This window comes from Micropterus salmoides, unplaced genomic scaffold (assembly GCF_014851395.1).
Source record: "Micropterus salmoides isolate LMB-PRFRI ecotype aquatic unplaced genomic scaffold, ASM1485139v1 Ms_hic_scaffold_12, whole genome shotgun sequence".
NCBI classification, from domain to species: Eukaryota; Metazoa; Chordata; class Actinopteri; order Centrarchiformes; family Centrarchidae; genus Micropterus; species Micropterus salmoides.
The window spans coordinates 18,600,396-18,732,147 of NW_024040263.1; the positions used below are offsets into that span (position 1 = coordinate 18,600,396).

General features: G+C 40.4%; 3 protein-coding genes and 2 long non-coding RNA genes across 5 annotated transcripts in view; 4 read left to right on the plus strand and 1 right to left on the minus strand.

Moving 5' to 3' along the window:
- Nucleotides 1-805, plus strand: part of LOC119899612 (myosin-10-like) — a 30,906-nt gene extending 30,101 nt beyond the window's left edge. The window contains exon 24 of the mRNA XM_038714231.1: nucleotides 671-805. Within this exon, the coding sequence (XP_038570159.1) occupies nucleotides 671-805 (135 nt within the window). The remainder of the gene's footprint in view (nucleotides 1-670) is intronic.
- A 3,657-nt stretch (nucleotides 806-4,462) lies between these two features.
- On the minus strand, nucleotides 4,463-72,140 carry LOC119899303 (myosin-10-like). The gene is given in 46 exon segments (XM_038713829.1): nucleotides 4,463-7,017; nucleotides 8,385-8,557; nucleotides 8,683-8,791; nucleotides 8,996-9,069; nucleotides 9,071-9,115; nucleotides 9,970-10,059; nucleotides 10,358-10,481; nucleotides 10,589-10,677; nucleotides 10,923-11,051; nucleotides 11,820-11,981; nucleotides 12,106-12,318; nucleotides 12,542-12,754; nucleotides 12,840-13,088; nucleotides 13,831-13,983; nucleotides 15,795-15,899; nucleotides 16,048-16,254; nucleotides 16,339-16,483; nucleotides 17,162-17,374; nucleotides 23,315-23,486; nucleotides 24,845-24,968; nucleotides 25,184-25,321; nucleotides 26,849-27,055; nucleotides 27,175-27,306; nucleotides 29,627-29,735; nucleotides 30,208-30,368; nucleotides 31,321-31,390; nucleotides 31,491-31,612; nucleotides 31,747-31,940; nucleotides 35,156-35,270; nucleotides 36,798-36,971; nucleotides 37,279-37,452; nucleotides 37,593-37,745; nucleotides 38,734-38,774; nucleotides 38,777-38,851; nucleotides 39,580-39,675; nucleotides 40,128-40,271; nucleotides 40,496-40,594; nucleotides 41,337-41,400; nucleotides 42,207-42,299; nucleotides 46,320-46,337; nucleotides 46,998-47,012; nucleotides 47,249-47,278; nucleotides 47,651-47,753; nucleotides 50,296-50,323; nucleotides 64,377-64,533; nucleotides 71,796-72,140. Coding segments are annotated over 46 exon segments (5,994 nt in total). The 3' UTR covers nucleotides 4,463-6,869.
- On the plus strand, nucleotides 27,020-31,977 carry LOC119899305. The gene is made up of 3 exons (XR_005443789.1): nucleotides 27,020-27,107; nucleotides 31,512-31,591; nucleotides 31,880-31,977. It is a non-coding gene; the product is annotated as an uncharacterized LOC119899305 (long non-coding RNA).
- Nucleotides 72,141-88,327: 16,187 nt separating the features above from the next.
- Nucleotides 88,328-90,120, plus strand: LOC119899306. Its single transcript, XR_005443790.1, has 3 exons — nucleotides 88,328-88,586; nucleotides 88,992-89,047; nucleotides 89,765-90,120. It is a non-coding gene; the product is annotated as an uncharacterized LOC119899306 (long non-coding RNA).
- A 799-nt stretch (nucleotides 90,121-90,919) lies between these two features.
- cygb2 (cytoglobin 2) lies at nucleotides 90,920-128,366 on the plus strand. The gene is made up of 5 exons (XM_038713830.1): nucleotides 90,920-91,022; nucleotides 91,835-91,909; nucleotides 104,173-104,886; nucleotides 121,502-121,733; nucleotides 124,040-128,366. The coding sequence occupies exons 3-5, from the start codon at nucleotides 104,687-104,689 to the stop codon at nucleotides 124,202-124,204; spliced, it is 597 nt and encodes a 198-aa protein (XP_038569758.1). The 5' UTR covers nucleotides 90,920-91,022; nucleotides 91,835-91,909; nucleotides 104,173-104,686; the 3' UTR covers nucleotides 124,205-128,366.
- The last annotated feature ends 3,386 nt before the right edge of the window (nucleotides 128,367-131,752 follow it).

Consider the following 131,752-nt stretch of genomic DNA (forward strand, 5'->3'; position numbering starts at 1 on the left):
AATTTACACAGGGACAAAAACATGTTAGTTTGTGTGTGTGTGTGTGTGTGTGTGTGAGAGAGAGAGAGAGAGAGAGAGAGAGAGAGAGAAACGGTGAGGTTGATTTTGAATGTGTGTATGTACATAAAAAAAACACAATATACTGTTAATTTCTTTCCAGATTATTCAGTATGAATGGATAAGGACGTGTATCCCCCTTTTCACAATAATGAGCGAGTGTAAGTTTGATGCCCCTCTCTTGCTCAGTGTGTTTTTGGTGCTGTTTAATCACACTGGACCTTTTCTGGAAAAAAGACTTGAATTGAAATAGTTTTGGGCTCCTCCTCCTGGAGAGTGAGCCGCCTGTGAGAGAGGGTAGAAACATCGAGATTGTAGCCTACTTGAATTGTGTTTTTTTTTTTTTTTTTGTGTGTGTGTGTGTGAATTCAGTTTTCTGATTTACTTTCTCTGCGTATTGACTCGAACCAACTTAATATAACACAACGCCTTAGTTTCTATTGAAAAAGTATGAAAAAGATCTATGCAGGACTGTAAAACGCTCAATGCAAAAGTGCAAGTCGTCGCTTGGCTTTCAACCTCTACTCAACTTGTCAGTGCATTTCTGGAGTTGTGAATGTTTGTAGATGTTATTATGTCACTTGAGACTCCTTTTTTTCCGGTGTGTGTTCAGACAGAACGTAAAGCTAATTTTAGAAATAAAGCGGTGGCATACAAATCCAATGGACGCACGCGATTAGACACAAGTCCACCTCGGGCGCCGCGGATTGGCGCGAGGATGGGTCTGCATCAACATTTTTCAACCTGAGCGAAAAAGTCGAGCTTGTGTCGTATCGTTTAAACCGTAATTACGAGTGGGGGAAACCATTGAAGTCGGAGAGATCTTTATCTCCTGCTGATGAACTGTTAGCAAAATGCTACAAATGCATCCCTGCTGGCAGCTCCATTAAAATATAATATATTAATATATTAACACTAATTCACTCCAATTCAGCTCATTTAAAAGGAGCTATATTCCGTTTGTATGTGGCTTCACTTTGTAATGAACTGCTACAAATACACAACAAAAGAAGCTGGTTGAGGCAGTTTATCCGGTGTGGCTAACCATCTTGGAATAACATGTAAACACTCCAAACTCAAAACAATGGCTGACACCAGCTTCACGAATCTACTTAAAAACGAACAGAGATGAGACAGAAAATGGGACTAGTGGGAAATGGAAAAACAGAGTTTCTGTTGAGTTCAGAGGCTGAGCTGAACATAAACACTCAGACGATGGTCGGCGCGTTGAACACAAACCGTTGCTAGCTGTCTGACAGCTAACGCCTGTACAGTCAGTACATTGGCTGTTTGAGGGTGAATACACACGAATGGTCAGCTTCAGGCCAAGCTGAAATTCCCTTGGCCGTCTGTGTGAACACACCTTTAGAGAAACCTTCCCTCTGCCGAATACCTCCGTTAACAAAACCGTTCTTCCTGAGTGAATCTCTGGTTGTCCTCCCTGGACTAGTTCCCCGCCCTCCTCCATGTGTGTCTGACTGACCGGCTGCACCGAGAACGGCGCCAAAGATTGTTCTGTAGCTCAATTATATAGGATGGGGTGCTGCTGGTCAGTGTGTGTGTGTGTGTGTGTGTGTGTGTGTGTGTGTGAGAGATTATTCTGACATTTCCCCTCCCCCAAAATGTAAACCCATGAGTGTCGACGTGTGGTTGTTCAGGATGTCATTGTGAAGTCATGTGATTGGAGCAGTGGGTGACATCTTATAAATTGTACTTTCTTTGGGGGTGGGGGAGGATAAAAATGACATTTTGTGGTTAACTGGTTACTTAATTTGGTCTTTTGTAGGTTATTTTTGTGTGTCAATTATGAAATTAAACAACAGGTGGATTTTCATGACAACTCTTCTCTGTTTTTCTTCAGACAATCTTTTATTCTTCCTCCATCTTTAGGTGCTCAAACGTTGAGCAACATGTAATTCTCCTTTAACAGCGGCAAGCCCATGGGCCCCTGCTCACACTTACTTCACACTCTCTTCATTCATTGGCTGGACTGGATGAAGGGAGGGATCAGGTGACCTGAAAACACCTGTGGATCAGAGGACATGAGAGGTGGAAGGAGGCTTTGTTCTCTCCTGGAGTTATTTTGGGTTCACTGTTTTGTTTGTTACCATCTACTCTGATTACCTTCAACATTGACCAGGAGATGCACTTTGTCTGCTTGGCCTGTTGTGGAAACAGCAGCAGGCTGGGGCCACAGTTCTCATCAGGTATCGTCATCCACCAGGTAGGGCCAAAAAGGAGAAGTCATTATACATTTTTCTTTTCTTTTTATGTTTCTTAAAACAGCTGGCCGCTGTAGTTTTTAGCTGACGTTACTCAGGCTGGAGTAAATGGGGCATTTTAGGACTATTTTCAGCAGTGGATTAATACACGTTTGGTGCTCTAGTGTGTGGGATCAACTCAAAACAAACAGCAGGTAGTGTTTCCCCTAAAATGGAGTTGTAGCAGCGGAGGTGAAGCAAAATTTTTTTGTGTTTGTGCATAGTGCGCCTGCTGTAACCCCAATACAACATGTCTCAACAGCAGTGCTGCTGTGTCATGAGATATTCTGATTCACATCAGAATAGCTTAAAATTTGAGTGTTTTCCCATAGTCTTAGATGCACATATTTGGTGGTGATGGGGGGGGGGATTTTACTTTTACCAATGACACATTCAATTTCACATCATTTGGGACCATTATTTTAACCATATCTGTGAACAGATGGTTGGAAAAGCTGGAGCAGATAATAAACAACCAGAAAGCATAAGGACACTTGCTAAAGAATTTGCCTGGGGAGGGACTAGCCTATAACCTATAACCATTTGACTTTGGAAAAGCTATTTAGTTTTAATTTCCATCCTCTCTCCACAGTGATTTTACCTTCATGCCACAGCACGCAAGCCTTTTGGGCCTCACCTCCTAAGCCTTATAGCAGCAGGGAAACCCTGTAATATGACCTCCATAATAATCATCAGCTTTTGACATTTATCTGTAAAAATATATGAAAAATTGGCAACGTGACAACTACCTCCCTTAATTACCATGCATTTCATTTACACAAAATCCAAAAGAAACGTCTCCTTGTTAACTTAAAAGGAACTAGTTTGCATCTCTAACTTGCTCTACTAACCTCAGCTCTTCCACTGCCGCCACCGTCCTTTCTTTCTTAACAACCAGTCTGAAAATAAGCCCCTTAGTTAACTAGGCTAATTATTAGGATGTACAGGACGTTTACAGGACAGAGCTGCAGGCTAAACCAGTTTAGTCTAAGCTTGTAATGTTGTCAGCACTAGACAAAGTATGCAGTAATGAAATGCAGCAGCAACTTCCTATAAATTGAGCTAATGTTAAGTTACATTGAGCCAAAATACGCAGGCCTACTGCATGCATAAGCTTTCCTGCTCAGCTGCGCAGTCTGAGAGGAGGGGGAGATGTTTGCTAGCGGTAACCGGCTTCACTTTTCCAGCAGTTGGGGAAACAACGAACAGACTTTTCTTGGTCTTGAGAAGCTAACACGCTGTAAACGACGCATACATTTAGTGCCAACAGTGAGCGAGTGAAAACATTAGTGAGGTATAGTTTAATGATCGTGGGAAATTTTAGTAGCGGCGCACACACTGCAGCAGGGCTTATTGTAATAGAAGTTTTGAGAGTGAGTCAAGATCAAGAGTCAGCTGGTGTAACTTGCATCACTTACAGTCCTTTGGAGTTAGAAAAGCTTGAATGTGTGACTAGGGCTGTACAATTAATTTAATTGACTTAGAAACAAAATAATTGAGGTAAAATGATTATTATTCACGTCCCGTTTCACTCTCAGCATGCTGGGGTCAAAACTGTTATTAGCTTTAGACTGCAGCATTTTACTCAGTTCACCACACAGAGTAATCGAGTTAAATAATTGTGATTTATGATTTTTGCCATAATCAAGCAGCCCTAAATGTGACTAACAGGAAAATAGGGCTGCAACTGACTATTAATCAATAATCAATTACTAATTAATCTTTAAATGATGTCATAAAATGGTGAGACTGTGCATCAGTTTCTCAAAGATGACATCTTCATATGTCTTGTAAATGTCCAAAGAGATTCAATTTACAATGACAGAAAATAAAGAAAAGCAAGATCTAAATTTTTGCTTGAAATATGCTTAATCATGAAAATGCTTTTATATGTTGATCTATGAGTTGACTAACTAAGTAATTTATCTAAATGTTGCATTGTTTGCTAAAATCATGATTATAACGCTTGAGGAAATTAGTAATGAATAGTCTTGCACAATGTTACAAGCTAACTGTGACCAGCAGACTCTGCTCTGCCTTTTTTAAACCCAATTCAAGATGGCAGCACCCTTAAAATGAAAGCTTGTGTGCCACAGTGGTAGAGATGCTGGCTGTAGCTGAACAGATGGAGGCAAACGCCAGTTCCTATGGATTTGTTTATTGAAATCAGATTGAGGCCTTCACTTAACGAATGATTTCAGCCCCGACTGACTGATTAGTGATGCTCTATTCAGGGTCCTATTGAGATGGTATTCCCGTCTTGCAGTTCAGCCCCACCAAAACGGACCAAAACAGCATCACAGCTACAATGAATATGCTTTATTTTCCTTTTACAAAAACAAACAGAAAAGTTACCGTCTAGAAATACAGGTATACAAGAAATAATATGATGGGAGTATTTGCAGCTGAATGCCTGGTTGCCAACAGCCAGCTGGATGATAAAAACAAAAAATGAGTTAACTACTTGTGGATGATAAAGCTTCCAACCAAAAGAAATCCCGTGCAGCGCGTTTCCTAAAATAACTTCAGTACTGAGCCTTCAGCCGTGAGTGGTCACAGGCAGGGGGAGATCTTAGTACAAACATAATTTTGGGAAATGCAGCTGCCGAGGGCTCCGCATCTCATGTGGTTATCGTACTGGAATACTGATTTTGACCCAACAGGTTATTATGAAGAGGTACACAGAGAATATGATATGAAGCGCAGCAAAAATACAAAAGGAAGGGAGGGAGAAAAGGTTCTTGGTGTACTGGTTTCATCTGATTTAGTGTTTTGTTTCACATTTGTGATGAAATAGTTTGCCCATTATGTTCTTATTTAGTGTCTAAGGCACTTTTAAAGAAACATGCTGTTAACAGGAGCAGGACAAAGGAGTCTGCCGCAGACAACCATCCTGACATGCAAGTCCAGAATAAAGTCACCTACAATACCCACACTGTAACTACACCATTTGGGTGGGAGATTCTGGTGTGTTATGCTAGCAGCAGCTAATGTAGCCTCAACTATATGTATGGAGGAGTGGGCTACAGAGGTCTGGTAAGCTCCCTTCTTGGTCCACACAACTTAGTCTTAACTTGGAAAACTGGTGAAAAAGCAGTTGTCGTGGGACTGTAGCAGTTTAAATTTCCACTTTTTCTGAGTACTTTAAAGACTTCTCATCCATGCTGTCTTAAAAGTTAAATGTTAAAAAGTCGTTTTTATTGTGCAACAGAATGAATTTTTTTTTTTTTTTAAATCCAAATGGTTTGAAGAGTGAGGATTTGAAATGCCTTTCAGTTAGTGGCATTAAAGGATCTTTTGGGTTTCCAAAGATCAGCAGGTATTTGTTTAGAAAAACTGAAGCTTTAGCTCTGTGACTCAAATGTAATAATAATACAAACTGAGGCACAAATGTTGAAATGTACTGAAGATTTCTCTACATCAGATGACATGTTTTACCTAAGCTGTAACCATTTTAGTGTCACATTGAAAACATGGACTGAGTGCCACTTCAGTGCTTCCAGTAAGAGCTCCCTGTTGGTGTCCAGTTTAAAAATTCAAAACATCTTTCGCAGCTCACGACAATCCACAGGAGAGGACAATAAAAAGCCAAACACAAAACGGGTTCGCTGTGGGATTCCTAGTTATAACCCAGCTACACATTCCTTCACTAAATGTTGAGATGAAGACAAAATAAAATACCCTTTTTTTTTCTTCACAGTAATACACTTTCAATTCAGAGTCCTTGTTTTTCTATTGCATGTCCCGAGATGTTAGTCGTTCCTGTAGTGCTGTAGTGTAGAAACAGTCTGTACATCAGAGGGAACCTCATGCAGTCTAAAGGCCACACTGAGCTCGGGTTCGGGCTTCCTCCATTTTGAAAGGTCAGTCTGAGCACTGAGAAGGAGGGAGTGTGTCAGCTATGAGATGGCTTTTACTTAACTAGTGAGCAGAACACTTACACAACAACAGTGAAATACGTTTCCTTGTAATCCTGCATTTCCAGTATGGAGTGCATTCACATACATTACATAATTGATGTGTGTACACCTCCACCAACATCACACGCAGAGGTTCATATGTATAAAAAGCACTTTGCACCTATGCATACTTTCTCCATAAGCTGATTAGATATCTTCACGCCCGATGGGAGGGGTGTTACGTTATGGCGCTGAGATGAATACATGGCCGAGAGACGAGCCAGGACTAGCAGCTTGCCAGAGTGGGGGGCAGAGTAAGGCAGAATTGTCCACTTGCCCCTGTGACTCTCCAGGACTGGAGGCTTTACGTCGGGGGAGGGCGGTGGATTTTCCCTGCAGTGTTAACTGATACAAAAAGGGTAGAGGCGGGCTGCCAGGCTTACTCCGCTCAGCTTTACCAAAAACAGCTCATTGCTCCAATCTTCTGTCCAGTCGGTGGTTTTGAAATGTTTAAGACGATAGTAACGCAGAGGATTTTTAAAAAATTTTTTTTTGGACTGGAGATGCAGGTCACAGGTGGATGAGATGAAGGTGAAGTGGGTCAGTGGCGGGGAGAGGGGGGAAAAAGCGAGGAACGGGAGGGTTGCTGTGTCTACTCGGCGTTGGAGGTCTGCGTCTCATTGAAGTCGCCGGCGCGGCTGTCGGCGTCGTCGTCCGACATGTCGGCGGAGGCACCGTCCAGGTTGAGGTTGCGGCGGCCTGAACGGCTGGAGGAAAAGCTGCTGACCGGACCGCCGCGCCTGGAGGAACAAAGTGACAAGAAAACTTCAACCTTCAAAGGAGCCGTTGTAGGAGCCATTTTAGGAAGGTCACAATTTGCTTTCCTGCATGCAGGGTGTGACGTGGGAAGATCAATACCACTTTAATGTCTGTGTAACTTACTATGAAGGTGATTAGCTTAGCTTGGCATAAAAACATGAAGTAGTTTAAATGCCTAGCTCTGTTATAGTTCAAAAATATGCCTACCAGCACTTCTAGAGCTCACTGACTAGATTCTATTGGGTTTGTTTAATAGACACAGTACACGTAAATGTTAAAATGTACAATGTAAACATTTCTGCAGATAGGCCTCTTTGTTGACTCACTGTTTGTTTCGTTTTTCACGTGTGTTGCTGTCATGCTGTTTCCTTGTCACGTAAAAATAAAATAAAGTAGAATAATAAACTTAATAGTTTGAACTTAAGTCAGATATGTCAATCCATTTATTTTCAGAACAAAAATAAAACAACTCTCCAACAAACTCTAAAGCCAGTCTTTGAACGATCAAAACCATACCTACACGCCACGCTTTCATAGTCAAAAACCCCGCATCCCGCTACGCAGCGCCACCCCATGCCAAAACACAAAATGGCTCCAACACTGTTAATTAGCGAACATTAGAATTGATGTTGTTTGAACTTTGGATAGAGTTAGGCTAGTTGTTTCCAGTCTTTGTGCTAAGATAACTTAAACTAAGCTTCCTAGCTTTAGCACCATATTTAGCATGCAAACATGAGTGGTTTTGATCTAAGTTTTGGCAAGAAAGCAAATTGACATTTTGAGAAATAAGCTTATTTCTCAAAATGTCAAACTACTGCTTTAACCAGACAACATGGCACAAGATAAGCCTTACAAATGAGCACACAAGATAAAGACATATATAAAAGTTTTGATATGTCTAACTATTACATTGGTCAGATATCTGAATTGCATTAGTTGATACCCGTGCCACTAAAATAACGTTCCAACCTTACAGCAAACACACAGCCTTGTGTCACTTATCTTTGTGGGGACCTATCCTTGATTTAACACATTCCCTAGCCCCATATCCTAATCATCACAACTACATGCCTGACCTTAACCTCATTCTAACCTGAACCCTAAAAGAAAGTCTTGACCCTCAAAAGGCCCTTTAAAACTTGCAGGATCCCGGGTTTTGGACCCCATGAATATAGCCACCCCCCACCCCTGGATGGTTGTGTCATTAAGAAATGATACATTTTTAATGTTACCCGTCGCTTAAAATTTCTATAATTGTTTCACTTGAGTTTTTTTTTTTTTTTCCATGGAAGTACGCAGAGCATCTGAGTACATCTCTAACAACGGGTTAGCAGAGTCCTCCTTGTACCTGAGGCGGTTCTTGAGGGAGTTGACCTCCCGGGTGAGACCCTCGCTGGCCTCGGTGGCGTCGTCCAGCTCCCTCTGCAGCTTCCTGCGGGAGGCGTTAGCCCGGGTGGCCTCCTCTTCTGCCTCCTCCAGTTGACGCTTCAGCTGCTTCATACGAGAGTTGGCTTTCTCCATCTGTTAGGAGGACACATGAGGAAACAGACGGAGACAGCGAGAAGGTGTGGGTGGTAGGCTGAAAACCATCCTGAGTAAAAGTTAATCGTTCCATGCGAGTCACTCTGCTTCTCACGCCTCAATACCTGCTCTTTGTACTGGTCAGCATGACGACGCTCATCCTCCACCTGAATCATCACCTCCTTCAGTTTCTTCTCCGTACGACGGACGATTTTGTTGGCTGCTGCTCTCTCCCTGGATGTTTAACAACAGAAAAAGCTGTTTATCCAACTTTATGTACTAAAAAGGGGCTAAATATTTCACCCGGAACTCACCAGCACCATAAATGTCTTCAAATGAAAGTCAAAACAGAAAATCTCTCAATGTTGCATCATTCAGATGGGTGCAAAATGTCGTCTGTGACATCTTGTGAAAACTCTTGTGAGTTTGGTCTCTTACTTTGCCTCCTGCTCCAGCTGGTCCTCCAGCTGCAGGATCTTGGCCTCCAGGGCAGTTATGGAAGCCTTAAACAATTGACTTGACGGTCCCCTCCTGCTCCGCCAGCTTTGCTTTCAAGTCCTGCGTTTATAATACGTGACTGTTAGCATCATGAGCATTATAAAGATGTATCCTTTTCATTGTAATCCCTACATGTTAAGTGTTTTCACAATTGATGAGAAAAGCAAACCAAACAACAGAAGGCGTGATGCGAGCATGTACAGAGAGCCTCGACAAAATAATTAAGTTAGTAAATTACAATTACAAAGTCAAGGCAGGCAAGACATTAAACTGAATTTAGTACTTTCACGTTGAGGTGTTTTAATCACTGACATTCAACTCGTATACAAAGCTGACATTTAATGAGGCTTCTGATGTTTTATCCAACCTCCGCTATACAGTGCCGCGCATGAACGTGCTAATTTTTTGGTGAACTGAATGCATCTGTTTGCAACTACGGAACGTGAGCGTTGTTATCTCCTGCAAGACAACCTGGCATGCTGAACAGCTGCTCCACCTAATCCTGTGACCCATTCTGTTTCTAAACCTGAATAATGATCTGTTTTCCTAAACCTAACCAAACTGTTCCCAACATTAAACACGTGTTAGAGGGCTCAACAGCTTCTGTGACCCATTTAGGTCACACAACTAATTTGAATGGAAGCATCTGACCAGTCTTAGGGAAATATCTGCTGGTGAATGATAATTACAAGAAACCATTAACAAAGGGTAAGGCCAAAAGCCGCAAAGTTCCAAGTCAAACTCCCATCTTTTAGTGAAGGGGAAAAAAAAACCCAGAAAAATTGGGTCTGTGAACTTCAAAATTCAAAGTTCTATGAACATGAACTTTTAATTTTAATCTGTGTAAACTGAATGTTCACTCTTGTGAAGTGTGAACTTGCACAACACTGTTCATATATGCTAATGTCTTAAACCTTGTTCTGCCGCTCCATCTGCTGCCGAGCGTTCTCACTCTTCTGCGTGGCGCTGCGCTCTCTGGCCAACTCAGCATTCAGGCTGTCGACCTGAGAAACAGAAATGGTGAGAGAGGGATGGTAGAAGCACAAGTGATGGGAGGAAAGGAAAGACGGACGTAGAGAGAGGGACACGTTAATGCGCTGTGTACTTCATGATTTTAATTGGAACAGTTTAAGAACATTTGTTCTGTAAGACTGTCAGTGAATGAGGATGTTGACACAGTCCTGACTGACCTGAACATCTGTACTCGTGTTCATTGTTATCTTTTCGTCTCGTGCAACATTAATGGAATCAATCCATTCTCACACCAATGATTGTTGCTTTTAACTTGTGTAGTCAGTTTACCTGTAAGGTGGACTTCCTGAAGCGGTCGTTGAGCAGCTCCATGTTGCCCTGCTTCTCCTCCAGCTCCTCCTCCAGCTGGGCGATACGAGCCTCCAGCCTCCTCTTCTCTTCCAGCAGAGACGACCTGACACACACAAACGCATTTTTATTCAGATCTCTCTAATTTTCAGTAAAGCTATTGCTGTGCCTCTTGTTTTTTTTTTAAATCAGTACAAACAAGGTGACACTGACTTTCCAGAAGCACTGTTGGAGATCTCATCAGCCAGCTCGTCCCTCTCCTGTTCAGCATGTCGACGGGCCCTCTCCGACGCTGCGTGGTCCTACACACAAAACACTGGGCTCAGTATGGAGAAGATCTCGTGTGATCTGTACTGCCATTCATCAAGTAAATCAATACATCAGATATGGTAATAAAGTCTGACTGGAACAACTCTGATAAACAGCTGATAATCATTCTTTCCGTAAGTCTGTCACTTTGCTTGTCAAAAATAATAAGCTTGTCAACAGCACATACAAGCTGATCTCTTAACTCCAAGTAATTTTCATTTTAAAAGACAGTCTGGACCTCCTGTAGCTGTAGGATTTCAGCTTCTAGGCTCTTGAGTTTCTTTTCGTTTTCCTTGGACTGGGTGAAGATCTCGTCCCTGGAGGCTCTGGCCTCCTCCAGCTCCCTCTGGAAGTCCTTCATCTGAGCCTGCAGAACAGAAACAATGCGGCCCAAGTCAAAGGCTGACACAGCAGAAAAGTGATCTCTCAGGCCAGGGGTTTGGCAAACTGTGTGAGGCTTGCAGGTGCATTTCAGTGTAAAAACAGGAAGTTAGTTCTGGCCCACTTATCAACACGGTCAGCAGTTGCAGCGGTAGCGGTTGACAGACAGATCATGGAGGCATTTCAGGAACTTTAAAACCTTTAGCACAGAGTTATAACTCAGTCAAAGGGCAAACAGACATAAACCCCCCCCACAATTTTTAGATTCATGGTTACTTAAACTTTCTGAGGATATCATTATTTCAGATGTTCACTGTGAATAAATATCCATAAATTGCTCAGAAATCATAGAAGGCTCCTCTAGAACTAAGTTTTACTCAGTGTTGAAGTATCTCAGTGATGGCTGTCTGTACATCCATGGGTACATTGCAAACAGAAATGGTTAGTAGCTAATTTGACGGACTTTTAATGGGGCCAATTTGCTAAAATGTAAACAAATATAGGCTAAAAAAGTTGTAACCCATCGCTTTACTCACGGACTCTATTATACTTCCTGTTTCTATCCCCCAGATAATCACCAGCAACGAGCTGTAGATCCAAAACTTAGAGCATGATTATCCTCCAACAGAAGTAAGACAAACCTCCAACAGAAGTAAGACAAAGAATAATGAATGTGTAAACCTTTTGGAAAGCAACTTTGTCTGAGGGGTGACCCAGGGTCAGACTCTGACTCAGGCAGGAGTGTGTAGCCTACCTGTAGTTTTCGGAGCTGTTTAATAGCCTCGTCTCTGCCTTTGTTAGCGGCTTCGATCTGTCCCTCCAGCTCGTTCAGATCCATCTCCAGCTTCTTCTTGGCGGCGACAGCCAGAGTTCTCTGCTTCCTCTCGTCCTCCAACTCTGCTTCCATCTCACGCACCTGCAGGAGCAAAACAACACACAACATGTCGGGTTAAACAATGTGTTTCAGCACTCATTCAACACATTTCTGAAGACAAATATAAAAATATACGGAGCCAACTGATTATGGTCATTCCATCTACCTGTTTGACAAGCGCCCTCTTCTTCTCCTCTCCCTGCTCATCTTTGGCCTGCAGGTCTCGGTCGAACTGGGCCTTCATGGCCTGCATGTTGACCTCCAGACGCAGTTTGGCGTCCTCTGTGGCCTGCAGCTCATCCTCCAGCTCCTCCAGCTGAGTTCTCATCTCCTCCACCTGTTGCTCCAGCGTTCGCTTGGACTTCTCCAGTTCATGGACCTGTACGCAGCAGAAACAAAACAAGCTGGAGATCCTCAACCATCCATCGGTGGATTTCCATACAGAATAATAATTTTTGAGATTTGAAAGTATAGTATAGCTAATATAAAAATGATCCTGGCTGATCAGCTTCATTTCAGCTGTAAATCTGAATACATCAAATCTGGAGACGTCCATCTGCTGATTAGTGTCTGATGGATTTCATTTGGCATTCAGCACTCACGTTCTTCCCAACGTCATCCTTGGAGCTCATCAGGTCCTCCATTTCAGCCCGGAGTTGCTTGTTGAACCTCTCCAGTTCCTCTTTGGCCTCCAAGGCCTCCTCCAGAGCTCTGGCCATAGACAGAGCCTTGGTGTCCTTCTCTCTGGCCTCAGCCTCCGCACGATCACGCTCCTCAGCATAACGAGCCGAGATGGTCTTTTCCTCAGCCAGCAGCTGGTGTAGACAAAGAAAAAATGGTCTTCAAAACACTAAAAAACATCTTACCTCAATATATCTCTTCTAAGACAGTCAAGTGTACCTGGTCAAACTTCTTCTGTTTCTTTTCGAGGTTCGAGACTATCTGTCTCTGGTGGTCCAGGTCCACCATCAGGTCGTCCAGCTCCTGCTGCAGCCGGTTCTTTGTCTTCTCCATCTTGTCCATGGCCATGGTCTTCTCCTCCAGACGCTGGCTGGTCAGCTCCACGTCCTTCTGGAGTTTTCTCTTCACCTCCTCAAGGCCATCCATGGATGCCACGTCCTCCTCGAGCTTCTTCTTTGTCTCAAACAGCTACAGGAAGTTTTTTTTTTTTAATTAGTGAATCCATAAAGATGATACAACATTTCAACAAGTCATCATCTTGCTTTCTTGTGGCTGTATTGCATTATACTAACTGGTGTTTCTATTGTTTAGTCTAGCCTAACTAATCTAAATGTGGTGGACAAAATAATAGAAACACCTGTAAAAACATTACAACCTTCATGAAGGTAGCATTTACTACAGGACTGCTGTATTAGTTTTATCTAGGTGTACCTAATAAACTGGCAACTGAATGTAGTTATAGCTATAACAAATAACATATCTGGTAGGATTTTGAACTTTACTGTGAGCCTAACATACATAACGTATTTATTTACTAACCTCACTGTGATATTTAAAAAATATTCCTATGATCTCATTAGTATTTGTATTCCACATTTATCTTGGTGTGAAAGTTAAACAGACGCTGGCTTACTCTTAATCTTTAATCTTTCTCAAAGGGGAATGAAATGTGTATAAACCTCTGTTGGTTTGTTTGAACAACAGACTTACATGATGGGGACTTGATCCTGTGCTTGTGCTTTTACTGCTGTGCTGTTTGGCAAATGTCCAGTAACATGCACTCCCTTCGTTCAACTTGTGTAACAACTCTCTTGTCTACATATCCTTGTTAATCTGAACCACACATCTTGAACTGAGGTCAGATTTTCATCTCCTGGGATCTTTTAGTTTATTGCAATGCTTCACGTTGTGTGAAACTGAACGAATGTACCTGAGCATGCACTGTCTGCAGCTGTTTCTCCAGGTTGTGTCGTGCCTCCTCATCCTCCTCCTGCTGCTCCAGCAAGGTGTTCTTTTCCACCTCCAGCTGGCGGATTTGGCCGCTCAGGTTCAGCTTCTGACGTGTCTCCTCCTGCCGCAATTCCTACACACCAGACCGCAACCAGAAATGCAGAAAAGCAGGGAAGACATACGTCATGCCTTAGTACAACAGATACATGTCATGTGTTAATAAGTGGGGTGTGATCACAATGCAAGAACACATCTTTAAATACACAAAAGAAATCCGGGTACGGTGGATTTTCGAACACACGAAGCTTCAGGAAATATTAAATTGTGTTTTTGAAATGTTCTGGCAGGGAAAGCTGCTAGGTGGTGCATTAATTAGTTAAGATTTGAGAAAACGCTGACCTGCCGATCTGTGTAGCAACTGTGTGTGGAATATTACAGGAAAGGTTCGTCATTTGGCGGGATTTTTAACTGTAAGCAAATTATTTAAAGTGACACAAAAATAAAAAAAGGAAAAATGTATTGATAGTGCATTTTAGCCAGGGAACAACACCAGACTAATTGGTCTAACTGCTTCAGATTTAGTACAAGACTAACCCACTGTTGTGGGGCTCAGCCACATGTGTGTTTCCACAAAATAAATAGTGAATTTTGCGGAGTCAGCATTTGCCAGCGTTAAATTAATTAACACCTTGAGCTGACTGTTCCAGATCTAACTCTCTCTGGTTAAAATCACCATATAAAACCTGTAGATTTATTTAATGTGATGTCTTTATGTTGTTTACATTGTTCTAATGGCATTCTTGATCCATCGAGGTGTTTAGACTTCAGACTAAACTATGTAGACAAATATTTGATATCTTTTTTACTCTTAAGCTGATGATACACAGAGCAACTTTTAGAGCAATCGTACAGGGCAACGTTGCCGTTACTGGTAATGAGTAGAGGTCGACCGATTAATCGGCCGATTTTTGGCATTTTTTAACATAATCGGCATCGGCCAATATCCAAGTATATCAAGCCGATTATTAGGCAGGCGCATCTGTGGGCAGCCTTGTGTTGTCGTGGAACACATGTTTGACGCGCGCTGCCGCTAGAGTCATTTTCCAGCCGAGTGAGCAGCAGACCTCATCCAGTGCCTAAGGAGCTAACGGTAAGGATTCAATTCTTATTACTCCTTTATATTTAATTAAAAACTTTTGATATGTTACTGCCAACTTCGAGAAAAAACCTGAATAAGACACATGACATTCGGCTAATTTGGATCGTAGTTGAAGTTGCATTATCACAGAAGAGTGCTATCATGTCACAATAAGTAAGCAATAATTTTGCAATTACAGAGTGAATCTGAGACTTTTATTTGTTCTGTTTGTGTGTCTTATATTTGAGAGGGTTGTCACTCAATGCAGAGAAATAAGTAATAAAAAAGAGACCAACGCACTATAGGCTAGTGACAGACTGGCTTTGCTTTGCTAACGGGTAGCTACAGACAGACCCGGTGCTAATACGGCACTGGAACCTTAACGACCGTTATCTACCGCACCGAATATCAACGCGGATTTCTGTGCTTCAGTTCGGTGCAAATAGAGGTTAAAAACCAAGCAAATACCGGCCAAAATAAATCGGCAGCATTAATCGGCCATCGGCCGACCCGGATTTCAAAAGATCGGCATCGGCGTGAAAAAAACCATATCGGTCGACCTCTAGTAATGAGTAAAGATTACTACCGTAATCCCCCTCCCCCACCACTCCGCCACCTGCCCCGCACCGCTGCTATCCGTTCAAAACATAGTCGGACTTGCCACTAGTAACATTACCCAACAACATTGCTTAAAAATTTGCTCTGTGTATCATTAGCTTTACAGTGATTAGTGATTCTGGATAAAGTTGCCTGAAGTTTTAAACTTGGTTCCACAGAAAGGTTGTCGTTGATGCCATCTTTCATACCTCTGAGTCTTGCAGTTTGCTGTTCAGTTTGTCAACTTCCTTGGCCAATTTGAGCCCCTTCTTCTCTGATTCTTCCAGCAAAGCGGACACATTGTCCAGCTCCGTCTAATAAAAGACAAATGGGAAAATATTAACACATCCCAGAAACTGCAGCTGTTGTCCTTGGAACTTTAATTCCTGCTAAAACATCCTTTGGGTTTCCCCGAGTAATCTTGGTCTGTATCCCTTAATAATTTCTGTGGAGGTATTTTACCTGGAGTTTGTGCGAGCGTTCAGCCAGCTCTGCCTTGGCCCTCTCTACCTCGGTGGCCCTGGTCACAAACTCCTGCAGCTGGGTCTCCAGTTTCTTCCTCTTGTGTTCTGACTCCATCTTTGTCTGCTGCAGACTCTTCACCTCACAGGCCATCTCTTTGTTGTCACTTTCCAGACTCTGCTTATTCTTCTCCAGGTTGGCTTTGAACTGCACAGAACAAAAAAATAATGCTTTCCTATCACGCAGCTGATAAAAGACTAATGTATACCATACCAGGTATGACCCACTCACCCTCTTGGCCTGTTCCAGCTGTTCGGACACTTCTTCCAGCGCTGTGGCGTGCCTCTGTCTCATTTCCTGGATCTGAGCCTCGTGGTTTTTGGTCTCCTCGTCAATGGCCTTCTTCAGCTCTGCCACCTCTTGCTCTCGCTTGGACCTGGAGTTCAGACACAATCTTGATAAAATCCCAATTAAATGTCCAACAAGCAGTGAGCATGTTATATCATAGGTCGTACCTTTGACGAATGAAAGAGGGAAAACAATAGGGGTTCGAACCACTAAATAAATTCTATGTGGCAAATATTGAACACTGCTTAGTGTTAATGTCATGTGTAAATAATATATTAACAAATAAAAGTTACACTTCTCTCTTCAAAGATTATGTCTCAATGCATGAAAGTCAAGAGAACTTTAGCTCTGCACTTATATAGCATTGCCGAACTCACGATGGGCAGAACCAGAGATATAGTCCGTTCTTCTTCCTAGTCAAAACCTGGTTGCCTACATTACCCACAATGCAACACGACAGCAGGCTGTTCGGAAGGAGAGTCAGGTTTGTTATGCTAATAGCAGCTAATGTAGCCGTGAGCCTCAAGGAGAGATCAGAAGGATGCTGCAGAGGTCTGGCAAGCTAATTTCTGTCCATCCATTTTATAAGTTGAAGTCCTCAGCTCAGCCGACACTGACTCAGCTCCCTTGCCAGGCAAAAAAAGGCTTTATATAACTTTTTTCCACATATGCAGTAGTACTCCCCAAGACCTGTGAACAGACTTGATGTGTAAAATCTGTGGACTTCCCCTTTTTCATCATTGATAAACAAGCTTTAAACAAGCACCTAAGCTCCTGCTGGGCAGCCGTAGTATCCAGCGTGTCCTCAAGCTCTGTCTTCAGAGCCTCGAGCTCCTCACTCAGGTCCCTCTTAAGCTTTTCAGCTTTAGTTCGACACATCTTCTCTGACTCCAGATCCTCCTGAAGCTCAGCTAGCTGGGCCTGCAGCTCCCGAACCTGCTTCAAGGCGTTGTTCTTCTGGACGGTCTCCTCATTACTCCTGGTTGAGACACAAAGAACACAAGTCAGTTTCACAAAGTAGACTCTAACCACGCTTCCTCGTAATAAAAACAATGAAAACATCTACTTAGCTTAGACCTCCAGCTGAGGATCTGAATTTCCAAAGATTTCTTCTATAGTTTATATCTCAGGTAAAGTCAATGTGGGGTTTTTTTTTTTAACTGTTTACTATTTAGTTTTATCATAAGAATCTAGAGTGAGAATATTTTGGTCCTCAAAATAATACACTTCAACTGGAGCCTCCACTCCTTTTTAGAGCTTACTCTTGAACTGATACTTAAAACCCTTTCTGGTCTTCACCTTTTAAACAAAAAAACTTCAACAACTTCCACTGCTGATTCACAACTGCTTTCAGGACTTCCACTTCAATTGACCCTGTAATCACCCACACTTCATCTGACATTTCCACTCCTTTCAACCTTCACTTTAAGCAATTCTTAAACTTTTCTCAGATCTCACACTTTAAAGGGGCATTATGTAGTTTTCAGCGACCACTAGCGGAGCGGTTCTAAGATTGCAACCAGGTGTGTGCTCGTACGCGTGCTCGTTTGAACTCATAAACGAGCATAATCCGAAACACAACCACTTTCATACAGAAATACAATAAACGCAGGAACACCAGCATGCTGGCTGTGGCTTTTCTTCAGACATGTTCAGGCTCTGTTAATTCAACGTTCCCGTCTCAGAGGCAGATCAACACCGGCGGCGTACCTTTCATTCAGCGCAGCGAGCCGCATATCGGCACAATACTCCCGAAAAAAGGCAGAGTGACAGCGGCTATAGACAGACAGGGAGAACAGACAGAGCTGGAAACTCGGGTAAACTCCCACTGCAACGTTACAGTAATAGTTGTATCAGCTGCATGCAGAACTAATCCATGCTCGTTACATGATAACGTTACATTTACTGCATTTAGCCGACGTGCTACATCGTTAGCTCGCCTGCTGCTTTCAGTAACTATCTTTACTTTCTGTGAATCTGTCAACGGAGGCTCAGCAGTGTCAGCACAACTACATGTATTGGATGATAATGAAACGGTTAGTGAGCTGGACTGAATATTATAATGCGATTGTGTCACACTTTATAACATTTAGACCGCAGTAAGTAACTTTACTGTAACTAGTGATAGTGGATGGCTCTTCTTTGTGTTGTTGTGGCCGTTTTGTTGCAGTGTTTTGTGTTATGTGGGTCACGTTAGTTACAGCGAGTGAGAGGTGGAGAAGCTGTGTACCTGAGTAACGTTATTGGTAAAATCCATAGACTGTATATAAAAACCACAATAAACACAAACGGAGTGTTACGAAGCAAACAGCGGCAGGTCCGAGCTACTGTAGCGTTAGCTGGCTGCATCACTATAGGCTAACGTTAGTCAACAAATCGCTCCACATTTGCATTTTACCGTTACATCCTCTCTTCAGGCTAAATCATCAGTGGCACACAGAATAGTAACACGGGTCACGTTAGCTTTCCATATTACTTCACCAACTAACGTTATACAACTTTGGACCAGATCACATTAGCAACTGTTCAGCGTTAGCCGGCGAGCTAACGTGACTTTCTCTGCGTTTCTCCAGCTTTACTAATACTCACTTTGTTCTTACTCGACATCACCTGATGAACCTGTTTGGTCTGATGGGCTTCAGCACATAAACCTTTATTGTTGTTTTGTATCCTTACGTGGAGCCTTTGTTTTGCTTTGAGCCGGTTGTTTTATGGTGTTAGTGGACTGCATGTCGTTAGCTGCCGTGTTGTTGCTGTAGTATGAAAGAGGCTCGGGAGCGCGTACAGAGCTGAATCCGACCTGGAGACCCCACATTAAAAGCAGAATAGTGGCTGATGCAAGCAACGGAGAAAACAGGCGTGTGCTTCACTTCTAAGTGAGTTTTGAGCCCATTGACAATAAGGCAATGGCAATTTGATTAATTTCATTGAAAAACTTACATATAGTCCCTTTTAACATGAAATGTTCATCTTCTGTCAGCACTCTCATTTTAACCGCCACTTCTACTTCTTTCAGTTTTTTTTAGTTATTTCAGATTTTTCAACTAAATATTTAACTAAATATTTTTAGCAATAAGCAAACATAAAATAGATTCATACAGTTTATTCATTTATATTTAGTATTTTTCAGTTTTAATATTTTAGTTTTGTCTTTTTTATATGAGGATATTTCGGTCCTCAAAAAACACAAGAACAAAGGGATGTAAATGTTTGTTGTAATTATTTAAACTTATTGTCTATATAAAGTAACAACCTGTACATTAAATGAAAGTCAAGTCAATGATGTAATTTATTTGAATGAACTTAGGCCTCCAGTGCACACAGGGTGGCAGTGTGGTGAACTGTTCACTGCTGAAGCTGTGCACTTAAATTGTGTGTGTGTTCTGTCAGAAGATCAACAGAGTAATAATTTGTTTGCTGTAGTAAAAAGTAAAATTCGTGTTGGCTGCAACAACCTTAACATTCCTCTCTTACTTAGAAACCCAGCAATCAAACACACTGAATATCATAATGATTAAGTTATATAATTAACATAATGCCACAGTGTTTGATGAAGGCACTAATGACCCACATAAAAGTAATTCCCCGTTTTCCAAACAATTATAACAATTGTTCTCAGAATAGCTGCTGAATTCAAAATGAGGCACACCAAGTTTAATGACAGCTTAATTATCTGGGGCTGTGAATAAACTGATGATTTCTGCGTGTGAAATTAGCCAGACAGACATTGACCCCCACAGTCTGGACGATTGGCCTGGTGTAAGGAGGAAACTACTGAGACACCACATTAAAATGATCTCAGCTGACCTTCAGAGCAAAGACCTCCGCAGTTGTTTACCTCATCTGCATGCAGTCTTGTGACGGCTAAATGGGAATGTAATTAACATTATGCCTAGAATATCTTTCCCCGTGTGGAAAATCAGGATAAACGGAGGAGCTAAATTAAGAAAATATTTTGTTGCAGGGATAGAGTGGTAAGACGCTTGTCTTCTACAGCTGTAACTGGTAACGTTTTTCACAATCAGGACATAAAAGACAAAAATCTTCTGACTTCTTAATAGTTGACTCCTCCACTGCTCCATTGCTTCTTGTGGAAAAAACGCTCCAAAGCCCAGGACTGAGAGAATCAATCAACATCAATCTGCCTGTAATCAGACACGGCTGCCTCAAAGAGAAAAGGTCTCAGCCGGTGTCGCCGAACACAAACACTGCAGCTGGGCGCAGGGAGTAGGCTGACTTAGCAGACGTTAGCTGCTTTAAGTCAGAGTCAACTCAGTGTTATCTTTGTTCTAACATCTATTTTAGGTCTTCCTATTGACTGGGCTGTACCACAGTGTGGAGTGCAGCGGTCATGGAGGTGAGATGTACATCACTAGTGAAGTGCTGTAAGTGAAGCTGCACATTACACACTGAAAAGAGCAGTTTAGGTTTGTAGTGATGCGAGTTCTGAGGAGTACATCTGCCTCATAGTGGCTGTAAAAACACTTCAGTGAACTGTATGCTTCAGCACGAGGCTTTTGATTTACTACACGTGGATAAATAATTCAAATGCTGTCGTTTAGCTGAAATAATGTCTGCATCATTGCAAAGGCTCAAATATGAATACTTTTGTACATTTGAATGTCATGTTAAATTTAAAAGCCAAGAGGTAAGGCACATTATCATCAGGTGCTTCAGAAATGTTAATAAGCTTGAGGCCAAACACTTCATATCTTTGAGCTTCCAGTCAATGAACAGCCACTGAACAATAAATTAAATGATATAATAGCATTTGCTTGACTGTTGGCAAAAAGAGGTAATATATTAAACTGGAATTCAGCAGCCACCTCTAAGGCAGCCGTCTGGCCTAAAGATGTTTGTTAGTTTCATTGCACTGATCCAACACATACTTACTTACTACAAATTTAATTCCTCTAGATTTTCTCGTTATATCTTCTCTTCCGTTTTCCCCAGTTTTTGTGGAATCATGTTTTGAAATGAGCTGACTGTCAGTATTTTTGTAGCATGTCAGCTGCAATTGTGCTTACAGGCTGAGAGGGAGTGTAAGAGGTAATGGGGAAAAAGAGGCCTATGTGTTGACAGCTTTAAGATAAACCTAAAAAAAATACTAGTGCTGAGCACCGATTAAAAAATTTAATCACGATTAAAGTAAGCCGCAGACCTCAGATGAAAATGTACACACGTGCGTTTGTTGTACTCCTGGTTGGGCCGTGAGTTTGGGTTGTAAAGTCACAGTCAGGAGTTAACTGGCACAGCTGATCCCAGTACCGTTGGGAAGGGGGGGTCGCCGCCAAGCAAAAGTACTTCTTAAACGATGAATCAGTGAAATAATCTGATTATAATAGAAGCTTTGAGTACTAAAATCATTGTTAGCTGCAGCTCTAACTGTAATCAAATAAAATATAAAATCAAAGCTATCTGCCACTGCCAGGGCATTACCTTTTATCTAGCTTGTTAAAACAAGTTAGAGTTAAAACAAGTTAGAGTCCAGAGCCACGATCATAACAGGCACCTTCTGAGCAACAGGTTAACATATAAATCTGTTTTCCTGTTTCAGCAGAAACATTTTTCTTTTATCAGGGAGCAGCATAAACAGTCTGTGTTCAGTAGCAAGTGTCACTGTTAGAGTGAGGTGAAGGGGTTGGTTTAGCAACAAGCAGTTGCGTTCCTGTGAAACTGTTGCAGTTATGCTCGCCTCACGCCCGGCAGTTGCCAAAGTTGAATTGTCTTTAACTTTTTGTACACGACGCGCAGCACAAATCATTGGAAGAGAGACTGAGAGAGAGACTGATCCTCGCTGTTTCCAGAATCTATTACGGTTTACTAAACAGGACATCAACAGGAGGGAATTCGCACAGCAGAGCATCCCTGCAAAACTAGATGAAGGCCAATCAGGTAAAGTTATATAGCCTATAATTTTAACTTAAGTTAAATAGGCTACAGCTGTGTAGCACACTGAAGAAGCCGTTACCATGGCTACTATCCATAGAGTGCCTGCCGTTTACTCCCTGAGCGCTGTCTCCCTTTCTGATCATCGGAGAAAAGAGCAACCCCGCGGGGCCAAGCGACTATGTTGTGATTTTTAAAATGTTTCTAAGACCGACATCTTCACCAATACTAATCAGCATCCAGTGTGTAGCTATCCACTTTGCTATGGCGTTGGATCGCTTGTCTTGCTTTTGTTTATCTACTTCTCCCACATACTGCATCCAACGTAGTCTGCCGAAGCCTCCCTCCGCTGCTTGTTTGGGTGGGTGATTTGCAGGCTAATCAACATCCCACCCCTCCTGTGACCCATAGTTTGACTGTATGTGTATTCAGAGCCAGTGAGCAATGGACTTTCAAAAAATAATGATGGTGAAAACTGCGTTAACGTGAGATCAAATAATTGTCGGTGTTAATTAATTAATGTGTCAACGTGATAACACGTTAACTTGCCCAGCACTAAAACATACATACATTGTTAAAGTGCTCTGTATTCAGTGTAACTGTTTGATCAATAAAAAATTAAGAAAAGGAAAATGTTCATGCTATCACATTTAAGTGTCAAACTGAACCATGAATTCTGTAAAACCTTTCTGCCTGCTGTCCAGTCAGGATTCAAGCAAACTGAGTTTTCATAACACTGACGTCTTCAAACCTTCAATCTAATGTCCAACACCAAAATATAAGATTTGTACCAAGAGTGAACAAATCACAGCATTATTTCAGTGTCCATTACAGCATCTGCCTGTGTGTTAATATGTATATAGAGATAGATTAAAAAGCGTATGCTCATCTGCATACTAACACAATTCATCTGTTGGTATAGTAAACTATAACTGCTAAAATTCCTCAGCACTTTATATTTTGCAGAAGGTGTCTGATGCAGTCCTTTCAGTTGTGTGTACTTTCATAGGTTTGTATGTCTATGACTGACCTGGCCAGAGCAGCCTGCAGCTCCTCCTCCTTTTTGGCCAGTTGGATCTTCAGCTCCTCTATCTGAGCCTGAAGTTCCACAATCTGGTCCTGCAGGTCGGTCGTCTCAGCATCCAGTTTGCGTTTGGCCTTCTCCAGCTCCTGACGCGTTTTCTCCTCCTTCTTTAAACGCTCTGAAGGGAGGCAAAATCACATGAATCATGAACAAAATGCAAAATCAAACATAGCCATGTAATTATTAAAAAACAACTTTTGGCTAAAGTTAATCTCAAGAGTTAAATGGGCAAAGTCACAAGTTACTGAGGGGTCACACGAGGTAAGAAGAGGTCACAACACCTAATTGCTAACAGCCCGATACAACTAATGTAATCAGATTAGCTGCTTTAGCTTTAAATGCACCGGAGTTTTTTCAAACATTCCTACATACCTCAGGTCTTGGGCACTTATACAATGCCGATCAAGTCTTATGTTCAAATCATATCACCTGTACACTTTTCAGAATGTATCGTTAACAATAACAAACACATAAAAATATATCTGTCATTTATTACATTTTGTAGATTTGTACAATCTTGTATAGATGTCAGATTGTTTTATTTTATTTTAATTATTATTTTAATTCGACTGTTATATTTCATGTTTACTGTAACTTCTCATGAACTCCCATTATTCAGCAAGTAATCAAATCACAGTCACTTGCTGGAGGTCACGATAACATGGTGTGTGCACACACTGTTTTGTGGATTAAGCACGCATGGACCGACTCAAACTCCAATTCAGTGTTTTTAATTTTGACCTGATGGAACAAAAACAAATTCCTCTTCATCAGTGGCCTCAGGTACATCTTTGTTACAGTCATCAAAACCCTTCAGGAACAAAGAAACCGCTGCTCTGCACTTCACCTGACACCCAGGTGCTATTACTGTGACAGTAAGCTGATATAAAATAACTTTTTTATCATTGTGTCGGTACATATTCATACTAACAGTGACATAACAGCGCCATCGTGAGGCCAAAAAGGAAAACACTCATATCCCGCCATGACCTCCAGAATACTGTGAATAAGAAAGATAAACACTCTTCCATACTTCTCGGTCTGTAGTGATCCAACAATCTTTTTACAGAAAAACATGAGAAGAACAATTCCTTTTAACATTTTTGACACCAGAACATTGTTAAAAACAAATAGTTTGAGGAATAGCAGGATTATGTGCTTTATTGGATGAAATGAGTGAATTAGACAGAGTGAATAAGTCCCTAGTCACTGAAGACCTGAAGTATGCATTTAAAGGTTCACTCATTGTACAGCTGTAAAAGGTAAATTAAACAAAACCTTTAAACCTGTAAAAAAGACTTAATTCTTCCTCTTGCTTTGAGGACATTATCTATTCTTGACCCCATTCTACCATTTGAGCTGTTGCAACAGTGCCCACCCATCTATTACTTTGTGTCTGTTCTAGTAAATGTTCCCTGTTCTTGGACAGAAAATAGAGCCAGTAACAGCGACTTGCTGCACATCAGAGTGCCTTACCCTCCAGGTCAACCATCATCATCTCCTGCTTGTTCTTGATCTTGCCAAGGTTCTTTGCTTTCTCCTCCTCCTCCGTGAGCTGGGAGGTCATCTCGCCAATCCTGTCCTCCAGCAGCTTCTTCTCCTGTTGGGTAAAATTAAGTGTGGGTCAGACTGGAGGCCTTAAGACACAACTACTGTGCAGAGGTGAAAAGTTATGAAGACTTAAAAATCAAACTAAAGTGACCTGTATTTTGTGTTGCACTGCCTCATCCATCACCTTATACTTTTTACAATCTCAACTTGAAGGACTTACTCTGCATTCTGGTTCTTGTTTGACCCATCATATAATCCACTCACCTTGAGGAACTTGGAGTTTTGGTCTTCCAGCAGGAGAATGTCCTCCTCCATTTTCTTGATCTTCGCCTCAGCTGTCACTTTGTCCAGTTGTAGCTTCTGCCTTGCAGCTTCCTCCTCATCGAGCTGCTCCTCCAAGTCCTGTGGAGAAGAAAACACACGCATAAAGATTCATAACCAATCTAATGCGACAAGGGTGAAGTCTGAACACTGAAGTTTATAAAGTGACAAAGTAAAAACTTTAGAGTTTAACACTCACAAACTCAGCGATTTAGTGTGGTTTGATCAGATTTGTTAGACGAGACTGGAGTCAGTTCTTCGTGTATCAACCTCTATATGAATGGATTACCAGACAGAGCCAGGTCTGTCTTCCTGTGGTACTGAAATCAAATGTTTATTGTAGGGCTGACCCTGAATAGTCGAAGATTCGATGCTTCGATGGGCGGAGCCTGATTCGACTGTAAATCTCAGTCGAAGCTTCACAGCGAAACAAGGATCATGCCATTTTGGCCATATAGGGGTGCTCAACGTCTGATTTTAAATAGAACTACCAGTTTTCTCCCTATAAAGTTAATATACAGCCTATTACAATATACATTTCAATGTTTAATGCTGTAAATAAACATTTAAAAAGAAAAAAACTTTCAACAAATGTTTTTAAAGTGCGTAAATTAATCCAAAATTGTAACCCTTACTCTGGGGCGTCAGTGCGCATGTGTTGGCATAGTGTGTGTGTCTCTCAAGACTAAAGCAGAGCCATCAAAGAGGCACAAAAGAAGGAAATGTTGACAAATATTGAAAAAAACAAAGTAGCTCTCTTTCAGAAAAGCCCCAAAACATGGAAAAAACCTCTAGAGGAAACTGTGCTGTGAAAGAACTAAAGGAAAAAAAGAGCATTTTATACCATACATAGGTCAGTACAAACATGTGATTTAAATCTGGCTGAAAATATTCAAAGCAGTTACTGAACCAACAGCACTTTACGATAGTGGACTTTGGTACCCAATCAAATAGTGTGATTTGTTTTCAAATTGGGAAAACATCCAGTGGAAACCCTGAACAATTCTATCAAGAGTACAGAGGAATGTAGCACAGAAGGCCTGCAGCTGAAGATATTAAGGCCAGTTTAATCAAATTATACACAATTTAAACAAAAACAACTTCATCTTTTGTAAAGAATTCCCCAAAAAACTCATCAATTATTATTTGGCAATAGAATGCAGCAATAAATGAGCCCCGTATCTCAACACTACAGCTGATAAAATGTTGAAAAAAAATATCAACTAAGGCATAGACACCGCCTGGCCTTCGCAACAAGTGGACGCAGACAAACATGGCTACCAACAGAAGACAAGCCTGTGACCTACAAGTCATTGAGACAGAGCTTCACTTCTTCACTGAGTGCACCAAGTACTCTGAAACCACTTCAGACCAGTGATAAGAGCCCAGAGAAGAAAGAAATGCAGAAATATCTAACGTAAAATTACTCAAACTTTGGTAGAAAAGGATGAGTTTATGTAGGATCCCTTCACTCACAGATAAAGAAAATCTGTTGATGTTGTATAATGTTCTGTGTGAAGATCAATAACATCAAATCAATTTGGAAAAAAGCACGTCAAAACAGACGCAGGAGAGAGAAGTTAAGTTGAATTAGGTGACGATATCAACCTGGATGTGTGACTGCATCTTCTTCTTCTCATTCTGCAGGCTCTGGTTCCTCTCCTCCTCTTCCTCCACCCTGGACTCCAGGTCATGAAGGATCTCCTCCAACTCTTGCTTCCTAGAAAGCAGACGAACTCTCATCTCTTCGGCCTCGGCGAACAGCTCCGTCTCCGCGTGGAGTTGCTCTGCTAGGATATTCTTCTCCTCTATGAGCTGGACAGAGGGAACAGTTTGAAATAACTTATCCAGCCTTATTAGCTACGAGGTTAGTTACTTCAATTGTCTACCAAAAATTAATGAGGTTTCTCTGAAGTAACTTTGGATGCGTTTACCTGTTGGTGTTTCCTCTCCATCTCCACCAGCTCATTCTCCACCTTGAGCTGTCTCTCCTTCACTTTTATCAGCTCCTCGTCTTTGGCTTGCATCTCCTCCTCCTGCCTGGTGACCTGCAGCAGAGGCTTCACCTGAGAGAGAGCGAGAGAGAGAGAATCAACCAGGGTTTAATACCCCACACAATGCAATTTAATAACTCTTTCATGGTCATACTGGTCAAGGAATGAAAAACACCAGTAGGGTTTACCTTTATTGACATCTATAATCACATTTTTGTCAGCACTTCCCAGTAGTATATAACAAAATAAAATAATAAATTCCTAAATGAGAAGCAGAATGTATTAAGCAATGAAAAAAATCAATCAAATGAATTTCAGTAAAAAAATGTTATGATTAGATGAGCTTTTAGATACAATATTTAGTAGTAGCAACAGTGTCTATGAAGATTCTCAGTCATCCAGGTCATAGTTATCCAACGAAGGTTAAAATGAAGGGCAACTGGACTTGGTTGAAGCTACTGGAAGACGTTTCGTCCCTTATCCAAACGACTGTCGTCACAGCAACAAGGAACACTAACGAACCAGCGGTATCGATGACCCGGGATAACGATCCCACTGAGGTTAAATAGCTGAGTTTCCCTGCCAGTCAGTCAGAACTGAAGAAGTCCTTTGGATGAGGGACGAAACGTCTTCCAGTAGCTTCAACCAAGTCCAGTTGCCCTTGATTTTAACCTTCGTTGGATAACTATGACCTGGATGACTGAGAATCTTCATAGACATCTTGCTAATCATTTTGGGATGAACACCCTCAGATTGGTATGGGAGTATGAAAGGACAGCCAGGAAAATTGCAGACTACAGGAATCACCTACGATTCAACCTGAGATGCCGACAACACAAACTTATTCCCAACAGCCTACACCTAGGCCCCACGGTAGGACACAGAGCCGGAATAATCCTGGAGAAAGCACAACACCAGCTACTGAACGAGAGAGTGAGACAAATACACTTCACAATTGAAGCCCTGAACAAAGAATGGACAACATACACCACAAACTAGAAACATATCTGCCCAGTACAGCACTGGGAAAGGTCATGGACTTCATCAACAAAGCACAGCTATCTCAGCACAACAAGAGCAAAGAAAGACAGACCCGGAAATTCCAAAACCTACAGTCCAGAGCGAGCTGCACTAACAGAACAGGAGAATTGTCTTGGAGGAGAAAGGGCAATAACCCCACAACACTTGAAACAGACAACAGATGGGTGAAAAACTTGTCAGAGAGGGAACTCACCCAACCAGAGAAAGATGTTCTGGCCAAAGGATTAAACTTTGCCATTACACCACAGCAACTACCGATAGTAGACCTCATCATAGCCACAGAATCGGCCATTAGGAAAAACAAATTAACAGAAACAGAAGCGGAACAGCTCAGACTAAAGGTATCTGCAGCCCTTTCTAATGTGAAGGCCCCCCCTTCCAACCTCAACATCCAAGAAAGGAAGGCTGTGACATCTCTGAGCAAGGATCAAAACATCACTATCCTACCTGCGGACAAAGGAAGATGCACGGTAGTACTTAACACAGCGGACTACCAGAACAAAGTCAACACACTACTAATGGACACAAACACGTATGAGACACTGAGACGAGACCCAACCAGCGGATACAAGAAAAAGGCCATAGAATGTCTACAACAGTTACAGAAGGACAACACCATCACCCGTGAACAATATTACCATTTGTGTCCTGGAGAAGCCATTCCATGCATTTATGGACTACCCAAGATACACAAAGAAGGAGCCCCACTCAGGCCGATTATCAGCAGCATTAACTCGGTCACCTACAACATTGCCAAACACATTTCCACCATCTTAGCTCCATTGGTGGGAAACACATCTCACCACATCCAAACTCTATTGACTTTGTAAACAAAGTTCGAGGACTAAAACTGGATCCAGATGAAACCATGGTATCCTATGACGTGACTTCTTTGTTCACCTGAATCCCCACCATAGAGGCAGTAGAAACCGTTAGGAAACGGCTAACACAAGACAACACCCTGGACAACAGAACTAGCCTCAGCCCTGACCAAATCTAAAATCAAATCACTTAAACTTTACAATCCACTCTGTCTAGGGCTCACTTTAGTTTATAGGTGTATAGTGTCTCCCAACAGCCCGCAATCACAAACAAAAAAACAATGTCAAAGGCATATTCAATATATCGATATTTTATCAAATAAATTTTATTTTTTTTCTTATGGACCTTTACACAGCAATTCAGCAAACTCAGTTTCCTGATGAGGACTAGCGGACACATTTTGTTATTCTTTATCGTCTGTTTAGTCTTTTATTTTAACTGAAGACATTTTTGAGGCGTCAAATCACTAATTTCTGAAAACGCTCAGATCATCAGTTTGTTGGAGGGGTTTAGCTGTCAGGGTTCTCACCTTGGTGAAGAGCCTCCACCACTGCCAGTGTCGCAGCTTCAAGTAAGCAGCACAGTTCCTCTGAAGGACCTTTAGGGCACTCAACTGCTGCTGCTTCTTAGCAAAGGCCCTATGGGAAAAAGACAATGGTATAATAACAAGCGACAAATCGGTGTCTGGGAAAACCCAAGTTTTGAAAGTCATATGAAGTCCAATATTCTCTTTTAGCTCTTTTTGGTCACTACCAACTCATTATGTTCACCAGCTAGCTGCTAACTGTATCTGTCTGATGTTTCCTGCTGCGGCTGTAAATAACGCTAGAAGAGCCGCGACAGTGAACCAAAGTATTAAAGTTTAGGTCAGACAGCTAAACAAGAAGTTGAAATTCACAATAAAGCTCCGTAAATCTAAGCAGAGCTGCAGATTCAGGTGACAAGTCTCTGTAGGTTCGTCACTACCAGTAACCTTCACAGTATCACATTACTTTCATTTGATACATTGTTTCTGGGAGTAGTTTGAGCAATGTGATGCATACTGGGAATTCAAACGCAGATATATGTTCATACCTAAGAAATAGTTAGATACAAAGATCTGACACTCACTTGCGTGCCAAGTATCCACGGCACACAGACTGGAAGTAAATGATGATGTCAGTGATCTTCAGATCTCTCTCCTCCTCCAGGTGAGCCAGAACACCAGTTCTGAAGAAGATCTTACTCTGACCAATACGGAACAGGTTCGGGTCCAGCTCCAGGGCTCGGATCTATAAAAGGCAAATGAAGAGTTTTTAAGAGTTTACCTCTGTGGGCATGGTTAAATTCACATTGTGTTTGAATACATTTAGGAAATGTTTCTAGCTTGGGAAACAGTTTGACATTACAATCATTTCTGTATTTCTGTTAGGGTGTTTACACTGCAGGAGTTTTTCAAGGGGGCCAAGAAGCTTTGAGGAACTCAGAAACTAAAACCAGAGGAACAAGGGACTATAAATATAGTTCCTACAGGACAGTTCCAGGTGTAAAAACAGTCATTGTAGTACTTTCTGATGGTTCAGGAACTTGGAGGGGTGGAGTTTGGACGGTAAGCTGATTGATCAAAACGCAGGCAGCGCGGCTGCTTCAACTTGAGTAGTGCTTCACTCAAAACAATAAGTACTCAACTATCAATATTAAGACAAAAGGATCGACACTTAGTGTTGTTTATTCATGTTAAAACCAAAGTTAGGCTTCGTTGCCAGACTCGTTTTAAAAAGCGATAGAGAGCAGGAGTCAGGAGGGAGTAAATGAGAGAAATTGTACTTCATTTTCTGATAAAAGCAGGAATAAATAACCATCAAAAACTCAGCAGATTGTCACTGTGGAGACAGGGACTCAGAAGTTTCCGGTCTCCCTTTCTCCTCTGCACATCTCCTCTTCATTCATTCATTACATCAAACTCAAACATCAGAGTCATGCAACAGTAAATACAAAGAACAATCCTTATGTGTGAAAATGTTTCAATTTGTAAATCTTCATGATTCTTCAGATAAGATGGAAATGCAAACAGAAATATGTAAGTCACTTTTAGTTTCTGAGTTCCTCTGGTTCCATAGCTCCTGACAGGAGGGATCCAGCAGTTCTTAAATTCAATAGCTCAGCAGAATACACAGTATGTTATTGTTTCCAGGGTAGTCGTTTTAAGAACGAAATACAGCAAATAAAAAAAAAAAACACTACCATTCTCTCACAGGCTTGTTTACCATCCATGAATCCCTTGGGGATAGCGTTGGGTGTTAGGATCTCATATCTGTGAACAAAAGAGAACATGCATATAAACTGAAAATGAAACCAACTTTTCTGTGTTAATTGAGGTAAAGAGTTAAAAAAGCATCTCTGTTGTCTGTCACCTCTGTCTGAACTCCTGGAAGACGATGCGGTTGGGGAAGCCCTGTCTGCAGATACGAATGCCCTCTAGGACTCCATTACACCTCAGCTGGTCCAGAACCAGGTGAGGCTCCAGTTTACCAGCCTGAAGAAGAAACAAATACACCATTAAGAATAGAAACAAGTATTTGGATACTTCTAGATTTCTATCATACAATTTCTCACATATCTTTTCTCCGATTGTTATTGTGTGTTTTCTCTATGGGTCAGCATACTTACTCTTTTTTCATGGTTGGGGATGATGCAGCGGACGAAGTTGGGGTTGGTGTTCCTCAGTGTGGCCATGAGCTTGGTGAGCGACTCCTTGTAGAGCTGTCCAACTGTACGAAACATGCCCTTTTTCGTTTTGTAGGTGGCACCAAAGGCTGTCTCGTTCATTCCTGCCACCTGGTCCAGGCCCACGATGCGGTCGACTGGTGGGGAGATGGGGAGAACTGGTTAGAGTGGGAAGACTTGGGAGCAGAGAAGCACTGTAGGAACAGCAGTAGCAACACAGTGACATAATGTAGCTACATGACCAAGTGCAGATGGATGAAAACAATGGTAGCCTACCAAAGTATAATTCTATGTCTAGAACTGCCACTAGCTACTGCAGATGGAGATGGAGTGGGTAGCTTATCTATTCCTAAGACTAAGGGTCTGTACATACAGGGTGCTATATGAAATAAACACAATTTTTATATGATTTACTCACTAAGTATCAACAACATTTGAATGCGAGAATTGAAAGGCTTTTCTCTGGTCACAGTGGATGAGAGACTATGCAGCTTTTTACTGCTTATGACACGAAACCTGCCACGGCTCTACAGTGCGTCTTAGTGTTGTAGTCATGACCACCCACAACAAGACCAAGTCAACACAAAGACTTTTAGGGGCTGAGATCAAGTCGAGACCAAGACCAGTTCCCCACATTACATGACACGCAATAAAATGCGGAACAACATCATAGGTACTTCTCAAATTGATCTGAAAGGTCTACATTCCCATTAAAACACTCATATACAAACACACACACTAGAGCTAAAAGCATCTTTATTCAACACTCCTTTTCCATGTTTACCATCCACTAGAGCTGGGCAATATGGCCAAAAATGTTATCACGATAAAAAATGTCATATCATTTGATATCGATAATAAACACGATAAATGTCATTATTTCTTTAAAATTTGAAGGCACATGGAAATTGTGGTTTTAAACTTTTCTTTCTGGTCAGATCAACTACTTGATGCCAAACAGTGGATCACTTCACAAATCTGAGGTAGAACATTCAAATCTATTATGATAAAATCTTTTCAACAATAATGCATAAGTTAAATTAAGTAAAATCTTTTTTCAGTCCCTTTTCCTCAACAAAATATCTTAATAGAAAAAATAAGTGCTTATTCATTTGTGATTGAAATTAATTACATCAAACCTTTATTAAACATGTTATATTGTTATTGAAAAAAATTACACTGAACTAAATTATAAATGCAACACTTGTTTTTACCCCCATTCATCATGAGCTGAACTCAAAGATCTAAGACTTTTTCTATGTACACAAAAGGCCTATTTCTCTCCAATATTGTTTACAAATCTGTCAAAATCTGTGTCATTGAGCACTTCTCCTTTGCCGAGATAATCCATTCATTCATTCTGTAAGACTGAAGAAGAAAATATGGAGAAGGCTAGCTTGCCATTTAGCCATATCTGTGCCTTTTGTCAAAACAATGTTTTATACTGTATATAAAGTTGATTAGCTCATCAATTTCACTTTTCATGAACCGCCCATATCTGAATGGGGCGGGACATTAAAAAAGTTGGATGTCCTACCGCTATAACTGGAATTAATATCATACTATTGGTGAGCTATATAGTAAGCTATTATATGAAATTATAATGAACATAGTAACATCATATGATTAATATTATACTAAGTATAGGGTTACATTAGTATACTATATTACTCCTCCAGATTGTGGATGGTTACTCTGCAGTGGACAGATGTAGATATTAGCCAGAGGCAGGATGCTAAAGTTAAAGTTATAAATATTGTTCTGTAATCTTGTTTACACAATGTGTGGTGTGGGTTTTGTGGGTGCTGCTGGTTCGAAGACTACAAGTCCCACATTCCACATGCTGCAATGCACTAACAGTATGGTTTTCTGGTGTGAGTGTTTTCACTCATCAGTGTGATGTCAACATTTAAGGCGTTGAAAACACTGTTACCAAGGATACAGGCAGTCTTGTGTACATTTTACATTAACACAGATACAGGCCTGACAGGATGATTACAGACTTGAGTTTACAGTTTGAGTTAGGATTAGAAGGTAAGATAATGATAATAAACTACAGTGCCCATGTGTATTGTAAAAAAATAAATAATAAATAGGACAACGTCAGCCAGTGCAACAGTGTGGCTCAATGATTTGTTGTTAATCACTTTTAGGCATCAATGGCATTATATGGCACAAAGGAATAATTTAAATCAGGCTTTGGATACACAGACAATTATTATTAGTGCAATCAATTCACAGTTGGTTTTGGTCTTTTCATGAGAATTCTTGATAATAACATAAATTGTTATATATCACCAGATTCATCCATCATAGTACATCTGTTTATAATCTGGCAATAACACAGGACTTAACACTCAATTAAATATACACTATGTCACTTATTAATATCCGACTAAATTAAAGTATTGGATGAGTCACAGACAGCTGGAGTTTCAACATTTAAACTGATGTGATGTATGGCTCGCTGTCTGAGCTCAGAGCCAATACCAACATTTGGTTTTAACTCCCTGCTACTGTGATCCTGGCTAGGAAGGAGAATGGCGGGAAATTAATGTCATTACATTTTCTTCAGTCAAGCTTCAAATCCTTAATTTGCTCGTGGACGTGTGACATCACAGAGGAGGGACAAAAATACAAATAAGCTTTGAAGTCCAGACTTCTGCACCAAAGATCACAAGACTCAAGTCCGCCTACAAAAATACTGACACAAATTAAAGCACACTATTTTGACTAGAGGGAGCAGATGCTTACATTCTACTTTAACTTGTTGAGGAATTAGGCACTACTGCTTTTGGCTGAGACAAGGGAGCCATGCAGCCTGGAAGCAAATGGGAGCCATTGTAGCCATGACGGACACAGCGTCGGCTGAAGCGTGAAACATACAGCCAGATCTGGGCAAAAATATATCAGAACCTGCTTGGGAGGCGCTTATTATTTAGCCTACCAAGCACTGTGAACAGCTTGTTTTCGCAACCCAAAACTGTTCATTTTCAGCTAGTATTATTTTGGCCCAGGTCTGCTACGGCACGACCCAGTCATTCACCTGCCGGCTCATCCAGACTAGTGACATTGTCATAGAATGAAGCCCTTTGAATGGTCTGAATCTCTACAACACAGAGAGAGAGACAGTGGGGGGAAGGTGATGTTAATCCTTAGAAATCAGAAATGTATAGGCCTGGGTCAACAAAGCAGACAGCTGTTAGTAGTAGGTTTGAGTGAGTGACATATCGACGTATTTTTAATTGAATAAGCAAACAGGTACACACATAATGAATCTTAAAGGATGTGTTACTAAAAAGCAACTCCTTCTTGTATCTTGTACTGTTTTGTAGTGTTAGTGGCAGCTTACCATCTTTCCAAAGTTCAGCCACAAATTTATCAGTTGACTGATGAAGAAGTGTGGCCACATTGTCATTCAGGGGGTCCATGTTCTTCATTAGCCACTCATCTGCCTTATAGTCCACCTGTAACAAAGACGTTGAACAACTCAGTCATATGAACGAAATCAATACCACAATTACAGTCTGACTGGTACTGGATTTTTGCAGCAGATTCCATGTTTATTTTCTGAACAATCTGCTAACGATATACCTGCCAATATAATTGTGTTTTTACGTTAACACAAGGACAAACATTTTTGATTAAGATCTGTTTTAATGGAATATTTTTAGCATTTATGTACTTCCATTTTTATTACCTATCGGCATATGGCATATTTTGTGTACAGTATATAGTGTAGCATATGTCAAACATGTTGGCCATACAGCCAATGCTAGCTATATCTCTAAATCTATCTATCTCTATCTCTATATCTATCTATCTATATCCATTAGATTTCTCAAATATCAATATTGGTAACAGCCTTAAAAATCTAAGTCTAAAAGTCTAACTGGAAGTGTGTGGGGATGTGTTGACATCTGACAATGCAAATACTGACACCAGATATATCTGTATATTTAAATACACATATGTATTTGAGATACAGGTTTGATATACATCATATTTAAAATTAGATTTTGAGAGAGCTTATCTTGGGATGTGCTGGTTGTTTAACAGAAGAAGAGGAAATGTCAGATCTATCAAAGTGATTACCTGTGTAACTAGCTAATCAAGTGTATTGCGGCCTGGGACGCTAAAACAACTATTGAATACAGTACAGTTAGTCAGTACAGTCTTAATATGCATTTGTCCATCTGACATACATCATGGTGACCCACTTCAAATGCTGACTAAATTTACAGGCTATGCTTTATTCTACTGATTCAAACCGCATACATGAGGTCATATTTTGTGTGCATACCTATGTTGACAACATTTGGCTTCATGGCGCTGCAGATTTTTCTCCACAGCAGACGAGTGTTTGACTGATTGTGGTGTAAAACGACACAGTCCACATAATGGTAAGCAGATGTGCTACTCTGCAGGTCTCTCTGCAACACAAGTGCTGAGTCCTATTGCATAACAGCACTGACAATTTCCAAATCCTATTTCATACAATGCCATATAAATCAAACCAGGACACGGTATTTCCCTGAAATCCCACCACAGGAGAACTTGGAGTTACTCTTTAATCTGAGCGCTGAACTGCAGCAACTTTTTACTTGCCGTTTAATTTTTGCAGGAGAAGATCAGGGAGGAAAAGAGAAACTATGAATGTAGACAAAAATAAAGAAGCTGGTCCCACAAAGAACAAAAGTAGAAACTTAAAGTCTAAGTGCATTCTAAGTCATAAAAGCTAAGAATATGATTGTCTTTTTCCTATGTGTCTGTCTTGGTGAGTGCTTTTAAGAAGAGAGCCTGACTTATGCCCTATAAACATGCGCCATAAAAATGAAAAGCTTCATCCTTTCGATAAATTGCAATTTCCAAGATCATTTCCACTTTATTTTTTCTGGACTTGGTGTCTTCCAGAAACACCAACAGTGTATTTTCAGTAAAGCAAAGACAGAAACCTGCGGAGTGTGATTTTGAGAGAAATAAAATGAGGGTACCTTGCCGGCGTAGTGGAGGATACAGAAGTCGGCCTTATCTTTGAGCTGTCGGGGCTTCTGGAACTTGGTGTGTGTGCCCTGCTCCTGGGTCAGCTTGTCTACAAAGGTCTTGTCTGTGGCCTTGGGGAACCAGCACTCTTCATCAAGCAGAGCCAACACTCCTGGAGGGTTCGCCTGAAGCAATATCAAGATGGGACAGAACTTAAGGCTTCAGAGAGCATGACGGAAACATTGCATGACCCAACTGTAAGACATTTTTGTGTTTATTTGATAGGAGCCTTGTGCTCAGCATCTTAAACCCCTAGTGTCCCAACAACTTTTTCTCTACGCAAATGAAAGTTAAGACAGACACTAAAAGACAAAAGCCAGGCTTAAGTAACTTTTCCTTTCCGATTCAGGTACAATAATTCAAGATAAAGTGGAAAATAGTATGTTTTGAAAAAGTGGATCTCATTGATACAAGCTAATCATTCACACTGACCGGCCTCTCAATGAGGTCGATGCAGGGCTGCAGGTCGAGGCCGAAGTCGATGAAGCTCCACTCAATGCCCTCCCTCTGGTACTCCTCCTGCTCCAGGATGAACATGGTGTGGTTGAAGAGCTGCTGCAGCTTTTCATTGGTGTAGTTGATACATAGCTGCTCAAATGAGTTCAGCTGTAGTCGGGAACAAAGGAAGAACAATACTTTTCAGTGGAAATGTGCGTAGATGACAACAAAAACAAAACTTTTAATTTAACCACAACAGGACAAACTTCTTTAAAGATTAAAAAAATTCAAAAGATTTTCATCCAAACCTGGAAAATCTCAAAACCCGCAATGTCCAGGATGCCGATGAAGGAGGCACCCTGCCGTTTGGTTCTGTCCAGAGCTTTGTTAATGCGATGGACCAGCCAGCGGAACAGACGCTCATATGTCGCTTTAGCCAAGGCCTCAACAGCAAAGTCAGCCTGAAAGGAGGGGGGAAAGCGAGGAGAGGAAGAGTGGTGAGACAACAAAGAAGATACCCAGCTCCCAGTTCCTCACAATGAAAACTACACTGGACAAATGGACTCATCATACATCTTAGCAAGACCACCAATGTTCCAACATGTTTTCTGAGTCAGACATATCTAAAACAGAAGTATCCATCAGGCTGTAGCCTTTATGATCAGAAGTCTGCAGGAGGACTGCACTTTAAATGGCAATGAATGATTCATAAAATATGAGATGTAGTTTGGAGTGGTTTCACAGAAGGTAAACCTATCCTTCCCTTGTGTCCAGTACAATATGAAACAAGGCAAGTTATCAGATACATTTCAACAACACATCTTCTCTGTTATGGCCATCTGTTTTATATCATTTCAACTTCAGAGTAAGCTGAGGATCTTAATACAACAATATCCATAGAGCTCAGCCATTACTGCAGAATAAGCCAGTCAGAGGATCCAAACAGAATTAAAAAGGCTTTGTTGTAGCAATTGTGAACACAACACTAAGATTGCAGACATCATCCAAATCTGACGCAGAACCTGAAAGTTAATAAATTTAACATCCAGATTTTGTTACCAGTTTTCTAATAAAAAAAACCAACATATTTTCCACTCCTTATTAACAACACATAAAACTGAATTTTAAGCGTGCTGATTGGATGTTTTTCTTAACGTAGTTGATGTCTCTATTTGTGCTTTTTATGTACACTAGCTTGTACCTTTGACTTTTTGTTTTATTAAAACCAGATATTTTCAAACGCAGTTGCTATCTTTTGTGCGGATGATTCAAATGGGAGAGTTTATGCTCATCAAACTCGCAGTCACCCAACGCTGTCTATGCAGAAAATAAAAGAGACCTACTTCAGTTGAATTTTGATAGATCATTATTAATGTTACTAAGGATCTCGGTCAGCACCAAAAATAGAATACATGGTGTAGGTCAGTAAAGGAAATGCAGCTAACTGACCTGCTCTTTAGTCTGCGCTTTCTGGACGTAGTCTCGTCCACTTTGATCCTTGGGGACAGGATGGCTCTGGTAAACTCCATTACATTCATACCCAGCAGATGACACAGCTTCTGAGCAGCTGGGAAACAGAGATGGACAAAGCTCAAAACCCATAAGAAAGGAAGAAACTGTACAGTTGACTTACACCTGTATGTTAAACACAGGCCTGTATAATAAATACATAGTTTCACAAACCACTCTAAAAGCCATAGTGTCCCTGTCAAAGATGGCAGGTCAACAATACTATTACTGAATAATACTAAGATTTATTAAAATCTTTCAAAAATGTTTTCTTATAAAATGTGACAGGGAAAATATGTTACATGGCTGGAGCTTGTGGAAAAGTAGAAAAACCAGGACCTAGATGAGCCAAATCTCACTACTAAAATAAAACATCTGCTTCAGTCCTGAGTTCTGCTTGTTGCATTTGGGAATATCTGGCCGAGCTGTATCACCAGCATTAGACCATTCTCTCTCCCAGTCTCCCTCTTTTAAGTGCCAAATATGCAGTGCCACATGTGGAGGAACTGGAAGGCTGCGCTCCATTTCCTTCAGGAGTAAATCCTCATAATGATGTGGCTTAATGGCAGGTTGACAAGGCTCGGGGAGAGAAAAGACATAAATCACCAGTTCCTCTGTTCTGTGGATGAGGTACACAGTGTGAGGGAGGCAGGAAAAGGGGAGCAGAGGATTTGAAGTATATATGGGAAAAGGAAAAGGGAGGATGTTTTGACCTGTGAGCTCCAAGCTCCAAGGTTATGAAGCAGATGTAAAAGGTGTGTGTGTGGGGGGGTGGGGGATACCTACCAGTGTTATCAGGCATAGAGGCTTGGTCAGAGTTCCTCTCCTTCTTAAAGATAATGTTACCAAACTGTAGCACAGAGGACACCACCTTCAACATGGCTACAGATTTAACAACACAGAAAAAACAATATTACTATGGTAAGACATCACTTTAGGAATATACCAAATCCATAAATATACAAAAATATACAAGAATACAATTAGTACTTAGTAAGTAAATTTAGATCATCCATATAAAACATTTATCTCTTATTATATGCAAAATATAATAATATTCTAATAATATATAATTTTTTCCTTGACTATGCAACCACAGAGTTTCTGCAGGTTTCACCATTTCAAATTCTAAACTTTTTTAGACCCCAACCCTGAACCAATTACGAATTTGACCAAATCCCTCTAGAAGTGACACACTGCCCACATATTCTGTTCACTCGGAAATACGTCACATTATAAAGATGCAGGGCATACAAAAATATAAAACGAGTGAAAGTTCCTTGAGGAATTTGTTATGTTTACATAGTTTTATGCTGGTGTTATGGAAAACATACCCAGAATCTCTTCGTGGGCGAAGCTCATGATGTGCATTGCCTCCATGGTCTCCTGGAAGTTGTCTTTGTCCTGCTGGCCCGGGATTGGGATGTTACCGTTGGACAGGAAACGGTAGCTGTTGAATCCTTCCAAAAGCAGGTCCGCTGTGGAAAGAGAAGCGGAAAAACATTGCGAAACATGGTTAAGACATGATTTTTTTCTCAAAAGGTAAAGACTGATTCTGATGAATTGTTAACAACACTTGGTATGAATATAAATTAAATATGAACTATGTAATTGTTTTAATTTCATCTTATCTTTACAAAGTTAAGCTGCCAACAGACAAAGGGAAAAAGAAACAGGTGGTGTACAAGCTCAGTCTACTTACATTTGAGGTGCTCTCCGGCTCCAGCCAGCAGCTGGTAGAAAACATGGAAGGTGCGTTCATCTTTGGCTTGACGAATAGCTCTTGATTTCTCCAGTAAGTCTGACACAGAGTGGTCAAGGAAGAATCAAAACATCATGTCCTGTATACATGAGACATTTTCTATAGTGTTGTAGTCAAGACCACCCAAACCGAGACCAAGTCGAGACCAAGACCGAGTCAAGACCAAGACCGGTTCCCCACATTACATGGTACTTCTCAAATTGATCTGAAAGATCCACATTCCCATTAAAACACCCACATACAAACACTAAGAGCTGAAATAAACGTAAGCATCTTTATTCAATGCTCCTTTTCCACGCTTACCATCGCGGGGAGGAATGACAGTCGTTAACGCTAACAGCGTATTTTTAATTAGGGTTATTGGTTGCATATGAAGCAATAAGTTTTACATCCAATCAAAGTAAGGATGTTAACTAATAAATCCGACAATGCGAAAGCAATTTATTGATACTCCCAAAGTTAACCTCAATGTCCGAGACAAGACTGAGCACAAATGCGGTCAAGTCCGAGACAAGACCATCAAAAAGTGGTCTTAAGACCGGTGTCGAGTACTACAACACTAATTTCCTAGTGTAGCGGTCAAAGTGGTTGAATTCTCAAAAATCTTCTGCTTCAATAATGAAAACATATTTAAAAAGCATTCTTTAATGTAAATGGACCATTGGATGTGTGCTTCCAATAAACACTCGTGGCTAGCTTCTTTGTAAAAAACCTCACATACAATGACCGATGGCGAGCAGATGTCTAGTCAATTCTACTCAATCGTTTTAAAACAGGATACAGGTTTCAATATTGGCTCCAACAATGTATCCGGTGACATCAAAGTTGATCCGGATGAATTTCCCCTGCAGAGATTAACAAAAGATAAATGCTCAGGAAGTGCACAACGAGAGAAGAGAAATCAATCAATCGCCAACATAATGACTCTAATGTAACACACACTGAGGTTTATGGCATAATGTACTAAGAGTCAGCATACCTCGATAAACAAACACTTACACAGATCATTTAATTATATTATATTTTATACAGTACAAAGCAATATTTACAAAATTTGTAACATCACATTATAAACTAATAAAAATAATGTTCTTTATGGTTACTAGAGAACTTTATTTTGACACGCGGCTCAAATTAATACCAGTGGATTTTACTGTATTTTTTGGCTGCAGGTCCTGATCCTTACAGTGTCTTCTGATCACAAACTGTTTTTACTGTCACAGCTGGCCAGGGTTCATGTAGAGAAAGTTTTACTCTAGTTATTTTATGAAGCAAAAGATAATTAGTATTCTAGAAGAAAATCCCCTTAAATTAATTAATAAGATAAGACTTTACTCATTCCCCTCTGATCCTACATCACTATTAAGAGGTCTGCTGAGTGGAGTTTCCTCCAGTTAGAGATGATCACCAAAGATGGACAAAGGCATCATTAATGTCTAGCAGGTGCATGTGCCCAGCTTTTTGACCTGTGTAATTGCTTATAGGAAAAGTAGGATAATTAAATTACTTTCAATCAGTTTCACCTCTGCTTGTTTAAAAAGCAAAACAAGAAAAACTTCACCTAAATCTATTGCAGGTGCCAAATTAAGCTAAGGTGGTGCTGTAACAAGAGGTGCCCCTCTTCTTGAATAATCATTTTTTCTGTACTTACAAAACGTGACGAGTTGTCATTTTTCACCGTCTTAGCATTCCCAAAAGACTCAAGGATGGGGTTGGCTTGTAAAAGTTGACGCTCCAATTCACCCTGAAAAAAAACAGGTATGTTACAGCAGTCCTGTGTCATGAAAGTGAAGAACAACAAACAAGAATGATGATTTAAAAATGATTTTTACATACAAACATAAACATGCAGACAGCGACTGCAGATATCTGAAGACTTGACTTGAAAAGATTTCATAACTAGGGATGAAACGATTACCAATTTAATGGTAAACCATGGTAAAATTCCCGACGGTTGTTATTACCTTACACATTTTAATTACCATGGTAACCGGGTACGGTTAACCGCGCTATTATAATATCAGGGCAAACACAGTCCAGCGTCTCCCAGAAGCAGGCGCGCATGCGCAGAACGCAACGTGAGTTTGTTTGGGTCAATGACAACACGGCGGAAGACAACGCTGCGGAGATTTTTCAGTCACTCTGAAGTCCGGTCGTATTTTAGTTGTTATGACAGTGCTGAGGGAAACTTGATTTAAGAAAATAACCTTATAGTGAACACAGGGTGAGTTAATTTTTAGCTTTGGTTTGTCTCTCTGACTTGCTAACAGCGCATAAACTGAAGTACTCAGTGTTGCTGCTCTTGTAAAAACACTACACGTTGTTCTGTTGCTGTGTGTGTCGGCAGTCTATTCGTCCACTGCACATGATAACACGTTACGCAGATTAGTCAACCAACCAGCATATCTAGAAATGCTACAGACTCCTCTGTATTTATGTCAGTTTTTGGGCTCATTGCAGTTACTATGCCTGTCTTCTTAAGACTTATTTGTTTTCATGTAATTGTCCACGGGACATTGCATTACTTATATAATATAAAATCTTGATAATGCACATTTAGATAATTTTCATATGTTTACAAAAGGTATTTGCTGTTATTTTATTTTTTATGCAAACAAAATGGCAATTGTATTTGTAGTTTTCAATATAAAACTTGTAAATTGAGCCCTTAATAATCATGATACTATTTTAGTATATAGTTATAAATATTGTAACAACTTTGTGTTTTTCTACATGGTGCTGAATAACATGTTCAAGGTTGTTTTCTGGAGTTGTTCTGCAGCGCATCACAAAGAGTCATTGTGACCACACCCTTTCAAAACCAGTGTAAAGAGGTAACATCTTGTGACAGACATGTGATGGAATGAGGATTAAAACACCTTACTCCAGTTAGTAAAATTAAAAGGGCATCACATCACTTCTCAATCATAAAAACAATTCTAAAAGAAGAAATCTTTGTTGGTAAATTAGTTAAAAATTCTGAATTGATCTGGTCAATGCCTAAACAATCAGTCATCTGACAAAAACGCTTACTTAACACTGCTGCTTTTCTTAGTGTTACGACATTATAAATGAAATATCTTTGGTTTGGATTGCAATTTGACGACTTAATCTTAGGTTTTATATTGTGACAATTTATGGACTAAACAATTAAGCAAATAATCTGATCATATTTAAGAAATCTAAATGCTGAAACTATTAGTTCTTGGCAGTGGAATTCAGGCTTTAGGACTTTTTGTACTTTTATAAAGTACATGAAATCTAAACTAATCCAATAAACATGGTGTCTATAAAACTTTCACAACCAAGTTTTATCTTTTGAAGTTTAAACTGCAAAGAAAACCTCTGCTGAACTAATGATGTGTCGCAGTGCTTGATAGTGACTGAGAGAACATTTCTGGGGAAATTTCTGCTGAGACGAGCCAGACAGCCTATCCATCATGTCAGGAGGAATGTGTCCATAACACACAACAAACACTTTTATTTCTTTTGTCAGACTGGACACTTCAAGACGAAGAGAGGCTGCATAAATAAATAACCGACTTATGCAGATGTTTGGACAGGTGGCCCACTGTGTTTCCATCTAAGCCACATTGTCTCTGTCATGACCAGAGAATCCAAAGTGGCTGAGAGAAAAACAATTTCTTCTGCAATGTTACTTCTCTTCTTGTGGCTGAGTGAAATATTTTCCCATTACGTCAAAAATAGCTGTGCACACTGAAGGCTTGTGGAGGCCATTTTCCACAAAAAGGAACTCTGCGGGATGTGGAATCAGCATTGCACTCAGGATGTGAGACATGTAATGTGATCTTTGGCCGGTATGGGCTGCTTTTAATTGAGTTTTTGAGCAGCTGGAATGAAGCAGGGCTGAACTGGATAAACCTGGTCCTTTTCCAGCTATCAGAGCAGTGGCAAATCCCACAGGGGGGATTCAAACCAAAAGAAACCTTTGTTTCTACATAAACATAGGCATGTGGTGCAACTCTGTAGTTAAAATTGTTCATTGGCAACCTCTACCCATCTGTGTGGTCTACTGTACGCACATAAAAACAAAGAGCAGATTACAAACACCAGTGGGGGGCCAATTTAGCAGCATTAGAAGTTGACCCACATTCCCGCTGTAAAGTGAGCATGTCAGACATCTGACAGCCAACAGAGCTGACTCCACCATGTAAGATGGCCAATTGTTGTGTAGCTGTGATCAAATTTAAGCAACATACATTATCAGTCACTACAAATACACGCATTATTTTTTGAAGCTAAAAGAAAAGACTTTCTAGAAAACATTTACAGGTCATAGTTACAAGCTACAAGGCTGTCTCTTATCAGAGTGCAGGCTGTTTGGCAGTCCATGGAGCAGTACTTTAGTGCAGATTGAGTGGAGTCAAAGAGGATCAGTCAAAACTGTTCCAGTAAATCTTATGGAGGCAGAGGCCAGTATCGGCATCTAACATCTGCTCTGAGGTCACGAGGCCGGACAAATATTACAAGTCGCTCTTTTCACCAGCAAGGAAAAGGAGAACACTCCTTGGGAAATGGCTCAAAGTATTTTTTATCTGGACAGGAACAAGCCAATGTGGAGAACTCATCTGGGCCAAACAGCTTTTAGGCTGAATCTAGCTTAATGTAAGAAAGGTCGACATGGGTTCTGACCCTGGCTTGAAAAACCAGTGAAGCACTTCAATCATACTTGGGTTACATGTTGGCTAAATATCTTGTGGTGAACTATTGTCCAGTTTATTACATACTGTACGTGCAACAAATAGTACTAACAGGTTATAGCAAGTGAAAGTTTAAGCCAGCAGCTGTTTATTTCACCGGCTATAATGACAACAGTCACTGGTAACTGAGTTGGCGAAACGAAAAGGAAATTGCGATTTGCCTCTTTGATATGCTAGCTGGCTGGTAACGTGGTAGTTTTTGAATGTAAATGACAGCTAGGGAAGGAAGTGTTCATTGCCAACGCTAGCTTAAAGCAGCTACAGAACAGTACAGTATCAACTGGAGTCATTCAGTCAGATAGCAAAACGCTGTCAGATTAAATTTACCAGCAGTTTGTCATTATGACTATAACTGTCAAACTACACACCAGCTAATAAGTATAAAGCCACTTTTGAATTACATGATTATATTTGAATATTTTATATCATATCTTAATAAATGTGAAGTAAATTAGAAAACTAGAGGTTGACTTTTCATTGACTGACCGATGAACTCTGGGAGTACATCATCAACAGCTACATTATTTTATCTGAAGATTGGGATAATGATAGATATTTTCTTATTTTATTAATGCCTAGTCAGCAGACATCAAACTGACTTGTGTTGTGGGATTTCGATATACAGCACTCACAATTCTTCCCAAATGACGTGCTGGGACTTTAATGAGTGAGACAGAGTGGTGTATGTTAGTCAGTTAATAACCTGCTTAATTATACAGGCAAATAAATAAAATAATTAGTTTATTAAATGAAGATTAGAGCAATGATTGATTTCTAAAATTGATTTCTCACATTGTAAGTAAATGTTAAGTATCTTCAAGAAGCAGATCCTAATAACTCAGTGAGGACCGGACGTACAGATCATGCAATGCAAAAGTTAAAGCAAAACTACAGCAGGTGGATTAAGGTGGATGGAAAGTTTCTACTGCCCAGCTTCAGGCAACATTAAAGAGTTAAGGGGTTATTTTGAAAGAGTGGGTGATAACAGAGTGGGTAAAGCACCCCTTTAAGTGAGGTGAGATGAAAAACTACATACTACTCACATAAAACAGGGGTCCACTCTGTAGGACATGGGGAGATTCAATTGTTATGGAAAGTAATAAATTGCATTAATGTCATGGATACAAATTAACCTGTAGTTCAAGCTAAACATTTTTTTTTAAATGATGCATTAGCGTCAGAATCTAAGCACAACCTACAGCAGTCTATGGATGGAATTAGCTTCAGGAGTTATTGTAATACCTCAGTGGTCTGTCATCCAGATTACTGCTGGTGTTACTTGTTTGTATCGTGCATATCAGATATACTGTAATTCAGTCACAGGTTAGATGGCTTCAGGGATATAGGTCCTGATGAGCAGGACTGAGAACTAGTAGTACTGCAGGTAAACTTGCTTCTAATGGATGTCCTCAACTGATGCTTTTAAGCAAGACAGGTGTGGTCACCAGCTTCATCTTAACTTACAGTCTAAAACACAGATGATATATGCCTTGCTACAATACAAGTACAACTGTAACTATTTTTGCAGCAGCATAAATGGCTAAGTTTCATAACACCCAAGGCTCAACATGTGGCTACAACAAATAAATACAACATGCATGTTTCACCATGTGTCAATCACAATAATTGCGAGCAAATATACAGCATGGTACATCTGAACAAAGTAAATGCCACATTTAAAGAAAACACAATAATCATGCCAGTTTTTAAAATGTACTTACAATTGCATTTTGGGCCTGACAGAGAGAGATAATAGAAATGCTAAATATGCTGTTTTCAGTGTTAACGCCAGGCATTTTAACTAAACACAGTAAATTATATGTCAAATGTGACTTCTGGTGTCTTTGAACTTACACCATCTGATGAGCCCTTAGTGGGCTCACGTACAACAGATACTTCATGAGTTTGTTTGTTTGAAAGAAAAACGTAGCATGCACATGAACAGTATGTATAATAAAGCATAAAGACTTGCCTGTAGTTTCACTGGTTTAGGTGATTCTGGCTGTTTGTTACAGATAAACAAATGCAAATTGTTAGATTGTCGCCTACTACAGGTATCGATATCTGTACTTTTATTTGTAGAATTTGTGATTATCAGTAAATCTCAGTAACTTTACCATTCTAACCTCAGCAAATCCCACAACAATCCCACCTCAGCCAAAGTGCTCATTAATTTTTTCTAATGATTATTACTCCAATTACAGCGTTATAGGTCAAAAGAATAAACTTGCTTCAAACGGTTGTCATTTTTCATACATATCCAACATTTATATTAGTTTTTCAACACATTTTATGGGCTCATTCAGTTCAGTTTATGGCTTAGAGCTGGCATCGCTAATCTAAATTAGAGGAGATGAAAAAGGTGAATACTCACAGGAATGTTGTGGTCTTTTCTTATTTTGTGGGAGGAGGCAACATGTGCCAAGTACTGAATGACCTTTTTTGTGTTTTCCGTCTTGCCAGCTCCTGACTCACCGCTGTGACACACAAAAAAAGACAACCTTTAGAATAGTGTCTGTAAAACGCTCAATTGTTTGGCATAAACCCTTATACATCTACACCTTTGTCACTCTGTGATCTTCAAAAGCTGGATCAATAAATCTAAGACGTACTGTCCTACAGCTTTGCAGGTGCTGTCCTCTTTTCCGCTACAAAGAAATGCACAAATAAAATCTTTAAACTAAATAATGGCGCATATATCTAATCATATGTGTCTTTCTCTGCAACATTTTTTGAGTGTCAGCCCAGTTCAGGCCTGTGGTTGCTGGCGTGTGGATGTGCGGCCTGTTTTTCACTGCTCTGTCATACCGTGACCATGGCATAGAAAAACAGCAAAGAAGTCTTCTCCAAGCCATGCAAAAACTTTGGGGAAGCAGTTTAGATTTGGAGCATACTTGAGGTTTTACAGTAAGTACTAATTTGCATACACCAAGTTTGCACAAAATATTGTTGTGCTTTCAGACTGAGTGAGTGTGATGTGGCTGTGAGTAAAAGGCTGGGAGAGCGGTGTGTGTGTGTGTGTGTGTGTAAGTGATGTCCATCTCGTCGGCTACTGTGAACAGGGAGTAATCATGGAGGGATTATGTCAATGTCTCTGTTGTTGGCCTTGGACTGCAGGGTGTTAGATTCCTCAGCTCCCCTATTTCACAAGACATGCCATATAAACCGGGACTGCTGACATAATCATGTCTTGTAAGGCTTCTACATTTTGTTAGGATGATCATATTTAGTCTTTTAGTGGTTTGTACTAGTTTGCAATCCATTTGTGTATCTCAGTGCCAAAGCCCTTGATATGTCTGCACGTCTTCTTTTGTTTAACACAGCAAAACAATTCAATACAATGTAATGTAATAAGTGCTAACTGGTGAGCCTAATACTATATTTTTTATGTATTCCAGGGCTGTTTCTTTTTATGTGAAATTTGACACACCATTCAAAAATGTGAAAAAACTACGATTCGATCTGAAATGATCTTTTCAAATTCAAAATTCACAGGTATGTTACAAATAAATGTCAACTCAAAAGCTCCACTTGCTAGCTTTTGGGTGCTTTAACAATATCTGGTGGTCAAGAATGAACATCCAAGCTCACAACTCAATGTAAATGCAACAGGCTGTGTCTTGCACTCCGGTGGGGGATGTTAACATAAAAACTACTGTCACCCCATCGCATGCCCCGGAGCCCTCAGTAATTTAGGCCAGTGGTTCTCAAACTGGGGGGCGGGCCCCCCTGGGAGGGCGTAGAGCCACTTCAGGAGAGTCGTGGATGTTAAGTGGGCCTAAAGTTGCATGAATATGATTCATAAACAAACAAATGTGCTCTGATGATAGCAAGACTATTTTGCTTTAAATCTTGTTTATGTCAATCGCCTGTATTGTTAACTATCGATGAAAATGAAGTCCAATTTTGCTGGGTTTGGGGGCATGAACTTTTTTTGGCTTTCTTTGGAAGGGGGAACCACTGATCTAGGCTTTTGCGGTTCTCTTCGTTAACACATTAATGTCATGTAGCTGACCATCTAGCCTTGTTGGATGAATAATTATGACAACAAACCATCTGAGAAGTAATGCGTGGCAACATTTTGGATTTGATACCATAGATGGAAAATCATGGAAATTTACTTAATTTATTTAATTTGCTGCAAAGTCAGCAAACAGCCTTAAAATTAAAACTTTGCAAAATGCAACTGCCTTACAGTTAGTGACCACAACAACAAATCTGAAATTGCCTGTTTGCATATAACTCGCATAAGACAGCAGAGACACTGTAAATGAAGGGAACAACATCAGTTGTTTAATGTTAGGTTACAAGTGAAGTATTTTGTAAGGTGTGCGAAACAAGTTATTTTGACACACTGTAAATAGAAGGAACAAAATAACATTAACACCTCACCGTTCACCCTGCATGACAAAAAGGGCTGCTGCATGGTTTATGTCTTGATACCCTCTCTGGTATTTTCCTTTGCCGACATTCCTGTCATCTGTAGACACTTGTCACTGAAAGACGCCAGAGGGCTGCGTAGCAGAAATGTCAAGCATTTCTCACACCCACACTTCTGTCTTAAGTAGTGACAGCCTGGTCAGTGTCACTGAGATCCACAATTTAAAATAACTGTCAATGCCCCAGGGGCAGCTGGTTCTCTAGCACTACTCCTTATGTAATTACCAGTAAATGCATCATTACTGTCAGTTTCAATTTCATTTAATTCAGAGAAAAAACAGCCACAAGGAAATATACTGCACCATGTGATGTTATTTCCGAGAATATAAAAGGGAAAAGAAGTCAGGTTAATGAATGAACCATGAACGTTATGCTATCAATTTAGGCCAGGCTAGTTTATCCCTGCAATATAAGACACAGAGCCATTTGAGTGTGGGGGCTGGGTACCTAAATTCTTTTATCAACAGTAACTTTAATATGGCACAATTAACAGTTTCATTAAAGTACAGAAAGTGTTTATATGAAATTGAAAACCTAAAACTAAATTCATTGAGTAGTGGCCTGAGCCTGTATACTCACGTGCAAAGAATGGATTGGTCCTCTCGATCTGTGAGAGACAAGGAGAGGGGGGAAAAAAAAAGAGTCAACCTCAGCAGTCTTTGATTCAGTCTCTACTGTCCACAAAGTTTGATTGACAAACCTCATCACCAAAACACTATGCACAAAGTCTTATCAGCAGATTGTGGATTTGAAGGTCAAAGTCAAGCTTAGCGTATGCATGTGAGCTTGCCATCACATGTTTTAAATATCATGTTTCACAGCCTGAGAGTTGTTTTTGTTTTTATCAGAATAAGAAAATGACTTGTCAGGGCATATTTTTTCAGTAAGCTTGAGGTTCACAGCATTTCACCACAGGTATTTCCTGGAATGCAACATCAGAAGTAGAAATGTAGAAATGTAGAAAAGCGGCACTGTGAAGTCAAATCACTGCATGGGAGCGATAAGGCAAGTGTAATGTCAGCTTTATACCGGTAAATGCAGGGTGCTGAGTATCATTCCTAATTTTATTCAAGCAAATACAGATGACTTAAATAAACTTGAAACTTTATTTGATGCAAGTATCTATTAACTCAGAATTGGAACCTATTGTAGAAAACCCATAATATCGTATTCATGTTGCATACAGCTTTATTGAACTAAGTGAAAATGCGCACACACACACACACTTTCCACTACCAACAATGAATGTTTTTTTTTTTAACGAGGCAAGCCTCTTTGAGCTAAAAAAAAAAGAAATCTATTTTTTAAGAGATTTATATGTACAGAACATATGTACATAACAACCCATACAACGATACCAATATATATATGCAACAAGCTAATTTTGGTCAGAATTGAATGAGGTTAATGAAACCTAAACAATACTTTTGTCTTCTGTTTGGGATATACTGGAAGTAGACCATTATAATGAAGGATTTCTAAAAATGTCAGCTAGATTAGTAAAAAGTTGGACTGAACATGGCGTCAACCACAGCATGATGACACAAACAGTGATTCGTTATTGCCTAAAAAAAATTGCCTAAAAATGTTAATGTGTGCTGTGCTTATGGCAATTAGCACTGGGGTCAAAAAATATGATACCTAATGTGTCTCCATTAACCACTGGGGTATTCCAGTTTGGAGTGTCTTGTGAGCTTGCGTTGGGGCCAATCAGAGTCATCTAGGGGCCCAATAGGGGAAAATAATGGTGATGTCATGGGAAAACAGTACTTTGTCTTCCCGTCAGTGCCCCCCACAGAGACAGGGCCTCCTGTCCAGTCACATGGCTGGCTGAGGAGTGTGGTGTATAACATATGTGCATTTGACCATTACAGCTGGAGAGAGGCACAGTGAACTCTTAAGGGGGAGTAATGATTGATGGGTGTGCAAAGAGTGAACCCTCCTATGGAATTTGACCTCTGACCCAGTGTTATGTGTGTATGAAGGGACTGAACCCTTCTATGGTGTCTAACAGATGTTTTCACTTATCCTACAGCACTGTGCCCTTATATGGTATTTAGCAGATACCTAAACATGTCCTATATAAGCTGTGTTCGATGTACAGAGAGACAGAGTGGTTATCGGGCTGGGTCACTCTCCAAGCTGCTGCAGAGCTTGTAATTGATGCTGAATTCTTTGATGTAATAAACTTTTATAATCAAGAACAGTGTCAAGCGGATTTCTTCTCAACACATCATCGCAGCATTATTGTTCGGACACCACAGGAGTAAGTCCAGAGATTAGATAAAAGTCATCAGACTCTTTCACTCTGCACTCTGCTGACTTAATGTTGCACTGTTGCTCGGCCATTCAGAGTTACAACCCTGGCCTTGACCATGTGTCATGGCCCAAGATTTATTCAGTAAGAACAGCAGCTGTGACAGATTATTTATTATTAGTATTGCATTTGAACATTAAATATAACATATATTTACCTTCCTTCAATTTGTTCAAATATGTTTAAATGTTTGAAACTAAATAACACTTGGAATCCCAGTGTCATCGTAAAAATGTTGTAAACAAAAATGACCCTCAATTATAATGACACCACAACATGAAACCAAATAAGATAGATTTATTCCCAAATAAAAAATGCAGCTACATTATACTTGAAGCAGAAAGCAATTCATCGAAGTGGGCTCAAAACAAAGACCTGTGATTGGTTTGACAGTTTAAGGTTAATTGTGTAGTTTCATTCCAGCTAAGACAGTTTCCTTTACCTCTATCTGAGGAGTAAGTGCCCATTCATCCAGGGGCCTGATCTCAGAGGCCATAAATACTGTAACTGTATTGCAGAGTCTACGTGTTTGTTGATTGACGGAGTTACCATCGATTGGTGATTGGCGAGCTGGTGCATTACATTTACATTACATTTATTCATTTAGCTGACGCTTTTATCCAAAGCGACTTACAATTGCTATATATATATGTCAGGGGTCGCACACCTCTGGAGCAGGGGTTAAGTGTCTTACTCTGGGTCACAGTGGGGAATTGAGACCGGGTCTCTCACACCAAAGGCAGGCATCTTATCCATTGCACCATCACCACCCCTGGTTAGTGATTAGTAGACTGTCTTGGGAGAGATAAGCCATTAATAACTCAGAGAAAGACAAGTCTTTTGTTACTTTAAAAATGGCTGTGTGACTAAAAAGCCAATTCTAGCCTCAACGCCATATTTATCCAAAGATTGCTTTTTAGTTTTGTAAAACTAATACAGTAACTCAACATCAGCCATGAAAAAAAAACTGCTCATGTTTGCCCTGAGCACATGGTTGCAAGGCAACAAGAGCTTGCAAATGAATTTATGGTGGATCGTAATTGTGACAACAGGCGGAAAATGCAACACACTGATAAAACATACATTCTCTTATCCTGATGTGCCATCAAAACCTGCTGAAGTGAGCAAATACTGCAGCATAAAAAAAACAAGAGTCTCTATAAAGGAATGAAAGTTCCCTGAAAAACTACTGGATGACAAAAGACAAAATTCAGTGTGGATGGATTCCTCTGCCATTGCAGCAACAAGCTTACAAGATATACATGATTAAACCCACAGTAGCAGAGGTGGTTGGAGAGAGAGCTGATTTTTAATAATGAGTAGCAGAGCACACGCAGCAGAATGGTCCGGTCATTGACTAATTCATTTTAGCATCTTCAGTCTGATGGCTCCCTGATGTACTCTTCAAGAAAGAGGAAGGAGGACACTCATTTTGTCTTTGAACTTCCAGATTATTAAAATATGTATGTATGTATGTATGTATGTATGTATGTTATGCATCATCAGTCCTCTAAAAATCTATAAGAAAAATCCAACTGTACTTGAACTGCCCATGTGATGGGGGGGGTCACAAGTAAACACTGCTTTATTTTGGCAGGTCATCAAGCCAAAACTGTTAGGAATCACTGCTGTAAGATGTGCTGTGAACATTTCAAATAATTCAGTACATGTTGAGTCCCGGGCTGGACCACTCTGCCAGAGGTGAAGAAGTTTTCCTGGACTGAAGTGCTGACTGTGGGGTAAAATGATGGGAGGTTATCTGACTGAGGACACAGCTGGATGGCTCATCAAGGACAACCTGGGTTTCCTGGCTTTGACCAGGAACTTCCTGCAGTTAAGAACCTTAACAAGGGGAATTTGCCTTCGCATACATGCATGCAAACCCACTAAAGTGACTTCAGTCCTTCAGGATCTCTTGAGCTAGTCAAATGCATGACAGCACACATGCAAGCACTATCCCCCCCAATCAGCCCCCACCTCTTTCTCATCACTCTTTACATTCACGGCCCTATCTGAATCAGACAGACAACACCCAGAAAGCTAGTGTCTCCTTTATCAGGCTGGCTGCAGACACAGTGGAAAATTATGATCCAATCATTTTGAGACTGTTCACGTCCATTCACCAGTTTGCCAGCGCTGCTGCAATCTTTACTCTCTCTCCAGACTGTGAAGTGCTGATTACTGGCAGAGGACTGTGGGTCTGTGCAGATGAGAGCTATCCAAACAGGCTCTGTTATTTCCGTAACATTTCTTGATGGTCATAAGGACTGTTTTGTGGGTTTCACATGACTGGTAATGTTCTTGCCGGCTTCACATGACTCCATTAAGTGCAGTAGGCCTTGAAGATTCCCCAAGGATATATCATTATTAGTTAGAGGGAAAGCGGAGAAGTTTGAATATCATTTTTAAATATTTGATATTTGAGAGGGGAAACATTGTCAGATCATAAAAATAGCAAGATTAAATAAAAGTTGGAATAAAGCAGATGATCTTCAAAGTATTTCAGACATACAGGTTTAAAAGATATCATGGACATGCCACAGGCTACACAGCCGATGTACACATGTTGATAAAAATAGTCTTCAGATAGACATCGTCTGTGTCAATGGTATTACAGATGATAGCAAACCATTTGAGTATGCATTGTGGCTTTGACATAAACACAGCAGCTCTGCATGTGGTGCTTCTCCCAGTAAGGAGAGAGGAGAAAGGGTCTGATCTCAGCTCACGACAGTGAGCTCATTGTGAGGCTGTGGCATGCTGGGCCTGGGCCAGTGTCTGCCACTGATGGCTAATGCCTGTATTTAGGAGTGGCAATGAAGTGCAAACACTCACCTCAGAAACCAGTCGTGCAGGCTGATGTAGCTATTACTAAAGTGTCACAGTGAGACAAAAATCTCCACAAAACCACAGTGACGGAAACAGAACACATCAGCTGAATGTTCATGGTGATGAAGACAAACCCATGAGCTGTCTCATTAACAGGGGGAAACAGATTTGTCTCAATGCTGTCTGAATAAAAAGGACACTATAATGTCACTGATGGTGTTTTATTAGGTACAGATTAAACCATTACCCAAGTCATCAAGTAGCAGTTATACAAGTTGTTTCAGTAAATGAGCGTCCACTCAACTATAAAATTAAAATCAAAGAGCTCATCTGACTCCTCACTACCATACAGGGCTGTCCACTGCTTACTGAGCCCTTTCTCTTAAAGAAAATATCTCAGCAAATGCAGATTAGAAGACATCAATTATATAGCTGAATTACATGATTATTCAGACAATGAATCAACACTTCCTTAAGGCTCTGCACAGCCTCAGACGTGTTTTTAGTTACTCCGCTTAGTCAGACGCAGTCAGCTTGAAGCTGGGTGAAGCTATGCTGTGAGTTATGTGACATCACAAAAATATATTATCTAATAAGAATAGTGATGGTGAAAGTTTATCCAGCCTGACAGGTGCCACCAAATCAACAGAAGGGTGAGGGAGATGTTAATCAAGCACAGTTTGTACACGCCCACACAGTCCTGAGAAGAGGTCAGATCAGGCAACTAGGGATGGGGATCGAGACCCAGTTCCAAAATTTCTCAAAACCCGAAAATCAATAAGGTTTGAGCTTATCGATACTGCTATCAAGACTAGCGGGTCCTATGACGTAACGTTACGTCTCGAGCATCAAATCTGATTTAATTTGAAACGCAATGGATAAGAAAATCATCAGGCTGCAGTCTCTGCCTGCTCTCTATCGGCTCCCACACACACACACACACACACACACACACACCGGCAGCAGCCGAGTGAGGGACTGCGCCGTTGCGGTGGAATAACGGTGAGGGTTAAAGAGGTGGTATTATGCTCATTTTCAGGTTCAAAATCTTATTTAGGGGTTGTACCAGAACAGGTTTAAATGGTTAATTTTCAAAAAACCCCATATTTTTCCTCATACTGCACATTACTGCAGCTCCTCTTTTCACCCTGTGTTGTACGCTCCGCTCTTGAGCTACAGAGTGATGCATCTTACTTGTATGCAGTGAATAGTGTATATTCTCTCTGACCAATCAGCAGTCTGTCGTGTTTTCATGTTACATTTTAGTATCCCTCAGTTTGCTTGGAACCTCGATGGAGGTGAGGTGATACGAAAAAAAGTACCTGGAGGCAGGTACAACATTTCTACAATGTAAAACCAAACAAAGGCGAGTCAAGCCGAAGGGCCTCCGCTCAGACTAGCTTGGTTTGAGGGCATGCCTTACCCCACTAGCCAATTGGCAAGCTTTATCACGCATTTTCATTGTGACATCACAAGTAAAGGAAGTGAAGGGCTGGACTACAAACGAGCTGTTTTCACACGGTTCAGAGCAGTGCTTTCTGTGGGAGATGGGAACTCCCTTTGGGCTGGACTTTGAGCTTTTTCACTTTGCAAACCTGTTACACGCACGAAAAAAGATATACAACTCAATAATAATAATGCCAAAAAGCATAATACCACCTCTTTAAGTTAGCTCCAAACTACTGTAACGTTAGTTGATGACAGCTACGCTTGTTACTGTAAGTACATGCAATAAAACCTTCGCAAGTAAAAAGACAATACTTTATCAATACACCTGTCTGTAAGGTAACGTTAAACATGTAGAAATGGTTAATTTAATCATCTCTGTCCTCAGTATCTCATCCTGTATGTTTTATACAAGCACAGCTAACGCTAGCTTGGTATTAGCCAAATGTTAAAAACAAGCTAAATAGAAAGCTGTCTGTCTGGAGCACAGACTGGTCTGTAGTCTTAAAAACTCAACTGCTGGCTGAAACAAACCAGCCGCTCCTCCTTCTACCTGTTAACGTTACCTGAGAGGAGGAGGGACTGATACAGACTGATGTTATTCTTTCTAATAACATCAGTCACTCACTACTTGTGATGTCAGATAAAGTTATTGAGTTACTTTGCTGTTGTAAACATTAATGTTGCTGCTCTTGAAACAACATTTAGCTGTATTTAAAATATTAAAAACAACCACGCAGCTAATATGCACACGTATGCACACACAATATATGTTTATTTATCGCAAGTGTTATGTCATCTCAATATATAACGTTATCGCACATTGAATATTTTCCTCATACCGTGCAGGCCTACCTCATGCCCGTTGGGTCTGGTCTTACCAAATAACCATCACTAAATAATAGTAAAGTATCGATAGAGGTATCGATAAAGAATCGGATCATTAAGCATTCTCAATAAGGGTATCAATATCAATAAAAATGAACGATCCCCATCACACACAACTAATTCCAAACATTGTTAACATTATTTTCTAGTCCACAAGTTTGCCACCATCACATCTTATTAACCTGGGAGCCAGTTGCAATTTAGCTCCTCTAATCTTAGAGCCACAACCTCAAAAAACCCTCACAGCTTCAATTTCGTTTTAAAGTGTTTTACAAGCAAAACGTACAACTGATGTGCTGTTCTACAAAGTCCAGTTTTCTTCAGTGTTGCATCCTTCATACAGATACTACAACTACTGTCATGCTTATTCAATACTATCTACTTTTAAATGTTAATCTCAAATTGAATGTAATCCTGCAAATCTAGCAGTACATCCAGCTATGACACAACACTGGCTTGAGGCTGTGTTGAACAACACCTGAGACACTTCTAAAACTGCATAATGCCTATGCATGGACTATTTGATTTTCCAGTGGGTAGTGGGTTAAGTATCCCATTTGGCAATTATGGGATTTGCTACTTGGATGGAGCAGGAGTATTGGTATGAAACTAAACTACAACAAGTATTGCTGATTTTGAAGAATTCTGGGTGTCAGCAGTGTCCTTTCTGGCACAGAAAAGCTATCTAATAACACAGAGGGGGCTTGTGATTGTTTATTAGTGTAACACCTCAGAGCAGTTATACTTATGAGGGCGCCAAAGGGGTTTTACAGCCTATTAAAAGAAGACTATAGTCATGTTTGCAGTGGCATGAACCAATACATGTCTCTCATCTTACTGCACTTTCCAAATATAAGAAAGCCATTTTCTATTGGTCAAAAGGGATTGGACTATCCCTTGACACAGAGCTATCTATCAATAAGGTTTTAAAAGTCAAAGCAGTCAATCGTTTTAAACCATCCATTTGAGGGCTATAATGGCAAAGGCTTCTGGTGTGGGCAGAACTGGGGCTAGCGCTTCAGCCAAGAACTTACACATGGAAACAAATTTTAGAGTATTTGGTTTCCTGTGTGGAGCATTTCTGAGAAGCAACGTGTGTAATGAGATCTGACGGGGAGATCAACTGTGTTTGAGAAACCTTGAGAACAGGAGTTAGATCTTTATTCAAGGTATTCATGAAAACTAAAGCTAAGAAACTGGTCTAGAAAATCGTTTAGGAAATCTGTGATTAATATCTACATCAGGTGCAAAGTAAATCAGCGGTGACAGGTTGTGTGGCAGCCAAATCGACGCGACTGGAGGGAGGAAAACGGAAAACCATTGAGTGTGAAAGGGAAAATAAGACATACACTAGGTGATATATTTATTACAGACAAGAGGAACAAGAAAGACAAAGCAGAATCCTCTTTAGCTCATAATATTGTATAATGAAATATTGGTCTGATACGCCGTCTCCCTTCCAGTAGCTGATGTAAACAAAAACAGCCACCAGGTGAAGTTTGGACATAAAGAACTATCTGAGACTTCACGAGGAAGACTCATATAAACTAAGTCTACTCATATGCTAGGTGACAATAACACGATGGTATTTATGCAGTTGATCCACATCTAAGAATTTGATGGAAGGAGGTACAATAAGCAACAAAATCAGCTGGAATCAGCTGCACAATCAGTCACACAAGCTTCCCGCTCAACGGCTGTGTTCAGTCTCCCAAAAAGAATGGACATGCCAACTGGACATAAGACACTGTACTCAACATTTGACACTACCTCTGAACAAGCCATGTCTTTGCTCACGACAAACCAGACAGTTTTATCTTTGGTCACGGCTCAGAGACGTGTGTACCACCATGTTTGATCTTTTCTCAAACAGATGTTACAGGACAGAGCTTTCATTTTATTGGAATATATATTTAGTGCTTTCCAGTTTTCCAATTTGTGAATGAATGCAAATCAGTTTGAAGTCTGGAAAGCATTGGCTTGATGCACACAATATCTCCACAACAACAGAAAACTTTACGCTTGCACAAAATTTGTATTGTGTGAAGTGGATGGTAAAACATGAAAAAGGAGTATTGAATAAAGATGGTTAAGTTAATTTAGTGTTTGTGGATGTTTTTATGGGAATGTGGATCTTTTCAGATCAATATGAGAAGTGCCTATGATCATGTTTCACATGTTATCTTGTGTCATGTAGCATGGGGCCCTGATCCTGATCTTGACTCAGTCTCAAGACACTCTGGACTTAGTCATGACTTGGTCTCGGTTTAGGTGGTCTTCACCACAACACTCACCAGTACTAAGGATAAAACTGCGAGCTTCACTGGGTTCTATTGCAAAGAAAACAGTTTCACTGTCCACAACCACATCTGAAAAAGTTGTTTTTTTGGGGAAAAAGAACAATTGTTTCAGCGATTATAAATCTGTACCTCATCTACAGCTTCTTATGCCATCATTTGGAAACGTGATGGATCGCTTTTTGCAAAAAGATGTCGTCTGGTCTCTGCTTTTTTTTTGGAGCCAGGGAGGAACGATTGAAAGTCAGTGCTCGACTTCAATCTGTAATGTTAAGAACCACAAATCAAGCCAGAAATCTTGGTGTAGTCATGGACTCAGACCTGAATTTGAGGAGCCACATTAAGACAATTACAAAGTCAGCATACTATCACCTGAAGAATATATCACGGATTAAAGGATTTATGTCTCAGCAAGACCTGGAAAAACTTATCCATGCATTTATCTTCAGTCGACTCGACTACTGTAACAGTGTCCTTACAGGGCTCCCTAAGAAATCCATCAGACAGCTGCAGCTGATTCAGAACGCTGCTGCTCGAGTCCTCACTAAGACCAAAAAGATGGATCACATCACATCACTCCTGTTCTGAGGTCTTTACACTGGCTTCCTGTCTGTCAAAGAATTGATTTCAAAATCCTGCTGTTAGTTTATAAAGCACTAAATGGTTTAGGGCCAAAATACATTTCTGATCTTCTGCTTCGTTATGAACCATCCAGACCTCTCAGGTCGTCTGGGGCAGGTTTGCTTTCTGTCCCCAGAGTCAAATCTAAACAAGGAGAAGCAGCGTTCAGTTATTATGCTCCGTATATCTGGAACAAACTCCCAGATAACTGCAGGTCTGCTGAAACTGTCAGTTCTTTTAAATTAAGACTGAAGACTTTTCTTTTTACCATTGCTTTTAATTAAATATTTAAGATTTTTCTTTTTACCACTGCCTTTAACTAGTAGATTGATAACTTACACTGCACTGTAATTTTTACTGTATTGTTTTCGTACTTTTTTTAGCTTTTTACCATTGCTTTTAATTAAATATTTACATGGTGAGAAATGAGTGAAAGATAATGAGAGTGAGATTGAACAGAGTGAAAGAAGTGGTCTTAAATCTCGCGCCTGAGTGATTTGCAGGAACCTCTGTCCACCTGTAAACGTGCAGGTGGGTCCAGAGTATAACTGGATCAAAGCGGCCTGCAGACAGACATGTCCTGGTTTCTCTGTAGTGTCCGAGGGCTTTTGGAGTTTCAGTGGACCCAAAGATTGCTATGGATCCGAGTACAGACTAGCTAGAGAGAGTAGATTAAGTGTACTTCTCTGTTTATTGTAATTGTAACTCAATTATTTGCTCAACCCCTCAGCCTGTTTTTATTTTCCATTTAACTCTTTTAACCCTGATTGTACACTGCACTGTAACTTTTATTATATTTTAATGTGTATTTTTTCAATTTCCCTATGTTGCGTCTAAACTTTTTTATATTTCCCTGTTGCTTTTATGTTATATGTAAAGCACTTTGAATTACCTTGTTGAAATGTGCTATACAAATAAACTTGCCTTGCCTTGCTCTTGTTGGTTGGTAGGTTGAAAGAGGCCGGAATCAAGCCTCGGTTCAAAAGGCCATCAAAGCCATTACTGTTTGCAATGGACCTCATTTGTACCAGGTGGACCAGTGTTTGCTGAGAGAGTACGCTGTGCCATTATCAACATTCCCAAGCTCATTTTATCACAAATTCCTGACGGTATAGATTACACTGTACACTTCACTGACCATGCTTTGCATTCTTTAAACAATTTGTTTAATCTGTATATCAATATCCGTAATGCTGCTGACATGTTAGATGAGAAGTGCTGTGTTCACTGTTGAGAAATCAAAGAGCTGTGCTTTGAGAAAATACTCACTGAGCTAAGATAGATCTAGCTGGACTTGACCTCATGCCCTGATAAAACATCAGGGAGAGACTCAAGAAGGGGGGTATTTTACCATTTCCACTGAAACAAAGACCCCCTGTTTCAAAACCCCACCTTGGGACACTTTCGGTGCTGCTGCTGCATGTCCACTCTTGGAATCAATAGCAACTGCTGACATGACCGGTTCTTTAACATATGTCTTTGTTCAAGCAAGCATAAGCATATCTTTACAACACATTTTCAGATATGATAAAATTAGCTTCTTGTGCATCACTGAGTTCACATCGGCTGAACAGCGAGCACAATTATATAAAGTATCTGGACCGCTAATCAATGACAGATGTGCTGAAAGTTCGAGAGGTCTGCTTGCACAACCCGTCTTTGTTAGGTAACACCTCATTTAACTGACCGGCTTCACAGCAGTGCTGAAGTAATTTACAGATCACTGCGAGGTTTAGACACCCTTCAGAAGTAAATATGATTTGCCAAACTGTTCCGCTCCAAAGGTCATAAATTAGATGCAACAAATTATTTATCTCAAGTGTTCTTTATTGTTGAGATGGCAACTGACACTGCAAAGTCTAAACACGATGTGTGAAAGGTCTGAAATTTAACGAGATAACAGCGGCTGGGTTGGGCAATATGGTAAAGTTTGCCAACAGCCAGAAGCTTTGCTAGACCGTTTATACCCCGGTAGTTACTGTATCTCTTTAATATATTTGGTTGTACTGGGCTAGGGCTGCAACTAAAAATTATTCTAATTTTTGATTAAGTGATTATTTTTAAGATTTATCAAATGATTGTTCATCAATTAACTGTGTGGAAAGACAGCAAGAGACCGAGGGGACATCTTCAAAGTGATAAAGTATCTTGATTTGTCAGATATTTAATTTGCTGAATGAGCCAAAAAAACAACATTCCTGTCTGGTTATTTTATCTTTAAACTGTAACCGGGTTGCTGAAATGCTCAGGGCCACAGCTGAACAGCAGCTGGCCTCCACTAATCTTCAACCTACAAACCTCCTTTTCAACCACAACACTGTTAATTCTGATACGACCACAACTGGAAATGGGTTGGAGCAGCAGTGCGTTAAATTTTACAGGTCAGAGCTTCTGTACTCTGAGACATACAGTAAATAGAAGCAGCATTTTCATAAGATGGTGACTGCTTCAAGAAATAAGAAAACACACAAATATGTTGGAATCAAAGCATTATTAATTGACAGGTCTCCCAGCCCTGCCCCCACGTGTCCATGTCCAATCATGTAGAAACGCAGTGTGTCGAGAACAGAGGGTGTGAAGAAAAGAGGAGAAAGTTACAAGAAACTAGCATTTGTGATTTAAAAAGGAGGTTAGTCAAATATGTCTTGTAATTATAACAACCATAGTTTTTGTGTAAAGAGAGCGAAGGTATCATCGGGCTACTTGTTGACACTACCAAAACTTCATTCTGTGTACCAGCATGGGGAGAACACAGCCTAAAAGGACTGATGGGACTGTCAAGTTTGTCACCACCCCCAATGGTCGGCCCTCGCAAGCACACAAAGGACCTATTGTCAAGCACAATGGGGTCACCCTCTCTGTTCTCACTGGTCTGATCCCAGTCAGTCACTGCTCAGAGCCTGGATACTTTCCATCTACCAGGCAAGGATCTTTGAAGACATCGTCCTGAGTGGACTGCCTCCACTTACAAGATTTTATGTTCCTAAATAAACACTGGATGCCACAGATGACAGTGTCATGCTATTAAAGGATCACCATAAAAAATGCAACTTAAATAAGTAACTGGGAAGATTTGGAAATATGTTGAATGTCAGAGACACTAGTCATATTTGTAGAGACGGATGCTTGAAAATAATTTTGAAGCCGCCCAAAACGCTGCATTCGCTTTCGGTGTGAACACACCTTTAGTCATGCAAAACAAAAACACAATGCTACCGACAGTGTTTTTTATTAAAATACTTTATACTGTGCAAATAACACTAACAATAATACTTGTTACTTTGTGACAACTCCCAGTCTGTTTTCCGCAGCCAAAAGAGCTTTGGACTGCTGTATTACTGTCAGTAACAGTTCCAACTCTTTGTCGGTCCCAAAAAATCTCTGGTGTGGTTCTTCATCTCTAGTATGACTTTCTTCATTAGCCAAATCTTGGCAACAGCGGAGTTAGCCATCTGCTTGTTTACACCGGCACACGCATGCCAGTGTACATGGACGGCCACTAGATGTGCGTTTTCAGCCTTTTTAATATAGACGGAGCTCAATTCTGAAACGCAGCTAAAACACTAGTGTGGACAGAGATTGTTTTTGTTTTAAAACTCTGTTTTTAAACAAAAACGTAGTAGTGTAGATATAGCCTGATGGTGCACTCATAGCGGTCAAAAAAGTTGCGTGTGGAATGCTGAACGCTTCTCACCCTTAACAGTCGCCATCTTAGCTACGTAGTGGAAGGGGAGGGACCAGCAACGGATTTTCAAACTTGTGAAAATGGCTGCTGTGGAAGCTGAAGCGGCTGCGACTAGTCGCACCTTCACTTTTACTAACATTTAATAAAATTTAATTAAAGTAAAGTGAGCAATCAAGTGATGCGACAACTGCGTTCAAATGATAGCGATAATGATCCGCCCGGTACCAAATTGTTATTAAAAAGAAGAAGAAGAAGCGGTCAAATCTTGTGATCGTCATTTCCGGTTATTGCACAACAGCAGTGTTTGATTTGAGACAAGACTACCCTGTTGACATTTACGAACTATGCAAATGTGTACATAGTGTACGCCATGTAAGTGTACTAATGGAAGTATCAAAACTGAAATACAATACAAGTAGCGAAGATAAATCACATCTAGCAAGATGGGACACAAAACCTCTGAAGCCAATACTCTGACATCCTATGGCATTTTAACGTAAATTGCAGTGGTCATTCCTGTATTTGAGGTGGCTGGAGGTACATGACAAGCAATCATACACAGCAGTAACACTCTTACCTTGTAGCATGCATCTGTACGCAGACTCTGAGATGGCGTAGATGTGAGGGGGCATTTCGTGCCTCTTCTTGCCCCTGTACATCTCAATGATGTTGTCTGAGTAGATGGGTAGGTTTTTGTAGGGATTTATGACCACACAGAAGAGACCAGAGTATGTCTATAAAAAGAAAACATGGTTGTTTATTCCTGTTAATTCATCACATAACACTTAATATTTTATATTTAACTATTCATATGAATTGATTATACTGAGCACTAAATGGACAGTGAATAGGCACAAAAAGTCTGAGACCCTTTTAGGAACAAAACAATGTATGAGGGAAATAGAAGAAACAGTGCAGAGTATGGATTTTAGTGGATGCTAATGATGCTACCTTTAGAGATTAAAATACAATTTTAGTAGTATTTTTTACTATTACAATGATTGGTTTTGTAAACTTTTGTTTTCCTATGTGCAAAAACAACAACAACAAAAGTCGTGCAACATTTTCGCATATTTATCCTAAATGTCTGTTACTGTTTTCTGAGATTTGTTCGTGCGAGTGTCCCAAGACAGCTTCACCATACTCTCTTAACTGCACAAACTTGTCGTAAATCGCTTGTTTCAGGCTGATGGGTGCCACCATTCTTTTCAAGAGGATGTGCGCCTTTGTGAGATTTGATTATTAGCAAAATCAATGCTCCTAAAATTGCTGTGTAACGTTGCCTGTTCTGCTGCACTTGTGGGCAAGTTTCATTCCCAAAAATGTTACAAAAGAGTAAATACTGTGAAGCTTCAAGTCCAGCTTTCAGAAATTATCAGTGGTGGTATTGGAGCATCCAAAACTATTAGAAAACATCTTTAGTTACACAGTCGAGTGCAACATAGGATGATACTGAACAGTGACCTGCATAGAGACCGCGAGTCAGCTGTCAGTCAGCAACTACTGAACTGTATGAGTTGCTGTGAAACATGCCAAATAAAATGATGATGATCTGGTGAGCAGAATATTAACGTTGCATTTTAGTTTATTTTAGTTAATATACTTATGTTATATTTTATTTCAGTATCATATTTAAACTCCAAATTTATTATATAGTGTTTTGTTGCCTTGTGGAGAAAGGCAGACTGTACAGGACTTGCACAACAGGTCTGGACCACTCCTAAATTTTGCAAGTACCGAAGAGAAAACACAGCAAAATTGGTGAATGCCATAAATTCTTTTAATCTGTTGTACACTACGTGCCACTTCTAAATAAATCTGTTTGTACAAGTGGTTCTTGCATGAGGCTCATTGTGTTGTGCAGATTATGAATTCACAGTTCATGCCAGAAAACAATGCACGGCTGCAAGTCGCTGGCTTACTGCCAAGTGTCACTACTACAGGCCCATTTATACTCCTGCGTAGTGTCTACGTGCGTACCTATGCCATGCATTTATACTTGTGCGTAGGTGTGTCCGTCATTCTGCAATTACACCCCCAAACGCTAGTCGGCAGTAGCGCCCACTGTGTTGACTTTTGCCGGCCGAGCAGGCTAACTTCAAGTTTAGCCCTCCGCTAACGTAAATGGGGGTAAAATTGTAAACGTGCGCCTGGTGTAGCCTTTTCAAATGTTACCGAGAGAATGGATCACATTCTGATAGTGAAACGAGTCATTTAGCTCGGGTTGCAACGGTCAAATATATTGATTCACTGTGTTACTAGTGTGCTAGTAAATGTTACCTCAAAGCGCGGGGTACTTCCGGTCGGCTCGGAGGCATTGGGACAGGGTTAATCCCTGACCTGTCTGCTGCTGCTGCTGGAGCACTCCAGTAACTCAAGAGTGCATGGGGTACACAGTATAACGTGCATGCTGTAGGATTAGGGCTTTTTGAATCACACTTCAATGACTGGGATCAAAAGTCTGAAAAGAGGGTGTCCATAGCCATTTTGTCCTCCCTCTGCTAACCAGACCTCTTTGACAGTTTACTGTTCTTTGGTCCCTGCTCTCATCCTCTATTAGTTGTACCAACATTCCTTGTGCTTTTTACTCCTTTACGCTGCATCCCTTCCTTTTTTTCCCCCCACCTTTCTGATCTCTGTGCACCGTCAGGCTGGGTAACAAGGTTGTTGATCTGGAACAAAGGTGACATGACCAAAGCATGCTGTGGGAGAAGAGTGGATTGAGTGTGTGTGTGTGTGTGTGTGTGTGTGTGTGTGTGTGTGTGTTTGTTTCTGTGTCTGAGTGAAAGAAAGACCTCTGACAAACACATCCCAACTGTCACCTGGATGGCGGTTCACACACTCGCACATACATATTACATCTCTGTAGTCTAATACTGTGGAGCCAAAAATTACATTGTAATGTGGGCTGGGCAATGATTCAATATAATCACATATATATACACATCGCTTAACACGACAGAAGTAGTCATAGATAGATGTATTAAGTTATAGGATTATCACAAAAATGTTCTGGTAAAACAAAAATATATAATAATAATAAATAAATAAATAAATAAATGATTATGATGATAGTAATTTATTCCATATTTCCCAAAACCTTCAATCAAATGAGGATTTTAATTAAATTCAGAACACTGCTGACAATGGAGTGGCTAAAACCGTAACTCTCTCAGAAATATATACATAAGAGTAACACACTTGAGAGGTGTCACTGGTGGTGACCGTGGGGTGCTGCAGCCCACGTGTGTGGAGGGTAGGGGGTAATGTCACCAGATGGCCTTCAACCCCCCAGTTCAAGAGGAACTACAGATCCGTTGCCATAATAGCCCCTTCCCAAACCCCCTATGGTGGGCACAGCGCCAGGCAGACAGATCAGTGCTCCTGACCCAGCATGGCCACAGACAGTGGAGACTGGGATGACTCAGCTGGCTGTTCTTGATGGTGGACCCCAGGGGGTGTTTGAGGGATTAGTGGGGCTCTGAGGGCAAGGGGATACCAGAGTTTGCACAAAAGAACGTCTACGCAGAGTAAAGTTACAATCAACAGAATCTGCTGATATCTGAACTTCATTTGAATCTCAGAGTACATAATTTAGGTTATTTTGAGCTGATTAATCGGATTGAGCTAGTCAACACAGCTCTGAGCCCACAACCGAGAGAAACTCTGGTCAACAGAGGAGAACTGTGACACAGTTGAAATGGTTCCCTGCCCTCCGGAAATGTCCAAATAAATGTCTGTGAACCAAGCAGTGCTTAGCAACAGGGCCTCAGTCTCTCTCAATGGGAAAAGGGGAAACACTTTCTGGGGTGCATGAATCAGTGCCCTCCATTCTGACATAACTGGGCTCACTGGGCTCTACCACGTCTTTTAAACCCTAAAACCAACAAAAGTATCTTTGCCGACTTCCCAAGGAAACGAAGAGATGCATTTGCCTCACACAACACAACTCCAATATTGCCCTGACAGACAGTGAAGATTCTCATAGCTCTGTATTTGCTCTAAATCTTGAGGTGCTCTTCAGTCTCACAGCATTTGATTAAAATGGCGGACCTGTCATCATTGAGTGCTTTTGACTGTTTACGAGAGGGAGCTCACCTAAATTCAAGCAGCTTTGTCAGCTGAGAGGAGTGGAACCTGTGTAACAAAGAAAAAGACTTAATACAACTAAATAATGTGAGGAATCACAGTTGCAGAAATCTTGTGACGCCTCCATCAGGCAGCATTAACTCTACAAGTGTGTCAGCAGGGAAGTGTGTGAGTCATCGAGTTGGGTTTTAACAAAGTCTCCACCTCTGCACAAGATAGAGAAAACCCAGCCAACTGAGTCCCAGTCAAGGCAACTGTGAACAAAAGAGACCTATGCTCCAATGAGAGCCGGGCTTAATGAAAAGAGAAACAGCCTGCCAATAAAGGTATACAAGTATCCACATAAACCTCTCAGCCTGGAGCTGCCAGCCTTCCTCTTCAGGATGTACACTCTGCACCACCAGTGCAACAAAAGGATGAGCATTGAGTGCCCTGCACTCAATAAGACATCACAGTGCTATACCCAGTCCTCCTCTCTCCTGAGCCACTGGGTTGAACCATATGGTCAACAATGCTAATCAGCAATGCCAGGCATGACATCATATATCCATCAACATTTCAATGACTGAAACATGTTTTAAGTATAGGAAGTTGCCCATTTCTTCAGTGCAATAAAGTCTTTCTTAATACGCCCTAATGTCAACAAGCTTGAAGATTATCACCTTTACATCCACTGCCCCGCTGTGTGGATGGAAGTCATCAGAGAGGTTATGTCAGCGCTATGCTATGCTATGCTTGATTTGATGTGAAAGGTAAGCTAGAAAATCATGCAGTCAGGAAAGCAAATGACCAACAGAGTTCTGTGTGCATGCAACTCAAATCTCTTAAAACTCCTTGTTCATAAGCTTCACACGTGGGGACTTTGGCTTTGAGGAGTAAAGAAATAAGATGGTAATTTAGCGGCACAAAAATAGACTAAATGAGCAAACTGGATCAGAAGAAAGGCATGTTTGTAACCCTGCAGAACAGCAGAAACATTCAAAAGTTGATATGGATTTGGCTGTTAATTAAATAAGCAAAACTGACAAAAAGAATTCAGTTATTTGAGCAGACAGCTGTTGCTTATCAGAGAGCACAAAGAACACTGTTAAGGCGGTTTGGTTACAGTGTGACTCAGCAGAGGCCTCCCTAAGCTAAGAGACAGGGCTGGGGTCACTTCTGTCTCCCTTACAAGCCCTCTGAAAATACTGAAAATACAGATGTTCTTTTAACTTGGGCTGAATAAATAAAGAAGTGAACTAGATGACTACACTGCCGTAGCTTGTTTTGTTACAGCACATGCAAAATCTGGAACCGCTTATTAACTTTTTTTTCGGTCATACAAAGACATTACCTCTATGAGATATCTACTCTATCTACAAAATTTGAAATTTTTTTTGAAGGTCATGGTAATGTCCTCTTTGTTCTAATGCGGTGGCAAAAAACCTCTGCTCTCAGGAGATACAAACCAAACGGCCTCTTGGCAGGGAGCCATCAGTAGACAGCGACCACATGGCAGAGCTCACCTACACCTTGCCTGTTAACAACCAAAAACATCTAAATAAACAAAGGACAGGATCAGACTTTGATTTTAATTCTGTCATGTTGGAGGGTCACCGAAGTGTCACATGTGTGCTCAATAGACCATGATGTAACATATTTAGAACTAAAACGACTGGTCAATAGATAAAAAAAGAGAATCTGCAACAACTGTGATAATCAATTAATCGTCATCTTTTAAGCCAGTGTTTCCCAATACGTTCATTTATTTGTGGCGACCCGCCACAATATCACCGCTGACCACCACATATTCGATTTTTTTGCTAGGCCTATTTAAAATCATATTTGATTGCAGAGCGCCGTAGAGCATTCGTGCAGCACATCCTCTCGCTCGTCCCTCTTGCTCCCTCACTCTCTCTCCCTCATGAACACAACTGTACAAATCTGTCCAACACAACGCTGTCAATGTCAGAGACCCAGCTTGAAAAAAGTTATTAGCAAGCTTCTAAGGAGAAGTTAATGTTAGAGTACAGCTGGGTTTTCAAGGCTAGCACGCTGTATATAGCTGGTAGTCAATACTGACTGCACACGCCCCCCCAAAATCCAGTGTTTCCCACAGATTGACAGCGTAACTGTGGCGGGGGGTTTAATAAATGTTAACAATCGCTAACATATTATTACACTTAGTAAAAGTAGGCTACCATTTCTTGAGGTTCAGCAAAAACATGTGGCGTTAACCACTTTCAAACAATGTGAACAGCGCGTGTGAAGTGTCTGAAAAATACCTTAATAAGTGAATGCATAATTCAGCAAAACAGATGTTGTAGGCTACCTGCCGAAATTTGCATCCACCTCTTTTCTCATTATAAAAGAGCGTTACCTCCCGCGAGGTGTATGCAATTCATGGCAGGCATGTAGAATTCGGCACAACACCTGCGCTGCAAAACGTCACTGACTTGATGGAGCTGTTTTTATTCCCCTATCTATCAAGTCGGCGAAAGTCAGCCAGTTATCTCGAACGCACCTGTTGACTACCAGTTACACAGCGTGCTAACTTCGACAGCTGTTTTCCAAAGTTAACATAGCTAACCTTATTAGCTAGGATCCTTACATGCTCGCTAATAACCGTTTTGAAGATAGGTCTCACACTGACAGCCTTGTGTTGGACAGGTTTGTGCAGCAGTGTTTATGATATCAACCATTCAATTCACAGACGGGTCTGTTGTCCGTTTTTGCGAGAGAGAGAGAGAGAAAGTGCCTGCCCAAGTAAAGCCTATGTGTGGGAAACACTGAAATCATATGATGCAGGTCGAGTACAAACGCTGGTGCAAAGCAGTAATAAACTGAATATCACAGACTGTTTGAAACAGTAAAAACACATACGAATGGATTCTTTCCCTTAATTCCTCCCCTGAGGTACATAATGCCATTTTGCTGGTGGTTTTGCAGGCCATCTACTGGATGATGACAGTGAAGTAATCATGCCTCAGCAACTCAGAGAATACATAGTGTCTTCATTAACCTTTCAAATATCATGACTTCACCCATAAGCTTCCAAAGGCAGAAAAGGTACTAATTCTTCATTTTTCTGACATTACTTTACATACATCTTTTAATGAGTGGGGAGATGTTCCACCGTCTAAATCCTAATCATTTACCAAGTAAGTAATGGAGCAAAATGACTGAATAAGGAAACAAACCATCCTTCTCACACTAAACGTAAAATCTAGTTTAGCCAAGCAAACTTCTGTCTTTGTGACGAGGCCTGTAAGTGTGAACCTCTCAACCACTGCCTCCTCCCTGAAGTCTCAGGTGGTGCACAAGCTCCTCGCCTGGGCTATTCCAGGAATGCATGTCATTAACTGGGTCACAATCACAAGGGAAATTGGCAGCTTATGTAGGACATGATGGCTTGTTCATTGAAGGAAATTTGTTTCTTACTCAAATATGAAATGCTAGGATATGTAGATGTTTTTGTAAAGAATGGATCAGATGAGTTTAATAAGCATATTGCGCACATTTTAAGTTGATGATTCTCATGTCATTCAGACTTCATGTGGTTAAATGCACTAAACTACACCACACTGTCCACTGACTTTGCTTCTCCAGCTGAGCTGAGCTTACTTGATGTACGACAAACATTTGAGGGGCTAATAGACAGTTTGATGGAACTGTTTACATCAGCTCTTATGCTGACAAGAGATAAAGTGATAAATCAGTCAAACAAACTAATTATCAAATTAAAAATTCTTTCAGACCTTAATTTGGTTTCTTTAAACAAACAAAAACAAATGGTGCGCTAACAAGTATCAAGACTGAGTTGTTTTTTTTTGAGCTACTCGGGTGTCCCTTAATTTGGTTAGAGTGTGGAAGAACATAGTTACAAGTTGTTACAAGTAGTTGTTATGAGTGAATGACAAATACTTACATAGATGAGGCCAGAGTAGTAACGGTCTTTGAGATTGTGAAGCACGGAGGCTTCGTTCAGGCAGGTGAGTTCAGCCATGTCCTCTACCTTGCTGAACTTTGGCGGGTTCATCTTCTGGATGTCATCCTTGTTGACCACCGCCTTCTTCCCATTCTCTGCCAGCTCCACCACCACCTCATCTCCACGCTCCTCGCGAACGCTAGCAGCCTCAAAGCCGTGGCGTTCTGATGGGATCCATACTAGCCTCTTGGCAGTCCAGTCAGCCTGTGCGGCCGGGTTGTAGACCACGGCGCGGTCCACAAAGAGGTACCGCTCCGGGTCCTCCTGCACACTCCTCTGTGACATTGCTGCTGGAGACCAGAAGCAGAACACACTAGGCCACCTGTAGAGATGAGAAAATTATCATGTTTATCTGACAAACAACAAAGAAAATGCTACAATAAGAATTCATGCAGCTGACCAATGTCACACCGTTCACTTTATAGAGCATGTGTGACTCAAGAGTGTAAAATATCCTTTTAATAGGCCTTTTTCATTTGAAGGCATTGCTGGAGCAAAACAATTGTCAAGTTCACTTTTTACACTATGTAAAATGTGAAGCAAAGGCACCTGGGGCGGTCACTGTTCAGAGATCAGAGAACTCTTTTAGCCAATCACAGGAGTTCATTTTGACGTCTGTCAGCATCCAACGTTTTTTTCCAAATTGAAATGAAACCACGCCCACTTCTGTCAGACGAAAGCCTCGGCGGTATATGACAGCTTGGAAAATGGCGACATGGGATGCTGAATTTGAAAGAATTTTTGTATCAGAGTGTTGAGTACTTCTGAAGGACTGTGAGTAGGGCTGCACGATTTGGAGAAAAAGTCATATTGTGATTATTGTGGACAATATTGCGATTCGTTTATAATGGAATAAATGGTACCATGACTCTACTTGCTTGATTGTCAAGGAAAATGCACAAAATACTGTCATTTTGAAATGTGTTTTTCTCAACTTGAACAAAGTTAAACAATAAACAATATTTATAACAATAACTTTAGTAAAACAGATGTAAAACAGAACAAGGGGTGCATGTTGCTCTTAGGAGGAGACAAATACTGGCACAGCGGCATCCTGGATCTAAATCTACATCGGTCCACTGCACAGGCTCTTTCCACAACCTGGAGGAGGAACTAGTGTCAATGAGTTTATTAGTATAATATTATAACATTAAATAAAGAGCATATTGTTCAATTAATAATATACTGTTAGTATAATGTTAATATATTAATTACTATATTTATTATAATTTCATGTAGGCTATACTATTTTACCACTAGTTGAATATTAAATCTAGTTACAACTGTTTCATTTCTGTGGGTTGTTTTTATTTATTTAATCCTTGTGCAAGCAAAATTATCTATATTAACTTGTCAATAATCATATTGTTCAACATTTAATGATTTGCTGTAGCACGTCAAACTATTTATAATGTCACGCCCCATCCAGGCTGTGATTGGTCGGTTGACGAGAAGTGAATGACATCGGCTTTATAGCTTTATGAAAAGTTGAAAAACAAAAAGTATTAATACAGCTAACGTTAACTGGCCAGCCATCCAAAGCCAGTGCAGATATGTTTTGAACGATTAGCGTCGGGGCAGGGAGGGGGGGTTATGGTAGGTTGTTATCTTTAACGTTACTCGCTCACTGCCCATATATTACTTTTTGTGGTTCGTAATTATCTGTTTTAGGGGCACATGCGAGAGCCCAGTGTGGGCGGAGATAATGAGCAGACTGCAGTGCAAACTGAGAGTCTCACACACACAGCACACTTTTTCTGCTTAAATCGCACACTTTTTGCGGTTAAGTAATCGCACATGACGACATCGCGATTGCAATTAGATTAATCGTGCAGCCCTAACTGTGAGTTAACTGTTTGACTCAAGCATGGAGGTTGTTTTATGTGCTCAGCTCAGAAAGGAGTTTTGGTGAAAAGTGAGTTAGTAAAACTCTGGTTGAGTTGCCAACTGACTCTAGTAACCTACAGGTTCCCTGAGTTTCTCTGTCTCCTCCTTTTGCAAAGCCAGACACGCTGTTTTATGTCCTCATTGATTTGTTCTTATCAAAGCGCATGAATTAGCAGAGGTTCACTGTATGTCAGAATTTAAATCCTGGATTGATATTAGTTTGTTACTCAGGACCATCTAAAGTTACCACCTGTATGCGCTGTCAATCATTTCTTTGAACAGTGTTTTTTGCCTCAAGTCACACTAAAACCTCTGCATGTGCTTCATTTTATGACTGGACGTTCTTTTTTGTCCTTTATTGTATTTTTTTTACAGACCAACACTGTGAAGCTGTGCCAACAAGACAGCTGTTGGCAGAGCAGTTCCACTAAATTGTGGCACATAATGTGTCATCTTAGTTTAAACTGTAAATATCAGTATGAAGCTTTAGACACGTAGGATCAATGTATAATTATCTCTATCCCTAAAGATGTGATTGGTCGCCCCGATGGAACATAATTCCTATAATATTGGAGATTTTAGGTTGCGGGTGTGTGAATGTGTTTTGCACCATATTCAGTGCAGCAACTGTAGCAAAAATGTGAGGTCATGAGTTCCTTAATTTAGTGATTTGAAGAATAGGATTTACGCACTTGTTTGTGGGGGAGAGAAATAAATCTCCTAAAGCACTTTTTCCCATGACATATTCCACTGCCACAGGTGCTCATACCTTCATATTTTCACAGCAGACATCTTGACTTGTCATAGTAGGAACAGCACAGGTGTTACCAATAAAATTAACGATGGCTCATTAAGGGAAAAACATGTTTATCAAGGACTTTCCCTTAAATTCTGTTCCATCCGGGCATCCCAGTAAGTCATGACAGTGAGCCAACATGCACAACACGAGGAGCATGAAACTGAAACAGCTATCATTCATTTTATTATTTACACTTGTGGTTTTCCTACTGCGAGATGCCAAAATGTCTTCTGTGAAAAAGCAGTACCTAAATGAGAATTTTCCAGGTCGCCTGCGAGTCGCCTGGATTAGGCAAAATATTTGATTTTTTTTCCGCAGAGTGAAAAGAGATAATAAGTATGTGTCCTGGTCACAGTTCAGTTTTAAAATCCTGTGTGAGACAGCGCTGTCGGGAGAAGAGTCTGTGACACAGAACGGTGTAGCTGACTTTGCGATGCCCTGCATTTCCATCTCCCTTATCTATTTCCATTACAGTTAGTTTTGAGGAGTAGATTGGAAATTTCGGGATAGAACAAGGTTTATGAAATGTATAGCCCGCCATGCTGTTATCGTGTGTTGTTCTATGTATAATGATGCAGCTTAAAAAAGTTTTTTTTTTTAAATTGTGATTCGTGATTCAACTGAAAAAAATAATATTTGACTCTGGCTCTTTGCTTTGATTTAAATCATTGGCATTTAAGAGACAGCCCTTTCTGAGTGGAAGACATGCAAGAATATAGTACTCGTATATCACAATATATGTAATTTTATATTGATTGTTATCACAATATAATACATTTTCTGGAAAAACAATTCCGAAATTGTTAATAGGTAAAATAACCGGACAAGAATGTCTTAAACGGGTTGTGAAACTGACAATAGCCAAATTCAACCAGGGACGTTAAAGTGAGCACTACCATGGTATATAACAGGTTCAGAAAAACCTCTCATTGATGATCATATCACTGTACATATTACCATATCATCCAACCGGAGTCGGCGTTAAAGTATTTTATGCCCCCCCAAATAGAATTACAATAAATTACAAAACAATATAATTTTTATTTAATTTACATTTCATTGAGCAACAAATGTATACATTTACAAACAGTTAATTAGTTGAAAACTAAAAGCTAACAAAAAATTCAGTGTGGCTCTGTGAGGAAACCCCCCTGCTTTCCCCCTCCCAACGCACTTTGGTACATGCATGAAATTAGCAGGAGATTCCTGGCGGCAGTGCACATCTAAACAAAGCAAGCAGCTCAAAACACTCCAAAGTGGACATTAGAAAATGGTTCCATACCCCAGCGGCTTCATCCACACCTATAAAACCTAACTCTGAATCTCAAATGACTGTAGATACAGATAGATAAGGACAGCCCGGTGTTGTGCCGAATTCTGACTGCCTGCCAAGAATTGTATGCACCTCCAAAAACTGCTTTTAAATGCTATAGTATTGTTTGTGGGGTACATCGGTGGTCATAAATAATTGTAAGTAGCTTATTTTATGACCGTTTAGAGTTGTTAATATTTTATTATACTAAGTAGTATACTAAGTAGTAAGTAGCATTCCTTATGATTCAGCATTTGATCACTGTGCACAGCAAAGTGTCTAAAAATGACCATAAGAGGTGTCTGCCTAGAATTGCATGGAGAAAAGAGGTGGATGCAAATCTCGGCAGGTAACCTACAACATCTTGTTCTGCCGAATTATGCATCCACCTCTTTTCTCAGCATGAATTAGCGTTACCACCTGCGAGGTGCATGCAATTCTAGGCAGGCAGGCAGAATTCGGCACAACTGGCTAGTTTGTGGATCCGCGGACGCTAACATCGTTGTCCAAACATCACAAAACGCTTGAGGCCCACTGTGTTGACGGCACTCCAACTGGCCATGGTATCTGGTGCTTCTACCGCAACCTAAGAAAATTCGTTCTCCACTCTCAAATATGTGTTCTCAGAACACAGGAGTGCTTCGTGCCAGACTTCAATATTTTCAAGAAGTTCCTATCAGCTCACAAGCGGCCGGGTTGTTATCTTATTTATCTAACTGGTAGTATGTAGCCTTCTGTCAAAGTTCACTATTTTCTAGTTTTGCTGTGTTGTGATTAGACTATCAATATAGTAGGCTAGCCTATTAAGGCTAGTTCCGTTTTTTTCCATTTTGCGCTGTCCGTTGTCCTGAAACGTCCCTCCCGCCGCTACCATTGATAATGGTAGCCTACATGGTGCTTTTTTAGTAGTAGCATAGTGTAAACGCTTATGGTAGAGCAAACTAGAATTAAGATGTGTCTCATGTCAGTGAGCTAGCAGTTAAACTACGTTTGCAGTGTTAACTTTGTTTAAAGAGGTGCTCAGGGTCGGTTTAGGAGGAGTTGGTTTGCATCACTTCAGGCTAATCACTTACAGAAAAGACAGCATCAATAATAACTAGGCCTAGGCCTATAGAATATCTGAAAAAATTCCCCATCACTAGTGCCCACCCATTGAAAATAAATGCACCCCTGCTGAGCTCAGTCTGACGCCGGCTCTGCAACCAACTATAATACCAAACTACCTCCACTAGATCTAACTGTTGAATGGTAGCACCATGACTAAGATTTTGAGGATTTCAGATATTGATTCAACTAAGCTGCAATCAATACAGCTGAACGTTGAAGCTGATGGTAAAGTGCTTTAAGGATAATGCAGCTTCTCTAATGGCTGCTAAATGCAGAGTCCAAGAAAACTCAAATTGCATTTTAAGGCATTGGAATCCCTCAATCAACAAAAACTATATATTTCTTCCACGAGAAGTTAGGCTTTCAATAGCAAATGCCATCATTTCTAGACTTTGTAGATTTAATAAGTATATTTCAGTGCCTGTCTGATTAAAGTTTCACAGCTTATCACTCATCCATGGTGGTTGCTGTTTGTCTGTCACAAATCAGTAGGGACTTTTGATGGCTAACCTTGTATTAATGTACTAGTCGAAAAATGTGGGCCATCTGAAAGCATCGGACCATCTCTGTGTACCTGTGTGCGTATATACTAGATGTATGAAGAAGACTAGTGTCACAGTCAGTATTTACAGATAGATTTCTGAATCCTCATTTCTTATAAACTGTAACAAAGTGAAAGAAATTGAAAGAAAATTGAAAGAAATTCAAACCAAATAAAAATACAAGGTGTGTTATTTGTGTTCTGTCTTTTAGTTGGATGCATTTGCTGTCTTTCCTTTTGCTTTAGGGCAATATTTTTGTCCCACACAGACTGGTGTGTGTGGTGTTCAAGCCTTTACACCTCCATCCCTCTGCAGAACCAACCCACATGTACAGTAACTTCACCATTTGAGCCTTTTCAGTAGCCAAGGGAACCCGGTCTGTGTTTTGTAATAAAAACATTTTTGAACCATAAACCAAGGCATTCACTTCTAAATCATATAATTGGCTCTGAAACGATTAGTCGATTTGTCAGCTGGCAGACATTTTTTCAGCATGATAGATTAATTAGGTCATTTTTCAAGCCAGCATTTCCAAAGATTTCCTAGTTTCAGCATCTCAGGTGTGAGGACTTGCTGCTTTTCTTTGTCGTCTTTGATAGTAAATGAACACATTACCGGTTTCAACAGTTGGCTGGACAAAACAAGCTATTGAAGATGTTGTAATTGGCTTTAGGCATTTTAAGATTTTATAACATTTTATAGGTAAAATGATTAATCAAGGAAATCATCTGCAGATAAATAGACAATGAAAATGACTGTTAAATGCAGCCCTAATTTGAAAATATCTTTTGGGCTTTAGGTGACAGGCATGTTTTAACTTTTTTCATAGACCAAAAGGACTACTTGTCAATTAAATTAATCATATTTAATTGACAAGTAGTCCTGAAGTCCTACACATACTACGAAATGACTGGAGAGTGGCTTTAAGATTATGTAATTCAGGAGGAGGATACAACTACAATATAAATGATAAAATAATACATATCCACAAACTGAGCAGAAAACAGACAGAACAGAGTAACTTTGTAAAAACATGGCATGATGCTCTCCAACAGCTGATGCACAATCAAGAAGAACCTCTCCAGCTTGCTTTTTATTAATCTAAGACAACATCAGCTGATGATTGCTCAGAGATATTTAACCTACAATCAAGTCCCATGCTTAAACCAGGCGCTGGTTAGAAAAGAATCTGGGTCAGGTCAAGGGATGGGATGGGATGGGATGGGATTGGGGGGGGGGGGGGGTCAGTGTGGCTGCTGGCTACTCACTGCATCCCCTCACTCTGAGATGGAAAACAGCAACTTTTATCCCCTAATTCAGCTCCATACCACGGGAGTGTACAGCACACCGCACATACGGTAGGACATTTCAACAAGGGAGAGTCAAGATATTGCAATTAGCTAGCGTGGACTGATATAGCCCGGCTGGGCCAAACAGCTGCATGAGCTAGGTTAGCCTGCTAACGTTAGCTTAAAGTTGGCGTGCTGAGCCTCACATCACACCCGCTCGAAAAGATGCCTGCCAGGACTCAACAGCTCCGATTAACCAACTAACCACAACTGGAGAGGTCTATAGTGGCGCGACTGTTACTTTAAGCAATCAGAAGATGAACAACAATTCATAAAGAGTCTGATTTCTATGCAAATGAGAGTTTTAGGGATGAACTGAGCAGCCTCCCATCATGGGTGTGGGTGGCTCAAAGACGTCTGTCTGGGTGGGGATAAAAGCAAGCGGACAATGACCACACCGTTTCACGTTAGCTCATAAAGACTCAACTTCTAAAACAGATACCTGCAACAAAATACTAGTTTAAGACTATATCTGACTAATATAAACAGCACGTTGGCTCCGCGGCGCCGGCTAACATTAGCAGAGCTGATGGTCCCCCATCATTGAAAAGTCATGGCACAATAATCCGCTAGCTAACGGTTACTGTTGCTAACATCCTCACTGAAACGGCTTTTCTGCTGAACTCACCACACACAGTAGATGAAGAAACCCGGCCCAGGTGTTTATCGGTATCCAACAAGGTAAATGTTTTAATCATCCAATGCGTGCTAAAATAGTCCCTTCTTCTTTCGTCCGCTCTCTCATCAGTGGTACTCCCCCACCATCCAACACCCTCTCAACCGAACTCTCGCCGGCCGGGGAGGATGCACCGCACCGCCGCACTCTTTTTTTAGGGGGGCGACGCCTGCAACACATTTCTGGAATGTGATTGGCTGTTAAAGTCTGAAGCCTAACCGCGATTGGTCAATAATAATTTCCATCCCAAAACTTTGAGATTTGACGACTGCCGCCCAAGAAATCGACACCTGCAGACTGGTGGATGCTGCTGCTATGGCTTTACGTGGTCCTTGTAGAACATTAATTTTTTTCAGTGATTTTATAGTCCTCTTATAAGTAATGGGAAAAGATTTATATTTTTAAATTTTATATAGATACACATGGTCAAAGAAATGACCAAATCCAAGAACAATTGACACTACACACATTATCTTATTGTACTAGATATGTCATTTTATACGTCGTACCCTACGCTACTGTTTACTAGTCTATTTTCCTATATCCTAAAATGGCTTTCTTATTTCGATTTCTTGCATAGATTTTCCTACTTCTACTCTTCACTCTCTTCTCTATTTAATCATTCATATGGGTGTATATTTATCTTTATTAAATTTTGATTATGGTGCAGTTCTATTTCTGTCGGAAGTCCGTTTTTATCTTTATGTTTCTTATGCTACAACATTACCCCGCCCCCCATCAATAACGTGTTCTCTTCTTTGTCTTTTATTCTTTTTTTAATGTTATCTAATTTTTCTTATTTTTAAATAAAAACATTATATTATACTGTATATATTTCTAAAAACACGTTTTTGCATAGTGCTTTTGCTGAATGCACAGTTTTTACAGGGAAAAAGAGAAAAGAAAACAATTTAAATAATAAGTAATAATAAATAATGGGACAATGAAATCATAAAAATGATGATGAGATCCATGAGATCATCAGACACGGTAGGATAACATTTTATAAAAATAGAGAAATATATAAAATTACAAATATGGAAAGGTATATCACAAGAAACATATTAGTTACAATATTCACAATACCTTTCTTCTAAAAGAATGTTGTAGAAGGGACTAAAAAGATGTTACAGACCTGTAACAGCCTGTCTACTCTCAATCCAAAGTCTGGGAGCTAAAACTGAAAAAAGCTCAGTCAACCTTTGTCACCAGCTGCAACCCAGGACTTCAAGTATATCCTGGAAACAGTTAAATTTATTATGTCTGTCCTGTTCATTCTTTGTTTTTCAGACTGGCAACACATTTTAGTGTGTTAAAATAGTGCCCTCTGTTGCATAAAGACAGATATTGCTAATGCAGAGCATGGCCTCCATGTAAAATAGGCCGATAATGATGATAGAAAAGAGTTGCTTACTTTAGTAGAAACTAAACAAAACAGAGCAGAGAGCAAATCTTGATCCAAATAATTTCCAGTGATCCTAAATGTGAAATTAAATGAGTTCATCATTGTTTACTGACTCATCTTTGTGTTATTATATCAAATCCAACTTAAGGTTTACTTCTACAGATTTGTGCTTATTGAACTTACTGGACTTGCATTCAGCCCAATAAAATCTAGGATTTGGCACAAAATTAAATTAGTCGTATTTATGTGTTTAATAATCTAATGTGGCCACACATTGTCCACATGTATCCTGCAGGAACTGCAGCATTTTTCTTCTCTAAATTATCTAACTGGCCATGAAACAGAGCCAGAGATCCGCTGTGAAGCAGAATGGTTTGGATTAAAAGTTATTTGATAAAATGTCCTCAAGGAACCCAGATAAGGTTTGGTATTAGACAGGATTTAATTCAAAGTCAATACTGTAGGTGGGAAATGAAACTAGTCATTTCAATGTCTATGAAGATGTAAGCTAATTTATATTAGCAGACATTGGAGTCAAAGAGGTAACCATGTGTTTCTCTAAAAGTTAATTAACTGGCTATGCTTTAAAAATGCCAAGGTTATTTAAAAAGACTGTTCTGAAAGTTTTTATCAGTCAGATGCATGATAAAAAATATATTTTTAACTGTTTCCCAAGTTAACTGGATAGGAAACTGTCAGATATGGGAAACAGGTTGAAACTCTTCTTTATTGTGCAGCAGACTGAAGTTTTTATACAGTATGTCTGATGATTCTGAAAAGATCTTCAGGTTAGTGTTTTGTTGGTTAATAATTCTTTTGAGAAACTTATGCTTTCCTCCGTGACCTGAATAAAAGACTGCTTTTAACTTACATGAGAGGGAATACTGGGGCTAGTGGTAACTTGCTGGCATTGGGGCTGAGGTGAGCAGATATTCTGGTTGTTAGATTCATATTAAACAATGTTGAATCAAAAAGTGTAATAGTTATAAAACCAGGTGAAGCTGCCCCAAGCATAGCTAGGTTAGCTAACTTTATGCCAGGCTAAAAGCCCAGTGTGATATGCCAAAGAGATGTAGCATTAAGCAAGAAAATCAGTGGCTGGTGAAGAATGTCAAACATTTTGCAAGCCAAAGAAAGTCCAATGTTTTTTTCCAGATGTTGGGAGACGAGAAATATAAAGTGAGCCAACACTAGACTTTCACTCAATAAGTGGCCAGAAAACAAACCTAGGGATGGATACTCATGTTGCTCTGTCTGCTGTATGTCAAAAATGGTGAGTTTCTCAGTGCCATTTTTACTATCAAAGCCCATTAAGCTGGCAGTATCTTGAGTAACATATTTTCCATAAGTAAGCCTAAACAAATTTTTATGGTTATTAAAAAACATATTAAGACAACTTGTTAGTGACTCATCTTCCAAATCCTCCAACTTTCAAAGTACTGAAATTTACCAATTTACAAAATATCAAAACTTTGTTTGGCAAGTTTTTTAAAATATTATACTGAACGTTGCTTCCCTCAAGTTAAAGAGTAACATAAAACTAAATCCACTTTAAGCTAGCAAATCACATGTTTAGTAATTTTAGAATCAATTGAACCATTTCATTGCAACAGAAGTCACTTTCCTGTCTCACGTTCTCTGCAGGAAACAAATCATGCCAGTGCAACATTGGAGTCAAGATCTCTTTTCCCCTCACAACAATAACAAGTATGATTGATTATTTATACACGCACACACACACACACAGTTGCGACCCGGCTCGTGGGGAAAAGGGAAGCAACATGAACCACAATGTTTTTGGTAAGTTATTTGCAGGGTTTACAAAAGAACAGAAAAAGGGCTGGTGGATGCTGCTAACTCAAACAAATAAATACAACGTAAAGAGGTCACTCCATTTATCAAAATGAGAGCCATTTGCTATTTCGAAATCAAATTATACAAAACTCTCTCTGAGCCATCATCAATAATCAAAATACAAAATGAGCAGCACCCTCTAAACCTAGTGTGTCTAACATAAAATGAAACTACAGGTGTCAAGTTGGTGTCAGTTAACCCCAATTAGATCCCTGCCCAATTTCCTTACCACAGATCACAGAGTAAGGTAACACAGGTACACTTAAATCAGTGAACTGAAGCTCCTACAGAAGTTAACACTTTTACCACAATACAAACGTTGATCAAGAGCAAAATCACAACTGCCAAGTTCAACAAGGAGGCAGCTTTTTAAACTGGGGATGATCTGGAAGGCAGTAGATGATTGGAGGAGGTTTCCAGACGCTGCACCAATCAGATCACCGGCCCGAACCGGGAAGTAGCCAGGTCTTGCGCCCTTCATTGAGTGGTGTGGGCCAAACCACCTGCAGCTTAACAGTGTCAAGATGAGGAGTTGGTGGTGGACTTCAGCAGGAAGAAATTACCCTCTGTACCTATATGTCCATCCAGGGAAGTACTTCGGAGCCCACGTGAACAATAGGCTGGGCTAAGAACTCTGAGGCTGTGTATAAGCAGGGCCAGAGCAAACTGTACTTTCTGCAGAGGCTCAGGTCATTCAATGTCTGCAGGACCATGCTGAAGTTCTTCACAAAGCTCATTAGCTTTTGGAAGCTTGGTGGAGCTTGATACTTTGGTGGTGGTGCTGCATAAACTACAGTACATCATGCACAGTGACTCTCACCGTCTCCATGATGGTCAGGCACAGGAGCACTTTCAGCAGCAGACTGTTACCACCCAGATGAACCACAGAATGCCACAGGAAATAATTTCTTCCTGTGGCAATCAAACTCTACAACTCATCTACCTCACTCAGAGAGATGGACAGCAGAGGTATGGGGTGCTGAGGTGGCACCACTCCAGCCGTCATATCAGTTCTGTTGTGCTCTGTATAAGTATCCTGCTTTCTGGACCACTGTCACCCTGTGGATTACTGTCATTACAGCTCTGACTAGTTTCCATGGATCTAATGTGTAATGATGGAACACTGAGATATTGTGGAATAATCACATACACTTACCTGTTTTTATGAATACACATATATAGCTATGTGCCAGTTCTTATACATACACTTTAAACCCAAATAAGTTCAGAATATTCAAAATATTTGTGGAAACTGATTACTTCAAACTTTAAGTAGTTAGGTAATAATATGAGTAAACCTTAACTTAAATATAATACTTAAATTCCACCAATTCTTTACTCAATAAATGTAATTTATGTGTAATGTACACAACTTATACTCTATGAGGGAAATCTACTCACAAAAAAATTGTGCTAAACTCACTCACCCAAATTACTACTAGTCAACTTGAAATTTACAAAATGCCCATTTTCAGATAGTCCTGAAAAATATGAATACAACTCCAGTGTTGAGTGATAACTTGAATCTTGAGCTAAATAAAATTTCCTTTTACTACTTACTTTACTGTGATTTGGGGAAAAAGCAACTATCATAAGCATAATCATAAGCAAATAAAGATAGCTAATAAACATTGTTTAAAATAAGAAGTCCCACACAATGCAAATTGTTAAGTCAGGTAGACGAGGTAATGGAACAATATCAAGGTTTCTGCAGGTTTCACCTGGTCAAATTTAAGACCTTTTTAAGACCGTTATGAATGAAGTTTAAAACCTGTATCACAACTTAAAAAAAAAAAAAAAAACGTACAAAGGAAATGCAGTCACAAAATTACTTGCAGAGTAAATCAATGTATTCAAATTAGGGTTGAGTGATGTCTACAAAATTGGCATTGGACGATGTCAACAATGAAACACCGGGATGGACGATGACATTGACAAGTTATGTAATTAACACGCTGGCATGTGGTGCACTTGCGGATGTGAAAAATGGAAAATAAATAAATAAAACAAGTTCTGTGTCTTTTCGGCGACTTTATAAAACTTACTAACTTAAACCTACTGCTGATGGATAAACTCAGGGGAGCAGACAGGGAGACAATAATAAACTACACCCTAAAAGCTAAACTTGCTAAATAAGTCTACTGGGGTAGAATTCTAACCATTAGATCTGGGAAAATTCATTTGGTTAGTTTTGATGCTCTCCACAGTGATTTTATATTCATGGTGCAGCATCAAGCAGTTTTAATCCTCATCACCTTATAATGGCAGGAAAACACATGACCTCAGAATCATTACAGATAGGACAGTTCATTTTTGCCTTTTGTGTCTTAATTTACTACTTTATACATTTGTAGAAATTAATATAAATAATAGGCAACATGAGAACCACCTCCCTTCTGTATTACAATACATTTTCGGTTTGCCGTCAACTTTGGTACAACTGCCAATATTCAAGTTCTAAAAGGTATCTGCAGCCCTTTCTAATGCAAAGGCATGGATGGTGAGGTTGGAAGGGGGGTTCCAACCTCACCATCCAGGAAAGGAAGACTGTGACATCTCTCAGCAAGGATCAAAACATCACTATCCTACTTGCTGACAAAGGAAGATGCACGGTAGTCCTTAACACAGCGGACTACCAGAACAAGGTCAACACACTACTAATGGACACAAACACATGAGACACTGAGACGAGACCCAACCAGCGGATTCAAGAAAAAGGCCATAGAATGTCTACAACAGCTACAGAAGGACAACACCATCACCCGTGAACAATATTACCGTTTGTATCCTGGAGAAGCCATTCCATGCATTTATGGACTACCCAAGATACACAAAGAAGGAGCCCCACTCAGGCCGATTATCAGCAGCATTAACTCGGTCACCTACAACATTGCCAAACACATTTCTACCATCTTAGCTCCTTTGGTGGGAAACACATCTCACCACATCCAAAACTCCATTGACTTTGTAAACAAAGTTCGAGGACTAAAACTGGATCCAGATGAAACCCTGGTATCCTATGATGTGACTTCTTTGTGCACCTGCATCCTTACCATAGAAGCAGTAGAAACCGTAAGGAAACGGCTAACTCAAGACAACACCCTGGACAACAGAACTAGCCTCAGCCCTGACCAGATCTGTAAATTACTCGACCTCTGTCTAAACACCACCTATTTCCAGTACAACGGGGGATTCTACAGACAGAAGCATGGCTGCGCCATGGGCTCACCGGTATCCCCGATTGTGGCAAACATATACAGCTAGGGGTCATGAGAACACTGCACCACAGAGCGGAAAACATACCAACAAGAGAAGGAACAGAACCACCTGACGGGGGCACTTACAGCCTGTGGATACCTTAAATGGACTTTTGTGAAAACAGCCAAAAGATCCAAGAAGAACAAAACTACAGGGAATGAGGAAAAGAAGGTCAAACGCAACAACATTGTGATTCCATACGTGTCTGGAGATTCAGAGAAGCAAACACAACATCCCTGTGTTCTTTAAACCCAAGAACACACTAAGACAGATACTGGTACACCCCAAAGACCGCACACCCAAACACAAGAAAAGCAATCTAGTGTATGCAGTCAAATGCAGTGAGGAATGCACAGACCTCTATATTGGGGAGACTAAACAACCACTACACAAATGCATGGCTCAACACAGAAGGGCCAACTCCTCAGGTCAAGACTCTGCAGTCTACTTACATCTGAAGGACAGAGGACACTCGTTTGAGGACCATCAGGTGCACATTTTAGACAGAGAAGATGGATGGTTTGAAAGAGGGGTCAAGGAAGCCGTAACCTATTGGCCTCAGGGGAAGATACCATCGATGGTCGTTCAGTCTTGGCCTTGGGTAGTCCTAACGACTGTAACAATCGTTGTTACAGCAACCAGGAACACTAACGAACCAGCAGTATCGACGATCCTGGGAAACGACCCCAATGAGGTTAAATCGCTTAGTTTCCCTGCCAGTCAGTCAGAACTGAAGAAGTCCTTTGGATGAGGGACTAAACGTCTTCCAGTATCTTCAACCCAGTCCAGTTGGTGCTGCAGAGCCAAAGGATCGGGGTCTGAGTGAAGACTGGCAGAGACAGACACAATGAATCAGCTATCAGTTATCAATCCCTTTTGAAGCAATCAATCTGTCCTCACCAGTCCCAGTCTGTCCGTCTCTGTCTGTCCTCATCTCTGTCTCTTGCAGGGCTGGTTGTTGTTCTTGATCAGCTGGGCCTTGATGCGTTCTCCCAGTGTGTTATTGTGATTGGACGCCCAGTCTCTCAGGATGCTGGTGCTGAACTGGTCCTCTGGGTGACAGGGACAACTCAGGACCATCTTCACCATCTCCTCACTGGACCTGGGACACACAGACAGCGACGTTAACGGGGACCCAGGAGTCTCTAAGACGAGTGTCCAAGTGTGTTCCTGTCGTACTTCTCTCTGCGGAGCAGCAGCAGCAGACAGGACAAGACAAAAGAGTCAGAAGACTGATCAGACTGGAGGACAGGGATCATTTCCTGGACATCACTCACCTTTATGTTTAAGGTGCTGCAGGATGGGCATGATTGTCTCCAGGTGGATGTTGTGAGCCAGGAACAGCTGCTGTACTATCCAAAGAAGGTTGGACTTGGTTGAAGATACTAGAAGATGTTTCGTCCCTCATCCAAAGGACTTCTTCAGTTCTGATTTACTGGTAGGGAAACTAAGCTATTTAACCTCAGTGGGGTCGTTTGCCAGAATCGTGGACACGTTTGTTAGTGTTCCTGGCTGTTGTAATGACAGTCATTATGGTTGTTAGGACTACCGTTACCACAGTTACCTCAGAATAAAAGTGGTTGTCTCGAGTTGAAGTGTACGAGTGTGTGAGCTCACAGTAGTGCGGAGCAAAACACAAGACCTTTAGAGGTCTGAAATGTAATTACAAGATTTGTAAAAAATATTTTCGGTTCATTTAGAAACTATGGCGGAGCAAATTAGACTATGGCGGGCTGCCATGGTCTCGTTAATTAATGGGAAACACTGTTTTGATTCCATATGTGTCTGGAGTATCAGAGAAACTCAGGAGGATTTTCAACAAAGACAACATCATACATACATATACACACACACACACACACACACACACATATACATATATATATATATATATATATATATATATATATATATATGACATTCCACGTGACTGATGACGTCTGAGCTTCGGACATCACAAGAGTTTGGCGCCAAACGATGCTGAAATATGAAGGGGGCGTGGCGTGAGCAAGGGCGCGACTGGAGGGCCTTGACGTCACCATTGGATCTGAATTCAGCGGACGAAATGTAGCAAAACATATACTTTTAAATGGTAACAGTGGTGCTTTGAACACACAGTTGTGTATGCAAGCACTCATTTTTACTGCATTTTTAACCACAGCTGTGTTTACAAATGTGTTGCAGCTGATTGGGTAACACCTCTGACACGCCCACCAAACGGGAAGCCCGTTGCCCAACGTTGCACAATGTTGATTGAAAAACTGTTAATTAATAACTAATTTACAAAGTTCAGCTTTCTTTGCAGTGTTTTTTCTGTTCTGTGACTTTATTTTATAACTGTACAATGGGATGACCGGAGGCAGTATGTGCAATCAGTTTGTTGCATTCCTGTTATGCTAACATGAGCTAACGTTAGCAACCGCTAGCTAACGTAACGGATCACCAGTGGCTGAAACCTTGGACCAGACAGTCTGTCCAGACAGTCGTCAACACTTATGATTTTTCATCTGGGGCTGCTCCTTGTTACATGCGCTTTGGGCTGGTAAGTGAAAAAGTTCTGTTTTCAGGCGTAGTAATGTTAATAGAAAGGCTAACGTTAACGTTACTTGAAGTTAGCTGGCTAACACAATGAGGAACTTAGTTAACGTTACTTTAGTCCTATAACGTTACTGTGGAGACAGTCAAGCTCTGCCTTCATATAAGTTAACAAGCTGTTTCTGAACGCAGTGTTTGTAGTAATATGTAGGTTCCTCAAAAAGTGAAAACATTCAATGTGGAACAATATAGAGCCTAGTTTCACTGATATAGGTTAAATGTGATATGAAAACCCCTCCAGTTGTGAGATTTTCAAGTCAAATCAGTTGGAACTGTATAATTATTATGTTTGTATGATAAGTATTTAATATGTTTATATTTAACTTATATCTGTTGTAATCTGTTTTATTAGATCTGTCCTCAAGTGTACCTGAGCACTGAGTTTCCTCGAGCTTCAAAGACATTTCGGTAAGATGTATCCTGAAATAGTGTTGATGCATGGCTGAATGTCAGCGGGGAACCTAATAAACCCCTCAGCCCTTAAATTGCAGACACAAGTTGCCACATCTGAAGTGGCTGTAATATGTATTTGTAAAGGAATATTTTTCCACTGTGGTAATGAAAGTTGCTGAGGAATGTTCAGTTTTTATTTAAATTGAACATTATTTGTTCATTTTGGCAGATGTAGTTTGTGGTCTGGTGAACTGAATTGATTATAAGCAGCTGAGTGTCTTTTATTTAGCATGGCCTCACTGATATAAATGGTATGGACAAAATATCAGAAACACCAGTCCATGTGATCCAAAACGATCATACAGTTGCAACAAAAACTGAACATTATCATTTTTATGAAGGGAGGATTTATTGCAGAAATGTTGGAATACACTGCATTAAATTTAGCTAGATGTACCAAATAAACTGGTAACATTTATCACAACTATAAACTCTGCCCATATCAGATGTTGTGTGGCCTTTATTTTGTAAACTAATCAAAAGTTGGTGTTCATATATTGTGTGCTCATTATCATGCCCATAATCACCTGCCTTGTGAAAGCAGCTCTGATATTGGTGAGTCAGATAAATTATAAAATATTGTATTTTTTAAGAAAATCAGCATTTGATGATGTTCTTGTTGACTGGGCTAGTGGGAAATCTTTATAGTGTTTGTTATATTTGCTCTCACAGGATCAAACATAGTATTGAGGGGCACTACAGCTATCCAAGGTATGTTATCAATGTGCATATTTCTGCATCAGTTGTTGGCTTGCTAATCAGACATGCTGAGGATATAAAAAAATACTACATTGCTAGAACTGGAGCCAACAACATTTCACAGTGGATGACATTTTAACATTAAAGAAGATATTTTAACCCTGACTTGAGACGTAGGTGGGATGTTGTACTGTTTTAGAAAAGTGCATTAGTCCAGCTGTGACTGTGAGATTTCATAAAGAATGTCTATATTTCAGAAATGATTGACAGTGATCAAAAGCCAAGAAAACTATTACAGCATTAAGTGTAAACATTTTTCACTGTAGGCTCTGTTAAAGGCTGTTATAAACTTATGATGAGATGGTTGAACGACTCCTTTATGGTTCTTAAACTGTTTAGTACCTGACTGAAATTCTTTCTCAGCCCTGTTCAGACCAAAAATGGCACTGTTGAGAAAGAACACAAGGGTCTGTGTTGGTGTGGGAATGTTGCTTCAGATAGAAGCTAAATGATGAAACAATATTAGTCTAGTTCAAAATATATTTGATTGGCCAAGTCAATTCTTAGCCACATAATCTTCATTTTGATGCAGCAAAACCTAAGTTTGCTTGAAGAAGAAGGATGCATTTTCTTTTCTTGTCAATGCAGCGGTCCATGTCCATTTCTCAGGTAAAAACTATATTCTTTTTGCCATATAGTCAGCCATCCTGCTTAAAACAAGTAATTGATGCATTATGTTTTTCTATCAAGGCCCAAGTTGGAAACCATTAATCTGCATACATTTATGTGTATAAAATACAGCTTCCAGTTACTTTCTATAAATTGAGCTAATGTTAAGTTACATAGCAGCTATGTAGCTGCTGTAGAAGCTTTCCTGCTCAGCTGCGCAGTCTGTAGGGGAGGGGAGATGTTAGCTAACTTAGCGCTAACCGGCTTCACTTTTCCAGCAGGTGGGAACCAACAGACTTTTCTTGGTCTTGAGAAGCTAACACACTGTAACAGACACCGTACATTTACTGCCAGAATATTTTCCTCCGCTCGGACAATCAAACACTCGCTACGCACCTCCTGATTCAGAGTTACGCTGCTCTTATAACACCATCTGTCACGTATGTTCTGCATAGAACGAGGAGAGGAAGCAAGCTTGAGAGATACACACCATAACTGATTGCCCTGTACAGGCAGATGAATGGCCAAGAGAGCAGAGATCCTCAGGATTTATGACCTTCAGGTGAGTTTAAGATTACCTTTGCTGTAGCAACAATGTCAAGTCAACACAGATTGGGACCTCTGTACTATAATAGTGAAATTTGATAATGATATTGTGTTGTGATGACTAGGAGGATAGAGCCATCTACTTTCAATTTATTACTTGATCACTTTAAAAGCCATTTACAAGCTTATTTTTAAATTCTAGGGCTGCCCTGAAAACATAACCCAATTTCACTCAGATTTTATGTGCTGAGCATGACTTTTCTATCCGTCCAAGAGACCAACTCCATCCATGATTGGTCGCCATACGGTTTACTGACAGTTGCAGAGGCACAAACAGAGAGAGATGTACTATCCACAAGCAGCTCACCTGCGGTTGTTACCAGAGAATTGTTGGTGAAAAAGTTAAAAACGCCAGCTGTGTTTTTTGGGCAGTAAAATATATGGCTGACAATGAAAGTTGAAAGCGGACAGATAGCAGCCTGTACGGAACTGCTTGTGTGAATCTCCACATCCCAAAATTGAGAACTGAATACCAACCCAATGAAGGAATAGTCGAATATTTGGGTCCAGCCCAACTGCACTGGCTTCCAAATCTCTTCTATTGTCATGTTTAAGGTTATAGTTAGCTTCTATTTCTCAGCCATTGTTTAAGTCACTGCGTTTGTTTAAATTTGACTTGTCTTTCAGTAGTTGCAACTGGATGGATTTGTTGTTATTGCTATCAATATTATTATTTTAGAATTATATTGGTAGAACTGTTACATTATATGGTTTGATGTGCTGTAAAAAATATTTGTATAATAATAATTATTTTGATTGTCAATCTAGGAACAACACGAGGTACACATGAGATGTCATCCGACCCTCCATGGCCTCCCAGTGAACCTCTTCAAAACCTGCACTGTAAGTACTCACAGAAATGTCAATATCAACGACAAGTAATATGAAATGGAAATGTAATGTAATGAAATGTACTACGGAAAACCAACTTGAATGCCTCTTCCAGCAACTGACAGGTTTAAAGAGAAAAAAGGAGAGGTTTGTGTTTTTTTGTAGTCTATCTCAAAACAGTGCTAAAATATGATGTGTACAGTGAAAAGGTTGCTGTTGGCTATTAGCATCCCCTTCATAGGCATGGCCAAATTGTTAGAAATTAGGGACAAATCCACTCTTCTCCTTTCATGAAAAAATGTTTTCCAAACCTCCCAAGACCTGGGCTTTGATTCTGTGTGTATTTATGTTAGTAGCATTGTCTTTGAACAGGGCGTACTTTTAGAAAAAAAATGAGTATGTGTACCCAATGTGTAACAAAGAAGAAACAGACATCAGAACATGGCTGGCAAGTGATCGCAAGAGAGCGCAAGCATGTGCCCACTAATGATCACAATAGGTCTAAGTTGAGCAGAATGAAATATATGGTGCATGGATCTCAAAACCTAACTTCCCCATATGAGGACACAGGATTTTAGGAGGCTAAGTTTAGCTGAAGCTAAATAAGGCTTAAGCAGTCTAGTAAAAAAATTAAATGGATATTGCTGATAGGTCATTGTGTAGGTTTACTGTTGGAAGGAAGTATCCCACTGCTGCAGCTCAGCAAGTAAACACATAAGACTAACTTCTAAAAATACTTAGGATATGTTTTGTGGCTTGTCTAAGTCAGACTTCTGAAGTCTCATAACTGTTTCTAATGAACTTTAGAATTTTGTCCTCATTCTCTTACAGTTGAGTCAGATTAAGAAAGCTTATAGCGTCAGTATAGAAAGAAGGAATCATAACAGCCACCAGTAACTCTTAACATTTTGGCATGTGAGTAATGTATCAAGACTGGCTTGGAAAAATAAAAAAATATAAAGTGTGTGGGGGGCACCGATGAGCATGCAGTGCTAGCTTTCTTTTATAATTATCCTCATAATTGGATAGTTTGTATTTTGCTGTGCAAAGAGGAACCAGACATTGCTGAACCTCCTCACTGTGGTTACTGAAACTGAAGCTCCTGGTGCAGTCCGCGTCAGCCAAAGTGAAAGGTGGCTGTGGATGGATTTGTCTGTTTCTCTAGTAACCTGTTACTGTAATAATATTACTTTTCCCAGTAACTAAGTAGTGTAACTAATTACTTTTCTAAAACGGTAATATTATTACTAGTTTCTAAGGCAAGTAACGCTGCGCACCATCCTTGACGTAAATCCACGACTCAGCGGGACCGGACTTTGTTGTTCATGTCCACTGAGAGCCAAACACTAAAGGAAGAATGGAGAATGAGGGAGAGAGGCGCTCTTTCCACAGCTGTAAGTAGCTGCTGACATTATTGTGTCACGGGATGCAAAGAATATTGTCGTCTATTGTAAACTCTGTGCGACCAGCAAAAAGCTTTCAACTGCGAACATTTCTACATTTGATTTATTGAAGCATCTGCAGAAGCAGCACAGTGACGGGAAACTTACAGAAAGAAACTCCGGCAGGTGCTGTCACTGATGCTTGGACTCGTCGGGAGAGAGTGGCGTTAACGCAACGTTTTGTAACTACTGAATTAGGGTTGGGCCGATAGACGATGCCATCGTCTATCTGTGATGGCTGACAGACATCACGACATTGAGCCGGTGTTCTGACGATATATGCTGCCTTTTCAAAATGCTACCGTAGCACAAATTGATAGCAGAGTCTATCAAGTCGCTCTGTCCTGTGGAAAATGCTACCTTGTGTGTTCCCTTTTCCAATCCCATAAAGTTATAACTGTCACAGTATTATGACATCTTTTTTTTTTTATTATTATAGCATCATATCAGGGGTAGCGTATTCTGATTAAGACTAATATCCCCTATCAAATAATGCTCCCACTACAGAATCATTTTATATTGCACCACTACTCACTCCATGTGTAATGTAAGGAGATGGGGAGCATGCTGAAATACGATATTATGCCATCTTTATTTAAGATATCGGTGGTAATGTATTCTGATTTTTTTTTTGATATTGCTGACTCAGCCACTGTCGACGGCATGCCCAACAGCAAGGTTGCACATATTTATGGGCATGGAAACAGACCACGCTTGTGGGTGATACACACGCGCAGAACCGCTAAGTAGCACATCTCGATAGGTAGCATAAATCAACAGAACACCGGCATCGTGATTTTTCACATTATACGACCCTGTGAAAGCAGGTTTTAATGACCACGAACATTCTTCTTATTGTTTTTAAGTATGCTTTGCACCTGCTGTTTAAAAGTCGGGATTTACTTGCTATATTTCTTTATTTTAGCCGGTGGCGTTAAGAAATGTTAGGCCTAGGCCATACCTATGTGTTGTGGTGTGGACAGAGTGGACCCAAACGCAACGCTTAAGATGAACAGGTTTTATTTAGGGAAAATGGGTTGAGGGAGTGGCGGATGCCGGGGAAACACGGGCACGGGGAACCGAGGAGACTGAGACAAGGGAGCCGGGAGGCTCTGGGGTCCGAGGAAGAGAGGAGGCACGGGAGAACTGACTGGGGAGGTTGGTGGAGGAGTGTGGTGGCAGGCTGACTGACTGGGCACGGGGAAGAACCGGGAGGATGCTGTGGAGGAGGTCCGAGGGAAGAGGGCAGGGTGGCGGGTGATGGGAGACGAGGGTGAGTGAACCAGGTCTGGAGCAACGACGATCAAGCAGGGGTTGACTGGAGAACCGGGGTAGAAGTACTGTCAGAGAAGAGGCTGATTGCTGGCAGATGTGGCAGGCAGGAGGAGGTGGCTGACTAGGTGCAGGTGCGGGTTGTTGGCTGGGCTGAGGAGTGGAGGGAGAGAGAGAGGGAGAGCACACGCAGGGGAGGAGACACAGGGAGGCAGGCAGAGTACAGGAAAACACCAGAGGAAAACAGAATCATAAGCAAAAAGAGAAATAAAAAGGACACTCACAGTCAGCCAGGCTGCCACCACAACACCTATGCTTTGTAAAAACCACACTCCTTGCTGCTGTTATGGATATGATGTTAGTTAAAAAGTCGGGAGAGACTGCTTTGTGTAGGGGTGCAGGGGTGGTAGCAGTATTTCCCACAATTAGCCCTTAATTTGGATAATTATCAACACTGACCCCACATACTGATTTCCCAAATTTTTACTAAGCGTATTTAAAATCATTTTTGATGCAGACCTTTCATTTGGTTCCCTGCATGTCTATGTATCTCCAAGGGGTCGGCCACAAAATGGCAAGAAACACCGTGTGTTCTCAAGCGGCATGTTTCCTGTCTGCAGGCGAGAAGGGTCCAGCTTCAGCCTGCAGACAAACGTGACAGAGTTGAACTTCCATATATGGTTTGTCCCAGAAGCCACTGCACACAAAACCTGATGAAGTTTATCTCAACCGCTCGGCCCACGCACAGCTGTTAAATAAAAAAAAAAAGAGCCGTTAAGAAAGAGGTGTCAACGTAGTAATCAGTGTACGTTATGTGTTAATATTTACTATACTATAATTATATATTATTAATATAGTACATTTATATTATAATTTCTGCAAATATTTATTTATAATAGCCTAATGATAATAATAATAAAGCAATGTTTCAATTCATACCATTGTTGTATATTTATTTCTTCCAAAGTGATTTTAAGTTTCACAAACCAAGAATATTAATTTAATGTAAAATCACGAGCGAGATGTGTCTCGATTTATGTTAAAACTTTACAACATTACTGAGAATTTAATGACAGAATAACAGCGGTACGAACATTAACAGTTTCGTTCGGCTGTTGCTGGACACGTCTGCTGTGTTGGCTGCAGTGGTCTGTGTGACTGGGGGAGCTAACCGTAGCTAGCTAGCTATTCCTGACAGCCCCCCGAAGTATATTCCTCTTACCCCAACCATCACAGGGTGTCTGCCTAAAGTTATTGATTATATGCATGTCGACCAGTTAACCCTACAGCACATCGGCCGACCTCCATTGTGTTGCTGTGCAGCCTCCGGTAACGTTACCTCAGCTATATAACACCCGTTAGCACCATGGTCGGCACTTGCGGAGCTTCTCAACTCCGAAAACGTTTGAACACATTTTTGATTCACTGCCAATTTTCATAAAACTGCCGATCTTCGAAATCTACACAGTTGATTTCTCGCCTAAAAACTGCTCAGAAGAGTATTTAAAGTTCTGTTGTTGGCTTCTAAAGAATAAAACGGTTTGCATTAGGATCTATCCTGTACGTGAGCTGAGATTAACGTCATCACGTTTTGTGTGCGGTGTCTTTTGGGACAAATAATATTTGGTAGTTCCACTTCCATCAACTTCCGTCAGGTCTGCGGGCTGCAGCTGGATATACTTGGGGTGCTTCTCAGGTCTCTTATTTGTCGTTTCCTTGCTCCTCGCTCCTTCCTTGAACCGGAAGTTGTTCCGCTCTGCCATCTTGTGGGCCGCTCCGAGGAGTCACTAAACTGCACCAAAGTATCTAATGAAGCGAGCAAAGCATCTGATGAAAGCAGCCGGCAGCTCCGCGAGTAAAATCAATTGATGAAAGTGTGAATGAAAGTGCTGCTGCGCTAAAAAAAAAGAGGGTCAGATTGATATGATGGAACGCAGTGATTGATCGATGAGGAGTGATGTGACATGCACATAAAATGTATGCAGTAGTGTTAAACAATATCAGTAGAGGAAATAAACGGAAAGCCAAAAACTGAGCGTCACCTTTGATACAAGTTACATCATTTCAATTTCCCTTAAACATTTAGGCTAATTAATTCCAAGACACCATGATCATATTCTTGGTTATTCAATAACGAATTTACATTCAGAATCAACAAATTTAAATGCAGATAATATCAGCATTGGGCCAGTAGAAATTATCCTGTGCCTTTGATCAGCTGTCGCCGTCATCAGAAACGAACGTCGCTTTATGTGACGCTTCAGAAGAAAGGACATCTTATGTCTCAAACATATTTCCTCATTCCTTCTCTACTGGCTGGGTTTGGGTTAAGACGCAAGGAAAAGATGCAAGTGAGGGAAACGTGGATGCAATTAAGAGACAAGAAGCACCCTCTTATTTGTCGTTTCCTCACTCCTTGCTTGAATCGAAAGAATTCCGCTCCGCCATCTTGCAGGCTGTCCCAAAGCTCTTATTTGTGCTCCGAGGAGCGAGGATCAAGGAGCGATCTCTAAGGAGCTATGAGCGAGGATATACCAGTGCATCCTTTGCGGAAGTCTTTTACTGACCGACACGCCACCTTACTAGGTAGTTGTTATATTGATTGGACACTGCAGCTGATCGGACTGATCTGATTCATCATGACAGATAACATTAAACTCAAGTGTATCACTGCAAAGAGTTGGTTTGTTTTATGATTCACTTAAAATCTTCATAGTAGGTCTGAACAACAAAAACCCCACACACAACTTTCTTCATTTAGGCCTATTAGAAAGATTTTCTTTTTCTTTTATTTCTCCCATCAACTTTTATTATGGAGACAATTAAAGTCAGTCGGAGAGTCTGTCAGCAAGAAACATGTTTTACATCATTTATCTCATTTCTATTCAGTCACATGTGAGGCTGCTCATTCCTGTGTTTAGTCAAATAAACAACAATAGCCTAAATAGTAAACACTTAGCCTAAGGAGTCGGACTTGTAACTAAACTGCACTGAAGTCTTTAATGAAGCAAGCAAAGGAAAAAAAAGCCGCTCATCCAGCCGATCTCACCTACTGCATCTGATGAAATCAGGCGGCGGCTCCGTGAGTAAAATCAGCTGATGAAAGTATGAATGAAAGCCGCTGTGCTAAAAAAAAGAGAAAAAAAAAGTCGGTTTTATATGATGGCGCGCTTTGATTGATCGGCGAGGAGCGATGTGACTTGCAAATAAATTGTATTCAGTAGTGTTAAACGATATCAGTAGAGGAAATAAACGGAAAGCCAAAAACTGAGCGTCACCTTTGATATGAGTTAGGCCACATCATTTAAATTTCCCTGAAACATTTAGCCTAATAAATCCCAAGATTGCATGAACATATTCTGGGTTATTCAATAACAAATTCACAATCAGAATCAATAAATAAAAATGCAGATAAGATGGCCTAAGCATTGTGCCTGTAGAAATGATCCTGTGCCTCTGAGCAGGACACAGGGCCTATAGTTGGCCTAACCTATAATTATTGATTTGCAGGTGTTTGGTAACAGCTACAGAGAGAATTATGCTGCTCTGCACTGATAACTGAGACTTTATTAGTATCAGAAAAGTGCATGTGTGCAGACACAAACTTCATTAAAAGTGTGTAGGCCTACAGCTGTTAGAGCTGACTGACAGCTAATCCTGCTATGATCCTGCCGTTGTCATCACAAACGGACGTCGCTTGACATGACACTTCGGAGTAAAGGACGTCTCATGTCTCTAAAAACAAATTTCCTCATGCCTTCTCTCCTGGCTTGGTCTCTCCATGCATCCCCGGTGTGCGGGAGTAAGACGCAAAGAAAAGTTAGGGAAATGTATAAATGAGCCTTTAGACTCAGAGCAACAACATCGGCGGGTTTTGGAGTTAAAACGGCGAATTTTTTTCAATCAGTAATTTCGCCCTCAGCACTTTTGTTTTCAACACAATCTTTATTGCTTATCTTTATTTGCTTATGATTCCATAAAACGACACATTTAAACCTCCCTATTATATTATTTAAGTAAAAGTGCTGCTGATGGAATAAAATTATGCATAGTCGCTTTTTCCACAAAACTCTGTAAAGTAAGTAGTAAAATGAAATTTTATTTAGCTCAAGATTCAAGTTATCACTCAACACCAAACAATCGCATTAAGAATCTGGAAATGGAGAATGTTCAAAATTACTGCAAAAAAGAATGAAAACAAATTATTAGTATTCCAGTGGAATTTAATTTTAATAAGCATCAGTGAATCAGTGTAATTTAGTATGCGGAAATTAAAGTTTTTTTAAAATTGTATTATATTTCAGTGAAGGTTTACTCAGTTTCGACAAATATTTTGAGTATTCTTATTTGGGTTTACGGTGTATCTGCGATCTTTATTAGTAACCTGTTTATATTGTGTATATTTTGTGTGTATTTTTGGATTAGCGCCTTACCATTAACCTATTTATAATTATGATACTCCCCATTAGCCTATTTAAATATGCTTGTGTGTACATTCGGCACCTTAATGATAATCATTTATTCTTCAACTTTTAATTTTTTCTTTAATTTATTATAATTTTTTTTAATATTTGCACTCTTTCCTACTGTATACTGCAACTCCTACACAACAATATCCCTCAAGATAAATAAGGTACTATCTTATATTAAATGTGGATGTTATTGTGCAACATGTGACTGTAAAAAAAATCCTGACACAAAATACTACTGTACTTTATTGATGTAGTGTCCACTGTGCACTTGTGTGTTTTAACTTCATAGTTGCTATTTATCTGGCATTTCATACGAGTCCCAATGTGATAGGAATGGAGTATAATTGTCATTAAATTAGCCTTTAACTTTTAGGACATTATTACTTGGTATCAGTTGGAAATGTTCTCATACATCACATAGTTAAGCTGCAAAACTGTCAATTGAATCAAGCACTCTCTGAAGCGCCAGTGACATTTGAAGCTTTGGACGTCATCAGTCATGTGATATTTTTAATTTGACACAAGCCACAACACAATGTTTTCAAAAAGTGTACTTCACAGGACTGGATCAAAGCTTCATGCTTGTGATTGTCTTTCACTGTGTTTCATTTCTTAAATATACATATTTATTAATGGGTTTTTGTGAAATCCCCTACAACTGAGTGGCCTGTGCATCAGAAATGAGTCCTGAAAAACAAACAGTAGATCAGTTGGAATGGGTATGGCTTTTCAAAAATGTAGGAGCTACAACAGCAAAAGCATGGTCACCTATGGATTTAAAATGTTATCTGGGAACAGATAAAATACCTTGATTAGATGATAGAGAGCTCAATAACTCTGCTATATGTGCAGGGGCCAGGCCATTCAAGATCTTGTGCCTAATTAGTGCCAATTTGAAGTCAGTTCTGTGTTTTACTGGACGCCAATAATGACGCATTGGAACCTATGACTAGTTTTTGTTAAAACTTAGCTGCTGCATATATATGCATTTATTATTCAAATTATTTGACAACATAACATTAACTCATGTTATTTGAAGTACAACAGACAGTAGAGGGCACCAGCACCAAAGGTAAAGCTTTGCCAACCTCCAGCTTGACAGAGCTCTAGTTGAGGTTTTGTTACACATATTCACATATACTGTTTGATGCACTGTAACACAGTAGAAGATTAAAATTTCCTTATATGCTGTTCCTCTATGTTCACTTACAGTATCACTTCATGAACCAGTTATGGATTGCCACACGGATTCATCAGTCACAAAATAGTTTAACTGAGTATATTTCTTTCTAAATTTCGATGTCACATACTGAGCACTGGCATAGCTTAGGTGACAGATGCAAGATGTCTGAGTGAGTTATTTCATCTTGCCTTGACGAGTGACAGAGTGACACCCTTTGGTGTGGTGCATTTTGCAAAATGCTGTGACAGCTCCATCTCTCAATTGTTGGCTTCTCCAGTCGCCTCTGTGGCATAATAGACCTGTCATCAGCATCGTCCTCCACCATCCCTCTTCTGCTTTTGTCTAGACAGCAGTTTATCAAACATCTTCAGCCGTTTTTTTTTTTTTTTTGCAAGCACAGATAAGGAATGTCAAATGTGGCGTTTTCAATACCACAGTGCCAGATTGGAGATAGATAAATGTTTGACCTCCTTAGGCACTGTCTACGGTTTCTGCACAAGTATAGATTAATGTGCTCACTTGGAACTTGCTCACTGCATCTTAGAGTCATTTAGCAGAAATCTAATTTTCTTCTGTGGTGCAAAATCATTTCACCCATTTACAAAATAAATCATCTTGCTTGAAACATTTTCTTGAACAAAATGTCATTCCTCTCAATTTTGTTTCTGTCCCTTTCTCATGGTAATTTGTAATTCTCAAAGCAAGCAAACAGGTGAAATAGTCTGAATCCTCTTGCAGATGTTTTCATTACTTTTAGGCATCAATAAACTTAACAGGGCCATATCTACCCCTGAGGACACTGAGGTCGTTTTAGCAACCTGGTGTTTACATTACACATTGTAGTTATTGTTAAAAAATATTCTTAGGGTTAATTGATGTAACAGGGAAAGGTAAGGCAGGTCTAGCTTGGAGTCATTAACTGACCCCACAAGTGTTCACTGACCTTCCAGCTCTAGTTATTTCTTACGTGTAACTGTCCTTGTTAGGGAGACAACACTGATTAGTTGAAGACAGTATATCAGGCATCAGGCTAACAGATATGTGTTCTCTGGGAATCTGGCAAGGTTGAGTCTTACAAGAATGTTTACATGATCTTACTGGCTCCACAGATTACAACTCATGGATAGTAATAGATTCCAATTTGACACTGCGTCTCCTCGGCCAGGCTCAATAAACCAAGCTATGTTAAGTCTTCATCTGTCAACTTCTTCTTAACACCTGAACCTGACTCCCAATATTTCTTCACCAGTTATTTTATAGGCTGATTCTAGTGTTTACAGACTCTTATATGTAAATTAATTAGAACATTTTAGACACTTCACCTTTGTTGAAATTTTCTGTGGGGGGGATTAAGAAGAGGTTAAGAATTAGGCCTTTTGGTCCTGAATAAGGTATTGGCGGTGGGGATTGATTAAAATGTGAAGCATTAAAAAACAATGTCATATTGTGATTATGTAGCAGTGCACTGAATGTAATGATATTCAGATCTATTTCCTTTCCTACCCCAGGTCATCCTTAGCTTCCTCTTTACCAGGCAAACTGTCTGCTGCAATGACCAGCAAGAGTTTGTGGAGATGCAGAACCTTCTCATTGTGTCTTACTTTATCTATAAAGAAACACACATTGTGTGCACACACACATTTCTATTTCTGAGTGTGTGCCCTCTGACCACTGCAGCTGCACCTCTTCAGCACAAGTAGCTATAATTGCCCTTTTCCCTCCAATTTAAATGTGCTTGTTTGGCATGACATAAAAATAAATTTATGTTGCCAGTGCATATAAGAGAAAATAGTGGATAGAGAAAAAGAAAGCAAAAGAAATTACAATACCAAGCAGTTGTATTAGAAAATAATTTAAAAGAAGATTAGCAAAAATCCCGATGTATCTTGGATATCCTAATTTTATCTTCTGTAATGTTGCTAAGATGTCCATCCAGCCAGATTATACAGATACTGTCATGTTAGAAGCTCCATGTATGGTCATTTTATGCATACACTTATACACTTAAAATATTACTGTCTTTAAAATCTCATGTATGTCCACATAGGTTATTTTATCTGTCTGCCTTGCCTTGTAGCAGCAGGTAATGATCTGAGCTGCTATAGTCTTGCTGTGTTTCTGTCTTAGCCCAACAGAGAACAACATTTTTCTATCATCTGACAGGGTCATAAAGCCTGAAATAGTTTTTTAAATTATGTTTTTTTTTATTTCTATTTATTTAACTTACCTGTATGTTCCATTTGGCGGAGCATACACAATCTTTTATGTCAGCACCCTAGCAGTTTAATAGAACAACTGAAACAAAATAAAAAGAACTGACAGAAATTAGTGAAACGAAACACTTACAATAAACAAGGTATTTGCTCAGAGAAACCTATCACATGGAGGTAGAGACCGAGTATGTTCTTGATGAGGTACAAGTGGTTTGATTTTTAGGGGACACTGTTTTTTTTATTCCATGAGACCACTGCAATAACAGCTCCAAGAGCATTAAACCGGTCACTGGAGCGTGTTAAACAAGAAGTGTTAGAGCAGCAAAGATGAGATACAAGATAAAACTTTTCCAACAACACTGTATCAGTACCAGTGGTTATTATATCTCTCAGACAGGGGAGGCCAACCAACTGTATCATATAGAAAGCAGTGGTGAGTGTTGCAATTATCAGCTGTGATGAACCAGAGGGCAGAGTGGTAAATGTAATCTAGTGGCGTCAGAAGGGAGGCAGCAGCATATTTGAAATCCCCATGATCCAGAACTGAGAAGAAAACTGATGCAACAATCTTATTTTCACTAGTCAGAGGGAAGCTTTCAGAGGGAACATTTTCTTATCAAGCCAGATGCCAAGATATTTAGATTCTGTGACCCTTTCAGTAGTGGAGAAATGCATATTATTGTCATTAATTTCTCTGAATTTGGACAGTTGCATGACATTTGTTTTATTTTGGCATTAAGTACTAATATAAGGTTAGTAAGGGCATCTTGCAGTGCAATAAACCTGCATTAATTGACAGCCAATGACTGACACCTGTAACCCCGTTAGCTCTATGTGTATATTTTGGCCACTTTGGGGCAGCTAACAAGCTACACTGACATCACTTAACAATGCTAAAGTGGATTTAATTAGTATTTTTTATAACAATAGACCAAATAACTATGTGTAATATGAAAAGGGTCACTTCAAGTGACAAATTAACAGCAAATTATCACCTGACTATGTGCATTTTCCCTCTGCTCTACAGAGTATTATAGCACTTTTCAGTTCATTGTTTTAATTTTCCTGCAACTTTTGTGTTTGGGTTCACTCTCACTTAAATCCACTTTACCTGCTTGGCATTAAATAGCAGACAGGCATAGTTGGCAACCACCTGAGGGGGTTTGAGCGCTTCTCGGATGCGCTTAAATTTTGCTTTTTTTGAGAGTGTCAATGGGATCATAGTCATTTGATTCATTGTTATGTAACATATTAATAAGAGTGTCTTTAAAGGAGTTGTAATTTCTCAGTGACTAATTGGACAGAATCAGAAAAACACACAGGAGGTTATAGTCGGCGTAAAGGCACATTTAAAAAAAATATTTAGGACACATGCTGAGGGAAGGTGTCTCTATTATTCTTATTCTTATAATAATAATAATAATAATAATATGATAATGATAATAAGTATTTAATACATCTATTTAGATTTGGATATGTATCTCCAAAACAGATATGTTCTCACTCACTGGATGGTCAATATGTGCGCCCAGACATGCAAATAGACAATGTGTGTAGTTGTGTGGGTTGTTGGAGGCCCTTGACGCCCCCACCCACCCACCCACCCCCTTTACCTCCAGATCTCTCTCTCTCTCTCTCTCTCTCTCTCTCTCTCTCTCGTGTTTTTCTGCCCACCCCGTTCTCATTCCATCAGGTCCTGCGACCGCCTCATCTCCTCCACCAGAGCGCGAGGATCAGACAGAGGGGAGTGTAGGAGGGAGGGAGAACAACAGCAGCATCACTGTCAGCCGTCTCCCTCGCTGGGGGAGAGAGGGAGAAAAAGAGAGAGGTGGGGAGAGAAGAAGTGGAGAGAGTGACGAGAAAAGAGGAGAGAGTGAGAAAAAGAAGTTTTCAGTTGGAGGGAGGACAAGCAAGAGAGAGTTTGGAGTGAGAGCGTGGTGGGTGGTAGTGGGGGTATTGAGAGCTTCATATTCCCTTTTCTTTAATCAGCTGCGAGCACCACTTGCCTTCTCTTTTTCTCCTTCTCCCCTCCTTCTCCTCCTCCTCCTCCTCCTCTTCTTCCTCCACTCTGCCCCTCTTCTCGTCCCTACTCTCCACGCCCAGCTCCCGCCGTGGGGTCTCAGCTCTCCATCTCCCTCCCCCCCTCCCTCGCTCCCTACCTCCCCCGGGCCCTGCTGGGCGCCTCCGGGCTGCTCCGCCGCAGGAGGATGTCTCGCAGGGAGTCTCCGCCGCCGCCCTCATCACCTACACCTCCACAGCTGCTGGGAGGGCGGAGAGGAGAAGTGGATTGCGCGGATCGTCCGGAGCGCGCCGAGCCGCTGTCGGACGCTGAGAGGGAGATAATCCAGGACACGTGGGGACACGTCTACAAGAACTGTGAGGACGTGGGGGTATCCGTGCTCATAAGGTGAGTTTTTATTATCAAGAGGTGAAAGCCGAGGATTTTATTGGCACTGTTGAAAACTCCCATGTTTGTCTCAGTGTGTGTAAACTTTCGAACAAGAGATCACTGAATACATTGCAGATGAAGAAGCTTAATTTTAAGGCTGTGTGTTGATGTAACGCCTGCTGTTTGAGCTTTCTCTGTCTGTTGCTCTATTTGGATGTAGGTGCTTTATTCTCACAGTAAATCCTGGTACTCTCTATTAATTCCCTGTGATCAATTCACCATACAGTGCGTCATTATTAATAAGTGGTTGGATAGTAAAGTAATTTGTAATTATAGGCCTACTACACATGAAGGCAACAGAAGAAAGGTATTTTCTTTTTTTCTAAACAGTAGGCCTAATTGTAAAAACTTTGTGTAATATTAAAGGCTCACTTGACTCTGCTGATATAAATGGAGATTCACCTTGCATAAGGTTCTTTCAACCACCTCGCTTTTTTGTTGCTGATGAATATCCAAGGAATACAGAGATCACATGCACCAAATGTGAGGAGAAAATGAGCAAAAGAATTCATACAATGTTTGAAAAACATAATTAGCACATCTGAATAGTGCATCAAAGGTATAAATATTAGCAGTAGTAGCAAGAATCTGTGATGGTTGATATAGCATTAACAAAATCTGTAAAAAGCTTTACAGATAATGTTTTAATGCTGTAGGCCTAAATGTTTCTCAATTATTTGGTCCAGTAGCTTCTGAATGAGCCGACCGCTTTGCTGTCTTCACAGGTTATAGAGAGGTTTAGGTTTATGTTTGTGGCAGGGGGGTCAAGGCTACTAGAGCACAGAGTAAACCTTCATAGGGTTAATTTCTGCAAATCCCTATCCCCTGTTGAGCGGTAGCCATTATGCCTTAGCAGCCACGGTCAGAACAGCAGGTCATGTGACGCCTGCAGGTGCAAAACGACTTTTCCCGTGCACAATCATTACAAAAGGCACAGCTGTCAAATTAATAGCTTAGTCCTTACTCGCTGTAGTGGCTGTTGTGGTTTAGACTGAAGTGCTTCCCAGATTTTTTTCCTCACGTTTATCACACCAAACTCTCACCTACAACCATGTATTCATTTAAAGCGTCCCCTTAAAGAGCAGCTTTTGTTTTTGTTGACCTGGTTTAACTTCTCACCTTGTTGCTGATGTAGGTGTGCAATTCAGGTGTGTCGGTACACTATGACATCACTATGGATGTGGTTACAGGTGCATCAAACCAGAAACTTACCCCAAGAGGACAAGTTTGGAAACGCTGCCGACCCCGTTTTGCGTTTCAAGACTCCAGAGGGCGTTGTAGTGAAGACGGACAAAAACGGAGGACTTTAGAAAATATGATTGGGTGCTCTCTGATTGGGTGTTATAAGTCATGCAAAGCACAAACACGATGCTACTGAGAGTTTTTGAGTTGGTAAATATTCTGTACCATGCAGTTAACACTTAGGCCTATCTGCCTACAGTTGTAAGCTACTGTGCACGTCGCCGGTTACTTTGCCACGACTCCCAGTCTGTTTTCTGCCACAGTCCCGTGTTACATTCAGTAACAGTCCCAGCTCGTTATTGTTGAAAAATCTGGTCTGATTCATCGCCTGCATTTCTTTATTCTTTCGCCAAATCTTCTGTAACTTCAGGAAAGACCATCTGCTTCATGTTTACACTGGCACACACTTGTTCAGTTTACCTGAACAGCCAATCGATGTGCGTTTTCAGTCGTTTTAATGTAGACAGAGATCAACTCCAAAACAAACTAAAACGCTGGTGTGGATGGAGATCATATTCATTTTAATTCTGTTTGTAAACCAAAACAGAGTAGTGTGGATGAGGCCAGTTTACACCATGTGTTGAGGCACTAGCGTGCACACACACACACACACACACACACACATCTAGTACTGCAACCATTCCCTCAACCTCTCACCAATGACTGAGCTGTCACAAGTGTAGAGAAGGAAGGAACATCACATTCCTCTCTCATTAAGATGCTGAAGAAATACTCCATATTCCACTTCTCCTCCATTACAGTATGATAAGACACTGAGGATAAGTCTCTGAGATTGTGAATGTGTTGAATATGCGCCTTGTGCATTTACATTTATCTTGGGTAAAATTCATCTATAGAAGACAGTTTATGCCTCATACATTTTTATCTTTGTTAGTACTGTAAGCACCTTGTTGTTATGCACAGCTCTAGTCTTGCTATACCATTGCTTCTGTCTTCTTAAGCTGTGAAAACATACCCATGACCAATAAAATCTAAAAATTTTCCCAGACTCTAATCTTCAACAGGCAGTAATTCTCTGAAGCTTCACTGCAACACACTGTGGTTATCCTGCTTCTTTTCATGTTTTTCAAAAAATACATATATCACAGAAGAAAGACTTGGTTCGGTTGAATGTCCTCAGCTCCTTAAGGGCTTGTTAAAATGGACAGCGAGTTGTAGCAAAGGAGACCGATGAGTGAGACAAACTGATTTTTGGTTTGGGGTGATGAGAATTCCTGAGGGAGAGAGTGGAAGGGGCAGAGAGCATCCTTTGTACATAATGTACATATGTGTGTGTCTTGTGTGCTTATCTGTGGATGACAGCAACAAGCTTTGGCACTTAACTGTCACTCCTTTCAAATCTCTTGTTCTCTTGGCATATTTTCTCCTCCCTTGATGAAAAGATGACATTCTTCTTGCTCTAAAATCTCAGTTGGCGATGCTGACCATTAAAATCAATTATGTCAACATTGCCAAGCACATTACACATCCAGGAACTAGGTTTGCTGACTGTGGTGTAGATGCATATGGTTAAGAGCTTCTCGTAGCTAATGAAACAACTAGTTTGGGTCTGTCTAAGGGTAACAAAATACACCTACCAGCACCATGGAGGTCACTCCTAAACACGTTATATATTAATACGTACAAAAAACTGATAAGACTGTATAAAACATGGATGTAGTCTCCGTGACATCACCCATAGGTTTCTGAAGATTGATTGTTAAGCTCACTTCACTCCACTCCACTTGTCAGTGGCTGCAGTTTTAAGCCACATTTTTACACTGCACTTTTAGATCCTGGTTGTTTATATCCATATAGTATAAGATTTTATTTATTGGACATTTAGATCTTAAGTATTAAGACTCCCAGTCGCAAGTGGATTTGCTGCTAGCATAACCCGGCTTGCCGTTGGGGACAGCAGATAATATCACCCCTGTTGTGCACTATCACCACTCACCACCAGTAACACCGCCATCCGGGATTAAACATAAGATAATCTAACCTGCTTTCCAGATGTTGATCCATCGCAGCAGGTGCAGTGTTTGGGCCTGTACCAGGAAGTCCCGTTCTCAGTAGGACATCCTGTGTGTAACGCCTTACAAGTCTACTTTCCGTGGGCGTTTACTCTTAAAATTAAAGAAATAATCTTAAGGTCAAAATTGTTAGGAGCACGGCCGAGGACTTTTAAGAAGCTTAAGAGTTTCTTTAGTAGAGGAGAAAATGGCAGAAAGACGAAGAGGGAGAAGAAATGTGTTGCAGACAATGGATGACTGGTTAATCAGACGCTATAGATTAGATCGTGCAGGGATCATGTTTGTGACTGATCTTATTAGAGACGTGCTAACATCTCCGACACAGCGCTGGAATGCCATAGCGCCAGAAATGAAAGTAATCACTACATTACGATATTTGGCAGCTGGGAAAATGCAACAGTGATGATTTGGGTCTGTCACAACCTTCTGTAAGCAGAGTGATCACACAAACAATTACAGCACTTTCAGAACCTCTTATTGTGTTGCAGTTCATTTCGTTTCCACTGGACATTCCCACCTTGCAGGCTCAAAAAACTGCATTTATGAATATAGCAGGCTTCCTTGGTGCGCACAAGCAGGGGGAATGAACCGTTAATAGTTTGTGCTATACGCTCCCACATCTGCTTCTTGCCCCATGCTGTGACACCCAGCCCGAATTTTCCTTTTAGAATGGCTTTGTGTTCATCCACTAACTGGGCTAACAGTAAACACTGTTCCTTTGTCCAGTTGGGCTTTCTCGCCCTTCATGGTTTTGATTCCATGTTTGATACATTAAAACCAACATTCAAACCACCACTTAAATAGACATGCCAGCAATCAGTGTAATTGGAAAGAGTGGAACAATTTTTATCATTCTAAGCCTGGTAATATGGTATGGTGAATGAAAAACATGGTAAATAAAAAACAGGATTTATATACACATATATATAGTGTGTGTGTGTGTGTACGGTCATATAGGAAATATTACGCATGTAATTTCCAAAGTGAAGGCATAGAATAGAACCTATACTTAAAATCACAATAAGATGAAAGTTTTTGTCTTTTCCTTGCTCAGAGTTGCTCTCAGATCAGTCCCTGATCGCTCTTAAGCTAAGACTCCTACGTAAAAGTTTTTAAGCTAAATTAAGAGTTTTCTGAGAGGATTCTTAGAATCTTTATGAATACGGGCCCAGATCTTTGACCATGGGAACCCCTCTCACTACCACAAGCGCCGAAGAGTTGGACTCAACTCTCCCATGTTTGGGTGCCGCCCTGCCCATATTGCAGACCATTGGACACAGCTGTGAGCTAAGCCCAAGGCCCTGGTTAGCTCCACTCCCAGCCAGAAGGACCCACGGACTGTTGCTCGTAAGGGTCCCAAACATGGTGGAATCTCCCCTGTCGTCCCCTTCCATTTCAGGCACTCCAGCTGACCAACTAATTTTCCATCCTGGACAAGCAGGAGCTCACCCCACTCACTTGATGCCACATCCCCCCCATCATCCCTGGAGTCTTATGTGTGTCCAAGCTGTCTCTCTCTCCAGTTGACCATCGCTCTAAACAACATGCCCCCTCTTCACGATCTGGCTGCGAGAAGTTTACCGCTTGTCCTGTAGTCCCCTCTCCTGTTCAGACTTCCAATCCCCTTCTCCTTCTTCATTGATTACTGGTGATTCCATAATCATAAACATAAAAACAAAAACGGCTGCAACGTATTGCTTCCCAGGCGCCAAGGATCTGGACATTGTTCAACGGATGCTGTCTCTTGAATAAAACCCTTACGCCAGAAATGTTGTTATCCACGATGATGCCTATCAACCGTCTTTTTAAATTACTCACTAACGGCACGATTCCCTCTTTCTGTCGAGGTGTTGGGCGTTTTAGCAGGCTGCTCAGTCTCAACAGATGGCTACAGGCAGTTTGCTCCTCACAATACTTTTCGATTTTAAATCGATAGTTTTAATCTTTTCTGGGAGCATGCATCATTTTTTAAACAGAAATGGCGTTCACCCCAGTCCACACGCGCACACAAAGAAATATTAGTTCCTTGTCTATTGGTTGTGTCTCATTATTTTAAAACTGTTTGTGTGAACCCACTGCCTAAAGAGCCTGGGCTGGATCCCTTCCTCCCTCAAAAGTCCGATTTCCAAGTTACCTTTTAATAAAACTCTAAAATTGTGTCTCAAAAAATCTCTCTGCACTGGAAAATAATAATAAAATAACAACTTTCAATATGGTTTCTGAAAGTGAGACTGGACGGTCACTAACGCACTTTTAATGGCTGCCAATGATGGCATGTGCTTAGTCCTTCTACTCCTGGAACTTAACACAGCATTTGACATGATCAGTCACAGCATCCTGTTAGACAGTCTGAGGGACTGAGTGGGGATGTCTTGTACAGCCTTCATTACGTTCATCGTACCTGTCAAATAGGAAGTTCTGTGTCTGTGTTAACAACTATGTCTTTTAATTTTCTTCTGTTAATATGGTTTGCCTAAGTTTTGGGACTAATTTTATTTTCTTTATACATGCTTCCCCTTGGACACATTATTCAGAGACATGGTGTTCCCTTACTGACTGCCTCTGTGTAAATTTACTCCAGCTGAACTCAGACAAAACTGAGATCCAGCACATGGCAAAACAAATTCTGCCATCTGCTGGTTCCCTATTGAAACACAGTAAACCTGTTGCAATGGAATCTTGGCGTCTGGTTTGACAGTAATAAGTTTTGAGCAGCACACCACAAAGCTTGTGCGTCGTGTTTAACTTAACTTTGAAAGACACAGATCGTTTTACAGTCCTTCATATCATCAGGCCTTGATTTACTGCAACAGCCTTTTCGTTTCCTGAAACAAAAATCTGTTGATCGACTATCTATTGATCAAGCCTTTAACCAGAACTAGGAAACATGATCACATCACTCCTGGTATAGCCTCTTCACATTGTCTCCCAGAAAGTTTTAGAATAGATTTTAAGATTATACTGATTACTTTTAAGGCTCTTCATGGCCCCTTTGCCTGCTATATCTCTGACCTTTTAGCCTTAGTATGCCCCAGCACGTACTTTGAGATCCTCAAGCAAAGGTCTTTGTACAACACAACCCCCATGTGAACACGGATTTGCATTTTCATGTCATTCCACGTGCCTGAATGCATGGAGAGAATAGACAGTGACAATAGCCTCAGTTGATCTCACCAATGCGTACAAATGCAATTGCGAGAGTGAGAGCCCCCTAGGCGTCAGAAGAACAGTGCGTATGGCAGCTTTGTGAATACAATCAAACCCTGGATATTTTGACTCAAATAGTACTATAGAAAATTTCACTTGATTAATTTTAGGTACTTCATGCTATATTTATAAAAGGATGTTGGAGCAGGACATGCAAACTAGATTAACGTAAATGCTATGTGATATAGCATGTCGTCATTCCGCCGCTGGTTGTCGAGGTGGTGTCCAGCAAACGATGTGGGCTTTGTAGATCATTGGCAGACTTTCTGGGGGAAGACCTGGTGTGATTTGGAGAGACGGCATCCATCCCACTTGGGAAAGAGCAGCTCTCATTTCTAGAAATCTGGCCAAGTTTATTAGTGGACCAAATCCATGACAACCCAGAGTTGAGACCAGGACCAGCCCTTCTAATTCAGCTGTTACCCACCCAAAACCCTACGCAGAGTCGCAGTCTAACACACTTCTCTGCTCCTCCATTTCAGGAGTTACTTAGTGAAAATCCTATAGTGACGGTGTCTGCCCCCCGACCATCGAAATTATTTAAATCAAAAGGTAAACAGAAGAGGAGCTGTGCATAAAAACCTCATAAAAATTAAAACCACAAGAGCAATAGTGCAAACGAATAGGAGAGTTAAATGTGGACTCTTAAACATCAGATCTCTCTCTTCTAAAAGGTGTACTAGTAAATGAACTAATATCAGATTAGAATATTGATTTATTTTGTCTTACTGAAACCTGGCTGGGTGATGGAGAATATGTTAGCCTAAATGAATCCACCCCTCCCAGTCATATTAATACTCACATTCCTCGAGGCACAGGCCGAGGAGGTGGAGTTGCAGCTATCTTCGACTCTAGGCCTACTAATCAGCTCTAAACCTAAACTAAACTATAACTCATTTGAAAGCCTTATTCTTGGTCTTTCACACTCAAGTTGGAAATCACTGCAACCAATTCTCTTCGTTATAGTGTACAGAGCACCTGGCCCGTATTCTGAATTCTTATCTGAATTTGCTGAGTTTTTGTCAACTTTAGTCCTTAAAACAGACAAAGTTATTATTGTAGGGGATTTTAATATTCATGTGGACGTTGAGAATGAATGCTTTAGTACTGCGTTTATCTCTCTGTTAGATTCCATTGGCTTCTCTCAGAGTGTTCATGAACCGACTCACTGTTTTAACCACACCCTCGACCTTGTTTTGGTGTATGGTATTGAAATTGAACATTTAGTGGTGTTCCCACAGAATCCCTCTTTGTCCGACCACTGTTTGATAACTTTTGAGTTTGTATTGCTGAACTACACGCCATTGGGCAAAAATTTCTATACAAGATGTCTATCTGATAGTGCTGTAGCTAAATTTAAGGATGCGATTCCATCAGCTCTAAATTCATTATCAAGTCACAAAGTAACAGAGGACTCCTATGCTAAATTCAGTCCCTCCCAAATCGATCATCTTGTTGATAGTGCTGCAGGCTCGCTGCAAATGACACTGGACTCTGTAGCCCCTCTAAAAAAGAAAATACTAAAACAAAGACGGTTAGCTCCATGGTATAATACTGAAACTTGCAAATTAAAGCAAATATCGCGGAAACTTGAGAGGAATTGGCATTCCACCAAACTGGAAAATTCTCGTTTAATTTGGCAAGATAGTCTTAAAATTTATAGGAAGGCCCTCCGTAATGCTAGAGCAGCGTACTACTCGTCATTAATAGAGGAAAATAGGAACAACCCCAAGTTTCTTTTCAGCACTGTAGCCAGGTTGACAGAGAGTCACAGCTCTATTGAGCCAAGTATTCCCATAGCTCTCATTAGTTACAACTTCATGAGCTTCTTTAATGATAAAATTCTACTTATTAGAGACAGAATTCACCAAGACCTGCCCTCAACTGGCACCGAATTATCTCTAAACTCAGGAACCTTAGAAACAGCTGTAGAACCAGATATATGTTTAGACTGTTTTGCTTCCCTCAATCTTTACCAACTAATTTCAATAATTTCTTCATCTAAACCATCAACCTGCCTCTTAGACCCCATCCTGACTAGGTTGCTTAAAGATGTTTTACCCTTAGTCAGCACTTCTATGCTAGATATGATCAATCTATCTTTATCAACAGGCTATGTACCACAGTACTTTAAAGTAGCTGTAATTAAACCTCTTCTGAAAAAGCCCAAACTTGATCCGGATGTTTTAGCCAACTATAGACCTATATCTAACCTTCCATTTCCTCTCTAAGGTTCTGGAGAAAGCAGTTGCTAAACAGCTGTGTGACTTTCTACAGAGCAATAGTTTGAGGATTTTCAGTCAGGATTCAGAGCTCATCATAGCAGAGACAGCACTGGTGAAAATTACTAATGACCTCCTCATTGCATCAGACAAAGGACTTGTCTCTGTACTGGTTTTATTAGATCTTAGTGCTGCATTTGATACCATTGACCATCAGATCCTATTGCAGAGACTGGAACATTTCATTGGCATTAAAGGAACCGCTCTAAGCTGGTTTAAGTCCTATTTATCAGATCAATTTCAGTTTGTACATGTTAACGATGAGTCCTCCATGCATGCCAAAGTTAGTCATGGAGTTCCACAAGGATCTGTCCTCGGACCAATCCTCTTCACTTTATATACAGTGAGGAAAATAAGTATTTGAACACCCTGCTATTTTGCAAGTTCTCCCACTTAGAAATCATGGAGGGGTCTGAAATTGTCATCGTAGGTGCATGTCCACTGTGAGAGACATAATCTAGTCAGCTGCAAATAAGTATTTGAACACCTGAGAAAATCAATGTTAATATTTGGTACAGAAGCCTTTGTTTGCAATTACAGAGGTCAAACGTTTCCTGTAGCTTTTCACCAGGTTTGCACACACTGCAGGAGGGATTTTGGCCCACTCCTCCACACAGATCTTCTCTAGATCAGTCAGGTTTCTGGGCTGTCGCTGAGAAACACAGAGTTTGAGCTCCCTCCAAAGATTCTCTATTGGGTTTAGGTCTGGAGACTGGCTAGGCCACGCCAGAACCTGGAAATGCTTCTTACAGAGCCACTCCTTGGTTATCCTGGCTGTGTGCTTCGGGTCATTGTCATGTTGGAAGACCCGGCCTCGACCCATCTTCAATGCTCTGACTGAGGGAAGGAGGTTGTTCCACAAAATCTCGCAATACATGGCCCCGGTCATCCTCTCCTTAATACAGTGCAGTCGCCCTGTCCCATGTGCAGAAAAACACCCCCAAAGCATGATGCTACCACCCCCATGCTTCACAGTAGGGATGGTGTTCTTGGGATGGTACTCATCATTCTTCTTCCTCTAAACACGGTTAGTGGAATTATGACCAAAAAGTTCTATTTTGGTCTCATCTGACCACATGACTTTCTCCCATGACTCCTCTGGATCATCCAAATGGTCATTGGCAAACTGAAGACGGGCCTTGACATGTGCTGGTTTAAGCAGGGGAACCTTCCGTGCCATGCATGATTTCAAACCATGACGTCTTAGTGTATTACCAACAGTAACCTTGGAAACGGTGGTCCCAGCTCTTTTCAGGTCATTGACCAGCTCCTCCCGTGTAGTTCTGGACTGATTTCTCACCTTTCTTAGGATCATTGAGACCCCACGAGGTGAGATCTTGCATGGAGCCCCAGTCCGAGGGAGACTGACAGTCATGTTTAGCTTCTTCCATTTTCTAATGATTGCTCCAACAGTGGACCTTTTTTCACCAAGCTGCTTGGCAATTTCCCCGTAGCCCTTTCCAGCCTTGTGGAGGTGTACAATTTTGTCTCTAGTGTCTTTGGACAGCTCTTTGGTCTTGGCCATGTTAGTAGTTGGATTCTTACTGATTGTATGGGGTGGACAGGTGTCTTTATGCAGCTAACGACCTCAAACAGGTGCATCTAATTTAGGTTAGGGTTAGATAATAAATGGAGTGGAGGTGGACATTTTGAAGGCAGACTAACAGGTCTTTGAGAGTCAGAATTCTAGCTGATAGACAGGTGTTCAAATACTTATTTGCAGCTGTATCATACAAATAAATAGTTAAAAAAAATCATACATCGTGATTTCTGGATTATTTTTTTTTGATTATGTCTCTCACAGTGGACATGCACCTACAATGACAATTTCAGACCTCTCCATGATTTCTAAGTGGGACAACTTGCAAAATTGCAGGGTGTTCAAATACTTATTTTCCTCACTGTATGCTTCCTTTAGGCAATATTATCAGGAAATATTCCATAAGCTATCATTGTTATGCAGATGATACTCAGTTATATCTATCGATCAAACCAGATGAAACTCATCAGTTAGCTAAACTTCAAATGTGCCTTCAGGATGTTAAAATCTGGATGACCTGTAATTTTCTAATGTTAAACTCAGATAAAACTGAAGTTATTGTTCTGGGGCCTAAGCACCTCCGTGACGCATTATCTAAAGATATAGTTTCCCTTGATGGCATCGCCCTGGCCTCCGGCACCACTGTGAGGAATCTTGGAGTTATCTTTGATCAGGACATGTCGTTTAAGTCTCACATTAAGCAAATTTCAAGGACCGCCTTTTTTCACCTACGTAATATTGCGAAAATCAGGAACATCCTGCCTAGAAATGATGCAGAAAAACTAGTCCATGCATTTGTTACTTCTAGGCTGGATTACTGCAATTCCTTATTATCGGGCTGCTCGAAAAAGTCCGTTAAGACTCTTCAGCTGATTCAGAATGCTGCAGCTCGTGTTCTGACAGGAACCAGGAAAAGAGATCATATTTCTCCTGTTTTAGCTTCTCTGCATTGGCTTCCAGTAAAATCCAGAATAGAATTTAAAATCATTGTTCTTACCTACAAAGCTCTTAATGGCACCATCTTATCTTAAAGAGCTCATAGTACCTTACTACCCCACCAGAGCACTGCGCTGCCAGAATGCAGGGTTACTTGTGGTTCCTAGAGTCTCCAAAAGTAGACTAGGAGCCAGAGCGTTCAGCTATCAAGCTCCTCTCCTGTGGAACCAGGTTCCAGTTTGGGTTCAGGAGGCAGACACCATCTCCACATTTAAGAGTAGGCTTAAGACTGTCCTCTTTGATAAAGCTTATAGTTAGGGCTGGCTCAGGTTAGTCCTGAACCATCCCTTAGTTATGCTGCTATAGGCCTAGACTGCCGGGAGATTTCCTATGATGCACTGAGCTCCTCTCTCCTCTACTTTCTCTCCCTCTGTATGCAACCTCATCCCATTATTGCATGTTACTTACACAACTTCTCCCCTTTCCGGTAGTCTTGTGCTTTCTCGTCCCTCTCCTCTCTCCTATCACTTCCTGCAGGTGTTTCTGGCTCTGGAGCTGTGGAGTCTGGATCTGTGGCTGCGGGTCACCTGCTGCCCCCGTGTTCCTGCTCGACACCCTCTGCTACAACTATTGTTACTAGTCCTATTGTTATTATAATCATTAACATTACGATTGTTATCATTAACACTACTATAAATATCTGTACCATTTTTCATTTAGTGTATAGCAACATCACCTTTACTTTCTGTACCTCTGTGTGTGTGTGTGTGTGTGTGTATATTGTGTAGGCTGCCTCCCTCCCCTCTCACTCCTTCCATCCCTCTCTTTTTCTCTGTTCCTCTCCTGCCCTCTCTCTCTCTCTCTCCCTCTCCCCCCCCTCTCTCCTTCACCCCAACCAGTCGAGGCAGATGGCCGCCCACCCTGAGCCATGGTTCTGCTCGAGGTTTCTGCCTCTTAAAATGAAGTTTTTCCTTGCGTCTGTCGCCTAGTGCTTGCTCTTGGTGGGAATTGTTGGGCTTCTGTAAATAGCATCATAGAGTACGGTCTAGACCTGCTCTTTTATGAAAAGCGCTGTGAGATAACTGTTGTTGTGGTTTGACGCTATATAAATAAAATTGAATTGAAATTGAATATAGGTCAAGGTAATCATCAACAATACACTTATAAACACATATAAAGTGCAAGCTTGACATTACAAAGAGGAAGGTTTTATGTCTGATAGATAGGGGTTGTCTGGTACCATAGCACACTGCTCTGGTTTTTCACCAGCTTTGGTGGCTCAGAGTTCAATCAAAGGTGCATATTTTGCTGTAAAAAACAGAGATGAAATTATATTTTGTGTGTCTCTGAATTCCCAGTTATACAACTCTAGCCTGGCAGCAGAAAATTAACATTGTAGTTGTTAGTAAATTGCACATTCATTGCGATGTAGCATTAAAGTTAGTTGCTTTATAGCAACATATGAAAACATGAACTGAACATGAATACCCAATACCGATGCTTTCAGAAAAATTGACAAAGCGTAGTTGTTTGTGGGAGACGCTCCCGGATGCATCTCGTACAGACTAGAAGTGCTAGCTAGCTAGCTAGCGCTTGTGTTAAAAGGTGTTGACAGCCCCCAGAAACCCCCTACCCTTACCATAACCATCAGCAATGTTAGTGTCTACGGACGCTGAAGGGTACCTTTAGTGTATCATGCTGTCTGAAAGCGTTGGTAATGATGCACTGAGATAAGAAAGCGTTGGAATACCTAATCCAAATTCAATGGCAATAACATTCGGTAGTGTTTTTTTTTTAAATTTAAAAGTAAAAATGTCAACCTGCTGGTGGCTCTAGAGGATAATTCGGGGATCAGTAAAGTCATTAGGATTCTTCACATGGTGAACATGAATGTAATTAAGCCAGCGGTATTGAGTCATAGTTGTGAAGAATATGTGCTTGAAGTTCCGGCAGTGAGGTTGTTCATGGTACTCCAAAGAATTATACAAACCCTTTCAGTCTAATACAAGTGTGATTAACAAGCCCTACTAATAGTGCTGCTTTGGCTTTGATGACTTCATTTAAATGCAGAGACAGGTACAAGTATGTGCTTAGAGCTCTCCAAAGTACTAAACCCCAGAACTCCTGTCACACAGGGACAAAATGTTTCTCACCATGCCTCTAGACATGCAGTTCTGAAATGTATTTTTCCCATCAGGAAAGTCTAGACACTTAAAAGTCTACATGGATTTTTTTGGGAGCATTACTGTGTCTAATATCTGTATCCAAATGCTGATGTTTTACTGTACAGCATCTTAATACTGTCTACTAACAGTATGCAGGATTATGAGATTAGCATTGTCAGTAAAGTAAACGCTGACCTAAGCCTGTCAGAACTGCTTCAGTGAGCTAAAGGGTAAAACAGAAACAGAGACAATGTGTACGTTTACACAAACATGTGATGACAACTGCTCTCTCTTCTCATCAAGCTTCAGGCTTGACTGGTTGTTAACATACAATATAAAGTGAGTTAAGTTAGCCACACAGCTGAAGTTTTTGCACTGTTAATGGCCTCCAGCAACAATAAGAAACATCGTTTAGTATGGTTAGGGTGTGTTTAGGTTGGTTGAGGGAAAGATCGTGGTTGTGCTTAATAAAAACTCCACCACTTATACTTTACAATCCTGCTTTGAATTGCTTTAATTTATTAAATTTGTTTTAATTGTGACGGTGGGACATTTTACAGTTGAAAAATCAAATTGTCAGTGCTCTGTGGTGGACAAACTGTGTAATGTTGACACAGTTTCTAAATTACTTCAAACCTAGTTTGGTATTTTTGTACTGCATTTTCTTGTCACTTATCGTCTGACATATACACAAATACAGATACGTACATCTGCAATAAGTTAATATCAACCAATATATAGGCCTGGCTTATGTCTTGCATGAAACTCTGATGTTCTACACGCCCATCCATAATCCAATCTGTTAATAAACTTTTACTTATAGTTTAGATTTACACTCTTTATATTTACATATTATATATTTGCTGCTCAAATATTATTTAATATTTATTTATTAAATAAAGTTCTATCTTATCTTATTGGTCCAACCTCCACATCCCTCGTGCATGTAATTACTGGGGATTCTGCACTGAATAATGTACAAGCCATTGGGTATCTTGAATACCAACCTTGTGTCACACCGCCATTTTTGGATAATGTTTAACTGTAAATGTGGTCATACAGTGGGTCAGGTGGAGCCATGACCAGGAACCAAACCTTAAAGTTGTCAGTGTAATCCTTCAAACTGGCTTATTTAAGAGAACATACTTCCTATAATATTGGTAAACCATGCAAATCTTAAAATTCTGAGCGTCAAGGGATCCAACTTTAAAGGATTATAGGGACGTTAGATGCTGAAACTTTCCTGCCACGAGGATGCCTTGGTTACAGGGGATTAAACATTGATCATTTTAAACACAAGACGACAGGCACAAAAATAACTCTTTTTTTCTTCAAAGAAAAAAATCAGAGCAGCACTCTGTTTTATTAAAGCGCTGCAGTTACCTTTCATACGTGTCTAATCAGAACAAGAGCTACTAGACAACCTGTATTATGTCTGTCACCAAGAAAAAGAGTGTGCATGTATCGTGACAGCTGGTAGAGCAAAGCTAGGAGTGCTACAGGCAAGCCGAGCTTTTCTAGGCCTAGCATGACATAGGATCTGGGGGATGTGGATGTAGTGAAGCAGGGCTGCCGAAGGCCAAACTCCAACTGGGAAATAACTGTACTAGCAATTCTAGTCGGCTGGAGCACTGACAAGATGTAAAGTGGGTCAGAGCAGAAGTGTTTGTGTGCACTCATAAATCCATCTGCTTTTCAGTCAGTGTTTCAGTTTCTAAAGCTCTGTGTTAATAACTATAGTTTCTGTTGTTGTAAGTGGAAACTGACAATTCTTAATTTATCAAATTTCTCACAAATCCCTTTAGCTAAGCTGGTGGAAACTTCCATATTGCTTTCTTTGGCATATACTTTCCCCCCCCTTAATGAGCTGCTGTGAGCTCACAGTCCGCTGTGATGAGAACTGTCAAACTCCAGAGTCAAAACAAAACAAGAATTCTACAAGAAGATTTACATGTTTATCTCTCCTCTTACATCTACCAGGGTGGTTTCAGAATGGGATTTACTACATCTGCAACTAAAATAACTCCAATTGTACACACTGGGCAGACCTCCAGAACAATCAAGACACCTCAGAGATAAGTGTAATTTTCTCCCACATCACAAGTGTGCGACTTTTGGACGACTGCGAGATAAACAGTATACATATGACGTTTCAAAGTAAACTACCAGGAATGTGCACTAGCTTGCATGTGACTGGCCAGTGCAGTGCCTTTCTGGATGACGTCACATTGCAGAGCAGCAAAAGTTCATCTTTATTTTGCCGTTGGCGCCCCTGCGGCTTCAACAGACTGGCTCCACTCAAACAAATGAGTAAATACTTTTTTTTCCACATACGGCTGAACTTCATCTGATTGTGGCCATAGTTTTGTTACTATTTGATGGCGTTCAAAAGGAAAGGTTAAAAAAATAAGGCAAATATATTGTTTTGTAACTGTGATCGCTGATTAAAGCTCGATTTAATTAAATTCATGCAAGAAGTCAAACAATCATCCTGTGCCTGCCTGTAAATGTCAGTGAAGAAACAGTATTTATACATGAGATGGACATTTTGGAAGTGGAAGTGGAAAAATATATTATACAGCTTTTTAATCTACTTTGTACAGTACCTTCAGAAGGTGTCTTCCAGGTTGTTCCACTGGCATAAACAGCACCAGAAATGTTTGAAAATTAAACCCTGCTCTTCACAGCACACCTGCATCCAATTACACTCAAAGGGTCTGATCAGTCTTAATCATCAGAGTACAGAGTTGGATTATATACCTTGCAGACATGAAAACGCACATGTGAGAACTGCACTTTAGTGTTAAGTAGGTGTGCATTTAACAGCTTCAGGATTTCATTGCAGACTCACTGAGAGTCATATTTAGAAAATACGTATTATGAAATTGGAATGAGAATCACGTTTTATCCTGGGCCTGTTCATTTCTTGGATAAATTCTTATTTTTCAGTAGGCCCCACATGCTTTGATCAAATGTTAAGCCTAATAGATGTTACAGCTGTCTTGTTGGGTATTTTTGTAAACAACACTTGAAAAATAAAAATAACACTGATGTCAAGCGAAGATGCCTTTCTTGTTCACATAATGTGCTTGTGGTCTTAATGCTACGCTCCCTCTCCTTTCATTTTTTCCCAATCTATAGTAATTTGAAATGTTTTTGCCTCCTTAGATTCTTTGTCAACTTCCCATCTGCCAAGCAGTACTTCAGCCAGTTCCAGCACATGGAGGACCCCGAGGAGATGGAGCGAAGCAGCCAACTTCGGCACCATGCCCGCAGGGTGATGAATGCTATCAATACTGTGGTGGAGAACCTCCATGACCCGGAGAAGGTATCGTCAGTGCTGGCCCTGGTGGGAAAGGCTCATGCTATCAAACACAAGGTGGAACCCATGTACTTCAAGGTGACTTTCATGGAATAATCCTCTGTGTGGTGCTAATTGAATTATGCCACATTCTGCTTTTCTTTGGTCAGGGATTTTTTGTATTTCCCAGAATTGTCCTCAATCCAATAAGATACATACATATGCACAGGGGTATAGGGGTGTTGTTTCACTGCTAGGTGAAGATGTGTTGCATTCTCATTTTGGCCACTTGATTGGTACTTGGTACTTGATTGGACCATAGAACAAAGTAGACTCTGTTCTGAAAGACATTTGTTGAGTGCTCTTTGTTGAATAGGTAACACAGTGGAAGTATTTTCTTGCTGCAGCAGCCCCTTGGATTACCAAAGCACCCCAGTGGCACCCCCCAAAATGTTCTCATTACCAATCTAATATCACAGGCGATTCTATTACCTAGTTAAATTTACTCAGGCCAAAAAATGGTGTTATATGCTAAGAGTAACTTAAAGTCATGCCATATATAAAACAATGTTAGAGCAGCCCACAAGTGTAAAGTATTTTATGCTATGCTAATGCATAGAAGAACTGCAACTAGTAAGAAATGACTTTATAGTTTACAAAAGAGTAAATGAGCAATGATCATGAATTAGACTTAGGCGGTTAGAGTGAAAAATGTATCTCATAGCAGCCAATTCCAAAAAAAGTTAATAAATGTTAAAGTCAGTGCTGATAACCTTTTGAGACAGACTGTTTAATTTAGACCATATGGTTGCGTAATGTTTAATGTGAAACTCCAGTATGATTCCCTCCCTCTGATTGAAGAGTATGAACCGTATGCTTCCTCCCTTCAAGTCTTTTGAATGTCATCTGCAGTTGGTTCATAAATGCAGCTGTGAAGAAGAGAACAGATTACCACCATTTAAGCATCCCCCTACTGGCTTCCGAATGCCTTTAGAATGTGTTGTAAGATTTAATTGATCTCTTTGTGAATAAATCATTAAATAAGTTAGTAACAGTAGGCAATCGCTGTGTATTCCCTGAACTTTTAATCCCTTATGTACACATGTGAACTTCTTTGGTCATTATTTTGTCATGTCCTGTCTTATCAGGATGGGGATATCATTATTAGCACTGAAACATTTATTGGTATTAGTTAAATGCTTTAAGTTGTTTGTCACAAAAACAAATCCAAACATTTTAAGCTCCTCAAATGTGAGGAGTTGATGTTTTTTGCTTTTCTGAAGTTGAACATGTTCTGGATATTATGGGCTGAACTGACAATCTGAATCAAACTGTATTTAAAAAAATTAAAATAATAAATATGGCCGCACCCTTAGTCATCATATGACAAGCCTAAGACTTCGCCAGCTTCTGAACGTGCAATTTCCTGAGCTTTAAGATCCATTTCTTAGAAATACTAGTTTGCCATAAAATTACAACATACAAGATCCAAAATATTGGTTGCAATGAGGGTTGGAACAGAGCAGGCAGAAACCCATAAGCTCGACTTCTAATTTTTAAAGTGGGGTTGTATGGGGGACTTTGGGAGGGAGTGGCTGGATCTGAAATGACAATAGAGTCAGTAACAGGAATGATCAGGGAGCATTCGTAAGGTACCTGTTTTCTCCACTGCTTTCAACCATATCGCATTGCTTTCCTTAGTGCATGGAGTTGCTCAGTTGTCTCAGAGATGGTTTAGTTTGTTGTCATGTGACATAAGAATGGAATTTTGGTGACATGATAACAGATATATATAGGGGAATCTTACAGTACCCCCTCCACATATGACCTGTTATTACTTGAAAGAAATCCCATTGAGCTTTGACTGAAAGCATTGAAAACACCACTTAAATGGACCTTGTGTTAAGAACTTCTTTGCCAAAATGCAACTTATTCTTTTTGCAAAAGTTTTATTGCCAGACAAAAGTGAGAATTGAGTTTTAAGGTCCCCAGTTCTTACAGATTGTGTACTACAAATTAATGTCATATTTCATTCTGTAGCGTTAACACCACGGCTCACCACATTTAAATGCACATCCTCTACCTTTTTGCTTTCTATTTATATATTTTTTTCTCTCTCTACTTTCTACATTTCCATTGCCTTTGTATCGCCTGTCCACGCACTGCTTTCATGTTTTACTGTTATCATTTTCAATTCTCACCTGCCTCGCCCACTTTTCTGTAACAGTGAATTGAATGCTTTATTTCCACTGCTTTGCTCTCACTTCACCAACTGAATACTATTTCTCTGCATTACTCCCTCGATAGCCACATATTCCCACTCTTTATATCCCCCTCTCTTTCTCATACTTTTAACTCTTTTCCCCAAATGAATCAAGTTTCTTTCTCACCTTCCTCTTTCCCAGATCCTGAGTGGCGTGATGCTAGAGGTGTTGTCTGAAGATTTCCCAGAGTTCTTCCCAGCAGAGGTGCAGATGGTGTGGACCAAACTGATGGGAGCAGTGTACTGGCATGTGACAGGGGCCTATACAGAGGTGGGCTGGCTCCAGGTCTCCAGCTCAGCGGTGTGAAGCGAAGAAGAGGGGTTCAGGAGTTTTCTGTGAGGATGGTTTTTACAGATATGGATAAGATTAACGTGGTAATTCGTGCAACTCTGTACTTTATTTTGGTGCTGTGGTGTTTGTACATCGCGCCATCCAGAGATCACTTGGACACCAAACAATGTAGCCAGACAACATTTTACTTTTCTCCTAATGACGTTCTAGCTTTATTGAAGAGGTGCTTTGGTCTGTGTGTTTAGCCACAGAGGCTATCACTGCTAATGCTAACTATCCAGTTCTTCTACTGTTTTTTTCCAAACAAACTGCTGTTAGTGCCAGAAGCATACAACACATCACTTCCTGTTTGGCATGGGACTGTCCCCTTTACTGAGCTACCAAGTGTTTAGCCAAGAATATTAATAAACTGATAGATTGATTTACTGGTCTGTTACATACATTGACAACTGACCCTTTGCTAAACCCTGTCTGACATAGTTACTGCTGCTAGGCCTGTTAAGCTTTCCAATCTAGCACGCTACATATGCAGTTTACAATAATAATGGCGACAGATTAACCTCTCAAACTTCTTAGTAGTCTTAGAAATAATGGTCCCTTGATTTCAGACAAAGGTAGGCTTCTTATTTCCAACTGAACGCTGTTAATTTTGCCACCCGTAATAACAACGGTTGCTAGCAGATTTAATCCACTATCGCTACCTACAGTAGCCAATTAATGTTAGCTAGGTAAGTTATTTGATAATGCTGTCTCAAACCAATTTGTTTTAACAAAAACCCAGTAAAACAATCATAAACATGCACTTGAAGACTAGCTACATGAGCTGATGCTAAAAGGCTAAAGCTACATGTCCAAGTAAAGACAGTACTAGTTGATGATACATGTAGAACTAATGGAAACAAAGGACCAGTTTTGCGTGTAGTTAGTATCATCTAGTATTATGGTGCAATATGATAAGTAAGAATGTGAAAAGAGTTTAAGGGAAATGAAAGAGCATCATAGTATCCCTCTGGACTGGCTCCACTGTGGGGTAGGCTACCACTACACAGTGGATGTGTCGGTCCTGAACGGGGCTTGTTCAAAACCTCTAAACCTACAAATTAATGTAGTTAGTTATTAATATCCTCCAGGATCTTCTAAGTAATGCTGGGTTAAGTTACTACCGTATGTGGTGTGCTAGTTAGAACGACATGCAAACATTTGCTGCTCAGGTTAGTGCAGACTAACAAACTAATAATATACTGGTATTGTATTTTGAATTTTGGAGAGGTGATAAGAAAAAACACACACCACCCTTCAAACTCTTGAATACCATTTATTGCTCTAGTCAGTCTCATGTGGAGAAATCCAAAGCTTGACAGGCCTGCTGTGCCTAGTTTCAGATAATCTAATGTTATGTTGGCTGTTCAGGGGACTGTTTGGTGAATGGTCAGCTGGGCATGGCAGACACAGACATTTATTATACAAAAACGTTGCGGATTATTACTTAACAGAGTTCATTTCTGTGGAAACCTGCAGTGACAGAAGCATCTTTCGGCTAAACCGCACACATGAATACACCTCATGATATTTTGAAAGAGAAATTGAAAGAAATGTTTAGACAAGAAGTGATATTTAAGCTCTGAGAGGGGGGCAGGTAGACGCCCCGGCAATGGGACCATGGAGCTACTGACTGTTAATAGATTCTCTTTGTGTCCTACTGCAGTATATCCTCATGTTTAGGGGACCTGAGCCCCTTTCTCACTCTATTGATGCATTGTGTGCTCTTAATGTCTTGTTTAACTTTACACAGGTGTTGTTTGTATAAGTGTACAGTGGGCAAGTGTGCATACTCTTCTGCCTTTGTTTACAACTCATTGACACGTTGATCTGTTGACATGTTAAAGAGGGCTGTTTATTCTTTGCTAAAAGTCTTGGACTAGCAGCAGTGCTTTACGTTTTTATTTGCCTATCATTACACAAACGCTTACAACATTGTGAAAGTGAGATGGAAAATATCAGCAGGTGGACACAATCAGCAACCACACATGTATACATTCACATGCATGCTATAAGACCTCCCATATGCTAGTATTTACAGCACTGTCAGTTTGTTTACTTCTTCAAAACCCCATCAGCGAGACGTGCTGCATTAAAGCTCCATTAAGGGCTTTATAGAGTCACTCTGGAGGTCTGCAGAAAACATGTCAGCTTTAGAAGTGCCATCAGGCTGTTTCTTTAGATTTCTAACATCTAAAGGATACCCAAATACATACAAATACATGAAATGCAGTTGTACTGCCTTTGCTCTAACACAATGGATGGAATTTTTTCATGTTTGAGGTGGATGCTTAACGTCAATTTTTCCTCACAGTTTCTCTCTAAACTCATGCAGACGTCATCTTCAATTATCTGCACCTCCACAAACATGCAGCATACTGTCAAACAAACTTTCTTTAACTTACTTAACCTCATCTTATTTGGATTGCACGCAGTCCCCATCTGTGAGCCCCTTTCTAGTCAATTTCCCAAACATATACGCAAATCTGTTTAGGATGGACATTTGATTCAATCTTCAGTTTGCATCTGCTCCTGTGACGTCCTAGTTCTCCCATCTGACCCCCCTTGGCATCGGCATCTGGCATTAATGAGGAAGTAATGAGTCTCCTCTCCTCCTCATTTGGTCATTCATCTACTGTAACTTCCCACTGCCTCCGTTAGGGCCGTGTCACTGAGATCAAAAACAATTATGATTGGACAGATGGTTGTAAACCTACCACACCGTGTCAGCCAGTCACAACAACGCTTTTTAAAAATGTCTTTCATACACATTTAGGAAAATTTGTTTAGCACAGTTACATTCAAGAATAAATACCTCAAATAAAACATGTATATAGTGTATGCTTGAAGTGATTTCCTGAAGGTATTAATTACACATTACGCCTTGACCTAGACCAGTGGTCTCCAAACTTCCTTCCTACCCCCCAACATGAATTGAATTTGTATCGAACAGGAAGAATATTGGAGAAACTATTCTAAGTATTACTAGCAAGAACGAGAACTGCATGTTTTTCATTAGTTTCTGCTGTGCAAATGAAAATTGTAAGTTAAATTTTGCTCAAATGGCCAGAGTTTATGCATGTGCATAAATAAAACATAATGCTCATTAATTTAACTAGTGATCTTGAGGTAACAATAGTACTTGGCTTCAGTATCTGTAAAAGCCTGTCATTTACATCCAACTTGCTCAGACTATGTTTACTAAGAGCTCCCATTAAACGAGTTCCTTTTTAAGTTGAACTGGAGAGTCGTAAGCCTACAATATGCCTCACAAGTTAGACAAGTGTATAAAAATACACACAGGGGTCAAACAAACCTCAAGGTAAACTATTTCCACTTTGGCTCAAACAGCTTTGGAGGCAGTAAAGCTGTTTTCAGCCCATAAAAGATCCGTTTCAAAGTACACACCAGTCCTATTCTTTGCCTGACTTCTGACGTCAGCGTCCCTCTGAGGTCAGACCTCAAACAGCTCGAGGTTCAGAAATATTTTCAAGCACAATTCCCCCAACATTTTGTATATTAAACACTTTGTGGTATGAGACCCATCTGCAAACACACACGATGGAGACGTACTGTTGCTCTTCCTAAGCTGCATGTTTTGTGTTCATCTTCCTCTATATGCAGCATGTTCCTCGTCACACAGTTATGTACATCCAAATGATGCTCACTCACTTTCTTTATCACACACTCTCACAAATGCACACACACACGGTTGCATTAAATTAGAAGATTCAGGCATGTCCTCGCATGCCAAGTGTACTACAGCAGGACTTAATCGGATATGTTTTGTCGATCATTCTAAGCTGAATATTAGACATTAATTCATTTCACGCATTTATTCTCTTTCAGCAAATAAGGGCATCACAGTATATGTGGAACTGTGTGTTTTTGTTGTGAAATGTTTCTGTCTATCAGTTGAAAAGTTAGGACTTTATATTTTTCTAAATATATCCATGAGAAGGATTCTGTGTATTTGAATACTGTATATGAATATGTCATTGTATACTGCGTTGTTGGTGGGAGCGAGTGCAGTGGCTTTGTAGTGTTTTGAGCATGTTTGCACAGCCTACCACAGACTTGTACCATTGCAGATCTAGTGAAAATGAATCATGACCATCAATAAAATATAATTACATAACTTTGTCTCTGTCTTCCAATTAGTTTTTTTTAACAATATATAATACGTTTGTTAGATGATCCATTTGTAACTTTTTGCTTCTATGCAGACAGCCAACAAGTGCGAGATCTCAACATTCAGGCCAAAATTAATCAGAAATATCATTGGTGAAATGATGAGCACTCAAGTTACATAACCTTGTCTATTCAAAACCAATTTCCTTCATGCTCACCAGAAAATGTTACATTCAGGTTACATCACCTGGAAAAGATTATGCATGCATTTGAATATTTGACTAAATTTTTTTAAAATCTATTCATCGTCGTACAGCGACTTACAGCGAAGGCAAGAGGAGGTAACGGAGATCATGCTAAAATGACTTACTAAACAGTTGTCTTTGAGAACAGTCACATAGCAAGGAGTTAACATGAGGTTAAAGTCGAACTAACAGTGGAATTCTTTTCATTTTTTGTGTTATGAAATAAAAACTGTGAGGTTACTGCAGCTATAGCCCTGCTTGTTAAGGGGGGAAAAAACTAGAAAAAACACAGTCAGTCACAGGCCTAGTCACATATTGTTTAAAAAGCCAATAGCAGATAGAATAGGACAGCTGGAGAGTGTTGCAGATATGTGGAGCTCAGAAAATGAATTCTGCTTCTCCTTGGGAGGCCTGGATGGTTCATAATGTAGCAGCAGATTAGAAATTTGTTTTGGCGCGACACCAGTCGGTCCTTTATAAACCAGTATTGTAACAGCACGAAGATCTGACAACTGGTGCGACTTGTTCCACTTTCTTTTGTTCGTGAGGCCTCTGACAGCAGAAACTAAGGAGAATGGATTGTTTTCTATGTGTTCTTTTTGTTAAAAGGATTTAGCGCTTCGAGGACAAATCACCATGCTCCCCCCCCCCTGTTTTTCCAATCTAATCCTGGTTTTTCAATTTATTCTTCTTTTTGACCCAGATAACCCAATGCAGCACATATCTCCTGCCTGCAGGTAGCCAGTGCAGATACTCTACTTGGCAGTCCCACTGTTTCAGGAACAAGAGATAATTAAATGGAATGAGATGTAAATGTTCTTAATCAATGATTAATGGTTGCCTGTTCACTACTTGGCGCTCCAGGCGAGGCTCTATCTAAGGCTTCAGTGGGAGGTTCATGCAGGGAGGAAGACGCTCATTTTTCAAATCCTTACAGTAATTTATTCTAAACCGTATATCTCATCATCGAAGAAGACTTTGGTATGTCTGCTGTTTGAATGCAGAAGTGTTTTTCATACTTTTGTCTTGCTTTTCGTAAAAGGAATTCATAAATGCTGTATTACAGAGTCATTTCAGTTATTTAAGATTTCAGCATTTTGTATCTGTGTAATTGTTTGATCGCCTAAAGGAACCAAGATAATGTTCAGGAAATTGCTGCCTGGCTTGATAAATAGGAATAGGTGAAGCAGGTAAACCACATCATGAGAGTCAGAAAATAGTCATTCTCCCGTGAGTCATGCGGCGCGGTCAACGGGGCGCTGACTTGTCACCATGGTGACACATTTTCCCACTGCCAGATATTGTCATTTCCAGAGAGCGCTGGTAACACAGGCTCATCACATCCAGTGGAACTGATGCACAAACACACCTGGACAAACTCTTCGTTACCCTTTGGAAACACAGACGCTAATAATAGGTTAACTTCGAGGAGCACCACAGGCTTCATTACTCAGAAGCTAAACATATTAGGGAGAAATACCCAGACACCATTACCTGACTTCTTTTGGCTTTTAGATGCTTTGACATTTATCATTCAATCATCTGTGTGCACTGTTAACACACTCACACACATCTGTCTCGGGCTGCAGGTGACTAACCAGTTAACCTGTAAGCTATATTGACTGATAGAGGAGTTTAAATTGGTAAGAAATCAAATCTGGTGATTCACAAGCTTTCATTACTGGTGGCAGGAGATGTACTGGTAGGTTTCAAAAGCTAAGCACAAAGTAAAGTTGAGGTTGGTCATAAACCAAAGTATTGGATAAATGAACATATTTTGACCTGATGATTGTCCTAGATGAACAGTCACAGGATCACCAAAGTTATTAGAATTGATCCACAGTAGAAGCTAGAGGCACTAGAGGAAAGTCAGTGGGCCATCAAAATCAGCGTGATTCATCCTATGGGGACAAAATGTCACGGCAATCCATCTGATAGTTGTTAAGATATGTAGTCTGGACTGAATTGGTGGACCAACCAACCGACTGACATCAGCATCGTTAGAGCCACTAGCATGGCTAAAAATCTATGCCTGTAGGATAAAACTAGCCAGACCAGAAAACATAATTTAATAGTAGGTCTAATGTAGCATAGGCTATTCATATGTTGAACAATTTGGACAATTTCCACATTTCATAGTAGAATAACACTTTCCTATTTGACAAAGCCTTTATTAACTGCTGGCTCAGTTGAACCCTGAACCATCCCTTAATTGTGCTGCTATAGACTGCCGGGGGACTCCCCATGATGCACTCAGCTCCTCTCTCCTCCTCTCCCTCTCCATCTCTATGCACTCTCATCTCATTAATGCACATTACTAACTTGACTTCTTTCTCGTCGCTCTCCTCTGTCCTCCAATCGCTTTCTGCAGGTGTTATTGGCTCCAAAGCTGTGGGATCTGGATCTGTGGTTGCGGGCTTCCTGCTGCCTCCACTTTCCTGCTCAAAACCTGCTGCTATTATTATTAGTCCTATCATTAGTATGATTATTAATTTTCTGTCTGTACCACTACCACCTTTTGCTATTTTCGTATTTCATTATGGATATTGTGTTGGGCTACTTCTCTCCCCCCAACCGGTCAAGACAGATGGCCGCCCACCCTGAGTCACGGTCCTGTTTTCTGTTAATAATAATACAAAGAATACGGTCTAGACATACCCTATATGAAAAGTGCAATGAGATAACCTTTGTTATGTACTGACACCATATAAATTGAACTGAACTGAATTACAGTTCCTGAAATGTAGGACCCCAGGAGCTAACTGCCCCAATAAATCCCATAATTCTTGCACAAGCCTAAAGCACAACTAAGCCAGGCAGCACATGCAGGTCCAGATAAATAACATCTCTGTGACACTGAAACCCCCTGCTTTTTAGGCATTGGTGATCTGTGCAGCTCTCCATCAACTCAAAGCTAAAGAGGAGGCCTGAAGAATTTTCCAATGAGGTGGCATGAGCTCGTCTCAAAGTTGCCGATGAGATGCACAGCCACATCGCTGCAACATTCCTGACAGCCACTTGTGTGAACTTCCATCTGTCTGCTGTCCATGCACCAGAGGTTTCATGACAGGGCGGTGACAGCAGAGTCACAGATGCCGTCGCGGAGAATGTCATTGCTGACTTGAGAATATCCACGTCCCGCTGTCTG

Excerpts from the sequence above, each read along its gene's own strand:
- cygb2 (XM_038713830.1), top strand. The coding sequence starts at position 104,687 with ATGTCTCGCAGGGAGTCTCCGCCGCCGCCCTCATCACCTACACCTCCA. Across the intron at positions 104,887-121,501 it reads GGGGTATCCGTGCTCATAAG|ATTCTTTGTCAACTTCCCAT; the intron begins GTGAGTTTTTAT and ends TTGCCTCCTTAG. Across the intron at positions 121,734-124,039 it reads TGGAACCCATGTACTTCAAG|ATCCTGAGTGGCGTGATGCT; the intron begins GTGACTTTCATG and ends CCTCTTTCCCAG.